Source organism: Eschrichtius robustus, chromosome 11 (genome assembly GCF_028021215.1).
Source record: "Eschrichtius robustus isolate mEscRob2 chromosome 11, mEscRob2.pri, whole genome shotgun sequence".
Classification (NCBI taxonomy): domain Eukaryota; kingdom Metazoa; phylum Chordata; class Mammalia; order Artiodactyla; family Eschrichtiidae; genus Eschrichtius; species Eschrichtius robustus.
In genome coordinates, this window is record NC_090834.1 from 106,674,823 (window position 1) to 106,813,901 (window position 139,079).

At 57.6% G+C, this 139,079-nt stretch overlaps 4 protein-coding genes across 19 annotated transcripts in view; 2 read left to right on the forward strand and 2 right to left on the reverse strand.

The window, feature by feature from the left end:
• The first annotated feature begins 1,185 nt into the window (after nucleotides 1-1,185).
• On the forward strand, nucleotides 1,186-9,269 carry SLC22A12 (solute carrier family 22 member 12). The gene is given in 10 exon segments (XM_068555706.1): nucleotides 1,186-1,581; nucleotides 2,288-2,391; nucleotides 2,888-3,042; nucleotides 3,118-3,286; nucleotides 6,206-6,304; nucleotides 6,458-6,607; nucleotides 7,398-7,612; nucleotides 8,112-8,220; nucleotides 8,460-8,663; nucleotides 9,206-9,269. Coding segments are annotated over 10 exon segments (1,665 nt in total).
• Nucleotides 9,270-15,236: 5,967 nt separating this feature from the next.
• Nucleotides 15,237-113,921, reverse strand: NRXN2 (neurexin 2). Of its 14 annotated transcripts, none has more exons than XM_068554404.1 (22): nucleotides 113,198-113,921; nucleotides 102,210-102,227; nucleotides 97,325-97,354; nucleotides 95,086-95,154; nucleotides 90,002-90,303; nucleotides 81,939-81,962; nucleotides 74,227-74,388; nucleotides 73,101-73,539; nucleotides 69,251-69,637; nucleotides 68,885-69,088; nucleotides 62,795-62,821; nucleotides 61,178-61,297; nucleotides 60,459-60,840; nucleotides 59,644-59,834; nucleotides 57,800-57,973; nucleotides 57,309-57,428; nucleotides 43,990-44,171; nucleotides 39,184-39,355; nucleotides 34,876-34,965; nucleotides 31,059-31,384; nucleotides 28,466-28,544; nucleotides 15,237-15,541 (listed from the first exon to the last, which is right to left on the reverse strand). In XM_068554404.1, exons 1-22 carry the CDS (start codon nucleotides 113,919-113,921, stop codon nucleotides 15,237-15,239), a joined length of 4,527 nt encoding a protein of 1,508 aa, XP_068410505.1. The 14 variants fall into 14 exon arrangements, with proteins under 14 accessions (XP_068410505.1, XP_068410504.1, XP_068410503.1 ...); XM_068554403.1 differs by having other exon boundaries at nucleotides 95,086-95,157; XM_068554402.1 differs by having other exon boundaries at nucleotides 81,918-81,962; nucleotides 95,086-95,157.
• Nucleotides 113,922-121,795: 7,874 nt separating this feature from the next.
• LOC137772301 (uncharacterized) lies at nucleotides 121,796-124,514 on the forward strand. The gene is made up of 5 exons (XM_068556157.1): nucleotides 121,796-121,852; nucleotides 122,107-122,209; nucleotides 122,736-122,807; nucleotides 123,600-123,842; nucleotides 123,889-124,514. Exons 1-5 carry the CDS (start codon nucleotides 121,796-121,798, stop codon nucleotides 124,512-124,514), a joined length of 1,101 nt encoding a protein of 366 aa, XP_068412258.1.
• Nucleotides 124,515-127,775: 3,261 nt separating this feature from the next.
• The window catches only part of RASGRP2 (RAS guanyl releasing protein 2), a 13,145-nt gene continuing 1,841 nt past the window's right edge, over nucleotides 127,776-139,079 (reverse strand). Inside the window, exons 1-14 of one of the 3 annotated variants that reach the window (XM_068554848.1) lie at nucleotides 138,964-139,033; nucleotides 138,377-138,458; nucleotides 138,045-138,195; nucleotides 137,673-137,846; nucleotides 137,397-137,513; nucleotides 135,391-135,672; nucleotides 134,013-134,090; nucleotides 133,684-133,806; nucleotides 133,238-133,353; nucleotides 130,013-130,154; nucleotides 129,710-129,746; nucleotides 128,950-129,126; nucleotides 128,006-128,070; nucleotides 127,776-127,842 (exon numbers count right to left, since the gene is read on the reverse strand). In XM_068554848.1, coding sequence (XP_068410949.1) covers nucleotides 128,012-128,070; nucleotides 128,950-129,126; nucleotides 129,710-129,746; nucleotides 130,013-130,154; nucleotides 133,238-133,353; nucleotides 133,684-133,806; nucleotides 134,013-134,090; nucleotides 135,391-135,672; nucleotides 137,397-137,513; nucleotides 137,673-137,846; nucleotides 138,045-138,131 — 1,392 coding nt within the window. In that variant the 5' untranslated portion in view covers nucleotides 138,132-138,195; nucleotides 138,377-138,458; nucleotides 138,964-139,033 and the 3' untranslated portion in view covers nucleotides 127,776-127,842; nucleotides 128,006-128,011. Of the gene's footprint in view, nucleotides 127,843-128,005; nucleotides 128,071-128,949; nucleotides 129,127-129,709; nucleotides 129,747-130,012; nucleotides 130,155-133,237; nucleotides 133,354-133,683; nucleotides 133,807-134,012; nucleotides 134,091-135,390; nucleotides 135,673-137,396; nucleotides 137,514-137,672; nucleotides 137,847-138,044; nucleotides 138,196-138,376; nucleotides 138,459-138,963 lie in introns of all 3 variants that reach the window. The other 2 variants (XM_068554849.1, XM_068554850.1) reach the window with 2 other exon arrangements.

Genomic DNA, 139,079 nt, shown 5'->3' on the forward strand with positions numbered 1-139,079 from the left:
GGTCTCTTGGCTCAGGTCCAATCTTTCTTGACCTCCCCCCCCCCAGCATGCATTGCTTCCCCACCCCCACCCTGGCCATGGGACACATTGGCTAGCTGCTGCTGAGGGGGTGCCCCCTGGCCTTTAAGCAGGATTTGACAGGAGGGTTTTGCAGTGTGGGAGACGGGTTGCAGGGACAGGAACAGAGGCAGGGAGACCAGGGAGGGGACAGCTGTGGAGACAGAGAGGTAGGGGAGGAGAAGTTAGTAGGGTTTGGCCACTGGAGGGGTTGGGAAGTGAGTAACAGGAAGCATGAAACAAGACACAGAATTTGGGAGTGGATTTGGGGAGGGGGCAGAGACCTTGGGGAAACACTGAACTTGAGGAACCCACGAGGTGTCTGGTGACACTAAAAGCCCCATGAAGGGCTCAGGAGGGGGTGACCGTAAAGGGGGTCAACATCAATGACAGTGGACACGTACAAGTGAGGGGCCGTGGGTGGAGGGCTGGGCCACACTGGCTGGGATGTGTGGGGTTTGGATGCCTGCAGGTGACTCAGCCTACACACACACAGAAGTCCTCACGGCGCACGATGTCATACCAGCCCCCAGATTAAGAGGACCCCGGGCAGTGCTTCTCCTGGGTCAGCCCTCGGCACCGGCACAGCCAGGCCAAGGGGCAGCAGGGATGCTGGGGGTGGCGGCAGCCTCACGGCAACCAGGGCAGAGCCAAGGCCTCCCAGCCCACACGGGGCAGGAGCTGCCGTGCCTTTGAATTTGCACCTCCCTCAGAGCCGGGTTAAACTTTGACCAAGGAAATGATTACTAACCCCTATTCCATAGTGTCACCTGGACACAGTAACTCCAGCCTGGGTGACTTCAGCCTCCTCTTTCCCCACTTCCCAAATTCAGCTTCTCCCAGAGATCCAGGGGCAGCTGCGTCTCTGGGGAGATGCCGGTGGCTTCAGGGTCACACCTCACAGACTCAGACTCAGGTCCCCGTCAGAGCCACCCTGAGTGACGGCGGCTGAGCAGGCGCTCAGATACCCGCGGCAAGTCTGCAAAGCGGGCGCCACTGCCATGCCCCAGGTGACCGGCTGGCAGAGCAGGAGATGCCACGAGGGAGGCAGGCCCCTCACATCAGCCCCTCTGCCCTGGGCCGGCCTCTGTGAAGTGGGCACCTCCACTGGCCCCCTGGGCAGGCTCCATGGCCTTTTCCGAACTCCCGGACTGAGTGGGCAGCCTGGGCAGGTTCCAGGTTCTCCAGATGGTGGCCCTGGTGGTCCCCATCATGTGGCTCACCACTCAGAATATGCTGGAGAATTCCTCGGCCGCCATGCCCAGCCACCGTGGCTGGGCACCCCTCCTGGACAATAGCACTACCCAGGCCAGTGTCCCCGGGGCCCTGGACCCTGAGGCCCTCCTGGCCGTCTCCATCCCACTGGGCCCCAACCAGGAGCCCCACCAGTGTCTCTGCTTCCGCCAACCACAGTGGCAGCTCCTGGACCCCAAAGCCACGGCCACCAACTGGAGCGAGGTTGCCACGGAGCCACGCGTGGACGGCTGGGTCTATGACCGCAGCACCTCCACCATCGTGGCCAAGGTGAGGGCCTCCCCCAAGACCCTCCCCAGGTCCTAGCACCTTAGAGGCCAAAGTCACAGATCACAGTTGGCTGGACTCAGAAATGGCCCAGCCCCGGAGGGACCCGCCACCCCTGGCCTCCACACTCACAGGTGGCTTCTGGCTCCTCCTCGGCCACATTGCCCTACAGGGGTTGGTGGCAGGAATGAGCCTGCAGACGGACACTGTCCCCAGGCTGTGGAAGAGCGGGTGGTACTAGAGCAGGTCTGATGCCCAGGCGTTCCTGCGGCTGCAACTCGGGCAGCTCTCTCCACCCAGGAGTCTCAGGGGACTCAGGGGAGAGTCACTGGGTTCCCAGAGGCAGCATCCAGCAAGTGTGGGAGAGCGGGAGAGGCGGCCCATGCCAGCAAGCGGGAAGGGGCCTCTCTATGGAACGGGAGGGAAGTGGCCTCGGGAAAGCGGGGAGGAGGTGCCAGCGTAGAGTGGCTGCTGCGGAGGGGCCAAAGCAAAGGAGGCAGATGAGGCCAGAGAGGGCTTGACCCTGGACCTGTGGGCAGTTGGGAGCCATGGAGGGGCTTAGGCAAGGGGTGACGACCCCAGAGGTCACCAGGCCGGCCCCCCGGCCCCAGTTCCCTGGGCCTTCCCATGTGGCTCCTCTGCCTGCTCCTGCCCCTCCCCCCTGGGCTATCGAGCCTCCTGAGCTCAGATCCTCCTCCTCTCCCACCAGGAGGACCTGATGTGTGACTCCGAGGCCCGGAAGCCCACGGCCCAGTCCATCTACCTGGCCGGGATCCTGGTGGGAGCTGCTGCGTGCCGCCAAGCCTCTGACGGGTGAGGCCCCCTTTCCCCTCACCGTCCCTGTGCTCCCAGACTCCCGGCCCTGACTGGCCCTGAACTGGCCTCTTGCAGCCGGTCTGGGGAGAAAACTCCGCTTGCAGTGGGAACACCTGCTCCGGGGTCTCGCTCTGACACCCTCCAGCTGTGCCGCTGAGCAAGGCTCAGCCCCTCTCCAGGCCTCGGTTTCACGGACCCTCCTCTGCGGCTGTGAAGGGTCATTGCCCTCATCAAACCTTCACTGCTAAAACCTGCTCAGCAACGTGCCTGCCTTCAGCTGCTGCTTGGCTGCCCCTGCTGACAGGGAGCTCACCCCCTGCCCAGTGCCTTCACTCCTGCCTGGGCCGCGGGGGCGCTGCTCACGAGCCCTCCCTCCACGGACGCAGAATGCGGGTCTGGCCCTGAGAGGCACTTTAGCACCGCTATGCTCAGCGGGCGAGCATAGGGTGGGCACACCACGGACCCGGCCGCCCTCCCTGTGTGTGTGCCGCAGGTTTGCGCTCAGGCTGGTGCTGACCTGGAGCTACTTTCCGATGGCCATCTGGGGCACGGCAGCCGCCTTCCCCCCCACCTTCCCCGTGTACTGCCTCTTCCGCTTCCTGGTGGCCTTCGCCGTGGCGGGCGTCATGATGAACACCGGCACTCTCCGTAGGTCCCCCGACCCGGGCCGTGCAGGGGAGGCTCGTGCAGGCTCCCAGGCTGACCCACTTGGTCTCCTTGCAGTGACGGAGTGGACATCGGCGCAAGCCCGTGCCTTGGCAATGACTTTGAAAGCCCTGGGCTTCAGCTTCGGCCAGGTCCTGATGGCCGCAGTGGCCCACGGTGTGCGTGGCTGGACGCTGCTGCGGCTGGCGGTCTCTGCCCCCTTCTTCCTCTGCTTCGTGTACTCCTGGTGGGTGCAGCCCTTCCCCCTCCTCGGAGGAGACACTGTCCACCCTCCACCCGGGGCGCAGAGGGCTGGGGTGCAGGAGGCCGGACGGGAGCCACAGGGGCCTGGCACAGCCACATCTTTACCCACTCAACCCGGGGCTTCTTCCCCTGCTCCTCCCGGGTGTCTCCCTCCCCCTGCTCATCCCACTCCCTCCCCCTTCCTTCCCATCACCACTTGGCCCTTTCCCCTCTCCTGTCATTGCCTGCCTTGGCATGTGTGCCTCCAGGCACGTTTTCTCAGCCCCTCCTTCGTGCCAGGCATGGCAGCACTAGGCCAGATGGGGGGATGGGATGCAAAGATCCAACACACACACACACACACACACACCACTCCCAAAACACAGCCGCAGTCAGCCTTACATACTGACATTATTGCTAGAGGACAAGGACCACAACCCAGTTGTCAGAGGGGTCCCTGGTTCCTCCACACAGGGCTGACACATAGGGGAGGTTAGGAAATGTCTGCACTGCCCTGAGATAAATCAGGCATGGCCCTTACCAAGCTCCTGGCACATAGTAGGTGCACAGTCAATATTTGTTGGATGGATGGAGAGATAGATAGACAGACAGGCAGACAGATAGATGAGTGAATGGATGGATGGATGGATGAATAGGTGGGTGGATGGATGGATGGATGGCCCTTCAGGGTAGGGCTGAGCCTCGCTCATCACATACATATAGGCCCAGCACCTGGTAGTCGCTTGGCCATTGCAGCCACCGCAGAAAGGAGCACAGCAGAGGCCCAGTGGAGGACGGGGCACCTGCACCCGCACTACGAGGAAGGCTGGCTCCACAAATCTCTCCCAGCCCAACAGCTTGGAGCAGAAAAGTTCTTAATATGGAGCCTTCTTTAGCAACTAATTTGCAGTCACTCTCCAGAGCAGGAGGCAATCACATCTCACGCAGTGGCTCTGAGAGAGGGCACTCGTACCTGACAGGTGGCCTTCTGGGATGGCAGACTGACCCCCATAACAAGAGGGTGAGGGCAAATGTCAGTGATGCAGATTCCAGGGCACCCCTCCTGGCTCTCTGATGCTGACTCGCGGGGCTGAGCCCCACTTTCCTTGGCAGACAGGCCCACACAGGTGCTACGTGCCCACATGCAGTCATTACTCCACTACTTCATCACTGCAGCAAACTGCCACTGAGCACCACCATGGGTGGGGGAGTGGCTGGCGCCGGGGTGACAGCGCTGAGCAGGACGGACAGGGTCACTGCCCACGTGGCGCTCGCAGGGAATCCCCTACATCACAGCGTCACAAACCACGCTTAGGGTCTGACGCATCAGTGGGGGATGTGGACCCATCTGAGGACGGGACCCCCCCGGCCCCTCAGCTCCCGCCAGCTCCTCTGCCTCTCTTCCAACCCAATTTCTCTTCGTGAGAAGCGTCTGCACACACAAACCCACTCCAATGACCCTGCCGCCCTCGCCTTGCTCCCCTCACTCGGCCCCTGCACAAAAAGCACCGATGCCCTCTCTCCGGGGACCTCACCTGTGCCCACGGCTCTCCCTCCAAACACTGCAGGCCCCCAACCCCCTCCCCTGTCCTGCCGCTCCGCGGCCTCCAGCCACCTGCGTGACGTCCCCATTACCAGTGTCTCGGCATGACAAACGTAGCATCTCCTTACCCCTGCTCCTCCCCAGGGCCTCCCCAGCGTTGATGGCAGGCCCCCACCCACAGATACTGGAGTCAGAGTCGCCCTGACACCTCCCTCTCCCTCACGGTCGCCGCACCCCAAGTCCAGCAGGTCACAGGGTCTTGCCAACTCTACCTCTAATGTGCGCTTGAGTCCCCCTCTCTCCCCTGCTCTGCAAACCCCCAAGGACCTCAGGGCCCCGGTGGCTGTGGAGCAGGCGGCCCCGCCCTGGCTGCTGCTCGGGGTGGGGGTGGGGGGGGCGGGGAAGCGTGTCTGGCTGGGGGACCTGAGTCTGGAGGCAGGAGCCTGTGCGCGGTGGTGGGCACGGAGGGGCCTCCGAGGCCTGGATGGTGCAGGGGATCTGGGCTTGATGTTGAGGGGGTGGGAGACAGGTTAGTGTTAGGGGCTGGGCCCTGCCACGGGGAGGGGACACTGGGATGCCTGAGGTTGACTGGCACTCAGGAGGCGGTGACTGTCCCCGGGCATGGATGAAAGGGCCAAAAGTGAGGCAAGGGCAGTGGGCCGGTCGCCTGCGAGGGACGCTGGAGGTGAGGGGCATTGGTGACTGATGGGTGCAGGTGGACGGGGCTGGTGATGTCAGGACCAAAGACCCTGCTGCAGGCCTGAGCCCCTCCCCTGGCGGGTGTGGACCTGTTTGCAGGGAGGGGCACCTGGGGAGGGGCCAGCTCAGGCAGGAAGGTGTGGCCATGGGGATAAACAGGAGGGCCGTGTGACATCGGGGAGAGGTGGACAGTGGGGGACCCTGGTGGGCTTGCAGGACTGCGGTCCTGGAGACATCGGGGGCGTCCTTACTGCATGCAGGCCCACCAGCCCTGGTGAGGCCGGGGAAGGGCCAGGGGGTTGGGAAGGAGGCAGGAAGGAAGAACAGGGGCCCCCAACCCCAGCCCAAGAGAGGGAGGAGGGAGGAGGGAGAAAGGGTGGCCTGCAGGGGAAGGAGGGTGTCGGAGGGAGGAGGGAGAAAGGGTGGCCTGCAGGGGAAGGAGGGTGTCAGAGGGCCCGGCTTCCACAGCCCCGGAGCCCTGAGCTGCCCTCCCCCGACCTCAGCCACCCTGAGCCTCGGCTGCCAGTGAGGCCACCACTTGGGGCAGAAGGGGACAGAGGGGCAGTGAGGCCACCACTTGGGGCAGAAGGGGACAGAGGGGCAGTGAGGCTCACGCAGGCCAGGCCCTGGGGGCCACAGGCAGGGTCCGCCTCCCACTTTCCTCCCTCTCCCCCACCCCAGGTGGCTGGCAGGGTCAGCACCATGGCTCCTCGTTACGGGCAGGCTGGGGAGGGGCCTGCGGGAGCGACAGAGGGCGGCTGCCGTCAACGGGAGAGGGCAGTGGGGGACGCACTGACCATCGAGGTGAGGCGGGGCTGGGCCTTCACCCAGGACTCGACCCTCAGACCCTCTCCCTGTCCCTGCACAGGGTCCCTGGGAGACCTAAGGAGGGCCCTGGGCCCCCAGGCTGAGGGTCTTAGGGAGGAGGGCCAGGCTGATGCCCGCGGCCCGCCCCCGCCAGCTCCAGGTCTTGCTCTCAGCCACTCAGGAGGAGCCGAGTGTGGGCCAGGCTCCTGCCAGCCTGGGCATCCTGCTCCGCACGCCTGGACTGGGCCTCCGGACCTGTGTCTCCACCCTGTGCTGGTGGATGCCCCTTCGGCCCCCCCACCCCACCCGGGCCCCAGCCTCTGCCTCTGGCCAGCCCTCGGGCTGCCAGCAGCCAGGGAAGCTGGAATCAGGGCTCTGGCTGGCATCCAGCCAGGGAGCCTCTGCTGCCTCTTCTGTTGGCCCCACTGGCCTGAGAGGGCCTCCAGGACCAGGCCTGCAGCACTGGTACCCCCTTCTATCAGTCAGGCTCCCGACAGGAAACAGCCCGGCTCAGGTGGGCTCAGGTCAGGGAGAGAGTCAATAGAAGAGATTAATAAGGAAGATTCATAACAAAGGTGCTGGGAGAGCTGCAGAGCCCCTAGGCGGAGGAGGCAATCAAAGAATTCAATGGCAGAAAGGCACATCCACCCTAGTCTGGAAGGACAAGAGAGGAGGGAGAGGTACCATCAGAGCCCAGGAGCCAGGGTCACCTGGCAAAGACTGACACCACTGAAGCCACAGAGAAAGGGGCTGCTCAGTGGAAGCTGGAGCCATGGAGGGGGCACAGCCACTGCCCGACCTGGCACCCAGAGCTGGGGAGGGAGCAATACCCCAGCTTCTCCCCTAGTCCCGCCTCCAGCCTCTCACCAGTGCCTCCCATTGGCCAAACCTCATGAGGAGTGGCATTGTCAAGGGAACCTGGGAAATGTAGTCTACAGAGACCCCACCCCCACCCCCACCCCCCACCCACCGTAGAGAGCCAGCAGGAGGAGGGTGGAAACAGGTCTGAGAACAAACCAGCAGCCCAATCCCCAGGCTGACTTCACCCGCCTGCCCCACCCCCCAGGTCTGCCTTTGGTTTCACCTTCTGCGACCTGGCCCTGGACCTGCAGGCCCTAGGCAGCGACGTCTTCCTGCTCCACGTCCTCGTCGGGGATGTCGACATCCCAGCCGAGACAGGCACCCTGCTGTTGCTGAGCCGCCTGGGCCACCGGCCCACACAGGCGGCATCGCTGGTGCTGGTGGGGTTCTGAATCCTGGCCGACATGCTGGTGCCCCACGGTGAGCTGGCAGGCTGGGTGCACATGGCTGTGGCCAGAGGCTCCCTACCGGGGAGGGCTTAAGCCACAAACAGAGAACCCTCGTCCCCCTCTTCAAGTGGGCATTGGAGTAGAGCAGGGCCCAGTTAGGAAGGAGGCTGCCGGGGCGTCTGGGAGAGATGGTGGTGGCCCGCACTGGGCAGCGGGTGTAGCATTGGATGGAAGGGGCTGCATCATGAAAAACTGTGGAGACAGAATGAGAACTCAGTGATGGATTGCAGGGATGTGGGAAGGCAGAGAAATGGAGGGGGTCGAGGAGGACTCCCAGGGTCTGGCTCTGGGTGTCTGGGTGGGAAGCAGAGTTGGGGGGCAGGGAATGTGGCCATGAGATCACTTAGGACACAGTGCATGTGTGGAATTTGGGGACACCCAGGTGGAGGTGACTAGCAGACACTTGGAAGGTCATGGAGGGACCCCGGGGCCTCCTCCAGCAGCCCCGCTAACCCCATCTCTATCCACAGAGGTGGGGGCCCTGTGTTCAGCCCTGGCCGTACTGGGGCTCGGTTGGGGGGGAGGCGCCTTCACCTGCATCACCATCTACACTGGCGAGATCTTCCCCACTGTGCTCAGGTGAGGCCCACGGAGGGGGACATCTGGGCTGGGAGGGTGCCGTGGGGGTGGCCTCCCCCAGACCGGATGTTCCTGCCTTGAATCTCTCTTTCATGTTGTCTCGGGGCTGCCCAGGTGCATCCCAACCCAGCCTGACCCACTGCGCCTCTCTGGGCTGAGTAGGGCCGGGCCAGAGTGAGAGGCCAAAGCCATAGGCAGGCAGACAGTATGGCCCCTCACAGGTGCATCTGTGCGGGCAGGATGACCGCAGTGGGCCTGGGCCAGATGGCAGCCCAAGGGGGAGCCATCCTGGGGCCTCTGGTCCGGCTGCAGGGTGTACACGGTGCCTCCCTACCCCTGCTGCTGTACGGGGCGGCGCCAGTGCTGGGCGGCCTGGCTGCACGGCTGCTGCCCGAGACCCAGAGCCTGCCACTGCGCGACACTATCCAGCATGTGTGGAGCCAGTGAGCGGACCATCCCCTCCACCCTCCGGAGAAGCCCAGAAGAGGGCAGGCCTGGCACCCACCCCTACTGCTGGACAGAGGGAGAAGCAGAGGCCCAGAGAGGGAAAGGATTGGCCCAGGGTCACGCAGCCCATCTTTGGGAGAGTGGAGACCAAGGGCTGGGTCTCCCGGCTGACAGTATGGACTTTGTCCCCTACCCTTCATTCCACCATTTGAGACCTAAATGCCCTAGCTACCCCCAGCTCCACCTCGAGAGAGATCAAGGGGAAGGGAGCGTGTAGGACTTTGTGAGGGGGAGAGCTGAGGGTGTGACGGCTGTGTTGGAGGTCCTCACAGGCCCCAGACTCTACTACTAAAGCCCCTAGACGTCTATCAAGGCTGTCACTGCGCACCCATCCCCCACGATGTGCTCAGGGAGCTCAGTCCTGGGGCCCTGAGAGCAGGGCAGCAGTACCTCCTAAGTCTTCAGGACGGACACATGTCAGGGGTCAGGCGTGACTTGCACCCACGAGATATAATCCCTCCGTGCCTTTCCCGAACAGGGCAGTAAAGAAGGCAGCACACAGCACCCAGGGGCGTCCTGTTCTGAAATCCACACGATTTTAGGCCTCCTGGGAAGGATGGCATGGGACGGGACGGGAGGCTCTTCTCTGCGGAAGGAGAGCAAAGGCCTCGATTTCCGGAGGGCCGGGGGGCGGCCCCTCCAGCCGAGCCCAGCCTCTCACTAGCTGAAGAGCCGCCTTAAACACAGAAGGGGCAAAGGATGGTGTGATTGGCAGGACGCTGCCCGGTACACCATCACCCGACCCTCTCTCAAGGCTGCCGAGAGAGAGAAAGGAGCAGGGGCCGGCCCGACCCTGTGCCTCCTCAGCGCTCATGCCCCTGAGCTCGGAGGCTGACCGTCAGCCGTGCCCTAAACCTCCCCAGCTTCTCACTCCACACTGAGGGCTCTGCACAAGCACCTCAGCTGCGCCAGAGAGACGGCCCCTCCCCATCGCCCTCGCTACCCCAGCCACGCGGCCAGGTCTTCTGCCTGGAGCGCTTCTGCCACCTTCTCTGCCTGATAAATCCGCCGCCTCAGCCTCCCAGACCCAGGGCAATGGCCTTGTTCTGCGGCCCAGTGCCCAACCCAAGTCTCCGGTGAAATTCTTACCATGGCTGCGGCCACACGCCTGTCCCCCACCCCTCCAGCCTGTGAGTCCCCAGAGGGTTGGGATGGTCTGCCTCCCCGTGTCCCCAGCTCCCACACAGAGCAGAGGGCCACTGGTGCGAGGGAGATGAGAGAGTGAATAAAGGACTGTGCCTCCCCGACGCCAGTGATGAGCCCCCAGGGTCTGCCGGCGCAGGGGTTGGGGGCTTCCTCACTGGGGCGGCCCTTTGCCAGGCCAGCTTTCCTGTCCTGAGTGCCAGCCGGGTGGCTGCCTTTTCCAGCCTCTGCTGTGGGCCAGGCACCGTGCTGGACGCCTCAAGGCATCGTCTCGTTTCATCTTTTCCTGAACCCTTTCAGGTAGATGTTGCCCTATTTTACATACGGGAAATCTAAGGCTCAGAGAAACTGTGCCTGGGTGCCTGTGACACCCAGAGAGGAGGGGCAGATTAGGGGTCAAGCCCAGGTCCGAAGGCCTCCGGAGCCAGCTCTGGCCCCCACATCCCCAGCCTGCCCTCAGGCCTCACAGTCTGGCCATCCAATGATGCTTCTCGAGGGCAGGGCCTCCCTCTGAAAACCATCCAAAACCCCCTCACTGGCACCACTTATGGGGAAACCCAGCGCAAGGGCTCAGATGGAAAGGGATGGGCCCCCGAGCTCCCCAACCCCAGCTGACACACACATGGGTGCAGCAGGAGGCCTTTCCTGCTCAGCGGGGTCCCGGCCAGCTGCCCCATCTACTGAGTCACCCCAGACCTGTGCTCAGGTGGTCTCTGGTCCACTTGTGCCTGCGCCTCTGCTTCCAGGCACCTCAGCAGGAGGCTGCACGCCTCTACACCAACATACACACACACATCGGTGAGGTGTACACACGTGGGCACACACGTAGGAGGGTCAACGGGAAATCAGGAAGCAGCTCCCTGGCCCCAGGAGACGGGACCACTCCCTGGCTTGGTCATATCTGCCTGAGCCTCTGGGGGGTCATGTCCTTTAGCTGTCTGCCTGTGGCCACCCCTCAGTGAAGACCCCCCAGAACAAAGGGGCTGGGTGTGGGGATCATGTTTGTAAAGACGCCCAAAGGTGAGATTTTGCCAGCCTGCCGTGGACCTTCTGTCTTGTCTGCCTGCCGCCCAGCTGAGCCCCAGCTGCCTTATTTACTGTTGCTTAGCATTCTTGGGGCCTTAGGGTATCCAGAAGCCTCCAGAAGGCAGACCCCAGGGCTGGTGGAAGATGGCCCCTCCTCCCCCCAGGGACGTCCTCCAGCTCACCAAGTGGTCAGAGCTGTCCCTGTGCCCAAATTCAGAATGGCCTCGCTCCTGGTCCTTCCAGGTGGTCACAGCCTTCCAGGACCCAGGGCCTACCTAATTCCAACATGTCGCTCCTCACTTAACAGGACCTAGAAGCTGGGAGGTCCAGGGCCCTGCCCCTCTGGGGCAGCTAGGGAGTCAGTGTCATCACTGTGGCGGAGTGGGCGCCCTACCAAGGGAGAAGGGGCCTCCCTCGGCAGCAGCCACAGGCCTGCAATCAGCTAGGTGCTACTACCCGAAAGGCAGGTCTTCACTTGGGACACACTCGCTCTTTTGATGCCCGTCCCAGTTTGCTCCTGGCCCCGGAAGCTGCTGGGCACCCTGCAGTGGTAGAGCCAAGGGAAGTGGGTGTGGGAAAGAAGATTCCACCACCACCCCTAGAGTCTCCGCCCTGCCGTGGCAGGAGAGGCCTCAGGCAGCAGGCACAGGAAAATGCCTCAGGACCCACTTTGGCCATTCTCCTGCCTCCAGCCAGGCCTGCAGCTCACCCAGGAGGGTGTGTGAGGGAGGACAGTGTCAGCAACACAGGCTCCATGTCCACCCCCAGGAGGAGGACATCCTCCCAGAAGAGCCCCAGCACTGGCTGAGCTTGTGTTCCCTCCCCTGGGGGCTTTCATGGCCAGTGCAGGTCTTCAAGGTCAAAGGCATCAGCCAGACTTCACTGCAAGCTTCTTCCCCGAACTCCATCCTTCCTTTCCCTCCCCGCTCCCCCGGTAGAATCTCCTGACACATCCCTGCCAGTACCAGCTGTCAAGGAGCAGCGTGCCTGGAATTTCGGCCACCCCCCGTATGCTGTTTGGACTCTCCTGGGGGTCACTGCCAGCCCAGCCAGACACCAAGGAGCCCAGGTCCGGCCCAGGTGTTAAGTTCAATATCAGATGCACAGGATGAAGGAGCTAAGAGCAAGGTGACCATCTCTTACAGACAAGTGCACTGAGTCAGTGGCAGAGTCCGGGAATCTTTCCTCTTACTACCAAGTCCTTGGGTGGCAGGGCTCTTAGCTTCCTTACGCAGAGAGGAAAACAGCCAGTCCCACAGCCACACGGCAGTGAGCCGGACTGGGGCCCATCCTTCCAGCTCCTGCACGCTCCCTCTCTCTGGCTCCCTACTCTGCTAGACTATTCAAGGCCACTCTAGAATTTCTGGAGTAAGGATGTTCCCTTCTTTTTTTTTTTTTTTTTTAATTAATTTATTTATTTATTTTTGGCTGTGTTGGGTCTTCGTTTCTGTGTGAGGGCTTTCTGTAGTTGCGGCGAGCGGGGGCCACTCTTCATCGTGGTGCGCGGGCCTCTCACTATCGTGGCCTCTCTTGTTGCAGAGCACAGGCTCCAGACGCGCAGGCTCAGTAGTTGTGGCTCACGGGCCCAGTTGCTCCGCGGCATGTGGGATCCTCCCCGACCAGGGCTCGAACCCGTGTACCCTGCATTGGCAGGCAGATTCTCAACCACTGCGCCACCAAGGAAGCCCAGGATGTTCCCTTCTTGATACCAAGGAAATCCTGCCTGCCTCTCTTTGCTTTCTCTGGCCAGTGGTGATGGGGGCAGGAGAACCTGAGCTAAGTCTCCATTCCTTGGACTGAGAGAGCAGCAGCAGAAGAGCCAGGGGCAAGGCCACCACCAGCACAGGAACAGGATGTCTTGACAAGCCTGCCTCAAGTCAGGCCTCCCCGCTCGGGCTCCCACAGAGGGTTAGAGCCGGCCTCGGTGGTGCTGATCTCCAAGACTGAGCAGCAGTCGGAGGCAAGCGGGGCCCAACCCTCCCTCCCCGTGGCTGGTTCAGGAGGGCAAGGAGAGGCCAAGTCCATGGAAATCCACCCTCAGGGGCCGCTGGGGGAAGACTCGCTCTCCCACCCATGCTAGGACTTGGGGGTGGGGGGAGGACTCTCAAGGGCCACTGGGGCACAACCCATGGTGGGAAGGGTGGTCCCACGACAAAAGCTTCGTCCCAGGATGGAGGGAAGGAGGGGGAGATGAGTCGGCCCTGGGTGGGGCTCCTGTGGGCAGTGGAGCCCAAGGGCCCTCGGTGGGGTCCAGGCCTAAACACAGACCAGGCTTGTGAACCGGAAGACGCTGCAAGAATGAGCTGGCCGGCAGCAGAGCCGCCCGAGGTGGGAGCTCAGGAAGCAGAATAGGGCGGTGAAGGGCGACGGTGAGCCAAGAGCACGAGGAAGCAGAGCCAGGAGAGGGAGGCGAGACCCACCAAGCAGAAGGCAGAGGAGACCTGAGTGACAGAGCCTGGCTGAGTCCCGTGTCCAGTGGCATGGCGGTCCACCGTGGCGCCCCGGGGGACGCAGACCCACGCACGCTCTGCTTGCTCTCCCGAGGATGCCCAGGTGCGCAGCTCCTCGTACACAACCCCCATCTCAAGAGTCTCGGCTCCTTTCGACGGAGAGGCTTAACAAATCCAGACCCATCTCAGCATGTCTGGGACCATGAGCCTGTTTAGTGTGCCCATGAAGAAGGAAACACCTGGTCTGAGGTGTGCTGGCTCTACTTCCACCTGCGGCCACAGGGGCTGCCCACGGTCAGCCAGTGGGGGGCAAGGCCCAAACCCTAGAGATGCAGAAGGGGCAGAGGCCGGAGTTAGGCGGAACTGGGGGCCAATCTGGACTCAGACACTGAGTTACCTTGAGACCTTGGACCAGCCACTGAAGCTCTTCCCACCCAGGAATAACATCACCTCCCCTAAGGGCTGTGTCAAGGCCAGTGCCCTGCACACACAGCCACCAGAGGGGCAGGCCCTCTTTAGCCACTCGGGGGCAAAACGCTGCTCCCGTCTCGGGATTTGTCCGCCCCCAGAGAAGCTAAGGTCCGTGGCCAATGGGACCAGAGACCAGTCATCGCTCACAAGCCTGGGGTCTGTTTGCTGTCTCCTTCCCCAGCCCGCTGGGACATGGGGGTGAGACAAAGACAAGCTGCCCCAAGGTACCCAAAGTCATGCTCAGCCCAAAACTTTGGGGGCTACTTACCAGCTCTCGTGGGCTCCAATTTGCACCCAGACCCCAGCCCAGAGCTCGGACCAATGTCCCAACAGCACCCAACCCGAACAAACTGCACAGGACAGTTGGATTTGGAAAGTTTTTGTTTTCTTTTCCCACACATTTCCGGGGTTGGGGTGTTTTCCAAGACTCAGACACATTTGTTAACAAAGAGAGAAAAAAAAAAAAAACTGGGGGAGCAGGGAGCCTGTGGGTAGAGAAGTGACCCCAGCAGTACGCGGGTAATGCCTGGCTCCCTCTCTTCCCTGCTGCCCGCGCCCAATGGGTGCCACAGGCTGCTGCTCGCGATATCTAGATTAATTGTCTTCAATATATATCTGCATTTGCCTTTCCCCTCCCACCCGCCCCCCACCCTGCTCCTCCAGCAGCTTCCCCATCAATGCACGTCGCCCGGCGGCACACAACAGAACAGGTCTTCCCAGGCCCGAGCCCCTTCCCTGGGCGGAACCAGGCAGGCGCCTCCTCCTGGTGGGCGGAGCCATGGCTCTCGGGGCCATCCCGGCCCCGTCCCCCGCTGGGACGCTCCGCCCGGCCTCCCGCCCTTCTCCCACCGACTCTGGAAACCCGAAGGGAGGAAAGGAAGGGGGAAACCAGACACACACAAAAAGGAGAAGTGGGGAAGGAGGGTGGGGACAGAGAGACACAGCAAGCCTGGGGTGGGGACTGGAGGGCTTGGGAAGAGAAGGAAGGCTGGGGGAACAGAAGGAGGAGGAAGAAAAATGGAGGAAAATGAACAGGACGAGTAGTTGACACTGTACAAAACCCCCAGTCTTCCTTCCCTCCCAACCCCACCAAAATAAAACTACCCCCCTTAAAAAAATAAATCAACCCAGGGCTGTGAGCACGTGCCCTGCCCGATGGGCGCAGAGCTGAGAGGGACAGACAGCCCCAGGACGCACGATGACTCCGCGCCGGACGGACGGCAGGAGGAAGGGGACGAGCACGGGGTTTTCCTTTTTTTTTTTTTTTTTTTTTTTCATTTTTTTGCGTTTCCTCTTCGTGAGAGAAGTCTGAGGCAGCCAGGGAGTGGGTCCCCAGGGCCCCGGCAGGGAGAGGGCCGCACCCTCCTCTCGGGCCCTCCCGGGAGGGGCAGCTGGCAGTGGGGCGCGGTGCCGGGGGGCTCAGACGTAATACTCCTTGTCTTTGTTCTTCTTGGCCTTGCTGGGCGTCTTGGGGGCAGCCGGGGCCTTCTCTTTCACCACCGCCCCGTTGCTCTGGGCCGAGTTACTGATGTAGTTCCGGCTCTGGTCCACCTGGTAGGAGCCCTCGTCGCGGTTGCGGTACTTGTACATGGCGTAGAGGAGGATGAGGATGCAGAGCGCCGCGGCCGCCACGATGCCCACCACCATGCCCGTGGTGCTGCTGGACTCCCGGATCACCTCCACTGCGCCCGGCGGGCCCCGCTCCCCAGGCCCCGTGGGGTTGGCTGTGGGCAGATGGGGGAAGCCGGGGGCGGAGGTCACGCCGGGGCGCAGAGGAGGGGGCCTCCGCGGCTCGAAGGACGTGGGGACCCCGGGCCCCAGGGGTGGGTTCTCCAGCAGGGGCTGCAGCGGGTCTCGGTGGTTCATTTTGCCCGCTGGCAGGTTGGGGGCCGGGGCGGAGGGGGCGAGCAGCACCCCAGGGGCGCCCGTGGCCCCATCTGTCCTGAGGTTGGGCCGGGGAGCGGGTTTGCGGGGGGAGAGGAGGGTGGTGCGGTCCGTGACCAGGGGAAAGGTGGTGTAAAAGTCCTCGTCGTCCGTGGGGGGGAGGCTGGAGTCAAAGACCTCCCCGGAGGCAAAGCCCGAGGCCTCCATAGGCTCCTCGCAGTCGCTGTCGTCCTGCTCGGCCTGGCATGGGCCCCCGGCGGGCGGGCGGCGGGCCGCGGGCGGGGGCAGGGTGTCTTGGGTGGCACCCACGCCCGTGAGGAAGGGGTAGAAGGTGGGGGGTGGGGGCACGAAGGGGGATCGGGTGGCCACGGGAGGGGGGTCTAAGGAGTCCTCCGTGATAATGGGCAATATTAACTCTCCTCCTAGAACAAGAGAGAGAAGAGAAAAGACAGGGCGTCAGCGAGGGCCGGGGTGCAGGCGGCCGGCACAGAGAGAGAAACAACAGCCTCACACACCCAAATCGGTTCCAATTGGCTTTGGCGGAGACTAGAGCGGGCTGGGCCCGCCCGCCAGCCGGCCGGAGCACTGCGCTTTAAGCGGGCAGCGGCTCGGATGCCCTGGGCACCCCACGCACGGGCTCTGTGGCTCTCTGGGTTTTGGTCTTTTGTTTGTCTTAAGAAACCAAAAGGAAAAGAAAGGAAAGGAAATAGAAAAGAAATGGAAAAAAAAAAAAGAACTCTACTGGTTTAAGGCTTTAAAAACAGATACAAGAGCAGCATTTAAACAAACCTAACAACAATATCTTTTAGGGTTTTTTCTGGGTTTTGCTTTTTTTGCTTTTTTTTTTTTTTCTTTTGTTTTTAAAAAAGAAGATAGCATACCACGGAATTCAGGCAACTTACATCAACAAATAGGCCGTGTGATTTTAGCATGAAGAAAAAAATTACAAACAGAGCTGTGTAAGCGGGTTCTCCCGGAAAAAATAAGAAAAAAACAACTTTTCCGTACAACGTTTCCTGTCTATCTGTTTGGTATCTCCCTCCCTCACTCTTCTCTCCCTGAACAACTTGCTTCCTCCAGAATACTCTCTCTCCTCCCTCACTTGTGCCCTCTCCCCCTCATTAAACACAAAGCTGAAATCTGCACAGTGAAGGCTGGCGTTGAGGAACTGTTACCACCACTTGGTGTCAGCGTGTGGGGGACGGAGGGAGCAGTGGGAAGGAAGGCTTGGGGAGGAGGTACGTGACAGGCAGCTGTGTAGGAATTGCCTCATGGGCGAGAGGACTTGGGAGGGGATGATCATGGGAAGGGACTTTGAAGGCTAACTGCAGGTTGGTCATGGGGAGAGGAGAACTGAAGGTGGGAGGTGACGAGGTCCATGAGGAAGAGCTGGCAGGGAGACACAGGCACACTGGAGGAGGGTCCTGTCCTATAGGACTTTGGGAGTGGTGGTGAGAAGCCATGTCGAGGTAAGGAGGTGAGGAAGGACAGGGAGTGAGTGAGGGAATTGGGCAGGGACACGTGATTCTTGAGCTAATCCTAAACCCCCAACTTTCTCTTTCTTCACCCTCCACCTCTGACCCCCACTGACTTCCCCCCTCCCCCTCCCCAGAACCCCCATGGGCCGCCAGCACCTGGCCAGGGCTTGACGGCCTCTGGCCCTCTTATTATTGTTAAAACAATAATAAAACAACGGAAAGAAGAAGAAAGCAAAAAAAGAAAAGAAAATACATACACAGCCATCTGGGAAGGATGCACTTCCTAATATAGGGCCCAGGAGAACTACTGGGGAGGGCCTTTGGGGTGGGGGTGTAGGTCTCCTCACTCCCTAGGTCTGATAACTGGGGTCCCCTGGGCCAAAACTGCAATTCCCATCAGCCCCCGAGAGTGAGAATTACAACTCCCATTAGTCCTTACAGGGGTGTGGACCACAATTCTCATCAGCCCCTGGGTCAACAACTACAACTCCCATCAGCCCCCTGGGTCCCCTCTCAAACAAAAGCACTGCAACCCACTGCTCTGGGGTAGAAGAGAGCTGCAGCCCTGGGTCTAGGTGGCTGGTGGAAGGGCTCCCTCCTCTTGGAGGGGCAGCTCTGGGCCTGGTAGGGGCTGTAGGTTTCCTCTCTAGCTCTCCCTCCAGCAGAGCTCAAGCCCCGCCCCCATCTGAGTGCAGCTCCCTGGTCTCTCTGCAGGGTTTGATCTTCAGAGATCACACCACAAGCCTCCCACCCGCTCCATGGGCGGCTTCTCAGGGCTTCACTGACAGACCCCTCTGCCCCAGTGCATCCAGGCCAGCCATGTGCCACCACCACCACACCTTGGCACCTCTTCTCCTCCTCCCCCCACCCAAAGCGCTCTGGTCTCCGCCCTGCTATTCAAACACCTCTGCTGATCCTTCAGATCACGAGCTCCAGCAATCTGGCAGAGCTGTCCTTGGCCACACTAGCCAGCTCAGCCAAGATCTTGCTATTGAACTCACAGCCTTGCTGAGCTCCTCAGGCTGCTCTCCCCACCAGGCTCCAATCTCCCCCTGGACAGGGGCTCACCTGCACCCCAGATTGTGAAGCCTCGGGGCACCTGGCCTTCCACTGGCTCAGCCACACTGGAAAACTGAGCCAAGAGCAGAGAAGCATGTTTTGTGGGGCTGGGACTGTGCAACCCCGGCTTTTTATGGAGGAGGATGCTGAGGCCTGGGGCGGGCAGGACTTCCAGGGTCCTCCAGGTGTCACTGTCAGGCTACATGAATGAAGAGACTATCCAGTCCCTTCTGTGGCTCTCAGAGGCCAGGCGAGGGCCAAGTCTCACAAGGAGCCCCGGAAGGCCTGACTCATCCTCCCCACGCCTGCAGGAATCTGCTAGGCTGCTTGACTCTTGGCTTGGATTTTAATGTGGGAGGCCAAGACCTGTTCTGTCATTAATTCCTGTGTGACTGTGGGCAAGTTTCTTTCATTTTCTGGGCCTCAATTGCCTCATCTATAAAATTAGGGTATTGGGCTCCAGGCCCAGGGTGAGGCCAAGGCCTGGATTCCAGCCTATGGATGAACATAGCTTGTCCTCCCATCCCCACTGAGCCCTAGACCCACCAAGGATGGCCCAGCAACCTGACCCCGGCGTAAGTGGCAAACTCAGCTGTTAGGTCTCAGGAGGAGGCTGGTAGCCCTTCGAGTGGTGGCATCTGGACCCAACCATGACAAGGTTCCCTTCCCTGTGTGGACCCTGAACACATCTGGGGTCCTCACTGCTGGCCCACACCACCTGCCCCCTTCCTGACCTTTGCCTTCTGTTCAGAACACCTTTCCCCTGCTGATATCTCATTCATCCTTTGAATCCAACCAAATACCTCCTCTTCCAGGCAGACCTCCAGAGGCTCCACCCTTCCTTGGGTGCCTCTCTTGTCCCCTATTCTGTCCTGGAGGCACAGGTTTGGACTCACTGCCAGGGAAGGCCCTTGCTGGGGACACATCATGGCCCAGAGGGGCTGATCAGGCCAATCAGGGCGCAGACCTTGGCTTTCTATCCTTTTGCTCACCTCCCCGGTAGATGAGGGTGTACGGGGGCTTCAGGCCTTGGACCACAGACAAATCCTGCTCAGCTGAGCGCCTGCCACCCCCCCCCCACCCCCCCCCGCGCAACCGACAACCACTTGCCCCAACTCACTGGTTCCTTAGGTCCTTGGGACACACAGGCTCCCATGGTCCCCCTGTGCAGCCTCCTGCTTCCCCCAACCCTGCTTCCAGAGCCCTCCCAGGCCTGGTCATATTGACTTCTTGGCCCTGCCCTTCAACCCCAGCCAATTCCTGGCCTCCATCTCTGGGTCTTGGTCCTGGCCCTGCGTCCCCAGCTCCTTTGGGGACTTTCCCTGGCCCGAGGCTTTGACAGCATCTCCTGAGGGTGTCCTGCCCTCACTCACATCCCCCACGCTGCCACAACTGCCCCTTGGTGTCCCCTTCTCCTGGCCCTGAACATCAACCTGCACCTCCCCCGCCACTTCCTCCCTGGGCCCTACACCCTTCACCACAAGATGACACACTACTGAGACCCCACGCTGCCTTCCTTCCCCAGCTCTCACTCAGGTCAGCCTGGGCTCTGTGGCAGTGAAGTCACACATAAAGTAGGGTACCAGATTTTCCTGGGGTCATGCAGGAAGGGTCAGGCAAGCTTGCCCCAGTGAGGAGTTAGTGGGGCCTGGAGGAGGGGAGGAACCCTCAGCGATTTCTCACTGCAGAAGTCCAACTGGGGGCTCCCCAGGCCGCCCCTCCCTCTGGGCTTTTGGGGGTGCAGACTCATGAAGACTCATGGTGCCTGGGACCCTGGGTCCAGCTCTATGCCAGGGGTGCACATTGGGATGGGGTGCCCCTGGGGGTCTGATAAGGACCCTGGGCAGCCTCCCTCCCCTCCCCCACTTCAGGCAGCTGCAGCATTTGGGAAATATTCACCGGAGCACTTATCATAGACGCCACCCACCCTCTGCTCCTAAATTGAATTTCAGTGCATGTCAGTTCCGCTTACTAAAAGGAATTCCATTCTGGCCAAGGAGACCACAAGCCATTCCCAAGCACCCTCCTCCCCCAGCTCCCCTGCCTCTGGGGGCTGCTGGGCAAGCAAGCTGGGCCCTTTCTGCCTTTAGGGCAAAGAAGGCCCTTGACTGAAAATCTACCCAAGAACCCCATTCCCACCCAAGCAAGATGTGCCCACCCCCAAAGAAGCATCTAGAACTGAGGCTGAGCGTCAGAGACTAAGCAATCAGCTGCCTGAGGCCTCATCCGCCAACACTGGGTGCCCTGCCCAGGCTGTGACGGCAAGAAGGCCTCTAGTCCACAGGGCATTTCGTGTGGATTAGAAACACGGCAGCCCCTCAGTGTGGCCACAGCCCTGCAGGTGCACGATTTGGCAAACAGTATCTCTGTGCAAAGCTGGAAAAAGGCATTCTGTTCTCCTGGTGGACACAGCCCCGCTCCAGGGCGCAGGACACACAGCTTGGCAAGCGGAGCACTGGCTAGATTTCAGCCCTTACTCACCTGTTCCAGCAGAGAACAATCTGTGCAACTGTGTGCAGTGGCCTGAAGGGTACCACCCCTCCCCACCCGGAAACCCACACACAGCAAGGGCAGACGCCAAGGTGGAGTCAAGGTCAGAGACGGTGAAGCACCTACTGTGTGCACGCACGTGCACCCACCCCTCTGACGGTCTGTTTCTGCGCACCTGGGCATGTGTCTCTAAGCATGTGTGTGCGTGTGTGCGTGTGTGCGCGCGCACGAACCTCAATGTATCTGAGCACATGAGCATGCGTGTCAGCGAGTCTTAGCGGACGTGCGTGCATGTGAGTGAGCCTGTGCTCTGTACGTGGTTTGTGTGTGGTCCGCCTGCCTCTAAGCCTGGGTCTGAGCTCGTGTGTGCACGTGAATGCATGAATGTGTCACTGAGAACATGTGAGCATGCCACCATGGGTCTGAACACACGCGGTTGTGCCTCTGTGACCACCTCCTTCCCTCGGGCAGCGAGACTACATTTCCCAGCATCCCTTGCAATTAGGTGTGGCCACAGGAGTGAGCAGTGGGCAGTGCCAGTACCGGCCCATAAAAGTTCCAGTGCCCGATCCTCCGCACTCCTTCTCCTCCTTCCAGTGACCTTGCAAACCACATGTTGAAATGGAGGAGCCACAGATGGGAGGACTCTGGATTCCCCAAGCACTCCTTGGGGCAGAGCCACCTGCTGGTCAGGAGCACGCAGGTGGGGCTTCACCTGAGTCAGAAACTTCCCCTGAAGGACCCACTGAGATTCGGGGGCGGTTATCTGTTACAGAAACACATGTTACCTTAACTAATACAGACACAGCCAGAAGTGGGTGTCACTTTAACAAAAACCTGTGGCCCTCAGGTAACAATTCAAGGAAATGGATTTGGAGGCTGGAAAGATGCAGAACCACATAATGCAGTGGCAGGACACCTGGCACCAACCGTTGCTTGGGACAGGCCACGTGCTTACTGAGGCTGAGGCACTAAGGGAAGGTGCCAGGAAAGTCGGAACGACAATGCCGGCTTTTACTTTCTGTGTTTGGTAACATATTACAGGAAAGAGACAACGTTAGACAAGAATTGGTGCGTTTGCAACAGAGATGAAGGGACCAGAGAGAGCCCAGAAATGCGGGGCCGGCAAGTGTCAGAAGAACCACTGCCCCCAAACCCCAAATCTTAAGAGAGAAGACTGGAAACTGCTTTCAGGGATAGTGGCCCAGTGACACTTCCACCTGAAAAACGGGGCTCAGCCTTGCCTCAAGGATCACACTAAGGGTGTGTCTCCCCCCCCCTATTGTTTCAAACGCCCTCAAGATAGTCACCACTAAATTAAGAGATGGGGCAGAGAAACAAGGAAATAAACAGGCTTGAGAATTATGTCTAGGAGAGAACGCTGAGTGTCGTTCCGTTGACTGTTTGAGCCTTAAAACAACCTTTGGGCCCCCAAATATGCACGAGCAGGAAGAGGGCCGTCAAGGCTGTGGGACCTCCAAGGAGGTCATTTCCCCAACACCCACCCAGAGATGGCCATGGAGGATAAGGACTGGGAAGGATCTGCCAGAGGGCAGCACCAGGGCCCCAGACAAAGGACAGGGGAGTTTCTCCCAGACAGCAGAGGTGGGGATTCAGGGAGGAACTTCCCCACTGCTGAGGGCAGAGCCTCAAGCTGCCTGCTGGCTGGATCTTCCCAACACTAGGAACTACAAGCCGCTATGAACCCTCCATCCTTCCCTTTGGACGCAGGGTTTTATGGTGGTGGTTTTCTCTGGCCCATCATGGTATTCTGGGTGTGTGCTGGGCCGTATGGGCAGTGAGATCAATTATCCTTTTAGTTCATGGGTATCCAGACCACATATGGGTACCCAGGAGCCAAGTCCGGACCCAATGGAGTGGGTCCATCTCCCAGACATCCTCACCTCTGAGATGACTATCCTAACCGGGTAGGGCTTCGGGTGTCTCCCCTGGGGAGGAGTGGCTGTGCTCTGTCGGTGGGGGGAACAGTGGACTGGATCGCTGGTGACCCAAAGCCCAGACTGTGGCAAATAAATGGCTAGCTGGTCACCAAATCTGTTTTTGCTTCCTCCTGGACTGCCTGGAAGCTAGGTCGTGCCACATGACCGAGCTCTGGAGAACAGAATCAGCAGGGCCCATGCACACCTCTTCCTCCCAGGCCTGGCCCACAAACCCTCCCCTTCATGCCCCTCCCTGCTCATCCCCTTCCACCACAACTCGGGAAGTCATGGTGAAGACGGTGCAGCTTCAAGGTGGAGACAGACCAGCCCTGAATCGGCGCTCTGAAAAGAGCTGCTCACCTAAATGTCCATCGACAGATGAATGGATAAAGAAGATGTGGCACATATATACAATGGAACATTACTCAGCCATAAAAAGAAATGAAATTGAGTTATTTGTAGTGAGGTGGATGGACCTAGAGTCTGTCACACAGAGTGAAGTAAGTCAGAAAGAGAAAAACAAATACCGTGTGCTAACACATATATATGGAAATCTAAAAAAAAAAAAAATGGTTCTGATGAACGTAGGGGCAGGACAGGAATAAAGACGCAGATGTAGAGAATGGACTTGAGGACACGGGGAGGGGGAAGGGTAAGCTGGGACGAAGTGAGAGAGTAGCATTGACATATATACACTACCAAATGTAAAATAGGTAGCTAGTGGGAAGCAGCTGTATCGCATGGGGAGATCAGCTTGGTGCTTTGTGACCACCTAGAGGGGTGGGATAGGGAGGGTGGGAGGGAGACGCAAGAGGGAGGGGATATGGGGATATATGTATACATATAGCTGATTCACTTTGTTATACAGCAGCAACTAACACACCATTGTAAACCAATTATACTCCAATAAAGATGTTAAAAAAAAAAAAAAAAAGAGCTGCTCACCCATCAGGAACAGTGTTTATAACTTTACGTGAAGGAGAAGTCAATGTCTATGTGTTTAACCACGGGTGTTGAGAGTTTCTCTGTTACAACAACTAGTGTTACCTTAAGACACGTTGGGATCTGAACATGTTTGTGCCTCTGTGATTCTGAGCTAGATGTGTGGGTCTGAGCAAATGTGTCTGTGCCTGTGGAATTAAGCATGTGTACGCCTCTGAGGGCCCTGTGTATGTGTGCACGGGACAACGCCTCGGTAGGGATGGGCACACGTGGGCTGAGTGCATGAGGCTGCTTCTCTGGGTCTGAGCACACGTGGGCTTATATGAAGCCGAGTACACATGTATGTGTGGGTCCTTGTGGGTCTGTGTGCTCACGTGGTGAACACGGAAGCATGCATTTTACTGTGTCTGAACAGGTGTGATTGGCCTGAGGGTCCACGGATATGTGGGTGTCCTTCTGTGTGGAGCTGCATGTGTACCTCTAAGCATATGAGTAAGTACACCAGCAGCTGTCAGCGCCCGTGTGAGTCAGTGTTGGCCTGACTCTGCGTGTGTGTGTGTTCATGTGTGTGTACGCCACCGTGGGACTGAATACGAGCATGCATGCCTTGAGGGGTCTGAGCACGTTGTGTGTGTGTCTGAGCATAAGGCATGCACATCAGAGTGAGCCTCGGAAGGTCTGAGCTGAGGTGGGCCTCTGAGGGTCTCCTTTCCTGGGGCGGTGGGGCAGGGGCGCAGGTCTGTGAGTCTGAAGAAATGTGTGCGTGTGCATGGATCCCTGGGTCTGGGCACACACAGCCTGCCTGAGGACGCGCACACGTGCACCCTCATGGCCCTCAGCACACACGTCGGTACGCGAGGGTATGCCTTTGAGGATGTGTGTGTCTTAGAGTACGTGAACAGATGTGCAGGCGACTGTAGGTCTGAGCCCGAGTGTATGCGTGGGTGGGGCTGTGACACTCATGCACCTCTGTGAGCCTGGGTGCAGACGTGTACATCCCTGAATTCACACGCCCACGTGCGCATGGGTGTGCTTACATCTCAGAAGGTCTGCGCATGTTGTATACATGCCTGCTCTGAACACGCACACACGCACCTGTGATTCTGAAACATCTGTGAGCGTCTGTAAGTCTGAGCTCACGTGGAGGATTCTGTGGCCTGAGCACATGTGTGAGCATGTGTGTGATGCAAGTGGATTTGTACACGTGTGTGTGCCTCTGTGAGCTGAGTGTGGATGTGGAATTCTGAGAGTCTGAGGATTCGTGTATGCCTGGGCCTCGAGGGTCTGAGCACATAGGTGTACGTGTCTCGTGAGTGTGTGAAATATGCAAGTGCTTCTGAGCACGTGCATGTGATTCTGAACATCTGGTCTACTCCTCGATAGATGTGCGCATGTGCGCTTCAGGGGTCTGTGTGTGCATGGATGTGCAGCTGTGAGCACATGCAACTGCCTTGGTGGGTTGAAGACATGCTGCGTGTGCACCCTTGTGCAGCTGAGCTCGTGTGTAAGTGTCTAAACAGGCAGACACCTGTGAGTCCACATCTAGGCGTGGAGCCCTAAGTCCACACATGCAGGACCGTAGCTCTGAGCACACGTGTGTACCTCTGTGAAAATGTGCACATGTGTATGGGTTTGTCCGTGTTCATCGGACTTCTGGGGCTCTGAATACGTGCGTGTCTCTAGATCTAAGCACCTGGTGCCTCTTTTGCTCTAGGCACAAATGGTGTGTGTGCGCTTCAGGTCTGAACACATGAGTACCTGTGGAAGTGGATGTGCGTGAGCTTGCTGGTGGGTCCATAAATGTTTGTGCCTGGATGTGGGCGTGCCTCTGGTCAGACACGAGTGTGCATGTAGCTGGGTTCCTCTGTGGGTCTGAGTCTGTGTGTGCACTTCCTATGTGTCTCGAGGGGCGCAATTCCTACCGGGGCGCATAACACAAGGTGTGGGACAGGCTGGCTAAGGCAGCGAGGGGCGTTGGGTCACGTTGCCTACGAGGCGGGGCAGGTCCCCATAAAGGCACTCCCGTTCAAAAGAAGTTAAACACCGTGTCCATCAACACAGTACTCTTGGCTGGGCTGCCAACCTCAGGTAAAATAACTGCTAGATGATGGGCTCTCCAGGCTGGGGAGGCTGGGACCGGGGGGGTCTGTGGAGGGGTCCAAGTCAAGGGAAGGTGTGAAACATTTCAGGGATGACCCGAGGCTTCACACCTGGACCCAGGAAGGAAGAGGGGTGCAAAGAGCCTGGGGTCAGCCCCTGGGTAGCTGCTGTCTCCAGCCAGGCTGCCTCCACCTCTGACGCTGACCTTGGAGCCCAAGGAGTCCTGGTCGTCTGCTAGAGAAAAAGCCTCCCTGCACTGGGGGCACAAGAGGGCTCTGGCCTGAGTCCCCTCCCTCTCCAGGCGGCGTGTATCACAGTCTAAATCCGCCTGAGGGACCCTTGGAGTCATCTTGGTCGTTGTCTGGCCTCCCATCAAGATAAAAATCCAATTTAAGCATTGCAGGGCAGTATGAGCGTGGAGGTGCAAACATACGCGATGCACATCTGCGGGGGAGCCTGTGGGTTGGGTCGGTTTTCTCTGGGGGCTCAAGCATGCACTCTGCCCTCCCTCCCTCTTATTTTTAAAGCTGGGTGCTGGGCTGGCCCGCCAGCCTCTCCCCACCCCCCAGCTTCCATTCCTCCTCCACCCTCCTTGTCGCCTCACATACTTGGCCCTTTGATGCGGGGAGGGCAGCTGACCCGCCCACTTCAGCTCCTCCTCACTCCGTGGTCCCAACACAGCCTAAAAGAGCTCGGCCCACCTGTGCACGCGCTCAGCATCACACCCAGGCCCCGGACGAGACCCTGCGCTGGGGCTGGGAGGCCAGAATTTTGGTGGACAGGATGCGGCCTTGGGGTAGCCCAGTGTGCGCTTCCCAGCCCTGCCTCATGGCCATCTGCAGGGTCCAGGGAGAGCAGAGGCTCCTCCTGTCACCCGGCAGTTCCCACCCCCGAGTGTGCAAACACGTGCGGCGGGGCCAAGCCGGGCCCTTTTCTCGTGACCGCACAGCCTTTTGTCCCCAGAGTCCCATCCCGGGGCTCTCAGGGGACCATTTGTCACAGGCACGCCCCGCAGGCCTGGGCTTGAGGTACTGTGTCCACCTATAGGAAAGCCCCACCAGTGACTGGGTAGGGGGAAAAGCAGGGTGCAAGGAGAGTGCTGTGTCGAAGCTGCCAGATTCCCAGAGCCTCCCAAAGCAGCGGTGGGGTGTGAGGGTGCATCCCTGAGCCGAGATCACCCAGTGAGACGGAGGGGAGAGCCCCCAGCAGTGGAGGGTGTCTGTCCAGAAAGCACTGGTCCTTGGCTGTGGATGAGGAGGGCTTTCCAGCCCAGCAGCCGGAGGCTCCCCCAAGGACCTCAGGGCCCAGGACTGCCAGAACAACCCCCTCAGCTCTGGCCTACTGGGGGGACACGGAGCAGTCAGGCTTCAGCCTCTGGGCCTGGCGGCCGGCGCCCCAGAAACCTCTCTGCCCTTGGTCTCTGGAACCGGAGCCTCTGCTCCAAGGCTGCAGGGTCTCCTGGCTCTACTCACACTCCTTCCTTGGTTGCAGCCCTCCCTCACCCTCAGCCCCAGAGTGTCTCTTCTGGGGCTGGCAGACCCCCTAGGCCCATGCCCAGGCCAGATTCACAGGATATGCCCAGGTCACACTGCCCACCTCAGCTGACCCCATCACCCCCCGCCCCAACCCTGTAGGCAGCTGCCCTAACCTCCAGCCTTCCAGTACCAACAGCCCAGGTGCCACACACTGCAAAGTAACGGAGAGAAGTCTCTGGAAACCCAAGCCAGGGATGAGGCTCCCAGGGGCTCATCCAGGACACCACCAAGCCCACGCGCTCCCACTGGGAAATCTGGCCACATCCAGTCTCCCTCCATTCCCATCGCCAGCCTCAAGCACCAGGACCTCAGCTCCTCGGGCCCTCCGTCCCCTCAGCTCCTCCCAGCCACCGCCCACCTGTTCAGAGGCACCCCCTGTGCCGCTCCACACCCCACACTTCTGAGTCGGCACCCAAGGCCCACCCCTGCCTTGCCAATCCGGTCTCTCTCTCTCTGGGGCTGCACCCTTCTCTCCAGCTGGAAGCATCAAGCAGGGCCCTGGAATGCCTCCCCCAGTAAGCCTTCCCTCCCAGCTCCGCTCTCCTCTTATAGCAGCTCCCGCACTAGAAATCTGGACCAGACCCCAGGCCCAATCTCCCCGGGGGACCTCATGTGTGGCTGGGGCACCTCCTACCCAGCACGCTGCCCGACACTGTGTAGTAACTGCCCCAGCTTGGCCTGGCAGCCCCGGCAGTGTCTGGCCACCTCCCTGACTCTGGGAATGAGGAGGGTTCGGGAGCCAGCAGAGACCTCCTCTTCTAGCGACCCAAAGAACACCAGGCCTCGGGGACTGATGGGAGTTGCAGTTCTGGACCCAGGAGTTGATGGGAATTGTAGTTCCTAGGCCTGTGTTCGCCATCCCCATCCCCCACCCACCCCGCCCCTGACACACACACCATAAGGACTCATGGGAGCTGCAGTTACTCATCTTTCTAGGGGAAAGTCTCCCTCTTTCCCTCCCGGCATCCCTTGGCCCTCAACCCCAGGACCCCAAGCTAAGGACCTCACTATCTCTGAGGGGCACCAAAAGGCCAGAAACTGCCTCGCCAGGGGGTGTTTGCGGGACCTGGGGCAATGGTAGGAGGGGAGAGGAAGCTATCAGGGAAAGCTAAGGCCTGGCAGCAGGCCCCTCGGGCTTGGGCCAGGTGGCAGGGACAGTCGCCCCCCTCCCATCAGTGTTGCAGCGGGCCCGGGGCAGGGGAGGGGGGAAAGGCACTCACCAGTACTGGGCTCACACTCCTCCAGGTCCTCGTCATCGCTCGGACACTCGGCCGAGGCCACGAGGAGGTCATCTGTGTTCTTGGGGGCGAGAGGAGGGTGGGGGAAAAGAAGAGGGTTCCAGGGTAGGTCAGCAGGCCCCGCAGCCACCTCTTGAGGCACAGGGGATGAGCCCTGGGCTGAGACACACACCCTGGTCCACACCCCAGCTCTCTCATCGCTTGCTGGGTGACCGTGGGCCTCCACCTCCCCTGTGCAAAGGTAGACTGAACAGCGCCTGCCCTGCAGCGGTTCCCTCGCTCCTGGAGATCAATGAAACAGCACACGTTGTGCCTTTTATTTCTGGGAAGCCTGGGAGACTGGACCCCGGAACTGGGACTGCAGGGCCAGGGCAAGGGGGCCCGGGGCAGCAGGGAGGTGAGGCGCAGGGGCCTCTGGAGGCCAGCACAGGCAGACACGGAGCAGGACCTGGGGGGTTTCTTGGCTCCAGCCTCACCACCCCACCACCTTCATCTCTCTCCCAACCCCCTTCCTGGAGCCTGGAAACCCGGCTGCATACAATAATTAGGGCTGTGGTTGCCATGACAACAGGAGTCGACTCTGTCAGCGTTTTCTCTCCTCCTGCTTGCAAAGAAAGAGAATCCCCAAGATGAGTGAGTGTTAAGGGGTGGGGGGGATTCTCAGGGGGTGCTAGGGAAGAAACTCAAGGAGGGAAACCCAGAATCCAAGCAGGAAGGGACTCTGAGAGACTTCGGGTGCAGGGAGAGGGCCAGGCTGAAGGCCAAGGATGGGAGGAGTCTGGGGTGGGTAGGGGGTGAAACGGTCACATCTTGCTTCTTCCCCACCCCCTGAGCTTCGGACACTGCAGCCCTCACCCAAGGGCAAGGTGGGACCTGGAAGACTAATTTTCCTTCTGCATCTCCGCCCCTCTGCACCAGTCTCCCCTGTGCAGGCTCCACCAGCACAGCTATGACCCCTAGAACCCCACCCTTCTCTTCTACCTGGACGGTCTGCCCACCACCTCACACCGAGACTGGACGGCCCTTCTTGCCATTGGGCACTGGGCATGGCCGGTGCCCAACCTCGGCTAGAGCCAGGCCTTTCTCCCAGGGCTCCCCGCTCCCTAGGGCAAGGCCTGGCTTTCACGTCCCCTCGATTTTCTTGGCATTGAAGGCAGAACGGAAGGGGGTTCAGGCTTGACTCTCTTGCCTGGACAAGGCTGTCAGCCAGACCCAGGCCCCTGCAGCACTGACCGGAGCTCAGAGAACCCAGCCCTCATTTACAGAGGCTGAAGGCAGGCTGGCGGTGGAGGTAGGACACGTCCCCATGGCCGACCCAGCCCCTCCCTCACCCTGGGAGGACAGAGGTCCCTCCAGGCCCAGAGGCCCACAGCCATGTGTGATGGGGGACAGAAGCAGCTTGGGCAGAGGGAGCAGGGTGACCAAGCAAGGTCCAGTGTGCCAGGTGTGAGCCCTCCCCCCGCAGGCCAACAATGACCGGCAGCAACAACTAGAAAACTCAGCTGCACCCCAGGGCTGCCTTGGTAAGTCACATACACTCAATCGGCTTTGGCCACCAGAAGAGCCAGGCCTGTCCTTCCCCAGTGGAGCCTCACTCTCAGGTACAGCCCCCTCCGGTGCTCCCCTGGGTGCAAGAGAAGATAAATTCAAACCTGACCCAGGGCGAGCACCTGAGCAGGTGGGGCAGGCGGTGGGGAGGGAGGGTGAAGCACCAGGGGACTGTCTGTACCGGCCCCGGCTCTGAGCCACAGGCATGGAGGACACTGGGGCCTGCTACACGGTGGCGTCGACTCAAGGTCACACGGAGAGGACTTGTGAAGGCAGCGGGCGGGCAGTCCCACTGCGGGGACACCAGCCATCGGGGAGAGGCTGCTCCTGCTTCCATCAGCCTCGGAGAGGGGCTGCCACCATCGGGTGAGCCACCAGCCCCTCCGGTGCTGTCGTCTCTGTGCCCTGCACAGAGCGATGCCATCCCGGCTCCCTCCGGCTCCCCCTCGATGCCCACACAACACTGGGCGTGGCGTTCATTATGGGGCAGGCAGAGGGGGCCATTCCACCCCTCACCCCCAGCCCGGGCTTCCTCTCTCATAAGTGGGGTGGTCTTCCCTGGTCTAGCGAGGGTACCAAACTCCCCCTCAACTCTGGGAATTGTCCCCCTAGAAATAGTGGTCACCTCCACATCTACAACATCCCTGGTCATCAGGGTGACAACCGCTTCGAGAAAGGAGACCTTGGGGACTTCCCTAGTGGTGCAGTGGTTAAGACTCTGTGCTCCCAATGCAGGGGGCCCGGGTTCGATCCCTGGTCAGGAAACTAGATCCCACATGCATGCCACAACTAAGAGTTTGCATGCCACAACTAAGGAGCCCACCTGCCACAACTAAGACCCGGCACAACCAAATAAATAAATAAATAAATGTATTTCTAAAAAGAGAAAGAAAGGAGACCTTGCCAGCCCCACCTAAACCATAGTCCCCTCAGACCCTTCCTGAGCGCCACAGTTGCTACGCAGACATCAGCCCTATTCCCCACCTGGAGCCCAGTCCCTCGTGCGCACCGGCGGAGGGGCCCTCACCTGGGTGGTGCTGTCCCTCAGCGTGGGGGAGCGGCCCCGGCGCGTGGTGGTAGTGGCCATGGTGGTGGTGGTCTCCATGATGGTGGTAGCCATGTCGGCCAGCAGGGTGGTGGCCGTGGTCTCCGCGCTGAGCAGCACGGACGGCCCCTCCCCCACCAGGCGCAGGTGGCCCTCGGTCCGCACATTGGGGTCGCTCTCGGCGGCCAGCGCCAGCACCTTGAGCCCATTGTAGTAGAGGCCGGACACCTGGCCCTGGAAAGGGCGGCCCTGATCCCGGCCCCCAATCTTGATGGCAGCCTGGCTGTTGAAGATGGTCAGCTGGCGGCCTGGGGGGGAGGGGAAGGGGCAGGAGAGACAGACAGAGGGGGGACAGGCAGTGGGGAGGGGGGAGACCGGAAAGGGATAGGGAGAATGGAGGGAGATCCAAGGGAGGGAAGGAGGGGTGGAGGTGGAAACCAGCATGTGGGGGTGGGGTGGGGAGGGAGAAAGGAGGAAGGGGCAGACACCAAAGGGAAAGTCCTTGTCAGCCACTAGGCCAGCCCAGCCAGGTCGGGACCCTGGACAGGAACGGTCCCCAGGGCACACCTGGGCTGGGAAAGGGGGCCCAGCTCCCCACTCTCCCCACCATGCTCATGCCTCTGGCCTTCCCATCCCCCCTCCTCTCCTGCTCCAGGGGCATCACCCCCCTTCTTTCCCTTCCCTCAATTTGACCCCCCACCTTCCCTCTCTGCTTCCCCAAGCTTCCCACACCCGGTGCCCAGCCCCAAGCCACAGAACCCTCGGAAGCAGCAGTGGAGGAGACAAAAAGGCAGAGACAGAGCAGCCACTGCCAGGCCACATGGTCGGTGCATGTCAGGGCAGGGACGGAGATGAGACCGAGGGGTGGAGAGTGCATGGGAGGAGCGCCAGCGTGAGTGAGGCTGGGAGCAGCCGCGCGGACCTCACTCCACCCTCCCAGCCACCATCAGGCCCTCTGACCTCTGGCCAGGCCCCCCTCTCTCCTCCTCCCCTCCAAGGCCCAGCCACTGCCTGGGGATCAGGCCCCGGAGAGCAGAGACCTTCCTTCCCCGCCAGGATGTGCAAGCACAGAGATGGAAAATGTTAAAGGGACCTCGCTTCGCTCGCTGACAGCCAAGAAAAACCTACTCCAGCTCCAACCTCGCTCTTTACTTAGCAGTTACACCTCAGAATTCCCACCTGGGTGGGGTTTGGCTGTTCTGTTTGGTTTTAATGGATCTGGGGGTCAGTTTAACCCTCTGAGTTTGTTGCTTTGGTTTAGTTTTTAGAAAAGATATTTATTGTGTTTAAGTTTAGATTTAACTTCGGTTTTGATGTTGCTTATTTTGCGGGGGAGAGGGTCAGAGGAACTGCTAAGTTGCCCCCTGCTCCCCTGGACCTTCAGCTGCTGGTGCTGGGGGCGTTTAAGATCTGGCTTAGCCCTTGTTAGCCTCTGGTTAGTGCTTCGTTAAAGATCTGGTTTAGAGTTACTTGCCTATAAGCCCTGCCCCCGAAACCTGGGCTGAGGACAGTCCAACTTGTGAAACCCACACCCTCCTTGGAAACACGGGTTCCCTGGGACACCCAGGCCTCTGGGGCACCCAACCATCTGTCTGGCCTCTGGCCAATGATCAGCCAGGGTTGTGTCTGCTCGGCCCCTCTGCTCAACCTCTGCACCTCCTCCAGCTCTCCCTCCGCCCAGCACCTCCCTCAGGCCCAGAGCAGGGTCACCATCTTACAGACAGGGGAGCCGGAGCCCACAGAAGCTGAGAACTAGTGAGTGGCGGCTGGACACCAGACCCAGAGAGGCCCCTGAGAAGCACTGCGTCCAGAGTTTATTCCCGCATATGAGAATTATGAGAAAAACGAAGGGGAGAAGGTTCACAGTGGTCAAATGAGTTTGGAAAACAAACATTTCACAACTACACAAGAGGTCTCTCTCTCACAGGACCTCTCAGAGCCTTTATTAAAATCCATGTCCATAGGCATCTCCAAGAGGAAGAAACAGGATTCAGATTTCTCAAGCTCATTTCACCGCAAATCTCTTTCTCTCTCTCTCTTTTTTTTTTTTAAACCACAGATCTCTTTATTGTGAAGCATCTCATGGGACTTATGCTTCACAGGACATGTTTTGGAACTGGAAAATGGATTCACTCCATAAATACTTATTGAGAACCTACCACACGCCAGGTGCTGACAGTAAAGTAATCCCTCCAAGAATGCCCAGCTTTTGTTCTCAAATACTTTCCTGCTCCTCATTTCATCTCATCCTCACAGCAGCCCGTGTGAGGCAGGCTGAGCCGGGATCACCATCCCTGTCTCCCCGAGGAGGGAACTGAGGCTCGGGAAGGGGAAGCCTTGAGCAAGGCCATGCAACAAGTGAGCTCCTCCAGCCACACTCTGGGAAATACTAGAGTATGTGGCCCAACCCTTCACTTTCTAGAAGAGGAAATAGAGGCCTAAAGAGAAGATGTGACCCTGCAGCTAGTAAAGGATGCCTGGGGTTCCGAACCACCGGCAGGAGCTCTTCCCTCACCTGGACCACAAGTCCCGCCCCCCCACCCCCCTCCCGGGCCTGTCCGGCTCTCCCTACCCTTGGGGTCACAAGTTGTCCCAGCCTCAGCCCAAGCTGCTCCCTTGGCCTCTCTGATCCCGGGAGAAGGAGGTGGGTAATGGAGAGGAAGCTACATAGGTGAGCCAACTAGGCCCCTGGGGCCCCACCCACCACGAACTCCTCAAAGGGTTAAAGTTCACCCCGCTGGAGAGAGCAGGCCCAGTGTGGCTGGGCGCTGTAGGTTTTAGCGATGTCTGTTCGTCCCTTTAACTTTTTGTCCTGTTATGGATTTATCACATCTGGTTACGAGCATGTTTAGTCCCCGCTGGCCGTGTGGGGGGCTGGGAGTGACATTGGGGGTTTTAGTTGGGGCAGGCCCCAGTGGACATTTAAAAGCTCAGTTATCAGCTGGTTAGGTGGAGGTTTAACAGTTCTACTTCCCCCCTAGAGTTTAGCCTTAGAGGTACAGAGCTCGCCCCCTCTCCAAAGGGAATGGGATGGCTTTGCCCTTGGCCCCAACTTCCCTTGGTGACAAGTGGCCTTCTCCCTCACACCCAGCAGCGCCTCACACGTACGGCCGCTTAGCCAGCCTGTTCTGTCTTCCTCATCAGCTCAGCAGGCACAGGAATCCCCATGGGACGGCCACCTCTTCCCCATCTCCTAGTCTCCCTGCAACCTCCACTGCTTCTAGGAGACCTTCTGGACCGAGGTGGGCCCGTTCCAGAGATAGCTGCCCCACAGACACTCTCTCAGGGTGGCAGTCTTTCCAGTAGGAACTGAGCCCCCCACTCTTCCCTTTGCTCCTCAGATGACCCTGGTGGACCCTTCCTACCCGCCTTTGGATCCTAGGACCAGCACTTGCTGCTTCCCAAAGCCTTCCTGCTTCTCAGTGCGCTGTGGCCCTCAGCTGGCCCTTGACAAAACCTCTGAGCCAACAGGGCAGCTCCCTCCCAACCTGCACTCCAGCCTGCTTTCCTGGAGGGGTTCCAGAATCTCCCCTATGATCCTAGTTCCTTCCCAGGTTTAGAAAGAGACCAAGGACTCTCCCTCTTCTAGGAAAAGCCCCGCCCCTGCCCAAACCACCACTCTAAAGGACAGGGACCCTTGACAACAGAGAGGAAGGGAACAACCTGGCCGGACAATTGTCCTTTCACTAGGGGGTGGGCGACGGGGAAGGCACGGATGGGGAAAGAGAGAGCTCTGCACCTTTAAGATAGTGTTTTTAAAGTTAATTAATTAATTAATTAATTAATTCTGGTTAATTACCTTTGTCGAGCAGCCATTCATCTACTACTCGACCAAGCCGGTAGGGGATTCTCTGTCTAGCAATCGCCAGGCGCTCGTTATCAAAGTTTCCTTGGAAAAGTTTAGAAAGACAGTAGGTTTCTCAGGCGGCGAAGTCCAAAGGAATTAGAAAAGTAATTATGCATTTCTCAGGAGACTCAGAGTAAGCAGCGACATCCAACGGAGAGGGGGCCAGGTCCACCCAAGGCGGGAGAAGAAACGCGGGTCCCTCGTCCTCCCTCCGGTCCCCCTCCCTAGGCTCCTGTGCAGAGCCAGCCCCACCCTGGGGGTGGGAGCGACCCAAAGAAAGAGAGAGGGACAAAGAAGAAAAGGAAAGGGGAATGGAAGAAAAGGCAGCTGGAAGGTCAAAGGTCAGAGGTTAAACAGGTTTGTCTGTGCTCTCCCAGTCTGCCCACTTCCTTCCCCATCCCAGAGGTGGGCAGAGGGGCGGGCAGGGGCATTTAGCGGGTTTAAGTTAGGGGGTGGGAGGCCTCAGTGGCCCGGCTGGTTACTGCGTTTAGAGGGCTGTTTAGAAGTGGGAGGGACGGGTTAAGCGGGGGTTTATGCGGCATTTAAGGGGTGGCCCAGCACACGCATTTAACAGTGAGATTTAAACCACTTCTCGAAGCCCCCTCGGCTCCCTTTACCTTCCGTGCTCAACCCCCAGCTTCCCCTCACCTCCCACACCACCCCGCCCCACCACCAGCTTCCATCTGAATCCCCCCAAGCCCCCCGCTGCTCTCACTGCAGGCACTTCCAGCCTTCTCACCCTGGTCACAGGTGCCTGCTTGTGGCAGCTGCATGTCACCCAGCTGCCTCGCCCACCCGCTGCATCTCACCTCCTCTTCCACCCCTGGTCCACCCTACAGGCACCCCAGCCCTCCTCTGCCTGGCGGCACCTTGCTCTCTTCCCCCTCTCTCTCAGCTTCATTCCAAGACCCTCAGACGCCTCTCTGCTCAGGTGCCCTCTCCTTCCGGCCCTGGGGAACCCAGCCCAGCTCCCACTTGAGGCTTCCTCCTTCAGGTTCCTCCCCCCACAGTTCCTAACCTCCGCCCCTCCTCTCAATCCTGGCTGCCCATCTGGATACACACCTGTTCTTCTCTCCACTCACAGGGAGGAAGGAGGATGTGTGCGTGTGTGTGCGTGTGTGTCTGTCTGTGTCTGTGTGTCTGCGTGTCCTGTGAGCTCTTCCCCACGGCTGTGGGTGATCCCAAACTGCAGCCGTGGAAATGGAAATGATTTCCCTTGGGAATCTGGCCACTCTACCCACTGAAACCTCTTACACGATCTTCAGTAACATGCATGCCGGGGGCATTTTCCCTCTCATCTCCCACTGCACAGCTGCGCTACCTGCCCAGTGAGACCTGGGCCTGGGCCTGCCTGCGTACACATCCCGTGAATGAGCCCATGGTGGGTTCACGTGAGCGTGGATGGGGCCTCCCTAGGTGCTTGCGAGGCAGTGAGACGCTGCCTCCCCGCAGAGTCCGCAGGCTCTGAATCCACAGGTTCGGGTCACTTGTGTTTCAGACAAAAATGGGTCGTCCATTTGTTTAGTCACTCAACAAACATTTCTTGAGTGCCTGTTCTGTTCCTGGTGCTGGGTACTGGAGATGCAAAGATGAAGGTCCGGTGCTTGACCATGGGAGCCCCAGCCAAGCAGGAGAGACTGGCAAGTGACCAGCAGTGTCCTGTGTTCCGTGAGAGGTAGCACAGCCCTGGGGACGGGGCTGGGAGGGGCCCTAGAAGACACTGGAGGAGAAGTATAGTAGCCAGAAGAGGGTCAGACGGGGAAGGGGAGGGAGAGGGCGCACACAGACAGAGGCAGAGAGGCAGGAGGGCAGGAGGCATTCGGGCACCTACCTGCGCTGGGATAGTTGTGGGTGCGTCTGTGTGTCTGTGTGTGGCATGTATTTGTCTGTGTGCGGGTCCTGAGAAGGAGGGAAGAATGTATGTGTGTCTCACTGGCACACATAACAATTCTAACAAAAGCTCCGTTTACACAGCACCTCTGAGCACCTCTGCTACGCCACGCCATTCTAGCACTCTCCTTAGGTTATCTCATGGAACTCTCACAGTACGGCTATGAGGTAGATATTATCCCCAACTTTCAGAGGTAGAAACTGAGATCCAGAGGAGCTAGATGACTTGTCCAAGGTCACACGGCTTGTCAGTCGGAGAGCCAGGATTTAAAGGCAGGTCCTGCTGACTCGGAGTCCCTGGGCTGTGTCTCCTAAGAGTCTGGGCCACGCACACTGCTAACCTGGCCTGCTGGCGTTGTTCAGGGTGACTCTCAGCTTTCGTAAGGGATCTGCTGCCACGGGGCACACAGGCAGCCGCCAGGCCCTCAGGTTGCTCTGCTTGGCAGGTAAGGGGGCACCCAGTGGCCTTCCGCACCCCAGCCAGGGGTCCCTGAGCAGAGGAGAGAAGGCGTGACTCCTCTAACCTCACATCCAGCCTACTGGGCTCCAAGGGGAGGAGCTCTGGCTTGACATGGTAAAGCCTTCATGCTCCCCAAGTCCAGCCTTGTCCAGTGTAGGCTGGTGTCTTCACTGGTGTGTGTGTCTAAGACAGAGCGAAGTCTGATGCCCACAGAGCCTGGCCTGTCAGTGTCTGCGCATCTGTGGGGCTCAGCACGGGAGCGTTTATGTGCCTGAGTTGCCCTACACATGCCCAGGCCCTGGTGTAAGCTGGCATCCCTCTGTAGGGCTTTTTTTTCCTTGTGTCTGTCTGACCATGTGAATATTTGCAGTTGTCTGTGTGTCTGGGGCTGGCCTGCGTGTTCGTCAGCCTCTGAGTTTCTTAGGGGGCCGTGTGGTTCTCTTTATTTCCAGGGGCTGCCCGAGAGTGTCTGGGTACAAGCCTGCATGACTGTGAGTCGTGAGCCCACACTGGCATTTTCATCCCAGCATAAGCGGGTCCATGAGGGTTTGCACACTTGAACCTCTCACTGTCCGTCTGCCCACGGCCCTCTCAGCCAGCATGGGGCAGCCTCTCTGGGCATCACTTCTGCCAGGAGAGGGGCTGAGCCCGAAGACGCTCTCTCTGCTTCTCAGGGGCTGCTTCTCAGTCGGCCCCCGCGCGTGTGACTCTGCAGTGTTGCTCAGCCTGTATCTCCGCATCTCTGTGTTTCTGCGGTTCTTCGGCAGTACCTCCACTTCCCCTCCCTCTTCATCTCCCGCTCTGGGGCTCTCTTCCTCTCCCTCCCAAGGCTCTGGCCACCTCCTCTCTCGCTGGCTGGGTCTGCGCGACAGCGGCTCCATATACCTCCCTGCATCCCTCTGGGAGCTGCCTCCGTCTTGGCTTCTGTCTCGGTGACTATTTCCGTATCTCTCCCTTGCTCCTCCTCTGGTTTCCTCTCACTCTGAGGCTCTTTTTCTGCCTCCCTCAGATTCTTGCAGAGTCTCTGCCTCCTCATGTCTTTCAGGTCCTCATTTCTGTCCCTCCCCTGTGCTCCTCAGACCTTGGTGTGTCCTCGGCCACCACAGCTGTCACACTGTTGAACTGGGTCTCTTTGCACCTCCGTGCTCCCCCATCCCCAAGACTGTGAGCTCCCTGCAAGCAGGGGCTGTATGCTGTGTCCTCAGGGCCCAGCACAGGACCTGATACTAGTAGGTTGTCAATGAAGGTTTGTTGAAGGCACTTGACCTATTTTTCGCTCTTGTTGTCACTTGTCGCTCTCTCCTTTTCACCATGTCCCTTACTTCTTGAGACCCTGGGGTTCCTTTTCTCTGGGTCTCCATGGTTACTTCTCTTCCTTTATCGAGATCACCTAATATGAACCTTTGACTTGCTCTTTGTAAAGACCTGGGTTCTTGCCTTGGTTCTATCCTTGGGAACAGCCCTGCCTCCTTGCCAAGATCCGTTTTGGGTTACTTCTGCATCTTCTCTCTTTGGTTTCTGCATCTGCCTCCCCATTTCCGCCTGTCCCTCTTTTCTCAACTCATCCTTCCCTCAATTACGATAGACTCTCCCTACCTCTACCTTCCTTCGCTCCTCTCCTCTCCCATCCACAAACTGGACCCTGGCCTTGCATCCTTCCCTGTTCAGCTGTGCCGCCTCCCTCCTAGCTGACCCACTCCCACAGTCTCGCCGCCACCCTACAAATCCCAACTGTTCCCTTTAGCCGCGCCCCGCCATCGTCCCGCCCCTACAAGCCACGCCTTTCCCGCAGCCGAAAGCCTCGCCACTTAACCCCGCCCCCGGTGCAGGCAGCTCTCCTATCAGAGGCCGCCCTGCCCGCCCTGCCCCGCCCCTCCCGCCGCACCTCCTCTGCGCCCCGCGCCGCCTACCTGCCGGGTACCGCTCATTGACCGGCCAGCTGTCCACCTGCAAGGTAGCATTGCCGCCGCTTCGAGTGAAGCGCACCACGTGGTATTTGCCGTCGCTCACGATGGCGTTGGGCTCGTCGATGGTAATGTCGTCCGTGCCCACGTTAAAGATCACCCCCACGGTGCCCTGGTCCTGGGGACAGGGAGGTAGAGGTCAGGGATCCGGAGGGAGAGACCGTTCACTCCTTCTAGAACTCCACCTGTGAACACCACCGGTCCAGCTCTGCAGCATTTAACAGCTTTACAACACACCTCTCCCAGCCACGTCTTTACTGGACCTTTTCACCTGCCCAAGGAGGTGGGCAGGCTTGCCCCCTCCCCGCCTCATATGCAAGCAAGGGAGTAACTGAGGTTCAGAGAGGTTGGGGAAGCCACCGTGGGATGCACAGCATGGACCCTGGAGCACTTCCACTGACCACACCTGCCTGTTGCTTTTTGGTTCAATCAAAATGTTCACAAATGTTCACAGGGCACCTCCTCCATGCAAGGGCCACTGAGCCTCCAGGCCCCAGACAGGGACGACCAAGAGAAACCCAGGACCAGTGGGACCACAGAAGGTGGAGGCTTCACCAAGGCACAACCAACAGAGGAATCCACAGAAGCCAGCCCTGTGCCTGAGGAGGGTCTGGCCTCCCCACTCCTCACACCTCCAAGCTCAAGCCTTGCCTCCCCTGCATGTTCAGCACTGGGCAAGTCCCTGGGGGCTCTGGCACCAGGGCATTGGCAGGTGTCAGCCCATGGAGGTCAGGCCTGAGTGCGGGGGCAGCCCCTCTGCAGTCAAGGGGGCACAGGTATGGGGTCTGGACTGTGTGTTTTGGAGGGAGTCAGGTATAGAAAGAGATCAAGAAGACAAACCATGTTGGGCTTATTAAGGGAAGGTGAGCTTGGGGGTGTAATGGTAGAGGATAGGGCCGGCAGCTGGGAAGGGGCAGGAAGAGGAAAGACAGGGACTGAGGCCTGGAGAAGGGGAGCAAAGGGTCAGTCTGAGCAACCTCTCCCAGGCCCAGGCTCCAGAGAGGACCTGCATGGGGAACCCTGCAGAGGCCACCCAGGATCCAGCCCAGGAAGAGTTCTGTCCATGGTGCCAGAGTGAGAGGGAGAGCCTCACTGAACCCCTAAATGGTGCCAGGTCCTCTGTGGGTACTGTACACACATGCTCTCTTCATCCCCACAGCAACCCTCTGAGGAATAGACAGCATCCCATTCTACTGAGGGGGAAACTGAGGCTCAGGGAGGTTAAGTAACCTCCCCCAATCTCACAACTCATAAGAAAGGAACCCCAGATTTGAACCCCAGTTGGCCTGACTCCAAAGCCAAGTGCTCTCTCCCGCTTTGCCCGCCAGTCTCGGGAGACACTGACTCAGAGTGCTGGAGGTGGGGGTGATCTGAGAGGCTACTGAGGCCAACCTTCCTTCAAGACCAAAGACATCGAAAGAAGCCAGTGGAAGGCCCACTTGGCCCTAAACCCGAGCCCCTACTCCATTCCCCTGTACTACCCAGCAGCACCCCCGAACTCGGCCTCCTGAGTTCCTGCACCCCTCCTCCCACACGGGACAGACACTCGCACAGGCTCACACAGTCACGGGGACCAGATCATCACGGAAGACACTACACTCCTGGAGTCTTCCTGAAAGACTGTCGCAGTCTGGCCTGGGCATGAGGAACCATTTAGTTGCCACCTCCAGCGCCCAACAGGGCCGAGAGGCTTGGCGGCACTGGGAGTGGGGATGGGGTGACTCACAGACGGGGCAGGGATTGGGGTTGGGCAGAGAGAGTTGGGGGGCAGGATGTGCAGCTGTGGCCCACTTGAAGACCCATGCCCTATCCCTTCTCCACTGTGGGTCCAGTTCTCCCCCTCCTAGAACCTGGGAAAGACACGCACGCACACACACAGAGTCATACACACTCACACACACACACACACACACAGAGTCATACACATGCAGCGTCCCTCAGATGCAGCAAAGCAGGGAAACTGAGGCTGAGCTTGCCTAACAAAGGGTACTAGCAAGCCGCACTCATCCACCACCCACAGACTGACGACATCCAGGGAGAAGGGGTGGTCCCTGCTCCCCACGTGAGAGGAACAGACCTCAGTACTATTGTTAGCAATAGAATAGCATCAGCCCCTTGGGTGCCTCTGAGGGTTTCTCCCCATAAGGCTCAGCTGGGTGGTGACAACGGTCAAGGAGCAGGAGTGGTCTGGGAGCCGGGATGGCAGAGGGCTGTCCAGGGCGGCTGGAAGGCAGGGCACCTGCGTTTCCTAGGAGGCAGCCGAGCCCAGAGCCCAGAGCCGTGCACTCCGGGGGAGAGGCAGCTCCCAGAGCTGCTCCCCACGTGAAGTCAGTTGTCACTTCTGTTAAAGTCATTAATTCCTAATTCCCCAATTACCTCATTAGGCGGCGGTGGGAGAACGAGGCCGCTCCTACAGCAAATAATTATGGGAGTCAAAATTAATTTGGCAAAGTGGAGCGACGCTTTATTAGAAACGTCAAATTGCTTTTCTCTTATTTTGCTGCCGCCTCCCCACTCTCTGAGAGCTGCTAATGACGCTGTGGTGGGAGCTGATATATCACCAGGGGAGGAGGGGGCTTGGGGGCTGCCCCAGGGGGCTTCAGCCGTCGGGTGCCCAGCTCTCCCCTCAGAGCTGACCTCTCTCATGGCTCCCACGCTTCCTCCAGGGCCCCCGACCCTCGCCAGGCTCCCCATCCCAGGGGCAGCCCCGCCCCGCCCCGCCCCGCCGCCGCCGTCTACAGCACCAGGCACCAGGCCTCGTTCCTCCATCACCCTTGCTCCTCCATAACCCGGCACGAGGCGAGGGCTGTGGGCAACTGCTGGGAGGGGAAAGGAGACTCCTTCTCCCTGCACCCTGATCCCCCTGCCCCTTCTCCTCAGCACTGGGGGAACCCTGTCCCCTAAACCTACAGGCACAGAAACAGAAGTTGTCAATGAGGCAGACACAGTACACCCACAGATCGACTCACCCAGGTGTATGCTCACAGATGCTCAGGATATTAGTGAACACAGTGGTTCCTACAGGCTGGGCAATGTCCTCAGTGCTTTATATACATGATCTCGTTTAAACCTGCGAGCATCTCTGTCCTTTTATCATGCCACTACACAGATGAGGACACAGGCTCGGAGAGACAAGGTGACTGCACTAGAACAGAGCAAGGACGTGGCAGAGTTGGAACTCAAACCCGGGCATCTGCTCCAAAGCCACACACTGCCTCTCAGGACTATGTGATGAGAGAGCAGCAGCCCTCACTCACAGAGAGGGACCCGGAAACACAGTCACACCTGCCACGCAGTCAGGAGACGTTGAAACAGCAGCAAACACCACACTGCCAAGAAATACAAATATAGAGCGACACACCCGATCAGAGGCCACGAGACTGTCCCCCACGGCGCTCCCCCCCCAGCACTCCTGACACGATCAACTTGCACGGGGCCCACACTGTCACATACAGTCACCGTCCGCACTGCCTCTCACGCAGGTGGAGACGCTCACACGCACGGAACTTCCAGGCCTTCTTCCCAGGCTACTCCTACTCTGCTTTCCTTTCCCCCTCGTTTCCCTGCCCGGCCTCCCAGGCCCGGTGTTCATCAGCTGCCACTTCTCCTCTAGCTCCGCTCCTCCAGCTCTCCTCAGACCTCCTTCCGTCCCTCCCTCGTGTCGGGGAAGGGGTGTGCAGGCTGGGGACCCTGAAAAGCTGTCGTAAGGAGGGGCCAGAGCCCAAACGAGCCTTCTCCCCTGGCTCCCTCGCTCCCCTGAAAGCTCAGGGCCCCCCACTCAGACCCTTCCAGCACACAGAGCCTGGCCAGCCTGTTCGACCCTCCCAGCTCGGGGGGTCCTGGCCAGGGTCACCATGTGGGATGCGGGCAGGGAAGGGAGGGGGCCGTAAGGGGCTGCATAGGTGGCAAATGGAGACTGAGGTCAGAGGCCCAAGGGTTAAGACAGTGGGCAGAGGGCAGGGGAGAGGCTAAGAGCAGAAATGAAATGGAGCCAAGCTTGAGGCCACAGGGAAGTGTGTGGGGCAGGATCAGAGACGGGGAAGAAAGGGGGCCGCCCGAAGACGAGAGTTAGGATGGAAACTGTGAGAAGAGGAGCCGCAGGCATGGCAGGAGGCCTAGAGGGAGGCAGTGGGAAGCAGCAGAGGGCGAGGAGGGGAGCTGGGCAGAGAAAAGCAGAGCTGAGCGGGACTGGAGGTCAGAGCAGAGATGTGGGGTAGGGCCAAGAGGTCAGGGAGGAATGAGCAGGGCTATGGCCAGAAAGGCTGTAAGGGAGGCCGGGTAAGGGGGCGGCTGGGAGGGCAAAGGTCATGGGAACAGTAATCACGGGCAGGGAGGCCCGAAGGAGGGGACAGGACACAGTGGGAGGCATAGGTGGTGCAGGAGTGAGCAGGCAGCAGCCCAGGGCAGTCACAAGGTGGGGATGTTCCCACAGGCTGCAGGAGAAGGGCCGGGAAGGCTCAAGGAGGCCCCTGACTACATTCCGGAAGGCCAGAGACACAGACGGTCTCAGGGTGGGGAGCTGGGGAGCTTCAGGTCAGCGGAGGTGGCTCTGGGGGCCTCAGTGAACAACCGGGAGGAGAATGGGTCTCAGGAGCCGAACCACAGAGAGGAAACCCCAGCACTCAGGGAACAGAGGTTGTGAGGGCTCCACGGGAGGGAAGGATGTGAGGTGCTGGTCCCACGGCAAGAGAGGACTGAGTGGATTTGGGGTAGAAGGCTGGGGGGTTGGGGGCGCCGGCCCCGCGTCCTTACGATGTGCAGCTGCAGGTAGTCCCCGAGGCCGGAGGCACTGTCCACTCGCACCAGCACGGCGCTCCGCTGGTGCGTGCTGAAGCCCACGGCCAGGCGGTCCATCCTCGTGCTCGGCCGGTCATTGGGGGGCCATGTGTAGGTGATGAGCGCTCCCCCCTTCCCAAAGATGTATGTGGTCCCGGCTGCAGAGAGAAGGAAAGGGAGAGGGAGATAAGAGGTCAGGAGGGCGAGATTAGCAGGTCCTTGGGGCTGTGACCAGAGCACTGGGACACCAGGTTTAGGGTACAGGGCTTCAACTGTGATACCCACTGCGGCCACCAGGCCCTGCCCTCTTAGGGAACAGTTGACAGGCGGGTGCCTGGGTGGGAGCCCGTGCAAGCGCACAGACAGATGTAGCTGCCTCATCAAGAATTCTAGCTTTAATTACAGCAAAACAGAGAGGTAATAGAGACAGTGACACAGAGAGAGAGAGCCCGGAGAGAGGCTGGCTGCAAGGGGACAGAGAAGATCGCCAGGGACAGGCAGGACCCAGGGGGCCTAGGCCTGACCCACTCGAGTGCTCCCAGGGCTGGCAGAGGTGACAGGTTCGAGGTGTGTGCTTCTGTGGGGCCTGAGCTGAGCAGGCACCGAGGCAAAAGGAGCCCCAGGCGATGGCGGGAGGACGAGCAGGGGCTGTTTGCTCTGACTCACAGCCTGCAGGCTGGCCCCACTCCAGCACCTGCTCCCCACCCCCTCCCAAGCCCCTGCAAATCCTGGTCCCAGTTTGCCCCGACTCCCTGCTTCTACTCCCAAATAGGGGGCTGCCTGGGTGCCAAAACGGGGCGGGGGGGAGGGGGGGTCCTGGAGCCCTGCCCGGAAAAGAAGAGACAGACAAGGGGGTGGGGGGGTAGAGATTGACAGCCAGAGGAGGAAGGAGGCAGAGAGACAGATGGACAGAGAGGGACAGAGAGGGGTGTAGGTGAGAGAAAGCGGGAGAGTGGGAGCCAGAGATGATGAAGGGATCCCTCTCCCTCCCCTCCCCCACCCCACCCTCTCTCCCCCTCTGTCTCCTCTTTGCCATCCGGCTGCTGCCGGGGCGGGTGTGAGGTCCCTAACGATCTCAGCCCCAAAATAAACCCTATTAGTCGCCTTGTTCCCTCCTGCGGCTGCCTGGGCTCCCTGGGGGTGGGGGCAGACTGATGGCCAGGGTGGAGGCAGGAGTTGGGGCCGGTCACCCAGTTTCCGGGAAGGGAGCTTTGTCTGGGAGGCCTAGAGGACTAGTACTCTGGGGCCTTCAGAGAAGGGAAGACAACAATCTTGCATTCTTTAGAACATAAATGGAGCAGATGAGATTCATAAAATGCTTAATTAAATAATTAGCCACTAACGACTCCTCTCAAAGCACTTCTTGCCGGGAGAGGGGTTCAGGGGAGGACTTATCCAGAGAGAAAGAGAGAGGCAGATGGGGCCTGAGGGCAAAAGCCTGGAGTAGGCTGGGAGAAAAGCATGGCCTTGCGGGTGGGAGAGCTCTGGGTGGGATGGGAAGTCCGGGTCAGGGAAGGCCTGGGTTACTTCCCCGGAGCAAAACCGCTCTGCCAAGATGGCAGCCAAGCTGGTAACACTAAGGCCAGGCCTCTCACGCACCTTGGGGTCTCTCACCTCAGGGACTGGGAACCCCACTGTAGTTTGGGCAATCGGGGATCAGGGGCCTCTAGCCCAGGAAGCTCCTAGGCCCCCAAAGGAGAGGGGACTCCTGAGTGCCTTGGAGGGAGGCACCATCTGCAGGCCCAGGAGGAGCTGAGGAGAGAAGCGAAGGCTGTTGCCTGGGTCCCAGAGAGGCAGTGAGGCCAGCAGGGGGCTGGGGTTGGGGGAGCAGGAGCTGTCACCCAGAGCACTTGTCATCAGTGCCCTCCGTCTCCCCAGGCAAGGCTAGAGGGGAGAGATGATTCCGGGGGGGGCAAGGCAGGTGGGAAAGAACCACCTTGATGTCAATTAACTGACATCTTGCCACAGCACATTGCAGGGAAAGCCCCCCGCGCAGAAGATAGAGGGAGCTCGGCTCTGCCCCCCCAAACTGAGGTATGCTTCCTACCTGAGGGCCCCGGAGGCTCAGTGGTGAGATCTGAACTCTCAGGATGGGGTCCCAGGATCAGGGTGGAGAGCTGGATTGGGGCAGTGAGCCACACGCCCGCCCTCCGGCAGGTCACTGCCTGGACAGGGCAGGGCCCGAAGGCTAGGAGCAGGGTAGGCCTCAGTCAGCAACGGTCTCTCCACTCCCAACACTGCAGCACTCTGGAAAATCGGCTGTTTCCATGGTAACTGTAATAGCCAGCGTCCTCCCTTCCCCCTCCACTCACTCACAAGCTGCATGTACAAAATTTGGGGGGTGAGGAGGGCCAGGGGAGCTAAGGTGCTGACCCTCCTCCACATACACCCCTCCCTGCTTCCCGGACCAGAGGCTGCTGCCTCTCAGCCCCCGGGCTCCAGGGCCTCCCAGTCAGACGCAGGAGGGGCTTACTGGGTTTCTTGATCCCTCAGACCAGCAAAGGAAACTCCATCCACCTGGAGCCTCCCAAATCTCCCAGGTCTAGGGGAAAGGAGGCCCTTTCTCCTCACTTTCCCACCCCAGGAACCCAGACAGCACATCTGGCTGAGCCCGGAGAGGGCGTGAGGAGCGAGCACGCCCAATGCCCCATAGGGCAGCGAGGCCGGAGGGATCAGAGGCGGGGCGGGTGCTCCAAACCCCGGGCTCCGCAGCAGACACTTCCCCAGTGACGCACCCGCAGACCCCACACCCACACACAGGCCACGACGCAGCCAGCTGCGCACGAAGACCCAGTGTGGAGAGGCAGACCCCAGACAGGAGACAGCCGGGAAACATGGCGGTAAGCGCACAAAGACCGGCCCTGGCAGGCGGCGAGGGCAGCGGCTGGCACCGCGCAGGACGGGACAGGCGCACGGGTCCCCGCCCCCGAGGCCCATGGCGCACGGGCCACACACCCCCGCCCCAGCCTCCCCCAGTCCCCAGCCAGGGCCCTGCTCGGCCGGGCCTCCCCCGGGATTTATTACACAGCTGCTCTCCCACTGCCGCCAGTTTTTTACGCGGGGCTGGCCTGTTAAAGCCTAAGGGCGTTTATTACACGGTGGGGGGATCGGGTGGAGAGACACTTCTTGGGCCGAAGAGGTGAAGGATGAATGGTTTATTGGACTGGGGCGGCAGTAATTACCCTGGGGAGACATTTCTCTCCCCGGCACCGCGCTCCAGCCCTCGGGCGCAAAGGGCTAGGGCTGGGGAGGACGCGGGCGGAGGGGCGGGACTCCGCCTGGTCCCTCCCCGTCCCTCCCCGCCGCGCTGCGTAGGCGCCTCCCGCCTCTCACTCCGCAAGCCGTCCTCTGCCCTGGCCACCGGACGCCCTGGGTCGGGGGGCGAAAGCACGTGGAGCCCAGGACACCGAACCACAGCTAGAACCTCTGAAAGGTTCCGGACAGGGCTCCAGAGAAGAAAGGGGCCAAAGCCAAGGCCCATTATGTTGCCCTAGGGTGGTCCAGACCCATTGTTTTTGACCTCCCCAGGAAAACGCTAGTGAGGTACATAGTACACAACAGTGCAGGGAGGAAGGGTGGGGAACAACCCTGAAGCCCAAGGCAAGACAGCCTCTGGCCAGACACAAAATGCCACAGGCCCAAGTGGCCACCACCCAAAGGCCCAGGCCTGGAACCTTCTGCCCACACCCAACATAGTCCCCTCAATGCCTCCTGGACCCAGAAATTCACTGATCCAGTAAAACACTAAATGATCAAGAATCTTCTGTACAATTCCCACACACCTGCATTCTAGAAAAAAAAAAAACACAAACCCCAGCCAACCATTAATAATGGTTAGCTTACCCAGACCCAAACAACATAATCATCCCATGTGAAAAACCACGCATGCAGTGCTGCCCCTGTGGTTAAAACGACATGTGCAGACCCTCTGCCTGCATGTCCCTGCCGCATCAGAAGCCATGACAAAAACCTTCTGGTAGACCTAGAATCATTAGAGGATAAAACGTCCTGCACAATCCAGAAAAGCTGCAGTCCTGGGTGCCCACAGCCCACACCAGCTCTTTGTATACAGACCCTCACAATCCAAGGGGTTATCTCTCCAGATCCAGAGCCCTGGGCTCAGGTCTCTCTTGATCCCAGAACAATATCCCCTCAATTCTTAAGCCTATTCTTGGCCATAAGACATCCAGTCAGAAATCCAAGTGAACACAACCGTATCCAGAAAATCAAATTAAATGCCAGCCCCCTTTATAAGCTGGAGCGATGAATCCAGAACCCCTGGAAGCTCCTGACTCAGAACCGAACTGGGATTGACCCCTCTATTCCTGGCCTCAGAGGGTACAAGAAATGAAGGTCAGGGGTTGCAAGGCTCGTAAAGGGCTCTGAAACTAGAATCAGGGTCAAGGATCAGGAGAGTGTCACCCCCTCAGGCCATTTTTAGGACCCAGGTGTACTGGCCCTCCCAAGCTCAGACTGACATCAGGGGCAGGAGTGTCAATGAGTGTCTGGCAGGTCAGTAGGGATATTATGTAACAGGTGGGGTTGAGGGTGGAAAGGGAAAGGGAGGAAAGAGTGAAGAGAAGGAGGGAAGGAAGGCAAGGAGGAATGCAGGAAGAACCCAAAGAGGAGGGAAGTGGAGACGCAGGTGCAAGAAAGAGAGGCTTCTCACACTGGGGGAAGCCAGGGAGATGTTGGCACAGAAAGGAAGGGTCTCCTCTGGCCTACAAAGGTCTCCCAAGCCGGCCTCTTCCTCTAGCCAAGCATGGGGTCCCAGCAGAAGCCCATCCTGTCGCCTCCCCCCACGTCTGAGGTGCACCCAGGTGGGGTTCAGCCATGACAGCTGGCCTCCTCCCTCCTCTTCTATCTGCCCTTTGACCCTCTTCCTTCCTCTTAACTGCCTGACCCTTCTTGGGCTCCTCCACTCGGTCTCCCCACCACCTTCCATCACTGCCCAGCAGCGCCCTCCACCTCCTCTGCTTCCAGGTGGTCCTCGGCAGCCATTGGCCCTCTTGGGGCTGTTTTTTTCCTCTGCACAGCAAGGGAGTCTCTGAGGCCATCCCAACACCAACATTCCAGAGGTTCCCATCCCCCAACACCCCCCCAAGCTCTTTCCTCCATTTTCCCTCCCTCTCCCCCAGCTCTTTGCATCGCGACTCCAACTCCTTCACTGAGCCTTCTTCTGGCACTTTGGCTCCCAGGCCCCTCCTTCCAATCTGCTCAGCTCCCCTGGGCCAGCCCCTCTCTCCTTTCCCTTCCCCTTTCACCTCCTCTCCTCTTCCCCCCACCATGATTTCCCCTGATAGCCTTTCTTCTCTTGTCCCTTCATGCCTCTCCTCATTGCCCAGAAAGACCATGTCCTATCTGGGTGTCTCTGGGGACTGAGCCTCAAGGGAGTCAGAAGGGACGATGAAGAGGACGGTGAAAGGCAAAGAGGGCCAGATTGCTCGCGGGGAGAAAAGGGGAGTTAAAATCAGGAGCAAGGTGTGTGTGTGGGGGGGGGGGGGAAGTGGAGCAAGGAAAAGAGCCTGGAGAGCATTGCACAGAGAGGACCCCAGCTGGGACAGAGGTTAGCCAGGGACATTCTGCTGGGCAAGGGAGAAGAAAGGAATGAAGAAGAGTGTTGGAAGAGGCCGCTCCTGGGAACTGGATGAAGAGAAAGTAGAGACATGAAGAAGATAAAGGTGAACTAGGAAAAAAGGGGGAAGGAGAGTAGAAAAGGGGTGGAAGAACTTAAAGTGATATGGGGGAACAAAGACTGGAAAGCAAGGATGGACAGACGTAGAACAACGATGGGGAGGCAGAGATGAGTGCAGAAATAGGAAGCCATGAGGGCATAGATGGGAAGTGAAGATACAGGCATGAAAGATGAGGGCAGAACAAAAATGGAGTAAAAAAAAAAATGAGAGGGGATGAATGAACAGAAATGGAAGTGATGGGAATACAGAAATTAGAGGCAACAAGCTACAGAGTGAGAACTGGTGAAGGCACAGTGATGGGAGTCAAGATAAAAGGTGATGGAAGCATGGAGATGTCAGAGTACCAAGATGGGAGGTGATAGGGGTTCAGAGATGGGAAGTGATGGGAGGACAGGTATAGGAGGTGACGAGAATATAGGGATGGGAAGTAATGGAGGTACAGAAACGGTGAGTGTTGGAGGGATGAGATGGGGACCGAAGATGAAAGGTGATGAAGTATATGGATGGGAAGTGATGGAGGTACAGAGATGGGAGGTGATGAGTTGCACCATATGGGAGGTGAGAGAGGTACAGAAACGGTGGTACCCTACGGAAAGTGATAGCAAGGTACAGAGATGGGAGGTGATGTGGAGTACAGAGAAGGGAAGTGGACTAAAATGGGAGGTGATGGGGGTCTCTGGGATGGTAGGTAACAGGAGCTTTGAGATGAAATGTGAAGGAGAGACTGAGATGGGAAATGATGGAGTCTGACACGGAATAAAATGTGAAGAGGGACAGACACGGGAGGTAGTGGGGAGGGCAGAGATTGGAAGTTATGGGGATGCAATAATGGGAAGTGATGGAGGTACACATAATACGGAAGACAGAGATGGAAGGTGGCAGGTACAGAGATGGGAAGAGATGGCATCCAGAGAATCTTAGAGGTCTAAGGTATGAGGTGATGAAGGGACCGGGCTGGGAGGGCCAGCAAACCCACCAAGGGGAGAAACCAGAAGTGATAGAGGTCAGAAATGGAAGGTGATGGAGTCTGAGAGGGAAGAGGAAGTAGGTTTTGAGATGGAAGGTTATGGGAGGGGGCGCTGAGATAAGAGGTGATAGTCAGTGTAAAGTGATAGAGGACTGACTCCGGAGGTGATGGGGAGACTGGGACAGGGGAACAGAAATTCGAACAGTGGGAGGTGGGAGATACTGAGGATCAGAGGTGGAGGTAGGGCAGAAATGAAGAGGTGTGGAGAGGAGAAACCAGAGATTCAGGGAACGAGGCTGGGAGAATAATGAGACAGTGGAGCGAGTTGATTGCTTGGGAGGTGGTGGAAGGACAGTAATGGGGGAAAGACAGGACAAAGACGGGACAGTTGCTGGAGAAACAGAAGTAAAATAGAGACAGATATGAAGAGGTGGAAGAGGCAGAGATGGGACACGTCTGAGCCAGAGATGATAGATGGGACAGAGTTGAGAGGTTGGTGGGGGACAAAGATAAGAAAATAATGGGTACAGAGATGCTGGACCAGCAGTGGGAAGGCGATGGTGAGGCAGAGGTGGAGGTAAGCCAGATGGAGAAATGATAAGGGGCAGGGACGGAGGAGGTGAAGAGCAAGAGAAACGGAAGGGAGAGCTGGGCAGAGAGGATGAAAGGACAGACGGGGAGGTGGTGAGGGGACCTAAACAGGAAGGTGATAACAAACCAGAGACAGGGATTCGGAGGTAAAGGTGAGGCGAGGAATGAAAGTGATGAAGACAGAGATGAGGGTGATAAAGGGACGGGGTTGGGGGATTGTGATGGAGAGGCGAGGGTGGGGCTGAGACGCTGGGAACCGAAGATGGTAGGTGAGGGGGCACGGGCCCGCAGAGCCGAGGGGCCGGGCCTCGGCGCTCACGGGCTGGGGTGCGGCCCGCGGGGGCCAGGGCCGCGCACACGGGAGGCCCCGGGGGCCAGCCGGCCGGCCGGTATCGGCAGCGCCACTTACCGTGCCCGCCGCGGGTGAGGAAGGGCATGCGGTTGATGGCGATGGGCACGGTGCCGTGCTTGCTGTGGAAGTGGTGGACGTGATGGGTGGTGCTGAGGCTGGAGGAGACCCGGGCCCCCTCGGCCGCCCCCAGCAGCAGCAGCAGCAGTAGCGGCAGCAGAGGTGGCGGCGGCGGCGGCAGGGGCCCGGCCAGGGCGGGGGGGCGGCGAGGGCACCCCCCCGGCCCGCTCCCCCCGGGGGGCATTTCGGCCCGGGGGCGGCCGCCTCACAGTCCCATGGCCGGGGGCAGGGATGCGGGGCTGCGTAGCCCCGCGAAGCCCCCCTCCGGCTCCGAGCCCCGGGAGCGGGGTAGGGGTGAAGAGAAGGAAAACCAGAGCCCAAGCCTCGGTCCAGAGCCAACGAAATCAACTGGATCCCGCCGGGAAATCCGGGGTCCGCGGAGTGGCAACGCCAAGGTCCAGGACGCCTGGGTCCATCGCGAGGAGCTAAGGGTCTCCCCGCATCCCGGCGGGGTCGGAGCGGCGCAGAGGGCCGTCAGAAACCCGGGGGAGCGCCCGGGGGAGGGGGCATGGTGCCGGGTGGAGAGGTAGGGGAGGCGCGGGGGCCAAGCAGGGAGGGGAGAGCGGGGGAAATCCTGCAGAAAAACCGAGCCGGGGAGGAGGGGGACTGGAGGAGAGAAGCGGGAGACCGACGGAGGCTAGGGCCGCTGCCGCTGCCGCTGCCGCCCGACGGAGACAGGGGAAAGGAGGGAGGGGCCGGGGGAGGGGGGGCGGGAGAAGAGGGAAGGGAAGCAAATCCGGGTGAGGGGGGAATGAAGGGAGAGAAGAGGAGGGGAGGGGAGGAGAGAGGAGGGGAGGGGAGAGGAGAGGAGGGGAGAGGAGAGGAGGGGAGCGGGGCTGAGCAGAGGAAAGGCGTGAGCCTGCTAGATTCCGGCGGAGAGATGGAGGCAGCGGAGTGTTGCTGCAGAGGCTGAGAGGGCTGGAAGGGAGAGGGCGGGAGAGAGGAGGGAGGAAAGGAGCGGAGTGGAGAGGGGAGGCGAGGGGAGGGGGAGCGCGGGAGAAGGAGGGGGCAGGGTGGAGGGACCCGAGCGGCTCCCGATCTGCGGGCGGCGCTGGGCAGCTCCGCCGCGCGGCTCCCGGCTAGCCGGCTCGGGGCTCGCCTCTCCTCTGCGCGAGCCCCACCCCTCCCCCGCGCCCGGGCGCGCGCTCCCCTCCCGCCCCCTCCGGAGAAGGGGCCCTGCTGAATAATTGAACAGGACTGAGGCTAGCAGAAGAGGCCGCTCTCTTCCACCTCCTCCCTCCCCCCCACCTGGACGAACCCCAGGAGTGCTCGCTGGTCCAGTGCGCAGAGACGTGGCCACCGCCACCTCTGCACGCACGCCTCGGAACACACGTGCACGCTAGGATGTGGACGGGCTCGGGTATGGAGACACCCACGTGCCCATACAGGCATCAGTGTACGCGCACGCACACATAGGCTCAGACACATACATGCATACATGTGCTCATAGACACTGGCACACGAACTCACACTCAGCCGAGCGTGTACACATGCTCACGGAGGCAATACATGCACACACACATACATGTTTGGTCACAGGTAATGAATGAACAGCCAACGTACACACGGACAGCTCCCTCCAGCTCACCGTCCAAAAACAGGGTCACCCATGCGCCTACAGACAACGCACCCAGAGGCTCAAAGGTACTCCAGAGTAAGACATGCCACACACACACACAGTCCCTCGCCACCTCTCCAACAGGGTGCTCCCCTCCCCCCACACACACACCCTCCTGGACTCCTCCAATCCTTCCTCTCCACTTCCCCTGCCCCTCCCGCTGCCTCAACCTCTCCCTCTGGGGAGGGGGTTTCCAGGATACTTATCCACTGAGTGGCCCACTTGTGACAAAACCCTTCCTGGGCCACTTATGTCCAGCTGAGGAAGTCACTTCTCCTTCTAGGGGCCCCTCCACTGAGATCTGCCCCCTCTCAGACTTTGGGACACCTCTGGGAAACACGTGTCACAGGCCAAGAGGTAAGTGCAGGGAGGCTTTCTTCCCTTCATCTGGATGCCACTTCTGCATGGGGCGGGGGGGAGACATGCTGAAGGTAGAGAGGGAGGGAGGTAGAGATGGGACCTGGAAGGAGGCAAAGAAGGAGTGTCATAGAGTGAGAAGGAGAGGTGGTGAAGAAAGGTCAAAAGGAAGGGGGTGCGAAAGGGGAGGGAGGGGCTGGCTCCTGCTTATTGATTCTGAATTCCGTTGTGGAGCAAAAACTGCCACCAGGCACCCCACAAGTTCTGCACCCAGCTCCTGGGTGCAGTCAGAACCCGGGACAGCTCCTCTGCCGCAGCTGCCGCCTCCCCAGCCCTGCTAGATGCCAGGGCCCCATTTGGCCTCCAGCCCTTCAGAAGGGAAGAAAGGGGTCCTCAGAGGCACCCGGGAGGAAGTTTCCAGGTGGTGCGTGGCCCCATGAGGGAGGAGAGATTGCAGGCTGGGGAGCAGGGCTGGGGCCCCCAAAGCCTTGTCCTCCTGCCCTCATCCTGTGCACGCTCTTGGCCCTGGCGCTGAGGTAGAGACTGACATAGCTCTGAGCAGGCAGAAATGTATGGTCCCGGAGGGAGGGAGGGAGGGAGGAGCTGGTGGCAAGAGGAGAGGAAGGGAAATCGCCTAGAGGCCAATCAATACCAGTGAGTGGGAAGTGGAGAGCTGGAGAGGGTGACGCCGAGGAGCGAGGGGGAGAGACAGAGGGTAAAAAAGAAGGGAGAGACAGAGGGTAAAAAAGAAGGGAGAGACAGAGGTGTGCAAGAGATCAATAGAGGCTGCGGAGCAAGTGGAGAGCTGAGGAACACACAGAGGGGCAGAGATGGGGAAGAACCGACTGCCTGGGCGAGCCAGGGACAGGCTCTGGGAGACTGAGCTGCCAAGGGGAGCTGTCCTGACCTCAGCCCTGGGACTTCAGGCCCTGCCAGGAAGCATGCCTCCTTCCAGCTTCCTTCCCCTCTCATTTCATATTCTCTTTTTCATTCTCTCTCCGCTTTCCTCTCTCCCATCCTGGAGATGACTTCTCTCCCTCTGATCTCTCTCCTGCCTTCCCAGGGCAGACTCCTGAGCCTCACAGAGGTACCTTCAGCCCCAGGTGTAATGCCCATATCCCAGATGGAGAAACTGAGGCCACACAAGGGGAAAGGCTGTCCTGAAGGTCGGACTCCTCCTCATCCCAGTCTCTTCACCACCAGACAGCTCCACACCCCAGGCCCAACCCTCTAAGGACACCTGGGCCATTCCCACCCGCCTCCCTCTCTTCAGGCACAGGGGCCCTTGGTGCCCAGTGGTGCCTCCAGGGCCTTCACACTTGGGGGTGAAGCAAACAGGCCTCTGGGCCAAGTGTCTGCTTGAAGTTGTGCATCAGTGGAGCCTCAAGAAGACCCGCCATAGAGAGACAGCACGAACATGAAACAGCCAAGCCTGGAGAAGCGGGAGGAGGCACAGCTTCAAGAGAAAAGGGGGTTGTGGCTTGACCCAAGATTCCTGCCTCGACCTTTGGGGCCAGAGATCTCACAGGTACCCCAGGGCCAGTTTGGAGGCTCCCAGATTGCACCCACCTTGTCCTTACCTCCATGGCTTTGCTCAGGCTCTGCCACCAGACACACAGACCAGTGCTCGGGGACAGTGACACTTCCCAAGACGTGCCCAGCCCCAACTCTCCCTGCCTCCCACCTGCCCCCAGAGAAGTTGCTCCAAGCTCCCTTCCCACGCCTGCTGAAAGATGGCTTGACTCGCTAAACCACCATCCCTCTCTACGCTCCCTTCCAGAAAGCTCCATCGTGTGGGAGTGTAATAGTGATGACGGGCAGCAGCTTTTCTCGCTCCTGATGCCCTGCAGCCCGGGCAAGCAATGCCCACCATCGGCACCGTCTCCACCTCCGCCACCACCCCCCACCCCGGGACTAAATGAGCAGCAGGGGCAGCAAACTTTAGGAACGCCTAGGTTCTAGCACTCTGTGATTTAGGGCAGGGAACTGCCTCTTACTGAGAGGCCTCAGTGTCCTCAGCAGCTAAATCAGATGGTTGGTCTCCATCCTACTGCCTTCTCTGAGGACAAATTAAAAGGGCTTTGCAAGCTGCAAAACACGAAACAATCAGTGGGGAATGTTACTGTTAAACAGCAAAGTTACCACCGTCCCCAGATCGCCCGTGCAAAGCTGAGTGAGCTGGAGAGGACGAGGCCCAGCCCCGTCTTTATTCCCCGGCAGCCAGGGCTGGAGTGCCCCTGAGCTGGCCATTGTCTGAGGGCTGGAAGGTACACAGAGTGGCAGGTCGGACAAGAAAAATCCTGGGGGACAGGACGGGATGTGGAGGTACCGAAGGACAGGCCTGCCTGAGAGCACCAGGAAAGCGCTGAGGGAGATTGGTGGGCATTCTTACAAAGTAGAAGAAAAAAATCAAGACCCACGCAAGAGCCCAATCCCTGAAACCAGTAGGTTATCTATCCCGTAAGAAACTCAGGACTCTGCCCAGATGACCAAGGCTCTGCAGTGTGGCACAGAGGCAAAGGCCCTGAACCCCGTTCTCAGCCCAGATCTACCGTTCACTCCTCCAGAAATCCACCCACCCCTCCAGGCCTCAGTGTCCATGTTTGTAAAATGGAGAAGCCCCATCCTCCTTTGTGTGTGTGTGTGTGTGTCTGTGTGTCTGTGTGTCTGTGTGTCTATGTGTTTTTCCCAGGCAGCTGACTCTTCATGTCCCTGGTCTCAGCAGGGCTACCCCAAGGAAGACCACTCAAATGACACCTGAAGAGGCTGCGTGCTCCCCAGCCCACCCCCCGCAAGCAGGAGGTTGGCTCTCCCCCGCTCTTGCCCCACTGCCCTCCGTCTGCCAAGCTCAACCAGCTGCTGGTCACCAACCAGTAGGGACTGGAAACTGCTGCTGAAGCTGCCCTCTCTGGGAAGGGGCCTCAAACAATATGCGAGCTGGCAGCAGACACCCAGCCAGGGAGGAGAGGAACCAGGTGGGGACACTAGGGAGTGTTCTTGTGGCTCCAAGGGACACCCTGCAGCTGGGTGGAAAACCAGGGAACTGCACCACAGCCGGCTTCCAGGGAAGCCAGCTCCAGAGGGCTGCCCTCCTGAGAGTCTCCTGAGCCCGTCCTCTGGGGCGTGGGCCTACTCTGGGCAGGAAATCCCAGGCTTCCACTGCACATTTCTGAGGGCACCAGAGGAAAGGGGGTGCAGGTCGACGGTTCCCACCCCCCACCCTGTGCAACAGTGTGTATGTGTGAGCTACAACTTGTGAGACCATCGCCAGGATCGCATGGGGAGAGCGACAGAGGCTGACGCCCTTGGTGAGGGGTGAAGGGAGCGGTGTCCCACCAGCTCAGAAGGAAGAGGAGAGGCCGTCTATCAACGATCTGCCCCAGACATGCAGGCAGCAGCAGTCCTGCACAGGCCCGAGAGGGGACTCCGGGAGGGGACAGCAGCCAGCAGCTCCCTCGGTCTCTCGTGACGAGAAGGGATGAGAAGGGAGCAAGCAGCACGGCTCTCAGAGACCCTCCCTCCTCCGGAGCATCCCTGGGGCGCGAACGGGCCAGGATCTCCCCCCAGCACCCCGAACTCTCCCGGTCCTGCACTCACGGTCGTTGCAGACGGGGCCTCCGTAGGAGGTCATGGTGCAGTCGCAGGTGAAGCCATCCCACTGCTGTAGGCAGACGCCCTGGTTGGCACAAGACTCTTCGGTGCAGGTGGTGCTGGGGCCTGGAAGAGGCAGGAGGAAGGAACACCCCCTGCTCAGCCAAGCCCCCTCCAGCCTCAGGAGTTATGGAAGCTTCGGGGCCAGGGGCCAGCTTCTGTTCTGCTGGGCAGAAAGGGCCAAGAACTGATGGGGTTGGGAGGGGGATGGAGGGGAGCTCAAGGACTGCTAGTCTTGGCCTGGAACTGTGACAAGTGGCCAGGGTGGGAGGCAACAGGGAGGGCAAGTGACCCACCTGACTCCCGCATACCCTGGCCCAGAGTGGCAGCTCCTGCGAGGCCTGAGAGGAAGGCCACTCAGCGGCCCTGGTCTGCCTCTACCGCTGGGCCCCCTGCAGCGTGCAGAGTCACACCTGACTTCTGTGCCCCACGCTCACCGTCACAGCCCCTCTCCACCTGCCCGATGCGGTGCAGGGCGTCAGCGATGAGGTCGGGGAGGCGCCCGTTGAGGTCCACCGAGGCCAGGCAGCCCTGAAAGCCATCCCGGGAGGCCACCAGTTTGGGCAGGTTGTTGAACATATTCTTGCTCAGACCGCCAATGTACAGCTCCCCTGCAAAGGGAGTGGGATCAGAACCTCGGCATCCCACTCCCCAGGTCCCCATTGCCCTCCCAGGACATCGGCATCCAGCTGTCAGGTCCTGCAGCCCCACAGTGTCCCATCCCGGACTTCAGTTTCCTCTCAGAGATGCAGCAGCCCGCAGATGCCCACCCCCCACTCTTCTTTCTTCCTTCTCCACTTTGCCATCTGTCTGCTCCCCTCCCAGAGAAGCCCAGATGCCCGGGAAGGGGGGAGCAGCTGGAGGAACCTGCTCTGTGCTCTCTCCCACACATCTGATTCCAGTTCCGGCCTGTAATCAGGGCCTTTCATAGATGTGCAGCCCGATCCCCTCCACCCCCGCTCCCTCCCTTCCGAAGTCTCCCATCCCCAGAACTCCTTCAGGCCTCTGCCAGCCTCTCCCGACTCTGAGTTGTCTCCTGGGGGGTTCTAAGCCCAGCACCTTCCAACAACAACTAGGGCTTGGCCTGGGGACTCTGGGTGACACCAGGAAGTTCTCCTCAGGGACACATCACTGCCTGGCCACATAGACCCTAACTCCCTGGAAATCATGGCTGGCCCACAGCAGAGCTCCAACAAGACATGGGTCAACCCTGCTGCCCTTGCCCTGAACTCAGTGCAATGCAAGACCAGCCCAGACCACCCCGGGTTTGCTGCCACTGAGGATTATCCAAGACACATCGCCCCCTTCTGGCATCAGGGAGAATTGACAGCACTGTGCCATTCGTCGGGCCCTGGATCTGACCAAGCTTCTGGTTCCAACTCTGCGGCCTGCTCACTTTGTGACCTTGGGCAAACCATGTAGCCTCTTGAAGCTTCCATTTCTGTCTCTCCAAGAGGGGGATGAATAGTCTCTAAGGGCCCTCCCCCAGCTCGGACAGTCCGAGTCGCACTGACACCAGGGGTCCCTAAGGGACTGAGGGCTGCTTTGGGCATGTGAGGGTCGCTCACGTTACCCCAGTGGGCTCTGGAGAAGCCGCAGGCCTTGTCCTCACTCCTGTTCCAAAACCCCAGTCTCTAAGCTCATCCTCCTTTTCCTTCCTCTCTCACCCACGCATTCGGGGGGCAGGCAATGACTGTTTCATTAGCTACTGAAGAGACCCTGGGGAATGTAGGTCCCTGGTATGACGCTGAGCCCACCAGGGAGGCCCTGAGTCCAAAAAAGTTCCCAGACCTAGTCCAGCCAATGCCCAAGGGCTATGACCAGGGCAGCATGTGGGGACCTGGTGATTACTCCTCCTTCCTCCCCACATCACTGCCCCCTCCTACCCCAGCAGGGAGGCATCTGCCAGGACACTATTCTCTCTCCAGCCCCCAACCAAGGCAGACTTCTCAACCCTGGAGGGCCAAGAGGTCTTCAGAAGGCCCAGCTGCCTACTCCTAGCTCTAGAGTGAGGCCACCAAGCTCCCCGTGAGACAGACACAACTTGCAACCAGGCTTTCAGTGCTGAGAGGGCAGCCTCGCAGGGGAGCTGAGCAGAACTTTGACGGGAAGATGTCGGGCTGGACACAGTGGAGAATAGGAAAGAGCGAGGGAAACCATGGGTGGGGGCAGGGGGAGAATCACGCGCGTGAAAGAGCATCCCAGGCTAGGGGTGATATTGCTGGGGCCGAGGGGGCATCTGGGGTAGGGCCGGGCCTTCTGCAGAGGCCCCAGGCCCCACCTTTGAGATCGAGGTTTCGGGCGCCATTGGAGTGCTGAGTGACAGTGCGGGAGTCAATCTGGAGCGTGTGCACGTTGCCAGGGTCCCTGGACACCACCACGTTGTGCCACTGGTTGTCATTGACTGGTTTGTCTGAGTTCCCCTTCATCAAGGACGGGCCATTCCCCAGGTCAAACACGTAGTGGATGTACCTGCCCCACAGTAGGGAGGAGACACTGGGTCAAGGTGGGGCGATGCTGGGAAGGCGGGGAAAGGAGGAGCTATAGCTGCGGCGGGGCTGGGAGCTGTAAGCGGAAGGGGTGGAGAGGGAGACCTCATAGCGGAGGGACCCGAGCCAACGACACGAGGACTCTGGTGTGAGGTCCCGTCATGGGCGGATGCGGGCAGGGAAGGCCACAGAGGACCTGGCTCCGGGGACAGGCTCAGGAGAGAAGCTGGTGGGGGGAGAGATTTGTGAGGGCAGCAGGGTCCTCTGGGGACAGGGACAGAGCTGCTCTAGGGCGGGGACCTCTCAGGCAAGAGAGGCCAGAGGGACACAGCCCTGTCTTTTGCCTGAGCCAGGACAGTGAATGGAGGACAGATATGACCGGGAAATCCCTGGCAAGGACGTAATGGGGGGGGGGGTCACCAGGGTGGAAGACAGGGTGCTGCTTCTCCATCTTGGCTGGTGGGGGGCGGACCTGAACCTTGACCTGTGGTCTGGGGGGATTGGACATCTCAGCCAGTGGCTGGGGGAGCTGCATCTTGGTCATGGCGGGGGGGGGGGGGGGGCGGGAACCACGTCCTTGACAGCGGTGTAGTGCCCAGCACCTCACCCCTTGACCAGCTCGATGACAATGAAGTCGTTGCCGTTGCCCGAGTTGAACAGGAGGAGCCCGTCGGGGGCCGTAGTCTTGAACTGGAAGAAGAGGTGCATGGAGGCGTAGGCTTGGAGCGTGGCGAGTGCCAGGTAGCTGCTGCGACTCTTGAAGGTGACGGGGTCAGCCACGATGGCACGCAGGCCAAAGCGAGCATTGAGCTCGCAGTAGGTGATGTCGCCGTCCTTGCACTGGTCCATGTAGGGCTGGCCATTGAACACCAGCCCGCTCAGGTGCCCGATGAAGTTGGAGGGCACCACAGAGATGAAACGCCGCTCCGTCATGATGCCTGTCTCAATGTTGTGGAACTCCAGCCGCGTGTGAGCTCCTGCCATCTGTCCTGCTCGGGACAGGAGACAGAGATGGGGACGTGGCTTTGGAGCCCAGATCGTAGGATCACTGGGTCCCCAGGAGCCTCCCCTCCACTCAAGGGCCACATGGGAGAGACACTGACAAACCCTCGCAGGAGGGTGCTGGCAGCAAGCACAGCTCCTGGGTCTGGGGGAGTTGCGGTACTCTTTAGGCCAGGGCCGACAGGCTTGCGGGGCAAAGCTGCCTGAGGGGAGTTGAAATGGTCCCTGGGGTCCAGGAGCCCATGATATACCAGTGGCACTGGCAGCTTGCCAGAATGCTGCCCCAGGTAGTGGTCACCAAGAATGGGGCCGCAGACCACCTACCCTCCACGGTCACGTTGTCCACTGACAGCTGCAGGCTCTTGCCACGCCGCACCACCCTCACCGTGTGCCACTCATTGTCATTGAGCTTGTGCCCCACAAAGAGCGTCTCGGGGCCTTTACCTGCGGCACCAAGGGGGGAGTGAGCACGGCACCTCCACCCGCTCGCATATGGCTTCATGTACCACCCTGGGCACACAGAGCCTCACCACTGCACACACCCATGCACACAGGTACACACACCCACACACACAGAGCTTTTACACACCCAGTCATAAACACAGAGATGCTCAGTATTGCCACACTTCACGCAACTTCCAAGGGTGCTGTTCGAAAAGAATACGGTGTGAATGGCGTGGTGCCTCTGGAGCTGTGCCCTAAGACTCTGCACCAGAGACTCACACCGGCACCAACTAATTCCTCCCCACATCTCCTAAGGACCCTCAGTCGTCAGTGTGTGTAGCCAGCAGCTAAAGTCCCAGAATCTATACATAGGCCTAAAACTTTCAAAAATACTGAGCCTTACCACACGCCCAAATGCGAATGGGCACCCACAGGCTCACTGCTGGCAGTGAAAACACACAGACTCACAGCTCCCCCATCTAGAGGAACCCAGCGTGACCTTTCTGCACATGCCTGGTTAATTCCACACACCCAGACACACAATCATATACACAGCACATCCAGCCTGGCCGGAGAGCAGAATGTGTCTCAGGAATTAGGGCCATTTATTCAGGACCTGGATTAACCACTCCCAAGACTAAAAACACGTAGCTTTAGAATGGTGCTGCAGCCCACTTGCAGCACCCCCAGGTTACACCTGGGCCCCCCAGTGCTATTGCCAGCAGGGACAGGGTTCACCACGCATGCGCACACACGTGCCAAACACACACCAGAGCCACGGTACGTACACACCCTCTCTGCCTGTGGCTGCCGTGTCCCTGTGCTCTCTTACGTGACCTCAGGGCACACCATGCAGAAACACTCTCAGAGACAGAGCATTGAATCCAGGCACAGTGGGATGCTCAGAACTGTCCACACCCGCTCTCCATCTCACCCCTGCTGCGAGCCTCACTCTCACCTCTCAAAGAGCCCCCATTTGGCAGAATCTCGCCCCCCACCCCAAACAGGGGCTGTGGGGGGCTGAGCTTTGAAGCCCTGGCCAAGCTCACCTCCCACTCACCTCCCGCCCTCATCGTCTTTCCTGTGTGCCCCGCCCTCCCCCTTGTGGCCACCTCTGGAGATGCAGCAGGATGTCCCAGCCCCTCTCCGGCTCCTTCCGGCCATCCTGCTGTAGGTGCCACCAAGCCTTTGCCCCACCCTCCAGAGGATTTGAGATGACTTCAAGTTTCTGGGCCTTCCTTCTCCCAGTCCCGGTGAACATGCTGACCCGGACCCTCCACCAGCTGCCCCTGGGTCAGCTTCCTTGGGCTCATTCTGCCCTCCACGACCGTACCACCCTCACCCCCACCACTCCAGCTCCCCTCTCCACACCCACTGCCCAAGCCCCACACAAGCTAGCCATGAAGCCTTCTCCTCCCCCACCATCCCTCCCCAAATCCCAGAGTCCAGAATCCCAGGCCCCTTGGGGCTCTGCAGAAGAAGAGGGAAGCCACTTACTGGGTGCGCAGCCGACGCGCAGGCAGTCTGGGGGGGCCATGGGGCGGGCAGAGGGGGAGGGGAGACAAAAAGGCAGAACAAGGTTTTTTGTTTGTTTTTTTTTTTTTTTTACATCCTTCACAGGGAGGGGTGTCTGCGGGCGGGGGTTCCCCCCAGGGCCACTTTCTGGGGACCACGCGTGCTCAGGTGCCTTCTCCCCTTCCTCAGTTGGACCCCTCTCCCTCCTTCCCCCAAGAGGGCTCCAACCCTCCCCAGAGCTGGGAGGCGGGGCAGCCAGGTGATGGGAAGAAGGTTTACATCTCCCTTCTTAGAGGGGCCCAGGCCTCTCATGTCTGAGGGAGATGGGCACCTTGGGAATCCCAGTCGTACAGGGGATCAGTGGGGGGCTGAGGGCTTGACCAACCCGACATCTCCCCGTCTCTGAGAGGGAGACGGGTGGGGAGGGCCAGAGCCCCTGCACCCCCTGCTCTGGAACAACTCCGTACTCAGAGCCCAGGCTGTGACACATCACCCCGTGCTCTCTGGGCTCTGAGCTAAATGGAGGAGTCTGCCCCAGGGCCCCCTTCCCGTGGCCACACACCTCCCAAAGTCCCAGGGGGCTAGCACCAACCCTACAGGAACCTTCTTGCTACCCTTCCTAACCTGGAGGATGCCAGGCTGTCCTTGGGGACCAGGGTGGTCCTTCACCCTGAAGAGGAACTAGTATTAATCCGTTTTCCTAGGGAAGGGCCAGGGGCTCACAGATGAAGACACCGAGGCCCCCAATGTGTGACTCCTGAGGACTTCAGGGACAAGAAGTTACCATAAGCAAAGTCTCCTGCCCCTTCCCCAGCCCCAGCATTGCTATCCTGCAACTCCAGGCTCGGAGGGCCCCATGTGCTCAGAAAGCACACTGTTTACACAGAGCTGCAGCCCGGAGCCCCGGGGCCTCTGGCCACACCCCTGGTGGGATACATTACCCATCCCATGTGAGTCAGCCAGCCTTGCCGAGGAAATAGAGCACTAGAGTCCTGTGAAATTGGGGCTTAGGGCCCTTTGGACACCTGTCCTGCTCCATCAGACCCAGACAGCTTGGGGCTGCAGAAGGTCCTGCAGGAAGAGGCAGAAATGCTGGGTCCTAATCTCATCATGTGACTGCGGGCAAATCTCTTCTCTCCGAGCCTCAGCTCCCCTCCCTGTGAGCTGAGGGTCTTGAACAAGAGGATCCTAAGCTGGGAGAAAGAAAAGGTGTCCACTGGGCTGGCCCTTGCCTCTGAGACAGGGGCAAGTTCCAGGCCTCTGTTAACAGCAATATCCTGCCATCCTGTGGCTCCTCCCGGAACAGGCTCTGCCCACAAAGCCCAGGAGGCAAAGAGGGGTGGGGGCACCTGGCATCCCCTGGGCCCTGAAGGTTCCTGCAGTGGAGGTGAAAGATTCCCCTGTGGCTCTGGGGGCATGGGCCCCTCGGGCAGTACAGCTGAGCCCCACACGCGTTGTCAACCGCAGCAGAAGAGTGGGGGGAGCAGCCGGGACCTTGAGCCACAGCCTGGCACCAAGGGAGGGGCAGAGGGAGGTCAAGGGGCAGATACAGGGGCAAGTCAGAAGTCATAGGGAGAGGAAGGAAGTGGAGAGGATGCAGAGAGAAAAGAGGAAGAAAGGGAGAGCAGAGGGAAGGAGGAGCTGGACAGAGGGGGAATGGGAGGATGTCGAGGTGAGGGCAGGGGTGCCAGGCCTGGAGTCAGGTCACAGGGGCTCTCTCAGGGCCAGCAGAGTCTTCACCAATGAAGGGTCCAAAAAAGAAAAAAGGGGGCTGGAAAGGCAGGCCGATCCCCTGTTGGAGAAGAGGCCTAGAGAGGAGCACAGCTCTTCCCCTCCCCAGCAGGGGAGCACCAGGAAGGGGGGGTGGTCCATCTGTCCAGAGAAGAGGTGTCGGCTCCAGGCCCACCCCCTTGCAGTGACCCCACCCGCAGGAGCCCCTACTCCAGTGGGGCTTGAGGGCAGCAAACTCCCCTTGAAGATGGGCCCCCAGGAAGCAGCCAGCACCATCCCAGGGGAAAGCCAGGAACTGCGAGTAAGTGGGAGAAACTGCCCTCTGGTGCCCACACCCGCCCAGAGTGCAGCTCAGGGAGCTTTAACTGCTAACCTGTTGACTAGAAACCTACGCCTCAAGTTCAGCAAATGGACAGAAGCGATTGGTCTGCAGAGACCCACCAAGGTCCTGGCAGGACATGGAGACCGGGGTGATGGTATGAATGTGTGATAAGACTGGTGGGAAAAAGTCACCTGCATGGAAAGGAGCTCAGGGAAAGAAGCCAGGCTTCTCTTTCTTCAACCCACCTGCCCCCCACCCAGGCCCCGAGGACTGGAGGTGGGGGAGAGAGAACGAAGGCTCCAATGCAAGGAGCCTCAGGACCCTGCTGGCTGGAGTCTTGGAGGTGACACTGCAGAGTGGCAGTGTGCACTCCGGCGCAGCCCTCGTTCACAGCCATCTCCCCAGCAGCCCAGCCTCAGAAGCAGCTCAAGACCTACTGAACAGCCCCCCATGGGAACAAGGCACCGTCCCATGGTCCCAGAGATTAAAGGGCTTTGGAATGTAATGTGCATTTAGCCCGGCTTACAACACAAATGAGAGTCAGGCTTGCTCTGTACAGCTCGAGAGGGCAGAACTAGGTCCACAAGTAGGAATTTCAGAAAGGGAAGCTTCCACCAGGGAAGAACAACCCAGTGATTAGAATCACTGAGGTGGCCATCTCAGAGGTGGGGCACTCCTGACACGGAAGGCGTCTGAACAGAGTTGGAGAGCCTCCCGTTGGTGGGGGAAGGCACAGAGGATGCACCCACGGGGTGGGGTGAAGGAGGTGCCTTCTGAGGGCCCCTCCAGCTTGGAGATACTTCAGATACAATGCGCCGTTCATGTCATCCTCACTAGGAACTGGGATTGCCGACGGGCACACCTGGAGAAAGGCAACTCCAGGGGGGTGACGAGGGGCAGGCCAGGCTGGGCACTGGCCCCAGAGGCCACGCCCAAGGTAGAAGGAACCCAGGAACCCAGGTCACCCAGGAACAGGGTGAAGAATCCAGGAACTCTACGGTCCTCTAGGGACAGAGACCAACCACCCTGCTCAGGGCCCGTAGACAGCAGAGCTCCGGGAACTGGCACAGCGTCGGCGGACGTGGTGGAGGCCGGGGCCGGGGCAGGAGGCACAATCGGCTTCTCTGGCATCTCTGCCTGGATGGAGGCAGCAGCCTCAGGCCTTCTCGGCCCTCTCCAGCCCAGCAAACACCCAGGCGCCTGAGGCTGGCACTGAGCGCCTCCTCCCGCCACATGGCCAGGGGCAGCTCCGCTCTCTTCAGGACCAAGTCTGCGTCATTCCAGTGAGTCCCTGACATGCTGTGCAGCTGCCTGTGGGAGCCTGGCTTCCCTCACTACAAGATGGGACCATGAGGCCAAAGACCAAGCCCGCCGGGCTCCTCTACATCCTCCAGCAGCAAGTCCGGACCAGGACCGGGGCCTCGGTGGAGCAGGCCCTGGGTAGCAAGCAGGACGGGGATAGAATGGGGCTCCTGAGGTGGGGCCAGCTTGGGTCATGCAATGTGGAAGCAAGTCCCGGGCCTGGCTCTAAGCTTAGGTCCCTGTCCCAGTACGATTTCCCTTCCAGTCGGCTGGGTCAGTCTTTATGTGTGTGTCTTGCATCTATATAACGTCTTCACTCCCACTATTCCATTTGAGCCTCAAAACCACAGAAAGGAGGCAGAGTGGGGCTCCTTATCCCCACTTTACAGACAAAAAAACAGAGGCTCAGAGAGGGGAAATGACTTACCCAGCAGTCTAGGAGACCAGGGCTAGAACCCAGATCTTCTGGCCCCAGGCCCAGTGCTCTTCCCATCATAGCCTGAGGCTGGTGGCTGGGTGTGGACCACCTATGTGCTTGTGTGGTTCACACAGAGGTCACACACCTCCCTGCACACACATCACTTGGTGTCTGTGGACAGATGTGTCTGCAACAAGCATTTGGTCACGGCTTGTCATGAGCCGTTAGAGATGGCATCTCTGTGGATGGAGGCGGGCACAGCAGGCAGCGAGAGATGTGGGAGGACTGTCCTGCTGGCCACCTTGTTCCTTAACTTCTAAATACTTATGTGACACAGACAGAAAAGCATATCCATGGGAAGGAGATCCTGAGGGTGAAAGGTCCCGAGGGCCCCCCAAAGGGCACTGTCCTGGCCAAGGCTGCTGCCTCCTGTCGAACCTGAAGGAACCCACGCTTCTTCACAGGGAAACTAAGACAGTCCAAATGAGGAAGAAGCATCTGCTTTCCCTGCAAATAGAAGGCCCCAGATTTCCCCTGCAGTGTCCCCACCAAGTACAGAGCCACGTGCTTACCACACCGAGAACACACACGTGCCAGGGTGAAGGGGTACCTCACCCTGGGTACACAAACCTGGGCAGTCTGAGAACCGCAGGGCCACGCACGGGGTCCTGGGCTGGCGCCTTCCTCCTGTGACCACTTCAGGGGTGCCAGGGGCCGCTGTACAGACCCGTGGAGCACTGGCCAAAGGGTGTCTCCCATCCCGCTTCCCACTGCCACCCACCACCCACCCACTCTGTAGGCTGTGATTGCGGTTAGAAGCTGAGCTTCAGGGAACCCTAAAGTTCCCCACCTCTGGCGCCCTGGCCGCCTGCACACCTCCCCACCTCCAGCCCCCGCCACACTCAGCAAATCTTTGTCCTAGGAGTACAAAGGCCAGGTGGCCAAAAGGGGAAAGGACACAGTATAAATTTATTAGCAAGGTAATGGGTCCCCAAAAGGCCACAGTCTGTCCCCCAAATGCCCTGGAGACCAATGTTAAGATAGACTCCAGATAAATATTTAAAGCTCAAAGCTCCGTGTTCTCTCCAGCTGAGCATTCTAACCTGCTCAGAAGAGCCCAAATTCTCCTCCAGGCCCAGGACACAACAAGCAACCCCAGGGGCCTGAACTTCCCACATGACAGGTCCTTGGGTGCTATACCTCTATACGCTCAAAGGCTAGCCTGAAAGGGACAGATGTGACCCCAGCCTGGGCAGCTTAGGACCTCTAGCTTCCAGGGTTCCTCTGATTGAAAGCTCCATGATGGTGGGACCTCACCTTAGTCACTACTGTAGCCCCAGGTTCAGAACACACTGGCACTAAGAAGGTGTCCCATAAATATCAGCTGAATGAGTCACCCTGCTGTTTTCCTTTTGACCCTGCCCACAAGAGCTGAAGCCCACGCAGAGTCCAACAGGTCTCACGGTCCCGCCACATGGATGCCCCAGGGACTGCCAGGTGAAGCGGAGCCGTGCCTCTTCTGGGCAGGGGCAGAGGCATCGAGCCTTCAGGTGGCAAGGGCCCCTGATGCCCCTCCACCCTCCAGCTCTGTTAGAGGCAATGAGGAAAGCACCGAACCTCGAACCTCGGGGCAAATGACCTGCGTTTGAGTCCGGGGTCTTCCCCGACCATCACTATAGCTTTGTGATATTGGACAGGCCAGTAGATGGATTTCACAATCTATAAAACAGGGGCAGCTATGGGGACTCACATGTGAAAGCAGACAAGGGGAAGATGGCATGTCCCCTTGTGCACCACACACACACACACACACACACACACACACACGGCTCTCTAAACGCAGAGCAGACGAGGGCGGCTGTGTGAGGGCTGGGTCCTCCTGTCTCCGGATCTGCCACTGCACTGAGCTTGGGCTGAGCACCAGTAGGCGTCTGCGAGCGCTTCACGAATGAATGAACCAACGTATGAGTGAGCGGATGAGCCGACAGCCAGGAATGAGCTATGTCCTTACATGTGCGCGTGCGGGACACGTGGCTCAGAGACCCAGGAGCGCCCCGGGAGGGTGGCTGTCACACCCCAGACACATTCGGGGTCCCCCTCCCCCAGTGCTGCCGAGCGCGAGGCATCGCCCTACACTGTGCGTCCTCGCTGGGACGACGTTCTCAGGGGCTCCGACCAGGGCTGGCACCTCCCCACCGCCAATCTCTCACTGGCACCACCACCAGCTTCTCCAGACAGAGGGGGTGTGGGTGAGAGGCAGGGTCGGGGAAGGGGCCAGGGGCACGGGCGGGGCGGTTACCGAGGTTGACGGTGAGCTTCATCTGGCCCCCGTCCAGCTCCAGACGCAGGGTGTCAGCTGACTCCCTGGAGGTGGTGGCCATCATGAGCCCGTAGGCCCGCTGGGACATGAAGCGCAGAGACACGTCCTCCGCCTCCGTGTGCATGGCGTTGGGCAGCATGATCTTCATGTACATGGAGCCATCGTAGCTCAGGACCGTGGCCTCTGCCCCAGGAGTGGGGGGAGGGAGAAGGGGGGGTGGACAGGCAGAGGCCAGTAGAGGGAGAGAGAAGACCGAGAGAATCATTGCAGGGGTGGCAGGCCCAGGGCTGGTCTACGAGGGGCAAAGGGACGGGCAGGGGGCACCGGGATGACGACCAGCCTCACCTCTCTCACAGACCCGCCCCAGAAAGCCGGTCCCGATGCAGTCACAGACGAAGCGGTTCCAGCCCTCTCGACAGACGCCGCCATTGCGGCAGGGAGCGGAGGTACACTGCTTCAGCGTCTCCCGGGAGCAGAAGGGGGCGACGCCCCCAGCCCCCTGCGCCTCAGCCAGGCCCCGGAGGTCTCGGCTACGCCCGTCTATGAAGAGGTCCCGCACGCAGCCCACGTAGCCAGCCCGGAGCGCAGCCGTCCACACCTCCGGGGGCAGGGGCAGGTCCACCCGCCCGCCTTCAGGTAGGCCACCCAGGTACAGCTCGCTCTCCAGGTCCAGAATCTCGCTCTCCCCGGTGGCCAAGAATGGCGTGCTGCGGCTGTTCACCGAGATGGAGCCTGCAGATGGAGAGAGAGTGGGCTTCAGTGGGGAAGGCAGGACCAAGAGACCCCACAGGCCAGAAAGGATGTCCTGCCCTCGCACCGCAGGCAGCCCCAGGCTGCAGACGCTGCTTGACAAAGGTGCCAATTTCAGGAACCAGTGTGAGCCAGCCCCAGCCCAGCTGCAGTGTGCAGTGGGCCTCTGTCCGGACTCCTCCTTCCCACCTGAGCAAGTCCTCAGAGGATGTACAGGAGGTGGACACACCCCCAAAGGGCTGGATCCTTCACATGTCCTTCCCCCAGCCAGCCCCTTAGACCAGGAGTCAGAGGCAGAGACCCCCAAGGAAGCTGAAAGGCTTGAATCCAAAGGGTTTCCCCCACTAACATTTATTGAGCTTTAATGACTATATGCCAGGCACTTAGCACTTCACGTATATCGTATCTCTTAAGTCTCACGGTAACCCTATGAAATTGGTCCTTTACGATCCCACTTTGAAATGGCAGATGCGGCTTAGAGAGACTGGGGAAGCTGCCCAAAGTGCCGCAGCGAGTAAGGACCAGAGCTAAAGTACCACCCAGGTGGCAGGACCCCAGAACCTGCATCTCCCACCCCCGGACCTGGAGAGGTAGGCAGGCGATCAGCTCCTGGAGCCTGTGAGACAGGATGGCAGCCAGGAAAGGGAAACCAAGCATGGAGCTTCTGAGTTGTAAGAGTTCTTTGGAAGGAGAGGCTGGTTATCTTAGAAAAAAGATTTGGGATCATGTGCGAGCTTCAAAGCCTTTCCTGAGATCTCAAGAAACCAAAACCTATACATTAGAAGCTTTATTCCGTTTGTAATTTTTATTCCATACATTCTCCTTCCGCTCTCCTTTCTCAAGTTTGGAAGAATTCTTTAAAAGATAAAAATAAAAAGTCCGACTGTCTCAGAGGGGCTAATAAAGAGAGGTAAGGATGGTTTGATCCACGCTAGGCCTGATCGGGCAGAGATCGGGGGTGGGGAGTGGTAAGAGACAGAGCGTGGGCACCAAGCGTGGAGCTGCAGGAACAGGACCAGGGCCTCCTCTGCACGCTTGGCGCCTCATCTGGAGCACATGCTCCTCTGTGCAAACCCTTCCCTGCACCAGAGAGGCCCTTCCCCTGTGCCCCATTTTAACACCATGGTCCCTGGCTTGTCCTCCCTGACAAGGTTTCAGATCCCCACTCCCCCTCCCGGCCCCCCAAACATGGCCCCCAATCACCCACACTTCTATCTGTAGCAGGTTCCCCAGGTGCTTCCACCCACCCCCTGTGGGGCCTGCTGGACACGGACACCACCCAGCTGGACTCTCCACAGACGAACAGAACGTGAAAGAAGGAAGGGGGAGGAAGGCTACGGTGGGGAAAGGTTGTATAATGGAGAGTCAGCAAAAGGAAATTAAAGTGAATACAGGTCTTGTTTCAAGGTCACTCTAAAACATGGAAAGGGAACAAACCAAGTGTCCCACGACAGATGGGTGGATAAACAAAAGGTGGTCTATCCATACAATGGAACGTTATTCAGCTGTGAAAAAGGAAGGAAATGCCGTCACATGCTACAACGTGGATGAACCCTGGGGACATTATGCTAAGTGACATAAGCCACACACAAAAGGACAAATATTGTGTGATTCCCCGTATAGGAGGTCCCTAGAGTAGGCAATTCATAGACAGAAAGTGGGATGGTGGTAAACAGGGGCTGGGGGACGGGAGTTAGTGTTTATGCGGACAGAATTTCAGTTTGGGAAGGTGAAAACATTCTGGAGATGGAGGGTGGGGATAGTTACACAACAATGTGAACGCCCTTAATGCCACTGAACTGTGCACTTAAACATGATTAAAATGGTAAATTTTACGTTATGTATAAATTACCACAATAAAATTTAGAAACATGGGGAAGGTCAAAGAGAGCTTTGATGGAGTGACTGTCCCAAGTCTGTGCTGGTGTACACGAACAAATGTGGGCCATTAGAAATGGTCGAAGTGACCCAAGGACTAGCCAGGCCTGGTGTGTGGGCTCTGGAGATCGAGCGAGGCTAAGGAGACCACTTCCTGAAGACAGAGAAGAGCGGAAGGCCCTGGGGTTCTATGCAAGGCCTGAGCAGATTTCCAACCTAGAGAGTTACAGATCCCCTGTGTGGAAACCCTGGGAGGCAACGAGTGCTCTGTGAAGACTCCCGGGTACCATCATGACACAAAACCAGGGGACGAAGCCATTTACCGCAAAGCCTGGGGAAGGCAACATTTCCCTGAGGAAGGGAGAGGAAGAAACAAGCAAGCCCATGAGAGGCCAACACCTCCAGGAGCCACGGCAGCCCCTTCCTCCCTGTGTGCGTGGGGACGCTCACTCCACCCAGACATGAAGGCCCCGTGCAGCGACAGCTGGGGGAGCATGAAAATTTAGTTGACGTTGATAAGAGCTTAAATTGGATAATGTGTCAGTTCTCATTTATATCAATTCTTTCTCTTATGTCCAACAAGATGGAGAAGAGTAAAGAAGAAGAATTAGGCAGAAAACAGGAAGAGGATGGGAAAGGAAGACTGAAAAGGAAGAGTGGAGGAGGGGTGGCAAGAAGCAGCAGAAGATTCAAGAACAGCACCTGCCCGGCCCCAGTGCCCTCCGCCCCGCTACTTTATTGTGTAAGAACCTCACCAGGCGGAGCGTGGTGTTTACTGTCTGTGTCTCCCCACTGGAGCACGACCTCCGGGACAGCCAAGACTCCAGCTCACCACTGCCCCATCCCAGCACCCTGGACAGCGCCTGGCGCACAGTAGATGCTTGCTGAATATTTGAGTGAGTTTATAAAGAAGGTTGAATGAATCTAGATAGAAGGGAGGCAAGGTTGGGAAGTTTTTTTAAGAGAACAAGATAGGGACTTCCCTGGTGGTCCAGTGGTTAAGAATCTGCCTTCCAGTGCAGGGGACGCGAGTTCGATCCCCGCTCAGGGAACTAAGATCCCACATGCCGCAGGGCAACTAAGCCCACGCACCACAACTACAGAGCCCATGCACCTTGGAGCCTGCGCGCCACAACTAGAGAGAAGCATGCACACAGCAACTAAGACCCGACGCAGCCAAAAATAAATAAATAAAAATAAATAAATAAATAAATAAATGTTTTAACAAGAGAGAGAGAGAACGGGATAACCACTGTGTTGGGCACTGCACTAATGCTTTTCCAGGTGTTCTCTTGATTTTCCCTCCTGAGGACCCAGTTTAACGATCCTTTTATAAAGAAGGAAACTGAGGCTGCAGGGGGTTGAGTGACGGCCTAGAGTCACACATGCAGGAAGTGGGAGCGTGAGGTGTGTGCCCGGGTCCGACTGACTCCGTTCTTTCCACCAAGGCACCACGCAACAGGGACAACAGAGGGGCCGGGAGGGCCAGGGGAGGGTGGGAGGAGAACAGCCCTGGTGGGTGGAGAGGGGCGGTCAGGGGAAAGGGGAAGGTCCAGAGGCCTCTGACCTTTGCGCCCGTCCCTCTGGAAGTCCACATGGCACCACTCGCCGTCGTTGACCTTGCGGCTGGACGCCCGCAGCTTGATGCCCCCAGACCCCATGTCCAGCAGAAGGTAGAGGTAGCCGTCCAATAGCTCCATGGCAAAGTAGTCAGCCCGCTGGGCAGCGCTGTGGCTGCCGGCCCCGGCCCCGGCCCGCCGGCCCTGGCTGAAGAGCAGCAGCCCGTTGGGCTCGGTGGTGCGGAAGTCTAGCGAGATCGAGCCGGTGCGCTTGGCGCTCCAGCGGGGCAGCGCCACAAAGGCCTCAGGGCTCTCGAAGGTCACAGGGTCCAGGGCAGCCACATCCTCACAGCGGAACGACAGGTCCCCCTGCAGCTTCATCTTGGGGTCTCCTTCCTTTGCCAGGCGGGATAGCTCCAGCTTGAAGTCATTATTCTTATAGACCACCTGCAGGGAGGGGCGGGGGTGGGCGGTCCAGGATGAAGAAGAGGAAGCAGTTTAGGGCCTGGCCACTCCTGCCTGGCGGCACGGGCCCCTGCCACCCAGCCCCAGGGCCCCACTCCACACCCCAGACCGTTGTTCTAGAACTGCACGAGCAGAGGCTGTGAACAGCACCTCCCTTGCCCCACTTATTTCTCTGTCCTGTCTCCCTGCCCAGCACGAGCACGGCGGCCCTCGGGGCTGCTGAATTGCAGTTCATAATAACTGCAGGACAGTCGCCACTGACGTCTGGTTGACATTTACGCTCTCATCTGCTCCTCACAGCCGCCTTGAGAAGTCGGTACTGACCACTCGTTTTACAGACGAGGAAACTAAGAGTCAGACAGGTCAAGGGACCCGACCGAGGTCATGGAGCTAGTGAGTGGGCCTTAAACACAGGTCTTTAGTGTTCACGTCCACCACTCTCGCCTCTGTACACAGCTGCCTCGAGGGTCCTCTGAGAGGATGGGGGCCTTTGGGGCTCAAGGAAACAAGAGAGGAGAAGCCGGAGTCAATGGGCCTTAGGTTTTGAAGAGAGGAGATCTCCCACCACTGACCAGAAGGAAGAGGCCCCTGGCAGCTGGCCGGTCAGACCGAATCACACTGCAGACAGGGTTCCCGGGCTGCCCCCGGCCCCCTCCTGGCCCTACTCACATCCTTGAGGCAGCCCATGAAGTTGTTGCTGACGGGCGAGCCCGGCAGGTCCGCCGTGTTGGGGCTGCCCCCAATGTAGAAGAAGTCGTCAGAGCCCAGCATGGTGTAATCCTCCTGCGTGTAGCCTGTGGTGGTCAGGATCCCGTCCACTGAGATGGTCACCTGCCCAGCCCAGGGAGGGAGGGGGAGAGACAAGGAGACAACCGGCATCAACTCCCTGGGAAGAGCCTCGGGCTGGGCAAGGGAGGGGCCGGGGGGCAGCAGGGGAGGGGGATCCCCCCCATTTTTATGTCTGCTTGTCTTGGAGGAGGAACAGTGGGGGTGGGGGGAGGGAAGTGGGGGAAGGAGGCAGCACAAGATTTGATGGTTTCAGGGTGGGCTAAGGCCCAGCTCGGCAGGCAGAGGCCTGAAGGGCACTCGAAGTGCTCACTGTGAGTAGCACAAAGAAGTGGCTCCGGACGGAGTGGGAGCTTCAGGAAGGGCCCCATTAGGGCAGGATGCAAATGGCGCCCCCGATTCTCTCCTCTTGAAGGGGTCTCTGGACCCCCATGTGATCTCAGAGCATCTTTCATAAACAAGGCAGAGAACATCCGTTCTCCTGGGGTCCTGGTGGCTTGGACTGCCCTGCAGCTTTCCCTGCAGGGCGTGCAGGAGTCCTTTCAATCTTAGCCAGGAGGGAGGTGGACAACCGCAAGGGCATGAGGAACAGGAGCCCCGATATTCCTGGGGAGACTTGGAACTTCCTGGGGGACACATAGCGCCCTTGAGGGCTGATTCCCACCAGCACCCCCCTAACTGGTCCTAGCCCCCTTGCTGAGTCTGTCTCTTTACTCTCTGAGTCACTCCCTTGTCCCCCAAGGAGAGGGCAGCCACTGGCCTATTCATCAGTCTGCCTGATTCATTCACCACCGCCATCAACGGGGCCAGGGTAAGGAACAGAGGGGGACAGGCTAACCTCATGTCACCTTGACCCTGGGCTGAAAAGTCAGGTAAGAAAGCAAGATGGGTAGGGATGGGGGCATACCTGGTGCTCTGAGGAGGTGAAAGGGGCTCAGCAGTGGCCTGGAGAAGGCTGAAGTGACCTTGGGGGGCAGTGACAAGTACAGCGAACTCCATGATTCCCTGCTCCCCAGGCAAATGTCCACCGAACCCCTGAAAAGCCTAGCCGTAGGAGCATTCCACACCCAGCCAGGTTGTGGCGAAGAGCCGAGGCCGGGGGACCATAAGCCCCCACTCTCTGAAGGCTGTGGATTAGGACGGTCAGGCTCCTGCAGGGGTGATCAGGAAGCTGGCTCGCGGTGAACCCAACACTGTGCTTCTGCAGGCCACAGCTCACCCCACTCCCACACTCCAAACATGCCTCAGCACCCCCTTTTTGGGCGAAGTCTGGAGATTGGGGCCTTCCAATCACAGCCCGTGATGTCCTCCCCACATCAGTCCATACCCACATGCCACCAGCCATCTTCCAGTGACTGGTCGCCAGGGTTCCACTGTTGCAGGGCCGCAGAGTGCGTGTTAGGAACACCTAAGGGACGTGGGCAGAACGGGGCCAAGGGGAACGTCCCTCACAGGCCCCTCGAGTCCCCCTCGTGCTGGGCTGGAGCCTCACAGTGAGAGGGGTGGGGCCGAAGGGGCCCCCTCCTGGGAACCATCAAATCTTGTGCTGGGGGGACTAGGTTCAAGGACAGAGGTAAGGGGGTGTCTTTGTGGAAGCGGGCACTTTGAAGCTTTTGGGTCTTGTTTCGAGGGGAGGGCTGGTCATTATTGCTTATTTCTTCTTCCCTCCACCCCACCCGAGGCTAGGAAGTGGAGATCTGGGTGGAAAAGGGAAGGGTCAAAGTATTAGTCACAAAAACATGCAGACAAGATTAGAACAGGCAGAAGGGGGCTGGAGAAAGGGCAGAAGGGGGCTGGGACACAGAGGTGGGGGTAAGACAGGGAGGCAGGGGGAAGGGGCCTCCATCCTGCCCTCCACCTCCACTCCCGGGGCTGCACTGAGAGACCAGGAATTGGGCCACTATTAGCTCCGGAGCCTGTGTCTGGTCACCCCAACTAGAGAGCCAGCTCCTGAAGGCCGGGCCCCTGGCCTGATGTGTCCCTGTAACCCTACTAATCCCAGCACAGTCCAGGGGACACGTCTCCGTCATTAAAATGAATGTCAAGTCACCTTGTGACCCAGGGCCACACTTGGCTCTCACTTGCCTGTGTCCCATCTATGAACCCGGCGCCTCGGGGGCCTTTGGGGGACAGAATCTCAGTCCTCCGAGACTGCTCTGATGGGACGACCCTGCTGCTGTGCATGGGGAGGGCCCTCCCGGCCCCAAAGCTCCCCCGGAAGAGGCTCTTCCTTGCTCTACATACACGTCAGCCTACCAGCAGCCTGAGCCGGTCAGCTGTCTTCCTTCCCCAGCCCCAGAAGCCAGGGCGCCAGCCACTGGCATCTTCCTCACCCTGTGGGCCCTCTTCCGCCAGTCGATTCAGCCAGCTCACCTGCCTTCGCCCTCAGAGTTAGAAGGACCTGACTTGGGGCGGGGGGGGCCCCTCCTCAACTCCCCTCCAGACTGGGCACAAATCTGACCTTGCCCGCCATGGCTTTACGCAAATCACCACCACGTGGTGCCCCCTGTTGGGAAAGGGCTGCCTTAATCCCTTTTGTATCTGTCCCTATTTTAGAGCCACCCTGGCCCAGGGGGTGGGGAGAGGGTAGCAGGAGGCAGGGTAACACGGGGTGCACAGAGGAAGGGGGGTGGTCAGCCTGGGGGTGGGGGAAGAAGAGAGAGAAAGGGGGAGACGGGCACCGGGCAGAAAGGAAGCCAAGGGTCGGGGGAATGGAGGAAGGTCTCTGGGGAAGGCAAGGAGGGCGATGACTGAGATTAGTAAAACCCGACTGTTCCCTCAGACAAATCAGAGTCCAGACACAAAAATGGCAGGTTCGTTAGTAAAAGCAGGAAACAGGGGAATAATTCCCCCGGTCCCCCTCCACCCCAGGGGTCCACGATGCCCCTGCCCCCCAATCCCCCCGCGCAGCTTCTGGAAGGGGTGGGGCCAGCAGGGGAAGAGGGCAGAGGGGGGGCATGCGACACAGAACAGCCATCACAGCTAGGACGCGTGCAGGTTAGAGGGCCAGGGTGGGGGGCCTGGCCCAGCAGGACAGGCAAGAGAAAGGCAGCCACAGGTGGGAAGGCGTGCGGGACCGGGGGGCATTGGGGAGAACCGAGATGGAGGCGAAAGAGCTGTAGGGGTGCAGGAAGGAGAAGCTTCCTTTCAACGGAGGAAGGGAGAGGAGCCACCACTAGAACAGAGACAAGTACAGGTTGCGAAAGAAAGGGATGGGACATTAGACTCAGACCTCCCTCCCCAGATGGTGACCCAGACACTCATTCCCACCACCCATTCACCACTGATCACTGATCACTGAGCCCAGACACACCTGCTCACACATCACGTCTTACTGAAGGCAGTGGGAGGGAGTCCTGACAGGCTCATTTCCAAGCAGAATCCTTTTTGTCATCAGGACCACGGCTAGCACCCCAAGACACAGCAGATACTCTGCACCCAACCCACACCAATCCACGCAACACAGACAGACTGGGCCCTGAGTGGGGCTGAGTAGGACAAGAGGAATGAGCCACAGCTCTGCCCTGGAAGAGCCACGCCCAGCCAGGGATGAGGGGAAGGAGCACAGAAGACTCAGGAGCCCAGCGCCCAACCTCCGCTGTTCCCCAGGGACGGGGAGGGTGGCTGGAGGTGGCTGCAAGGGGCAGCCTATGACCTGGGTGGGCTCTCAACCCTCCCTACTGGCCCCACCTCTCTTCTGCTCTGCTCTGCTCTGCTCATCTCCCCCCTTAGGCAGGCTGCTAGGATGTGAAACCAGGTCTTGGCCACAAATATCTCCACTCGGGCATTCCATGCCCACCGCACCCCCGGAGGAGAGGCTGGGGAAGAGGAAAATACCCCTCTGACATCATCCGGAGCCCTTCCCAGCTCCCTGCTATGATCACAGGGTCGCTGACCTTCCTGGGAGGGGGATTATTTGGGGGAGAATAAGACTGAGGGCAGGTGTTGTTAACCTGTAGGCAGGCTAGATGGGCTTTGGGGAGTCATGACACCCCTTGGCATTGTATGCAAACTGCTTCAATGGGCTTCTTTTTCCTGTGAGAGTCCACTGCTGCCACCAAATTCTCAAAAAGCTCCTGAGCCAAAGACGGGTAAGGACAACTAGTTTAGGAAGAAGGTCCTGGCCTGCCCTTAGGACTGCGGACGTGGGAGTAGGGCATGAGGACGGGAGGATGGCCGAGGGAGCGTGTGCAGCCCTGTTCCATGTTTGACTTTAGCCATCTGCTTGGGGTGGGGAGAAGCTGAGAGAGAAACAGGTTGGAAAGACACACCAGGAAGATGACCTAACCAGCAGTGATAGCCCCACGGTGAATCCTGACGACTGGATTTAATAAAGTTTGGGAACAGAAACTTCAGGTCCTGAATTCTCCTATGGCCTGAGTTCTCCTATGGCCTTTACCACCTTCCAGAACAATCTCATTTTACATCTCTGACTCTCGTCTGTAAAAGGGGTCTAACAACTTCCATCACTCCTGCTTCTCCGAGGCTTACTATGAGGATCAAATGAGATCAATAAAGTGAAAGCACTGAACTCTTCCACTACTTGCTATGTGACCCCAGGCCTTCTTGGGCCTCAGTTTCCCCATCTGTTAACTGGGAATAATCTCTGCCTGCTGCCTGCAATCTAGGCATTCGTCGAGTTTAAATGATATTCAAAAGGTGAGAGCTATTTAGAAGAAGCAAAGCCTCCAGTGTCACGAGCAGGGAACACTTCTTTCAGCCTGACCACACCTGACCCAAACCTCTCCACTGGTTGGCCTTTTTGATCCGGATCCACCCTCTCCCCCAAGAAGGAATACTCAAATAACAAAAAGAGTCCATATAAAGAAGTTAGTAAAAATAAATACAAAACCAACCAGAGCCCGGCTGAGGAATGCCCGGGAATCAGAGCAGGTTGAACCCTGTCTCTTCGGGTGCCCGGTTGTCTGACTCCATGCTTGGCTGAAAGAGCTGATCCCTGGGACAGGTATCTGAGGCTTTATGAGGCGACTCAGGCCACCCACGGGCACCAGCTCTGGTCGTCAAGCAGTGACGCTCACGCTAGAAAGCGTGGACTTTGGAGACTTAGAAATTCACAGGGACTTTCCTGGCAAGGGCTGAAACCAGACAGGGCTGTTTGCTTCTTGACCAACTTAACCAAGTCATTCCATCCTCCCCAGGCTCGATTCCTGGGGCATTCTGGGGTTTCATGTAGTTATTTTGGGACTGATTCCCAAGAAAGGACGGTAACAGGATCTCCAATGGGGCCAGATATGCTGTATTCTCCAGGGTTTGCTATGAGAAGGGAATTGCTTCTTTACAAAACATCCCTGCCCTGGAAACACGGAGATAATCAGTTAACATCTCATAAAGCTTAATAAAATTATAATTCCCTTTACAGAGTACAGACGCTTTCACTTCCATTCCCCTTCTTGATCTTCACACTGACCCCATGACATAGGCAACGCAGGTGTATCAGCAGCTCGTTTGGTAGCTGAGGAAACAGCTTTAGTCCCAGTTCACACAGTTTTTAACTGAATTGAGACTAGAAGGAAGGGGAGGTCTGTAGGGCCCTGATTCTCAGATGGTATCCCCAGGGGCTGGCTTTATCTTGCCTCCCTTCTGTCCCCAAAGTCACAGTTCGGCTGTCTAGTGAAGCTCTGTAAAGAAAGAGTTCCAAATGCCCAGCTCCTAACAGGTACTCAGTGGCCTGGCCTGAGGCGTGGCAGCACCGAACTCCTAGCAGCAGCAGCTGGAGAACAAGGCCTGTGGAGGGGCCGTGCTGGGACCACCACATGGCTCCACCTAAACACTGGGACGACAGAGTGGCCAAATGAGGTCTTGGACCGGGGAGGGCTAGGCTGGCCGTGGCCACAGGCACTAGCTCAGGACAGGGCAAAGGATGGGACCACCACAGGTCTGTGGGTGCAGGGAAACACAGACCTGCAAGAGTATCAGGACAGGCCAGATGTGGCCTCAGAGGTACATCCTCCTGGGGAGGTGGGGGAGCCACTCAGACAGGGAGCCTCGGCTCTCATGCTTCCCTCCTCTCCAGCCAGGCAGCTACGCACACCTGGGAGGCTGGGAAGGCCAGGCAGCTGCCCCAAGCAGCGTGGGCCCCGTGGGAGCAGACACGTCCATCTGCAGGGTCCCCAGCCTGGTGTTCAGTCACTCTGCATTATTAATAGGCGATGACTAACCGCCTGCTGCCGCAGAGCCAGGACAGGGCAGGCAGGAGGGAATCCCGGGGGATGGCGCACAGCAGGGCCTGCAGGCATACGCTCCAAGGTGAGGCGAGGAGCAAAGGGCCAGCCTCAGCTTCTTCCCTGTTCCTGCCCTCCCTGTCTCCACAGCCCACCTCCTAAGAGCCCTCAGCAGCTCAGAAGCACACAGTCACGCAGCCCCCAGCTCACACCGGCGTTTACACTTGTAGAATCACCAGCAGAGAATCACAAACACACAGTACAGTCTCCCACTAACACCCCCTAAATGTCACACCAACATTTACACACAGTCGCACCCACACACCAACACACACCAGCTGCGTCTACACAGACACCCACACCAACACTCACCGGGACTGAGCCCAACCCAAACAGAGGAGCTTGGCGACAAGTACCCCGACTTCACCCCAGCTGGGCCTCCTCCTCTCACCCCCTCAACAGGGAAGGGAACCAACCCCAGTCAGAGGCCATGCGGGACAGGCAGGGGGCAGACAGGGGACAGGAGATGGAAGGGAAGGAAGGAAGACAGTGTGAGACACAGTGTTAGTCAGAGCAGCAGAGTGGTGGGGGAATGGGACACTGTCCCTGGAGGGGGGAAAAGACCATTCATGCCATGCAGGGTGTCGGGGGAGACGGAACCAGGACCCCTCAAGACTGAGAAGTGAGGGAGGGGATGCCGCTTCTTCCCTGGCAGCCAGCATGGGGCAGCTCCTAAACTGGTATGAATGGTGATTTGAAGGAGCTCTGGACCGGCCCCAGATGGCCCTGCATCCCCCAAGGCCACCTCCCTCGCTGCAGCCTGCGGAGCTGGCTGCCACTGGAGGCCTCACCCCCAGCCCCCTCCCCCAACTCAAGGGGCCTGTCCGGGAGCTGACAGTGAGCAGAGCGTAGCATGTCATGGGATGGTGTTTTCCATGGATTTTCCGGAGACCAAGAAAGAAACTAAATCAAAGAAAAGAAACAAGGGGCAGGGCAGGGGAGAAAAGGAACAAAATAAAGCAATAAAATAAGCAGCCTGGCATCGGGGCTGGTCTAACCAGAGCCGATGAACATGGGGCCTGCCCCAGGTCTCTCTGACCAGGAATCTGAATTCAGAAGTGGGGGGTTAGGGCAGGGACAGACCAAATTCCTCAATTTCCGTTTGTCTTTTGGATTTGAGTTTGAACCAAAAAAAAAAAAAGAAAGAAAGAAAAGGGAAAGAGGAAAACTAAAAGAGAGAAGCAAAATCTAAAGATTGTCCAGGACGCAGAAAACAACTGGAAGAGCAAAACAACCAAAACCAAACGGGGAAAGGAAACGAAAGAGGGAGAATCGAACAGTTAAAAAAACCCACGGCAAACCAAACGGTAAGACAATTAGAGTGATATCTACCAGATAATGCAGTTTGTTTACCATAGCGTGTCCAATGCCTGCGTGCTTCACCGGAGATATGGGGGAAGGGGGTGGGGGGTGGGGTCAAAGAAAACAACAAAGACAACAACGAAAGAACAGAACGAAAAGAAAAGAAAAAGAAAATGACCAACTGTGAAACTCAAGGAAGGAGGAAAAATATATATCCATATATGTTTGGTTGTCTGTTCAGACCCTCCCACCTTAAGTTCAGCTGAAGTATTTTGTTTAAAGAAAATTAAATTATAATGGGAGGGAGAAATAAAACACACACAAAAATTAAATCCCTTCTCCCAATCCCCCCCCAACCCCTCCTCTGGATTCCTCTCCCCTCCACCATCCCCTCCGGGAAGAGCCGGCTGCAGAGAAGGGGAACAGTTAAAGACCTTGGTTAGTAGAGAAGAAAACAACAAAAGAACTGGACCAGGAAAGCAAAGACTTAAAGATGGCGACATTCCGCAGATGAGACAGAAAGGTTAGTTCGGTTTTTCACTCATACCTTGCCCCACCTGTCCCTGCCCATCCCTTGGTCCCCCAGGTTATAAGCGTGTTAGTCACACACACAGAGTTGGCAACGGGGTTTTCCAACAGAAGGTGAGAGAGGGAAGGCAGGCGGTTAAGAAGCAGACCCAATTATGCAGTATTAGTAAGTCCTATGGGCTGAAATGTTAGGGAGTTGAGGGGAAGGGAGGGAGGGGAACAGGGGTGTGAGAAAGGGATGGGCTATTGACTCAGGGAATGGACGGATGGGTTTGTTGGCTAACTGGTCAACCAGATGGCTTTCCAGAGAACTGGCTAAAGAGCAAGTTGGTACTGGCCAACTGGCTGACCAGTGACCATGTCGAGTTAATGGGTTAACTGGTTGGTGATGGGCCAGCTGGCTGTCAGACTGGGAGAAGAGTGGCCAAGGCCCCCAGAGAATCCCAGGACTCGCTCAAATGAGAGGCAATTTCATTTGGAGGCAAAGAGAAGGGGTTCCCAGGGAGCACAGGAGGGGATATGGGTGTCTGCTTTTCCTGGGGATGGAGGATAGCAAATAGATCCAGGGAGTCATGGTGGGGGGAGGGGCAGCTCTGTTTTTGGTGGGGGTGGAGGGGGGTGGGGTAGGGTTGGGGTTTTTTCTTCCCGTTTCTGTTCCTTGAGAAAGGAAGAGAGAGCAAGTCACCACCAGAACAGGGAAAAGGAAACTTGCCCTCCATGGGCTGGCAGAAAGCTCACGCTCACATCAGAGCTAATCATCCCAAAACCTCTTCCCTCCCCTCCCCGCTCCCACCGAGAACTGCCTGCTCCTTCCTTCGTAAACTGACCTTTCAGAGCCCAGATTTCCCCCAGTTCTTCAATCATCCCACGCCTATTCTCTTATGCTCCTCTGGGCAGCTGTTCCTCCCAGAATGAAGTACCCCCTCACCACCACCACTCCTGTAAGTCCCTGGAATTGGTCAGGCTTTCCCAGCAGCCCAGCCTCCTTCCACACACACCCCCAGACCCCTGCGCCTCCGCTCCCCACAGCCAGCAGCAAAAATTCACTCCCCCCACAGACCACACCATAAAAAGGAACAGAGAGGCCCACCTCTCTCTAAAATCCCTTACTCCTCTGTAAACTATAAGCCAGCTTCTTCTACCCGAGACTCTAGAGGCCCCGCCCCCATGTGGCTTTATATTCATTTCCTCTCCTCATGGTCAAAGAACCACCTTCAAAATTACCCTTTGAGGAGGAGATGGCGAAGGGGCTGAGGCAGCTTCACTTAGTGTATCAGAGATGTTGGGACACTACTGCTTGATGTCCATCAAATACTAAACTGTGCGCCCGAGAGTGTGATTGTGAGAAGGAGAGGTCTTCTAGAGACAGATCCATTAGTTAGAGAGTTATTATAACCAGTGGGCACAGGACTAATTCAGTAAGACAATTAATAAAGGCCCTGTATCATTAAAAATAACAGAATTCAATACTAAGCAGCTAGAAGAAGTGCTAAATAACCAATATTAATTATTAGTGATGCAGAAACAGTTTACATAGCAGGAAGACAAGCGTCTAACTGCAGGTGCAGAGACTGGAACAGGGGATAACACGTGGTACAAGGACTGGTCCTATCAGCCAGTAGGACCGCTGGGAAATGAAGAGGCCAACTACTCAGGACAAGGAACCATTAGCTTCAGGGCAGCTAAACCCATGGCACCAAAAAAGGTACAAGTGCTCTGGTATCACTGCACTAGTCAAACAAGATAGGGGGGAAAAGGCATTGGAGGTAAAAGTCCAGCTACTACTCTTTTTTAATTAGAACTGGTTGTGGAGACTAGAATAAGGAAAAAATAATTTTCGACTTTCATGGACAACTTCAATTTTTAACAAGTACAAGAGCGAATTAAGAAAGAAGATTGAGGGAATTCCCTGGTGGTCCAGTGGTTAGGACTCCATGCTTTCACTGCCAAAGGCACGGGTTCAATCCCTGGTCAGGGAACTAAGATCCTGCAAGCCGTGCAGCACAGCCAGATTAAAAAATAAGAAAGAAAGAAACAAGATTGAGAGGGCCTTCCACCGATGTGTCAAGAGATCCGGGCTTCCTCTGATAAATAGCGAGGTTGTGGTGGGCGAGACGGGGCCCCTCTAGACCTAGGTATTGCAGATCCAGAACCCAGTCCATGGTGATCATGCCCGAGGGGGCAATTGTGGCTAAATACTAGAGTGGAGCCTCCACTGGAACCCATCCTGGCACCTGTAACACAGCAGCCCATGCCTTCCCGAATGCCGGGATCGGGAGGGCTGAGGCTTCAGACTAACAAATGAGCAAGGAAAGCTTTGCCCCACCCACAGAAACAGCTAGAGGGCTCCTGGAGGCCAGGAGCACAAGGATGACGGTGCATGATGAGGGAGGAGGGCATCAAGTCACAGAGGGAAGAAGTCAGTCATTGTAGCAAGTATAACTTACCATGGCCAAGGGCCTTTGACAAAACTTTACCCCATCTTCACCTTGATCTATCGGCATAGCTCCAGCCCTTCAAGAAAGCCAAGAAGGCGATTATACGCACAAATCACAAAAGTCTGAGTGAAGGCAATCTCTGTGGAGCTTGAGCAAGAGACGCTCAGGACAAAGAAAAGAGGACTCAGAGATAAGAGGGGCCCATTGGGCTTCCCTGGTGGCGCAGTGGTTGAGAATCTGCCTGCCAGTGCAGGGGACACGGGTTCGAGCCCTGGTCTGGGAAGATCCCACATGCCACGAAGCAACTAGGCCCATGAGCCACAATTGCTGAGCCTGCGCGTCTGGAGCCTGTGCTCCGCAACGAGAGGCCGCGATAGTGAGAGGCCCGCGCACCGCGATGAAGAGCGGCCCCCACTTGCCGCAACTAGAGAAAGCCCTCGCACAGAAACGAAGACCCAACACAGCCATAAATAAATAAATAATAATAAAAAAAAAAAGAGGGGCCCATTTTTCCAAGAGACAAGCAGAACATTTAGATGGTTCAAGATTTGGGAACACCCAAGAATGGCGGTACCACAAGACGAACGACAGGCACCTTAGCAGTGCGCACCAAGGCCGGCAGCCAGGCCCTCCCGGGAGGCAGAAAGATGGAGTCAGACTCCCATCCTCCCACTTCCTGCGGGACAGCATTGGGCCAGCTCTTCAACCTCGCTGGTGAAATAGGAGTATCTCCCACTTCACAGGATTGTTCGAAAAGTTAGGTGAGATACAAAAGAGAAAAGAGACCCTTGAACTTGGGGGTTCCGGAGGAGGAGAGATGTGAGGGTGCAATCTGATTAATGCTGTAAGAAAGGGACAGGTCCTGAGGAGACTCTGAGGGGGCGGGAGAGTAAAGTGAGGTGGAGTTTTTCCCAGAGGACAAAAGATATTTCTGGGCACCTATGAAATACATCTGCTGGATCCTCATGTCCAAAACCTCACCAACTGGCTTCAAGAAAGAGCCCAAAGGAACCAGCAAAACCACTAGAAAAACAAATAAAAACACTCAGTAGTTGCTGGTATTAGCTCTCAAGGAGCTTACCATGTAGAAATAGAGAAAAGAGGTGAACACAAATTATTGACCATGCAGACGGAGTGTGATGATAGGGCCAGAGCACAGCAAAGAGGGAGACTGGCCAGGGGGCCCAGAGGATCAAGGAAGGCCTTACAAAAAAGGTGGCGGTTCAGCTGGGCCTGAAGGATTGGAAAAAAAAAAAAACCCCCACAACTAACAATAATGACGGCAGCAAGCCCTCCGCGGCTCACACGGTGCCAGGCACAGGCCGTCACCTCAGCTACTCCTCAAAGGCCCCTCTCACTTTGCACAGAGAGGTTACATTACTTGCCTCGAGTCACTCCAACTAGTGGCAGAGCTGGGATTTGAACCCAGTCTGTCCGACTCAAACCCCAGCTCTAGGGTTTCACCCGGCAGAAGGGAGGGTGAACGGTGGTGTTGGCAGGAGCTCTGTGGGAACGAGGTGGGCAGCTCGGGAAGCCAGTATAGACAGGGTGTGTAGAGCAGCACAGTTAGGCCCTAAGATGGGGCGTGTGACAGGCCGGAGAGACAGGGCAGCCCGGGCCGGAAGGTGGGGGAGGGAGTCCCAAGTGCCTGCCAGGCCCCATCCTTGGGGGATGTCTCTCCTTGGGGCCCAGAAGGGCTCCCGAAAATCTCCCCACTGAGGAACGGCCTCATGCGAGCTGGGCGGGTGGAAGCTCCACATGATATTTTGGGAGCCAGCTTGTCTTCCAGAGTTCGTGCTGGCTAGTGATGAAATGGGTTGGCACTCGGCTTACGTGGTGGGGGGAGGCATACTGCGTGTGGGAGGAGGGTGGGCCCAGGATTAAAAATAGGCCTCAGGGAATCCTCAGAGGGAATTATTCCTGCAAAGATCCCCCAAGAGACACCACCGGGCACAGGGTCCTCAAGGCTGGGCTCGGAGGGAGAGGAGGGCGAGAGCGGGGTGTGGTCTCAGTCAGGTGTCCTCCGGCGCTGACTGCAATGTTCTAGGAGTCTCTGGACGATTCCGGGGATCACTATCTGGTTCAGGGGAGGGGGGTGAAATTCTGCCTCCTTCCAGTTTCCCAAAGCTGCAGGACCAAGAGGAAGGGAGACCCCTCAGTGCTTGTCCTGGGGCAGGCTCTCCCCAGGAGGCAGCCTCCCCGGCTGTTCTAATCACTTGGGGAAAACAGCGTGGATCCCAGTGTCCTCAGATCCCAGCCATCTACCCTAAAGGCAGAAGCAAATGTCATTTCTTACCTCACCCCCCCATCCCCGTCTTTGCTCCTGGCCACTCCCAACCCAACGTCACTCCTAAGATCATAAAAGGATCTTTCCAATCCCAGGACACCACGTGGCCCCTGTATAAATGTGTCTGCACAGGGTTTCTCCCCTTCTTCACACTACTGACATTTGGGGCCAGATAATTCTTTGCTGTGGGGCTGCCCTGTGCATTGTGGGATGTTTAGCAGCATCTTGGCCTCTACCCACTACATGCCAGTAGCACCCTCCCTGAGTTGTGACACCCAAAATGCTTCCAGACATTGCGAAGTGTCTCCTGGGGGGCACTCCGCCCTCGGTTGAGAACCACTGCTCTAGGGACAACAGGACCCAATAAATTATTAGAAGCCCTGAAAGACAGGCACTCAAAAGGCCTGGTGAGGATGGACTTGGCCACAGGCTAGGCCCTGAGCAAGGGCAATGAATCCAGAGCAGAGCCTTAGGGCTGCCCTTCCATCCCCCTGATGGTCACAATGACCAAAAAAGGGCTGCAGCTCATATTTACGGATGTGGACTGGAGTCAAATAAATCTCTCCAGAAACCCTTTCTAAGGAGACCTCTCAATCAAAGTCTTAAAGCAGACACCCTCTTTGGCCCCGAAGGCTTATGTTCAGGTCAGCATGCTGACTCTGCTCTGACCCATCCGGCACAGCAGGCCAGGGGGATGTGGTCACCAGTTACCAGCTCAGACCCGGGACTCTGTGAGCCCCGGGAAGAGGCTACGATGGGTCCCTGTCCACACTCAGTACTGCTGAGGCCAGGCCTCACTCCCTCCGTATGGCGTCCCCGCCTTCCCTGGTCACAGACCTCTCGCTCCTCTCCAGGCCTCTCGAGTTCCTAGAACGTTTAAGATCCCTGCCGCTCAGCCGGCCCTTGTGTGCCTTTGCTCTGTCCACTTTTAACCGCCTCATCCTGTCTCCTCAAGAGCCGAAGGGCCAGGAGGGCGGGGCGCATGTCTTTTTTCCCTCGGTACCCAGTATAGATGGACAATATATTGGCCAAAGGAGACGTGGATAGGGACTCTGGGCTTGCAGCGTGTTGCCAAAGGCAGTACCAGGTGACAGCGCTGGTCCTGGGGAGGGAACGTCAGCAAGAAGGCAACTCCGCCCAGCCGTGCAGTAAATGTGGGTGGCACCTAAAAGTATGACAAACAGCACACACACTCAGGTTTGCTCAGACGGTGGTGACAACACAGGGCAGCCCTCCGGCAGGGTCAGGGGATGACGCGACGTGAAGGGGGCACCACCCTGAGGAGGAGTGCCGCTCTTCAGAGCTCGGGGCGCACCGAGAGCAGGTGCCTGGGTGGGAGCCAAGTACAGCAGGGAGCAGCGGCTCGGAGAGAGCAGGCGGGTTCGTCACGGTGTCCCTGCAGCAAGGGGAAGGCACCCGAGGAGGGGGACTCCCCATTAGATCATCACTCAGTGGGCTGAAGAAGAGCAGGTAAGAACAGTGTGAGGTCAGCCGGAATCCCACCCCCCACGAGCCTTTCAGTGGGAAGAAGGGGAGGAGGAGAGGGCAGGTGACAGTGACGGTGAAGAGCAGAGTCATCGGAAGTTCAGCCACCAGGAAGCTCAGCTAGAACCAGGAAATACAGAGCAGATACCTAGTAAGAGAAGGGCTGCAAACCAGCCAAGACAGCACCTCCCAGGGCACAGAGGCTCCGTGCTCCTGGTTGCACTGAGCTTGCTGGGGGTGGAGCTGGAAAAGTGTCCCTGCCACCTGCTACAGAAACTGGTGGACCCGGAGAGAAGCACCAGCAAGAGTCTGGGCACCTGGGCCCCAGGTGCCAAGCGATCAGGGCACGGAGTCAGAAGGTGGATCCAGGAGCCGCTGAGGATGCACAGCGGCTTCTCCTGCTTTGGAAGAAGGGTCTGGCTCGGACTCTGCTTGAGGCGGGAACTTCTCGGGGCTGGAAACAAGCTGTGGAGCCTGCTGTCAAGCAGAAGCCCGGCCAGAGGGAACGCTTCGCCCGCCATAGCCACCCTGCGCCTCGTGAGAGGCGAAGAGGCCACTGAGAGGACAGCGCCGACGCCCAGACGCATCAGCCCCCGGGGTGGGGGGGAGTCTGCGAGACGGAGCTGAGGGGACGCTGAGGACACTGTCCTGCCTGCAGGGGCTGCCCCAAGAGTCTCCTCGAGCTCCCGCATGGGCTGGCCTGGAAGCCACGGAAAGACAGCCACCGACCGGTGGGAGAGCCTGCGTCCCTTCGGAGGGACGGGAAGGGACAGGGGAGAGAGGGTACCGCCCGGACGAGAGGCAGGACCCAGCACCTCGCCAGTCCGTTCACCTCTCACGCCTGCTGCCCCGACCTTGCTCTGAGCCCAGGCCTGCCTCTGCCCTAGAAAGGCCCCGCCTAAGGGCAGGCCGCACCCCACCCCACATGGCCCAGGCTTCCTGCCCTAATGGGACACCGACTCAACCAGAGTCTGGCCAGAGTCTCCCCATCCTGTAGCCCCCCAGGGCCCCGCAAGTTCAGGTTCTATCTCATTCCTCCCAGCCCCCGAATCGCCCTCCTGCCAGATTACCAGATTCCTCAGCCCCAACCCTTGAACCCAGCCCCTGGCACCAGTCGGAGCCTGGCCCTTCCTCTTCCCTCGGGCTCCGGCCCCGGGGCAGCCTCCTCCCTAGCACAGTATCCTGGTCCTTGAAGCCTGCCCCCTGCGGCTGCGCTCCTGGACCCTCCCAGCCCACCCGCGGCCTAAACCTTCTTCAGAACCACGCCTTGCTGCTGGCCCTGACGCCTCGCCCCCGCACCCCAGGCAGCCCGCTCTCCCCGCTCCCGTTCTGTCCCAGATACAGCTGGCCCCTGGCCTTCTTCTTGCTCCCCCTACCTGGCGCAGGTTTCGAGTGACCCGGACGTCGTGCCAGGCGTTGTCGTTGAACTTGCCGTTGACGGGTTCCACAAGGGCCTCAAAGGCTCCCGAGCCCAGGTTGATGACGAGCCAGACGGCCCCAGATTTGAGGGACAGGTTGACATAGTCGGCCGACTTGCCCGTGTGCAGCATCAGCCCGTTGCGCTGCAGGGTGCGGAAGGCCAGTGTGATCTCGTCCGTGCTGCTCTGGATCGGGTTGTGTGACAGGTCATAGCAGAAGAACTCATTGCCTTTGAAGGTCGCCACAAACTCCTCCTTGCCTGGATGCCACGGTGGGGAAACGGGAGAGGGCTGAGTGGGGCAGGGCACTCCAGACCCTCCCTCTTCCCCTCCAGCCACCCAGGCGCAGGTCCTGGGCACCGGGAGCCCCTCGATCCCAACTGCAAGCTTTAGGCTCTCTCCCCTCCCCGTGCTGTCCACCCTCTTCTCTGGACCCTGCCGTCTTTGCTGTCAGAAGTCAGCTTCCCCCATGTCTGTCTCCAAAGCACGAGGCTGCTAAGTGGCTCTCACACTGCCAGCTGACAACTAAGCTGCCACAGGGCCAAGTGAAGCAGACATTCTCACTGTCTCCCCCCACACTGGCCCTCCATCGGCCACCCCCCTTAACAAAAGGATGTGGAAGAGCAACAAGGAACTGCACCGGACATCTTCCCGGAGTGCCCCCCTATGGCAGGGGCACCAAGGGTCTCCTGAGCGCAGCCCACCTCCCCCTCCCGCCTCTTCTGCCATTCTCAGTGCCTGGGGACAGTCTGAGGCCTCACCACATGGGGTGGGACTAGTAGGCCTACTTCGTAGCAGTGAGCAGATGAGGAGAATGGGGTGGAGGAGGCAGGGGGAAGACACATGGGAGGCGATGCAGGTGGCAAGGATGTGCGTCAGGGAGCAGTGGGCCACTGGGCGGGGCTGACACAGGTGGCCACCATGCCAGCTGTCACCGCCCCCCCAGCTTCCTAGTTCAACCTGAGAGGACAGCACAGACAGGCCCTAGGCAGAGAGCCTCCAAGGGTCCCCAGAGGGCAGGTGTGGGACCCTGTGTGCCAGGAGATGGCTGGGGGCAAAAGTGCACGGGCAGGCCCGGCTCTCGTGTGTGTGTGCGTGAGTGTGTGTGCACGGGTAAGCGCCCTGCATGGGGTTCCTTCCACTGGCACACTTTAAACAGGAGTGAAAACAACTGGGAGGGCCTTAGGGACTTTTAGCGTTCTGTAAGTGGGTGACAGTGGCTCCGTGGAAGGAAGGTGGGTCCCAGCCCCACACCTTCACAAGCCGGAGCCCACACAGAGGGAAGAAAACAGGCCGTGGAGTCAAGGGAGCGCAGAGGACCTGGACTCTGACAGTTTCTCCTCCCAGCAGGCGGTGGCACAACAGCTGGGCCCACCCACCTTGCAGGGTGGATGGGGGGCGAACAAGACGGCTGGCCAAGGGCCTTCATGGAGTGCAGAGATTCTCAGCACAGGTCCCCAGGCCCAGGAAGAAGCAGGGCACGATGCCGGTGCGGGGGGCACACGCGGCCTTCAGAGGCCCCTGCCCCCCTGTGGGCCGGGCCCCAGCAGCAGGCGCCCCGTGTGGAAGCCGTGGCTCTCTGGGTGCCTCTCCTGCAGATGCCTCTCCCCTGCACAACGGCCCCACTCTCTCCCTCCGGGCAGTCTGCCCACAGACTCAGTCCTCACTGCTTCCGGATGCCAAGGCACCAGCTGCTGCCCCAGAGCCTGGCACCGCACTCACTGCAGCTGGCCAGGCCCAGTTTCCTGAGGTCACAGGGCAGCGAGGCTGGTGGGGCATCGGCCACACGGGGACAGCCACAAGCCCCACTCTGCCTACCTTGGGGCTCCAGTGGGAAGGGCCAGAAAACCAAGAGGAGGAGTCAAGGAGAAACAAGAAGGGAAAGACTGGCGATGTGGAGGGAGGCCACGTAGAGAAGGAGAAAGATGGACCATGAGGGACAGAAGGGAAATGGAGACAGCGCAGAGCTGTGAGGGAGCAAGAGGTGATGGGGGGAAGCAATCTGGATAAAGACGAAGGCAAGCTGGGAGGGGACAGGTAAAGGTGATGGGAAGAGGGCCCTCAAGGAAAAGGGGACAGAGACCTCCCAGGAAAGGAAGCCAAGGGTTTCTCGGGGCCTTGCTGTTTCCATAGCAACCAGGCCTGCTGCCCAGGCAGAGCCGGTGGGGGCAGGGGGGGGGGGGGCTCAAGGACCAGAAAAGGGAATGTGTTTGACCTTGAGTTTGCTCCGCATCCTACTCCCTCCCAGAAGCCGGGCCTCCCCTCCCACTCCCTCACCTTCACTACAGTCAAAGAAAATATTAAAGGGAAAGTCAAACAGAAAGAAAGGAAAGAATAAGGCAACCACGTGAGAAAGTGATTGGAACAGAACAAAAGAGGCCAGTAAAAAGGAGAGAGGCGGGCCTAAGGCTGGACCACGGCTGCCAAGGCAAAGTGGAGAAATGAGGCCATTCCTTGACTCCTCTGGGCTCTGGCTCTGGTCTCCTAGGAGAGGAGGCAGAGCCAGCCACTCTGGAGCCAGAGTCTACATGTTCTCCAACGCCCGTCACCGCCACAGACCCAGGTAGGCCCAGGGATGGAAAGAGGCTTGGAGCAGCCAGAGGGAACCTGAAAGAATTGGGGGAGAGCGACAGAAAACAGATGAGCAAATGCGAACAAGAAAACCCAAGGTGGTGGGAAGGACAGAGATAGCCCCTGAGTGGGGAGGAGGCAGTAGGACCTCTAGGGATTAGTGTGTCAGGTAAGCACGTGGGGGCTGCCCTGCCAACCATGCTCAGAAGAGCACCAACCAGATCTAAGAGGAGCGAGACCTGAAACAGCAGGGGGCGCTCTCCCACACCTCGCCGCGCGGACGACCCCGGAACTACAACTCCCAGCAGCACTTGAACAGTTACCCACTCCTAATAGTCCCTGGCACTGGAAGGGGGTCATTGCTGATACCTGTTTATCTCCCAGGGTCAGGGAATGTGGAGCCCCACAAGTGTCTGCAGTCAAGCTGAATGTGGCTAGAGACCAGTTGTTGTGGTCCTGGATCTCTAATGGCCATGGCGGGGCAGAGCAGCTGCCTCCTTTCCAGGCCCAGCTCAAAGCCCTCCTCTGGGAAGGTCTCCAACCTCCTTAGCCCCTCCCTATGCTCAAGCACTACAGCTGTCTGTTCTGCTCATTTGGCACTTACTGCCTAGTAACATCTTGTACTGCTCCCTTGGGAGGAAGTGTGATGTGAGAAAGAAGACCTGGGCACTAATGCTGGCTCTTGCACCAGCTTTGTGACCTTGGCCGAGAGGCAACATCTCTAAGCCCCAGCTTCCTCCTCAGGACAAAGGAACTCATCATCGACCTACCTCACAGGTCACCGTGGGCATCTAGAAAGAGACCAGACCAGGTGAGGCTTCATAAACTGTAAACCATTCCACAAATAAACGACTCTTACACTGGGATGTAACTTCCTCTGTGTGTATGTGCTGCCTCTCTCTCTAGATCAATGAATAAATTAACTCCTCTGCACAAAGTCTGCACTTTCCCTATACTTTGCACGTACCACACTTTATTGTAGTTCTTTGTTAGAACATCAATGAGCCCCTTGAGAACACAGCCCATTCACCCATTTAAAATAAATCTGCTGAGCACACACCTACATCTGTGCCAGGAGCTGTGGAAAGCACCAGGGGTATACGAACGAAAATACCCAACCACTGTCCTCAGGGAGCTCAGTCAAGTTGGGGAGGCAAACAGGTAAAGTGACAGTTACTCGCCGTGTGGCGAGTGATGTAATGGATGTGTAGACAAAGGGAACGCCGAGCAGCTTCTGGGTTTGCCTGGGGAGTTTGGGGGAGACTTCCAGTGTGGTGGCCTAGCTGCTTTTTCGAGAGTCAGCTGAAAGAGATACCAAATGGTTGGGGAAGAGGGCAGGGATGGCAGAAGTCCAGGCCAACAGAACAGCGAGTACTAAAGAATGGGACTTGATAGCCCCAGGGCTTGGCACCCACTGGAGCTCCTTGAGGGGTTGCTACACTGCCCTGTAAACTTCTTAGGGAAGAGAGTCTCTTAAGAGAGGCAGCCTCACACAGGTTCGAGCCCTGGTCCGGGAAGATCCCACATGCCATGGAGCAACTAAGCCCACGAGTCACAACTACTCAGCCCGCGTGCCACAACTGTTGAAGCCCACGCGCCTAGAGCCCGTGCTCTGCAACAAGAGAAGCCCCCGCAGTGAGAAGCCCGTGAACCGCAAAGAAGAATAGCCCCCTCTCGCCGCAACTAGAGAAAGCCCGCGCACAGCAACGAAGACCCAACGCAGCCAAAAATAAATAAATAAAATAAATGAATTTATTTTTAAAAAAAAAGAGAGAGAGAGAGAGAGAGGCAGCCTCAGTGCAGAAAAAAAAAGGAGCTTGAAACCTACAGCCCTGAGACAGGATAAAGGGGCCCGGGCTGGCCTCAGGGGCGTTGGCAAGCGTCAGTTTCCTCATCTGTAAACCAAGGGCAATGAGCCCTTCCACAGGGGGTTGTGAAGGCTCATTTAGGTGACGCATGTGAGACATAACTTATTATAAATGCCACATCTCCCATCCAGAATCTCCCTGGGCTGACACCTATCGTGCTTGCAGAATTTGATGGTTAAATGGGGGGGCTGACCCTGCTGCCTAGCCACTCTCCCAGAGAAACAGATACTTTCTAGTCATCCCTGTTCTTTGGCCTGAACAACTGCCACAAAAAGACATCTGTGGGGACTTCCCTGGCGGTCCAGTGGTTAAGACTCAGCGCTTCCACCACAGGGGGCATGGGTTCAAGCCCTGGTCGGGGAACTAAGATCAGCGCGGCCAAGAAAAAAAGACATCCGTGTTCTAGAAAGAGGTCATCAGGACAAATGGGCTTTGGGAAAGAAATGGAGGTTTGTGGCCCTTTACACCGAGGCAGGTACTGCGGGTGGACCTCAGAGGGGGTTGAAGGGGACACGCCTCTATTGACTCAGCTGCCCTCCAGAAAGTGAAGCTGGCCTACAGAGGGTGAGGGCTGGGCTCTCGGGGGACCGTGGGGTCACTGACCTTTTGTCGGCTGGTGCACATCGCTGGCTCCTCCTCTCCCGGCCCCCCCCTCGGAGAACAGTAAGGACCCTACTGGAGAAGCAGAATTGGGGAGTCAGGCACGGGGGGCTACCCAGGCAGTCCCACCCCAGCCTTGAGGCGATGGAGGGCCCTGTCCAGGGCGGAGGGCCGGCTTGGAGGTACAGGGTCGGGGTGGGGTGCTGCTCTGGGGACTCGCTCGCTTCAGGGCCTCTGGGGAAGGAGCCAGTTGACAAACCAGGAACCATCAGCCCCACAAACCCCGTCAGACTCACGACCACTGACCTCCCCCTCCTTGCCCATGGGTGGGGGGACGAGTGGAGGGGCAGAGGCCTCGCTGCTGGTTCAGGAGCCCCTTCTGCCCAACAACGTGCAAACAGGCCAGACCTCTGGCCCTGGGGGCTCTGGGCTCCCGTCCAGATTCTCCCCCACTCTCGGCCGCGCTCTGCTGGGCCAGGTTCCTCTTCTTCGACTAGTCCAACAGCCTGACAGAGCACCCCTCTTCCAAAACCGTCCCGTTCCCACACCAAAGCCCTCTTCTCCTCTTTGCCCATCCTCGAGGCAAGCTGGTTCTCCCTCTACACCTGTTCCTTTACTACCGTGAGTGCTCTCAACGTTGCCTTCATCCACTTCTCGGCCAGTTAGACCGAGGGGCTTCCCAGGCGCAGGGCCGCGCGCTCTGTTTGCTCCTTGTCCCTCCACCGTGCCCTCAGCAGGGCTGCGCACACCAGGAGGTCCTGCCTGGCTGAGCTCACGGTGGATGCGGGAAGGCCTTTCTCGGGGAGGACTTCCCGCTCGCCACCACCCAGCGCCCCCAGCCCAGGCCTCCAGAGTCCCGCAGGCACGTGTCACCACGTCTGGCCTCCAGGCTGCCTTAAGTTCTCCACCCAGCCCTGACCAGCGGCTCCCAGGCACCACACCTACTGCCAGACCCCACGAGATGGTTCTTAAGGGGAACTCAAGAATGGAGTTTAAAAGTCCTTGTCTGGGTCCTATTCCAACCCCAATCCCCAGAACTAAAGCTAGAATAACAGCTGGGCTGTGCCCTTTCGGGAGGTGGAGGGGTGGCTTTAGGGATCCTTCAGGGCTTCATCTAGGACAAAGGTGAGCCACAGCCAGCAAACCCAGAACCAGGCACTGAGATGCAAGAAGGATGTGAGTAAACCCACCAGGCCCTGACTCCCCACTCGGGACTTCCTCTTTCCCCACATTTCTTACCATAATTTCACATCCCTGCAAGAATCCCAGGCCTCTACCTCCCCAGACCTAAATCCATCCCAAATTCCCGATCTGAGTCTCTCCCCACAGCCCAGCCTTCATCCTGTAGGCTTCTGCTGCCTACAGGCTAAGGACACCACCCCGTCCCTATGGAAGATGAGCCCCAACAGAAGACCACCGGGGCAGGGAAGCAGTGCCTGAGGATCTGGGAGGGAGTCAGCAACAGGGAGGTCAGAGCTGGGGGATCAAGGTCAGGACTCCTGGGGTCTGTCTCCAGGTTTGCCGAACACCAGGGCTTTTAAAGATGGTAAGGACTTGGTCGAAGGGAGGCTAAAAATAGATGAGCGGTCCCAACGGTACCACCAATTAAACGCTGCGTAATCACTAGCAAGTCACTTCATCTCTCTGGGCCTAAATGTCCTCATCTGTCAAATAGGGTCAGGAGACATCCAAAAGACACAAGGGTGAGGGTGTACGGGGTGAGGGGAACAGCTGTGGAAAGGGGGCATCCCACAGCAGCAGGGTGAGGGGAATGAGGCTGCCTAAAATCCACTTCCTCCAGCCCATGCTTTTCTCTTTCTATTTGGATTCACAGAAAAGAAAGAATGATCAGAATGAGTAGAAGGAAATAAAACACCACCATGAGAAAGAAAAAAAAAAAAAAAAAAGCAAGATACACTATCAGGAAAACGCAAAAAGGTGACTGGAGACAACGGCAGGAGTTCAAACATCTCTTGATGTCAGAAACCAAGGTGGGATGAGGGCGGATGGAGTGTGTCGGGGGAGGTGGGAGAGGGGAGAGCATACACGGGGACCAGCCCCCCCCCCACCCCAGCGCCCAAATAAAATAAAGACAAGGCAGAGGAAGGGGGTAGGAAGGCAGGAAGGAGGCGGGACAAGTGGAGGAGGGGGAAGGGGGGCAAGGGGGGGTGGACAGAAAATCCAGGTGCAGGTTGGGGGCCATCCAATCCAATCCAAACCAAGCCAGAACTTCAAACCATACCTTCGCTGTTTAACGTCAGGTGAGCCGGACCTTGGAAAGGGAAGGAGAGAAAGAAAGAAAGGAGACAATAAAAGAAGAAAAAAGAAAGAAAAGGGGAAAGAAACAAAGAAAACACGAGTCATCAAAATCAGCCAGAGAGAGGGGAGAAAAAAGCTTTTGCTGCCACAATTTAAAAACCCTTTTTAACTTGTGACAGACATCGGGGGAAAGCCCCCAGCCCAGAGCTGAGGAAAGGGGCCCGATGCCGAAACAGAGGGTGGAGGGCATGAGAAGCGGGGGGAGAGAGAGAGAGAAAAGGGGGGCGCCGGAGAGGGTGAGGGGGGTACAGGCAGAACCAGAGGAAGGATTGGGGCAGGAGTCACTGCAGGGGGAGAGGAGATTTTGGTTTCTTTTTTTTTCTTCTTGCCGGAAAAAAAAAAAGGAAAAGGAGGAGAAGCATGAGTCTGGGAGGGCTGCTTTTTCCTTTTTCTTTTTTTCTTTTTTTTTTCTTCCGGGAGGCGGAGAGAAAAAAAAACGGTCAACGAGAAAAACGATTCGGATGGAGGAGAAAATAAAACACGACACAAAAATCAAAGCCACCTGGAGAGAGAGAGAGTGTCCTGTTAGCGCGGGATTGAGCAGACAAGAGGGATATCCAACACCCCCCCACCCCATCCCGTTACCCCACGAGCCTGGCAGAGACCGGGAAGACGGGGGTATGAAGAGCCTGGGCCTAGAGGGAATCTCCCACCAAAGGGGGCTGTGGAAAGGCATCTGTCCGGGTCCAATCCTCCCAACTCCACCCCTCCCAACAGCCTCCGAATGGGTAACAGGCACCCTGCCCACCTGGGTTCTACGAGGAAACTGGGATTCAGGAGGACAAAGTTAGAGCGACAGCAGGTTGGAGGAAACAGAATCTAGGGAAACACTGGAGCAAGGATGGGGGCTTGGATCCTTCCATAGGGAGGACTGGGAGGCCAGGCCAGCACTCTTGGACAGCAAAGACCAAAGAGGGCAGCCAAGACCCATGGGCGGGAGCCCCAGCTCTCTGAGAGGTCCAAACACCTCATTCGAAACTATTCTACGGACCCCCTTTCTCTGGACAGGCCCTCTCTGAGGTGACCCAAAAGCTGAATTGTGAAAAGGGAAAACAGAAGCCCGACAGCCAAGATGGAGAGCAAGATTGTGTGGGATTTTTTTTCAGGGGTGCCTTGGTCCCTTGAGAGAGCCTGGTCAGCCCTGATTTGGGGACCCCCTCAGCCTTAGGGGGAGAGACTTTGGCCCACTGGACCAGTACCCCAGTCCCCAGAAGGCATCAGCCAAGGAAAACTCTCCCCCAGAGAGGCTGGCAGCACCATGCCCCACAGCGGAGCTGAGACCCCAGGGCTCCCTGAGATGACCAGCCCCACCAGACCTCAGCCCCCGCCTCCCCCATCCCTGCACCCGTGGTGTCTGGCCAAGAGGATGGGGAAGGAACAGCCCTGCAGCACCACCTCGCCCTTGGAAACCATCCCCGCTGCTGAGGCCGTGAGATGTGGGCCCTGGGGGGAGAAAGCCGGGACCAGGATGGAAGATAGGGAAAAGCGCTCCAGGTGTCTCTGGGGCAAGGCTGAGGGCCAGGATGCCTGGGTTCCAAAAAGAAAGGCAGCAAAAAGGCCAGAAGGGCATGGCCAGGGCCCAAGGGCCTGGATCCTGTGGAAGATTTGGGTAGATGGTTCATGTTGCCCCCTTCTTGTCTCAGGCAGCACTGGTCTCTCCCCAGTGCTGGGTCTGAGGCCAGTCGGGGGAGGGGGCCACAGCTGCTAAGGGCTGCCTCAGGACAAAACAGCTCTTGGGAAGACACAGGTTTTATCCACAAAACCGGAGGGGACCCAAGCATTTGGACCAAGTCTTATTCCTTGCTCCGAACGCCCCCCACCAACTCTTTCCCCCAAAACTACCAGCATCTTCCAAACCTCCTGAATCCAGGACCCGGACCCAAGGCCCTAACCCCTCATCCATCTCTTCCAGGCCCAGGAGCCGAGTGACCTGTGAACCTGCCTCCTGTCCCCCCTGCCGCCTGTATCACTGCTGTGGGGGAGTGGCATCTCTGCCTCGAAGACCCTTCCACTGCCCAGCTCCCAGCCAGCCTCATTAGCATACGGCACTCTCCCTCTGTCGCCACGGCAACCAGCTGCTCAGCTCCCTCAGGAGTGACAGCACCAGCCATCCTGGGGAAGGCGAGGCTGGTTCCCTGCCCTGTCTACCTGAGACTCAGCCCAGCCTGGCCCAAGGGTGCTCTCCCTAAAGCCTGCCTCACCCCCTTGCCTGAAATCTCTGCTCTCCCCATGCCCCGGTCCCCCTCCTTACACCCTCCCCACCTCTACCTGTGGCATCAGTCCCTCCTCCAGCCACTGGAGAAGAGGCTGGTAGAGACGGATGGCATTACCAAGGGTCCTCTCCTAGGGCACTTTATCTGGCTGCTTCTGGGTCTTCTCTCCCTGCTACAAAAGGCTAGGGGGAAGGGGGTGGAGCTACCAGGATCCCCAAAAGGAGATGCTCGGTAGGGGCCTGGGGAGCAGGACGGCTGGGTCCCTGGGAGAAAGCTAGGCCTGAGGCACAGTGTCGAAGGACCAGACAAGAGGGTGAAGGCACGGAGGACTCAGAGATCTGAAGAGGGACCTGCAGAGTCCAGAGCGTAATGCCACCAAGGAGTCCCGCAGCCCACCCCCCGTGAAGCCACCACCTACCAGACCCACCTCCCCACTCTCAGTCTCGCCCCCTTACTCTCCTGACAAAACCCCAGGGAGGACCAACATCGAAAGAAGGAAGAGGGTTATAGGGGACAAGATTGTGAGACACACAAGCAGCCATGACACAAAGACACACAGATGCATCACATCCCTGGGTGTATACACACACACACACACACACACACACAGCCTCAGACACACACCCCTGCACAGCCACTGACCTGGAAGCACACGCAGGGCCACATCCAGACCAGCAGGCCACCATGGCGCCCCCAAGAGATGGCTAACTGGTCTCATTCCCCACTTGTCCCTAAAGCCCAGCTTCCCGTCTTGTCCCTCTATTCTACTATTCTACTTGTTTGGAGAAGAACTGTTTCCTTTTTCCTCCCCTTCAGCTCCAGGCCACTGTTCCTCCCCACAGCAGCCCTCCGGTTTCTTCTCTTGGGCTGGCCTTTTCCCCCTCCCCATTTCTCCCCTTTCTGCCCCTCTCTCCACTGTGTCCTTCCTCTTCCCGCCTCTACTTACCCCCTCTCCTTCCTCTTGTCTGTCTGCCCCCTGCTCCCTACCCCCCGAGCCCCTTTCCTCCACCCTTTTCCCCTCTCGTTCTCCTCCATCTCTCCCTTTGTTCCGGAGGAGACATGACATCAAGAGCAAGTAAAAGTCACATCAGCACTAAATCTTATCTCCAGCCCTCAGAAGGCTGCGTCCACACAGACACGCAGACTCTCTCTCGCACACACACAGAGGTAAACACTGACTCACGGAGAGGCAGACACAGACAGGACAGATGCAGACACAGATGCAGACGCTCCTACAGAGGCACACGGAGATGTGGGCCACGCCACAGAAGACACGATGCTGGAGGGGCACACACCTCTACACACACTCAGACACATGTACACAGGCATACGTGTACAGACGTGCACAAAGACACCCAGACACAACAGAGCAGCAGAGCTGCATGAACACGTGTGCACACAGATTCACACACACGCACACACACGGGTGCCTGCCCAGAGGGATCGGGAGACCTGAGGGCACCCAAGGAGAAGGGACATGAGAGAGAGAGACAAGCCAAACCATGGACACCACCAGGGAAAGTGGATTCCAGCCCCTTCTTTCCTTCCCCGGACTCCTGCATCCAGGGCAGGGCCAGGCCCGGGGAGCTCCCAGCCTGGGGCTGCACACATGCTTCCCACACCCGCTACTCCAAGAAGAAAGTGTGGGGCAGGTTTGGTGACTGGGGTCCTATCTCCCTCCCAGCCCGCTGCATGCCCTCCCTGTGCGGGCCACATGAGCTCCCCTGCAGCCCAGCTGTCAAGCCTGGACCATTCAACCCAGTCTTCCCTCCCTGACGTGGTCCACCTCGCAGAAGGAAAAGAAACAGGGAAAAGCATGGTGAGAGAAGGTTCAGACGGGAACACAGAGAGTGCCTGGGGAAGGACAGAAGCAAAGAGAGAGGTCCAGGGACAGAACCCTGGAGAAAAAGAGAGGCAAAGACAAAAACAAGAAAGAGAGAGAAGGCAAACGAAGCAGAAGACAGGGAAAGAATGGACAGAGAGACCCCGCAGCGAGGCACGTTCCCCACCCTTCCCCGGGCCTGGGCTGAAGGAAGAAGCAGACCATCCCTACCTACCGAGGCCAGCCCGTGGGACAGGGGACAGGGGACTACAATTGTGTCAAACAGGAGAAGCTGCTACCCAGCCCACACCCCCTGACCCGGGGACCCGACCCCCTCCCCATGCCTGCGCTCTTCAGACCCCGGAGCGGATTCTACCCAAGCACCACCCCCAGCCACACCCCAACCCCTGGCAGCGTGGCCTTTCTAAGCTTCCTCAGCTGGGCTGGGCAAAAACCCATCTCCTCAATCATTTCTGGACACTTCTGAATGCTCCAGCCCCCTCCCTCCAGCTCCACCCCCAGTCTGGTCTCCTCCCAGGAAAGAAGAAAGGCCGGTGGGCAGACGTGCTGAAGACAGACAATGGAGGGACCGCCTCTACCAGGCAGTTCTCCCCAGCAAACCAGAAAGAGGGACCAGGTGAGAGGCGGGCCGAGGCAGCCAAGAGGACACCCAGACATCCTTCCCCGGGGACGCCACACGTGGGCAGGGGAGGGAACCACCAGGCCCCCCGGCGATTGATCTGCCACACTAGCAACCGAGAGGTATCACTCACCTTCCATGGGGTGCTCCTCTGCAGGCCGGCGAGGTTCAGGAAGGGGGATGCAGAAAGAGAGAAAAAAAGGAGGACGGTTAGCGAGGGTACCAAGGACAGGGCTCCAAGGGGAGTGATGGAAGGTGGGTCCAAGTTCCCCTAGCCCGCCCAGGCCCGGACACAGGTCACCCAACCAGGAAGGCCCTGCGGGGATGAGACAGAGCCTCACACACAGGGTCACACAGTCCAAGGGGACATGAGCCTCGAGTTACACTTCAGGAAACTGAGGCCCAGGACAGGGAGGTAATCGCTCAAGGTCACATGGGAAATCAGAGGCAGAGCCAGGGGCAGCAGTCAGGCGCCCAGACTCCCGCAGCGCGCTCCCCCCACCCCCGCACTCCATCGCGTCTCAGAGACAGATGGGGACACGCTCACGCCGGGCTCACCCTCAGTGACACACTGACACACATAGGCACTTGATGATGCAGAGACATGCATAATCTCTCACACGACTCACACCTGAAGCCTGTGCACACTCAGGCCCAAGCACTCCCCACCGCCACCCTGTCGGGGGAGAAAAGTCAGCGTACTCAGAAAACACAGTTTCTGCCTGCAAGTGCCGTGTGACTCCCACCCCAGTCGCCCAGCCTCTCTGAGCCCCCAGTACCTCCTCTGCAAAAACGAGACGGGTGGGCTAGAGCTCCTCTGAGGGCCCTTCTGGCTCTGGTTCTGTGATTCTGGGGTAAATGCCTTCTCAACAGCTGGGTGTGGCAAAGGGCCCCCGGGCCGGACGGGCCACTTCAGGGGGCCAGACCGGGCCCATCCCTCTGTCGTGCCACAGCCTTTGGGCAGTCAGCCCTCACCTCTCAGGGGCCTGCCTGGGCCTGTCCCTGGGGCTCACCAAAGAGATCAAGAAAGAAGGAAGGGAGGGAGGAGAGAGGCAGTTCCTTCAACTAAGCTCAAGCAGGCTGGGCTCCGGCCTGCTCTATAAGAGGGCCAAGAAGCCCCCTCTGCAAACATTTCTGACCTGCCCACTTACGGGGAGCCTTTAGAGGAGGCAACAGGGGGAAAAGGAAGAGCACAACCTACAAACAAACAGACCCATTGGGCAAACACACACGCACGCAATCACACGTATGTGGACCCAGGATACACATGTGTACACGCAAACAGCTGTTCAGGACACACTCACGCCCGTGTGCACACACTATCTCCTACCTCCAGCCTCACTTTGTGTTCTCTTCTCATCCGCTCTTAGGGGGTTAGCTAAACTCCAGAAACACACACTGTCATTTGTCACACCTTATAGCACGCCCACAATACACACACACAGGCTGAATGCAGAATCAATACGCGCGCTGTGACCTAATACATCATATGAGATGCACCCGCCACGCCACCCCACACGCCCTCCAGTGGCTAGAGACACACACCCCAGGAGGAGCACAGCCCCCTTTTGCTATCTATCGATCTATCAGTCTCCTGTTTTCTAAACCTACACACACAAGCCTTTACATATCCACGTGTGTTACAAACACACTTCTATACAACACAGAGCTTCTTTTACCTGACAGCTGCATCCCCCAAAAGCCGTGTATACACTGATTCCCTTAAATAAACTGAATCACGTGACATTTATGGTGGGGAGGGGAGCTGGCTAGGAAGGGACCCTCGGGAAAACCCTTGGACTCTCGAGAGCAGCCCTGTGTCCGGATCTCTGTCGCAGTGTGCTGGGGCCCTGGTCGGTCAGCACACTCACGTCTCCAGCTCCTGCACAAACAAGGAGGCACATCACCCGACACGGCGGAGATTTCAAACCCTATTCCCACCTGCCACAAATGTGGGCCGTGCTATGCTCAGGAAGGTCAGACGACCAAGTACAGCCTGCTGCCTGCATGAGTCTCCCCTCTCCTGGCTTCGCAGAGGGGCCCCTGGGGACTCACTGGCTTCTCTTTCTCAGCTGCCCTTCGCTTTCTGCTGATTCACCTGTGCCCCTCACCTGCCATCACGGGCCCCTCCAGGCTCAGCCCCAGGCCCTCCACGCTCCTCTCTCTTCTCCCGCCCTCCTCCATGAGAGTGCACTTTCGTGGCTAAGGGACCCCCAAACCTGTATCTTCATCCGTGGCCTCTTCCCTGGGGGCCAGTCCTGCACCCCCAGCCATGCGCTCTGCGATCACTCAGCTCCTGACACCCAGACTACCACTAAAGCCGCGTTTGACATCTCCACCCGCTGCAACAAAGCTCCCGTTTCCCTGCCTTCAGCAAGGGCACCGCTTTCCACCAGAGCTTCTTGAACACCCAGCATGTGCCCCACACTCTGCCAGGCTCCAGGGAGGCCCAGAGTTAGCCACGTGCCAGACACCGTGTAGACCCTCAATGTGCATTGTCCCCATCAGCTTCCCAGCAACCCCCACAAGCTGGGTGTGTTACCTACCTCCTTTGCAAAGAAAAGGACACTTGCCCAGGAGCACAAAATCACCTCTGCCTTTGTCCACTGCGCTCCTAGGTCATCAGAGCCCCCATGCTCACCCCTGACCCCCGGTTTCCTTCATTAGCCTCCTGCTGTTTGGTCCCCTGGCCCACGCCCAGCCTCGCTCTTGGGCACGTGTACCAGATACACCTAAGTACTGCCATGATCAACACACATGCACAAGCACACACACACGGTCAGAACTTTTCAGTAGCTTGGGTACAAACCTCTCTTCTGTGCTCCCGATCTGCCTTCAGAGAAGCTTGACCTGAGTGTCTCATGGGCTGAATGTCCTCATGTCCAAGATGGACCTCAAAACCCTCGCCCCTGCAAGCCCGTTCCTCCGGCCTGCACTCCCGGATCAGGTCAGACACCCAGAAATCAGCCTTGCTCTTTTCTTTTTCACACCAATCACCAGGTCCTATCAGTTCCAACCTGTAAAACTCTAAAAGCTCGACTCGACTCCTAGAAACACTTTTCATCCCTCCCTCACCATCAGCACAGCCCCAAGGCCAGACCCTCATCAGATCCTCGCCTCAGAACACTGATAAGCCTCTTAAAGGACCTCCCCCTCCAGCCAGTCTTTTTATCCCGGAAGTCACAGTCCAAGCACCGCCAAAGTGGTCCAACTGAGTCACGACCCTGCTTAGAACTCTTCAAGGCTTCCCAGGGCCCACAGGATCAAGTCAAATCTTCCCAGGAAAGTCCATTTGGGTTTGACCATGCCTCCCTCCAACCTCCTTTCCTGCGACAGTCCAGGCTTCAGCCACACCCAATTTCTCCCCCTTTCCCTACTATGCCACGTCTCTGCACATACTATTCCCTCGGCTTGAAACACCCTTCCCCATGCTCATTCCTCTCACCCTCAGCTGCCTGAGAAAGTCGACTCCTGCTTTCAGACCAAGTCAGTATACGTCGGTCTGTGTTCTGAACTGACCTCCTTCTTTTGTGCCAGTTCTCGATATGTAGCTCGGGTTGTTATTTCACTTATCGCATCTCTATTGCGATTGTGTTTCCATGTCTGCTTCCTGGCTGGACTGTGAGAGCTCCAAGAGGAAGGACAACGTCTCATTCATCTCTCTATATCCAGCTGCTTACACAGTTCCTGGCTCAGAAAAAGGCAGGCCTGTGTTTGTTGAATGAATAAAAAATAAGAAGTGGACACTTCTCACTTACCCAGCACTTCAAATGTGCCTGGCTCTTTCCATGCCTCGTTTCCCTGCTACCTCATCAACAGATACTACTATTACTCCCTTGTAAAGATGGGGAAATCAAGGCTCAGAAAGTGGAAGAAACTTACCCAAGGTCACACTGGTGGTGAGAGACAGAGTCAAAATCTGAACCAAATCTGTCTGGCTTTAAAAGTTTCGATGGGCTGCATTCTTGGCCTGAAGTTCAGAACTTCTAGAAGCTGGCTTTAATCTACAGTTCTGATTTTATTTCCCATAAAGCACAACCATCTTGGTCTGATACACTCGACTCACACCCTCTGGACTCCTCATTTAGACCATTTTCCTGGCGGGGAAACCCTGGTCTTTTCTTTTACCTCCACAAATCTCACTCAGTCATCCTTCAAGATCTAGCCAAGTCCCACCTCCTCCTTGAAGCCTTCTCTGACCACAAGGGTTAATAATCATAGTAGCATTTATTGATCACTTAAGAATAGTGCCTGGCACATTGTAAAGGATTTCCATGTATTAACTCATTTAGTCCTACAACAACACATGACCCCCATTTTACAGAGTAGGACATTGAAGAACAATGCAATTCAGCAAACTGTCCAAGTTCTCAGAGCTAGCAAGTAGCAAAGCCGGGATTAAACCCGACAGCCCATGCTCGTAACCATTCTGCCACAGGAGGCTTTCCTCGGGAGCATCTGTCTCATCTCTGGGATCTTACAGCAGTCGCTCTCTGCACAGCTCTCTCTCGAGCTGTCCATCCCATTCTGCCTAGAGCCGTTTCCAACAGCAGAAACTGTCAGGACCACAGGTATTAGATGTTAGAGCTGACAGAGTGATTCCACATATGTGACTTCATTTACTCAACTTTCATACACACAGGTCTTGAGTGCCTCCCCAGAGGGCATAAATGGCATTGTCTTGGCTAACATGAACTGGGGATCCCAGCAGATTCATCATCAAGGACAGGGATGAAGACCAGAACCAAAGAAAAGAAACAGTTCTGAGCAGCCAAAACCGACATGGTAACAGTTATGCATTAAAAACTGTTATTTTCTCATAGGAGAGCCTCTCAGACCCAACCCAGAATCCACTCCCTCTTAGCGACATACAATTCTAACATGCTGGGAATGCTGATGTCCAAGTTCACAGAGAGAGAGAGAGAGGGATATGGATTGTTACCTGACAACTCCTCCTCAGAGCAGAGGTGGAAAAACTAGAAAAAGCTAACATAAGAACTCAAAAGTCAGGCATCATTTCAGGCAGGGACAAACCTCAACAAAGGAACCACTGTGTGACAGTCCGGTGCAATACCTGAGGGGAACAGCGACATCCAGAGTCATCCGGAAAAGGTTAAATCACATTCCAAATATGCTTAGGGAGGCAGAGAGGTGTGCAACATATTTTTAAAAGGTTTCCATCTGAAATGTTCTAAATGCTAGTGAGCTGTGTATTTTAATGGGATAATGCCCCACTTTCCAGGGTGAGTTCCTCCCCGTGGGCTCCGGAAGCCTGCGAGTTTCCTGATCGATTTCCACTGCCCTCTCTCACTGCTGGGACGACAAATACGGGAACACCCTCAACACATAGTGGCTGAAAGGAGAAGCTGTGGCCCAAGGAATCTGGGGTGGTTGCTGGTTTCTAATGAAACACTGTCCCTAGGCACCTCCAGTAAGCCAAATGCAGGTCATCCACGGACACAGCTGACTGATTGACTCTCCTTTTCGGAGGCAGTGTGGAGAAGGTGGGGGCCCCGGAGTCAGCTCAGTTCAGATCCCAGCTCTTACATCTCACGGGGTGGTCATGCCTTCAGGGCACCCAGCAAATGCCCACTCGCTGTGAGGCCCCGCTCTCTCCTCCCTTGACTGTGTGATCCGATTTACTTTTTGTTCTAACTGCTCCTTCCCTGAGTCTGTAGCCACTCCTCTCCCTCCTCCTCCCAAATGAGCCCCCCTGAAGTCTCTTCACCTTCTCCTTGGCCACTTCATCTGATCCCAAAGCTTCAAATACTCTCTCTCCACACACGTGGCTCCCAGGTCTCTACCTGCAGCCCCACCTTCAACTCAAAGCTCTGGTCTCACACTTCCAACTGTCTGGACGCCTCTGTCCGGGAACACCAAGACAGGTGCATGATCTGTGGCTCAAACCTGCTCCCCGTCCCAACTTCTCCCTCCCCTCAACTCCCACCGCCATCCTTCCGAGCAAGCAAACCTGAAACCTCATCACCTCTGCCCCTCCACGTGGGAAAGGCAGAGTCCTACAGCTTCAGTCTCAGCAGCAGCTCTCAGCCACTGTTGCTGCTACTGCCACCACTGCCTCCACCACCCTTCCTTGCCAGTCCCCAAGACAGCCGAGGGTCAGGGCCCCAATGTCCCTTTCCTGAACCATCTCCCACTGACCCCTCCACCACAGGACTCTGCCCTCCATATTCCATTCTACCCTTCACTCCCAGCTTCCAAAACACAGTTCTTCTTATTCACGTGCCTGCTCAAAATTCTTTTGTGGCTCCATTTACCAATACTCTATACACAGCATCCAATAAATGTTAGGTGAATGATTTAAGTCAAAATTCCAAGACCTGGGGAATTCCCTGGTGGTCCACTGGTTATAACTCAGTGCTTTCACTGCCAGGGGCCCAGGTTCGATCCCTGGTTGAGGAACTAAGATCCCACAAGCCTCACGGCATGCCCCCAAAAAAGAAAAACTCCAAGACCTGGCCTCATCCTGCTTCTCCTGCTATAGATTCCACTGTTTTCCCTGTACTCCTTGGTGCCCCTCTAAGGACATGATGTACATTTCCCCCTTCCACACCTTTGTCCTCACTAGTTCCATTGCTTAGCGTGACCTCCCCACACCAGGTTTACTGATCAACATTCAAGGCCAATCTGAAATAGTATGCCTTTTATTATTAATCCCCCGACTTGTAAATTCACCCCTTCTTCAAAACCCCAAGAGCACTCTGCTTATAATAACAACTACCATTTACACCACTAATTATGTACTAGACACTCATTTCATTCCCAAAACAAACCTGTGAGATAAGCATGCTTATCCCCATTTTACAGGTCAGGAAAAAGTAGTCTGAAGGTTAGTACTCATCTGACTCACAGGCCGAGTGAGTAGAGAAATCAGATTTAAACCCAGATCTGAGCCTCAGAAGACTATGCTTTAATCACTAAGCTACACTGCCCCACTGCATCTCTTTGCATCTTACTGCATACGCCATGCTGTTCTTTTGTTATTATTTATTGAGCACTTTCTATGTGCCGGCACTATTCTAAGCACTTTATATGAATTAGCCAATTTAATTTCCATAACAACTCTGTAACGTAGGTACTATTACTGTCCTCATTTTACAGATAAGGAAACCAGGGCAGAGAGAGCTTAAGTCCAACTTCACTGCCCAGACAGCCAGACTACAGCATCTGTGCTCTTAACCACACCCTGGACTGCTTTTTTATCTGCTTCCCCAATTAAGCAGGCAACTCCCTGAGCAGTGTCTTCTTCATGTCTGACTCACCTTCAGCCCCCAACACAAGGCTTATCACCACGGAGGACTTGACAACAATCTGTTGAATTAAATTGCCAACACACCTACAAAATACGAGACCCATGCATCTATCTCCCTGCCAACACAGGCATTACCACTGGTTTCATTTCTCCCCCAAGCAAGGTACGCACCTGACATTCCATCGTATACATCTACGTCCCCACTCCACTCGAGGTATCCCACACACACCTGCACACTCTTCTTCCTTGATCACTTTTCATCCCTTTCTCCCCACACATGAGTGACACGAGGCGGAGTTCACATGTAAACCAATGCAAAATCCCAGTCTACTTGATCCCCACTTTGGCAGACAGTCAGCAGCAGTACACATACTCAGTGACTCATGCTTAGCTCTGTCTTCAATCACCTGTGGCCAGAGCCCCAGAGAAAAGAAACAGATTTCCTAGCATGGAGGTTCTCAGTCAGCGGGTAGGCCCAGACCCAGGAAGGCATCGGCAGGGCAGGGGGCGGGGGTGGGGGTGGGGTGGGGGGGCGTGGTCCAAAGGATCCACAAATCCATATGCACACCAAATATCTGAAGACAGATTGGCATGTCTTGCATATAAAGCTAAAACTATTTTTCCTAATGTATATTTGATTAACCACAATGGCAAATATAACATCAAAGCCATCTAAAAGCTTTCCTGAATGCATAGTAGCCTTGAGTCATATGTTTTCACGATAAACAGATATAAAAGTAACTACTATTTGGAAGGGGTACTGTGAATTACTGACTTTCAGAAATGTCCTCAATCTCAGAAAAAGTTGTGAACCACTCAAAGCAGATAATAATGAAGTAAATGTAACTTCCAGGGAAGCTTGAAGACTCTGGCCCTCATCTGGAGCCAGACCCGTTCCCCTTAAAAATCTTCCAACCCTAACCCCAACACCCAAGGGTGGAAGCTCATTCCTGTCCTCCCTGGCTGGATGGGAATGTACTAGAAGAAGTGTAATGAGCACAGGATATTACAAAAGCTGCCCAGGAAATAAGGAACAAACATAAGGGGAGGGAATGAGGTCATGGGTGGGGAGGAGAATCAGTAGAGTTGTCACTGTGCCTGTCATCGCCTGATGTAATCAGTGTTTATCAGTGTTTATAACCACCACGGCCACCTACAACATATATCTGAAAATACACACATACATCGTTTCATATACACATACAGCCTTACCCCAAGCCTTTATTCTATCAGATACTTGTTAATGTCTCTTCAGTCATTCCACAGATCTTTATCAAACACTCACAAAGTGCCAGGTACTACATTAGGTGCAGGGAACTCAGAGATGAATATCCCTCCCTTTTTATCATAGACAAAGCACAACTCCCTCCACAGATGTCACACACACACATACACACACACACAGTGGGTCAGATACGCAACTGCCTCTCACAGCTCCAACACAGCTGCCACAAACATTCAACTGATACACGTCCAGCACATATACACATGATACAACCATCCCTGTCACACACAGGGACCCAAACACATCTCAGACACACAACCACACAATGCGCGTTCAGAAGCGCACATCTTGTATGGCTTACTGGGAGCCTCTGGCCGATGAATCCTTTCAGGGAATTAATACAAAGGCTCTGGTTGACCAGGGGGCCTCTGGCTGCATTTTTCATACACCCAGGCCAATTCTGCCACAGTGAGACCATGGACCAGCAGCCTCTCTGTAGCTCAAATTTACCTTCCACCAGGTTAGAAGGGTGGTTCATCCTATTTTCTTAGGAAGGCTTGGAGGGGAGAAGTCACAGGGACCAGAGAATCAAGTTAAAGGTCATGAAAGATTCCTCATGAAGTCCAGGTGTCTTACTGAGGTCTCACATGAAAACGCACGCACATGGATACCTACACGAGCACCCGCACCCTTACGCTTGTGTACTACTCACTCTACTAGGCACAGGACTTCTATTTGCAAACACTACTTTTCAAATAGACCATTCACACGTTAACATACACACTGCCAGACTCACGCACCACTGCGTGCAAGCAAACACACACAGACACACAATTTCAGTTTCGGGAGCACCTGCACTCCTTGGAGAAAAGGTGAGAAGGTGTCAGATTAACTTAATACACATAGTTCCTGAAGATACATCACCCAACCTTGTACAAACAACTCCCAAGAGCCATCCAAAACCTTCCTTATATATTCCTCTACCACAACTGCAGATACATAATCAAAATACAGACTTCCCAAGCCCAGAGCCACACCTGCAGATGTGGCTCCTCCCATGGCTGTAGGCAGGCCCCAGCCAGTAGGACACCAGCCCCAAAGCAGTCCCAGGGCCATGCTGGTCTGTGGGCACACACACTCCTCAAAGACCCTACCTCTTGAGGGCAGACACACACGCAACTGCTGAGTACTCCAGCTTCTAGAGGTGCTGGGGGAGAGGAACGCTCATCTGTCTGCACACATCTGCTAGGAAACGGCGGCCACAGACCAGGAGATGCACATGCCCCGTCCCCAAACTGATGGGGAACCTCTCCCCGACTCCCCAGCCAGACCAAAGTAAACCAGGGGCCTCGAAATCCCTCCTTCCCCCACCCCCTCTAAAACCACAGCCCACCCCAGGCCTGGCGCCACCCTCGACCTTGTCCCCTCACTTCGCCCACTGCAGCCTCTTGCAGCCCGAGAGCCTGCGGAACCTCTCCCTCCCTTAACCTCCTTTTCAAGTCCCAATTCCACATCCAATTCCATATTCCAGAGTCCTCACCACCCCTCTCCAGCCCTCCAGTCACCCTTCCAAACCCCACGCTCGCGAGGGCTCCAGTGTTTAAAACAGAGGCCTCCACTTCCAGTTTCTCACCCGGGAGAGACGACCAGCCATTTTTTTTGCCCGTCAACAAAACCAGCAACTCTAGTCACGAGCCTGAGAGGCCTCAGCCACCCTGTCCCTCGGGCTTCCTTCACTCTCAAAACACTCGGTTCCCGCCCTCCTGGCGCGTGCATTCACCCTGGCGAACCCCACTCGCCCTCATCTGCCCTCCACGCGCCGCCCTGCCCTTCTCGCCGCGCCCACCGCCCTCCGTCCGGGGCCCTCATCCTCTGGTCCAGTCCCGGCCTCTCAGACAGTACTTCCCGCCCACGCGCTGACCCTCAGCCCGCGGCCCCGCCCTCCTGGGCCGACCACGCCCCCGCCTCCTAGGCCCCGCCCGCACCGACCCCACCCACGGCCCTCGCAGGCCCCGCCCCCCCCGTGCGGACCCTCTCCTTCACAGCCCTACACAGCTCCCAGCGGTACAAGCCCCACACACCGTCCTCAGGACTCCTTCACAGGACTCCCACCGTCCCCGCCCACAAGGCCCCACCCACTGCATCACATAGGCCCCGCCCACACAGATCACATCCACCAGCCCTCACGGGCGCCTCACAGTCAGTCACCCACCCGCTCCACACGCCCTCAAGGGCCGGCCCTCATCCTCTCGCTAGTTGGACCTGACTACACAGTCCTACCCACAGGTCGCCACAGGACCTTCACTAGGGGACAGGGAGAGGGGCACTGGATGGGCTCACGAGGCCGCGCCCACACTGGCCACGCCCACACGGGACCCGCAGACCGCCCACGCCCACGCCAAACCTCAGCACCCCGCAGCTCCTGCAGTTCACTGGCTGACCGTGCGCGCCCTCTCTTTGGGACAGGCGTCCTCACACGCCCCTCCCAACTCGCGTGCTGGTACACACTCTCACTCGCCCCCGTGCCTGAGCCTGCGGGCCGCAGGCGCCCCTACAGGCCCAGACAACTCTCCCGCCCCTCACTCCGCGCCCAGGCGCCCAGCGGCGGCTCCCCCCCAAGGCTCACCTTCGCTGCAGAACTTGCCGCCGAAGCCCGTGTGGCTGCAGTCGCAGCCCACCTCGCCGGGAGCCAGCATGGTGCAGAGGCCGCCGTTGGCACAGGGGTTGCGCGCTGGCGCGCACAGCGGGTCGGCTGCGGCGCCGCGCAGGCCCTGGCTGCCCAGCAGCGCGGGGGGCCGCTCGCCCAGCTTCAGGTTGGCCAGGAGGCCGCTGAAGGGCGGCTCGTACTTGACGGTGCTGAGCGTGAGCGCCGAGAGTCGCACGTCGGGTGGGATGCCTCCCACGAACAGGTCGCTGGCCACCTGCATCTCGCGCCGCTTCGAGCGCACCTCGGCGGCGCGGGCCTCGCCGTCCACCGCCAGGGCCGTGCGGCGCGCGTCGCGGGTCAGCAGCACCATGTGCCAGCGGTCGTCGGCCACCAGCGTGTCCAGCTGCAGCGTGGCGGGCTCGGCGCACGAGAGCGTGAAGCGCAACCGCAGGCGCCCTTCCACCAGCAGCAGCTCCAGGAAGTCGCAGTCGCCGCCGTCGTCCAGGTAGAGCAGCAGCGCGCGAGTAGCGTTGGTGCGCACGCTGAAGCTGAGCTCGCCGCTGCTCGCCGCTCCGGCCCAGCGCGCGTAGCGCGCCCACTGCCCGGGGCCGCCGCCGAACTCCAGGCCGCCCGCACCCGCCGCCAGCGTCAGCAGCAGCAGCAGCGGCAGCGACGGCGGCCGCCACGGGTTCCCGGGCGCCATGCCTCCGGCGGCCCCGGCCCCGCCCGGCCCCCGGCCCCGCTCAGGCTTCAGAGCCGCCGGCGCATGGGGCGGGGAGGGGGCCGGGCGCCCCCCGCGCCGAGCGGGGCTCCCTCGCCGGCTCACAGTGCCATGGGCCCGGCCGCAGGGCGAGGCGAGCAGAGGCCCAGGTGCCGGCTTCCACGGACGGAGGCGGAGGCGGAGGCGCCCCTCCCCCGCTGCGGGCTCCGACGGAAGATGGGAGAGGGATGCCTGCGGGGAAACGGAAAGGAAAGGGTTAATGAGGGGCCCGGAGGAGGGGAGGTGTCGGTGTCTGGCTCCCCCCTCACACCAGCAAGAGCTCAACTGTTTCCCCTTAGTACTGGAGGAGCCGCCCTGACCTGGAGAGGGTCTCAAAACAAGAGACACCACCATGGGCTTCCCTGGTGGCGCAGTGGTTAAGAATCTGCCTGCCAATGCAGAGGGCACGGGTTCGAGCCCTGGTTTGGGAAGATCCCACATGCCGCGGAGCAACTAAGCCCGTGAGCCACAACTACTGAGCCTGTGCGTGTAGAGCCTGTGCTCGGCAACAAGAGAGGCCGCGATAGTGAGAGGCCCGCGCACCGCGATGAAGAGTGGCCCCCACTCTCCGCAACTAGAGAAAGCCCTCGCACAGAAACGAAGACCCAACACAGCCAAAAATAAATAAATTAAAAAAAAAAAAAAAAAGAGACACCACCATGACGGGAGCACTGGGGGCCCAACCCTGGGGGGGGGGGGGGGCGGGAGATGACACTCGCTAGGGGCATTATTGGTTTAAGATGTAGACAGGTAGGGAGGTAACACCTTCGAGTCCAGTAGGAGCCCAGCCCAGATGCCCTCACCCCCGCCTCCCATCAGGACCAGGGCCAGCTCCTGTGGGTGAGGCCTAAAAGACTCCTTCAGCTGGTGACCACAGCCCCTTCGTCTTTGAGACACCCAACCTCTGTGCGTGGCTCCCACCACCAGCCACGGCTCTCTCTCATCAGATAATGAAGTTGCTAAATAATTCATTAGGATTAATTAAATGCCAATTTGTCAATGGTATCACTGGGTAACCTGGCTGGAAGGGGGCAAGGGAGAGAAACCAGCCAGGACCCAGGCATCCAGACCCCAAGCCCTCTCCATCCATGCAAAGAGACAGGCATCTGATTCCGTGTCTCCACTTCCCCCAAAACCACACTCACCCCTTCCTGGGCCCCAACCCCCTGTTCACCAGCCCAGGTCCTTCCTGTGAACCTAAATGTCTGTCACCCTCAACCTCCAGCTCCCAGTCTTCAGCCTGAGACCTGAGCCGATACCTGGGTTCTCTTCACCCCTCAGTTCCACCCTCCTCCTCATACAGGGCTGGGGGAGCCACCAGGAGGCAGGCAGCCTCATTTGCATAAAATTGCCTTTCTGAAATGATTACCCTTGTAACGGGCTGTCAGAGAGCAATTTATACCCCACGCCAGGGAGGGGAATTTGCATCTCGTTAAACTCTGAGTCGTAATTATTTATATCCAACAACCCTCCTGAATATTGCATTGATTTTATTTTGGGGAGGGAGGAAGGGAAAGAGGTGGGGAGAAGCCTGAGAGAGAAGCAGAGAAGGACCATAGTTTAGGAAGAGACAGGGAAAGATTGAAGGGGAGCGCGGAGAGGAAGAAGAGAAATCGCATGAAAAGGAAGAGTAATGGAGGAGAAAGGTGGCCTGATGGGGAGAAAAGGAATGAGAAGATAGAGAAAATTAAATTCCAAATTCCAACAGCATTTGTCAAGGCCCTGGACGCTGAGCATTTTTACAAATGTCATTTTACTTAATCAGTCTGGGATGTCCCCTTATTCCCATTAACCACTGGGGAAGCCCACACAGAGAAGTCTAGGGACTTGCCCAAGGTCACACAGCCAGTCAGCGGGGAACTGGGACTTAGATCCATGTAGGTCTGACTCCAGCATCTCCACGAAAGAGACAAAGGGCAGGGCAGCCACAGCTGTGGTTCAGAGAGGTGTGAACCAAAAGAAGAGAAGAGGGGTGACTTGGAGAGAGAGAAGGTTGGATGGGTGTGGTTCCTCCCTACATGGGAGGAAGCTGGGGTATGAAGGGGGAGAGAGAAACCCAGGGACCCCCTAAAAGGCCAGAGTGAGGGGTGTGAGCAGAGAGTCACGGGAGGGCAGGATGGTTGGAGTGATATGTATGCAGAAAGAAGATGGGGCAGAGAAGGCCTCAGGAGGCTGGCAACAGAGAGAGTTTGGGGAGCCATCTGCAAGAGACCCTCCAAACCCAGCTCTCAGGTCCTTCCATCTCGCTCCTTCTGACTGCTGCCCCCCCAGTCCTACAGGCTCCAAGAGGGTCTCAAGTGTCCTGCCCCAGCGCCCCTCCAAGGGCTGCCCCAGGGAGGGAGGTGTTCCAGGCAAGCAGCCCCTTCTCTCTCCAAACACTATCGCAGTTATATATAGCTTTGCCACTGCCTCTCCTCACTGGGTAATAGAGATAATTAACATGCGCGGGCTAATTAGCCAATCAAATTAAATGCAGCACCTGCTCCCAGCCTGATTGACGCCCTTACCCCCACACGCATGCACCCTCACCCCAGCCCAGGGCAGGGGAGAGGGTCCCTCAGGCTTGGGGGAGGGAAAGGCCAAACTCCCCCTCTTCCCAGAAGGAGCAGCCAGAGACCCCCAGCAGAGGCACGGCTCCGGAGGCCGGAGAATTGCATCCTCCCTCCCTCCCCGACCCAGGGTCTCAGTCTCAGTCTGGCCTTGCCTCTGAGCAAGGCCCCCACCCCCTCCTCCAGACACTATTTTGGGGAGGGAATTAATTAGCTATCGATTTCTGCTGGCAGAGGGAATAGGATTTCGTGCTGCTGTCCGCTCACTCCTCAGCTCAGGAAAGGGAGGGAATTAGTTCCCCGGCCCCACCCCCATCCCAGTCCGTCTGTCATAGTCACAGCCCCCACCCTCTAGAGGGTGGCACAGGGGTTCCTACTGGCAAAGCCCGGGGTCAGGGTCTCCCTCATTCAGGAAGTTGGCAGAGGACAGAAAGAGTGAAGGATGGTGAGGCGGCCTCCAGAGGCTGGGAGGCAGATGCCTAGGTCCTAAAAGCCGGAAGGAAGGTTACCTGGCTGGGGGATGGGAGCGGCAGTGGCAAAGTGGGTAAGAGTCCAGGAGGGGATGACTCTATCGGTCTTTGCGTGCCCAGATGTGGAGGAAGAGTGTGGCAAGGGAGGGGGTGCTGTGCGCAGGCATGTGCCTGCGAGCGCCTGCCGGGGCAGAGGCTGGGCTTCTGCGGTGCCTCCGGGAGGGGCCCGGGGCAGGGTCTGGGCCTGCCCCCCCTCAAAGCTCATTACTCATTCTCCCCACAGCCCGCAGCTCTGCAGCACAGGCCTGCCTAGCTCAGCGCCAGGGGCACAGGGGCTGCAGAGCTGGCCAGGAGGTAGCCCCAGCCCTCCCTGCGTCCTCTCTCCAGGGACCCAGGGAGCAGTGAGGCAGCTTCAGCCTTGTGAGGCAGAAATAACCCCAAGAGGGGCATGAGCTAAGCGGACACCTGGGCCCTTTCCACCCCACGCCACCCTACAGTTCCCAGGAAACCTGCTGCTCTTCGCCATTCCTGTCCCCTCCCTTCGGACTCCCTGCCTCCCCAGGACCAAGCTTCTGCTGAGCCAGCCTTCAACCCACCCTTCCTCCCAGGACGCAGGGGCTTCCTGCTAACCTAGGATGCTCCATCCTTCCCCAGCTCCTGGTACGCAGCTCTCTGGCCTCAGGTCTCCTCCCCGTGGGCCAGGGCCATGGCCTTGCACAATTACATCAAGTAAACAGTGTCCCTGGAGTTGCACACGGCTCCTCCCCGGGGCTCAGGCACTACAGTGGGAGCCCCCCTGCACCCACAGCGTCCAGGTGCTGCTCCCCAAGACTGATTCTTCTCCAGTGCCTACTGCCAGTGCGGGGGCATTGCCAGAGCAGCCTCGGGATATCCTGCCTGCTGACTGATGTCAGTGCAGTGCACACTGCCAGCCACTGCTGGGCCAGGGCCACTGCTCCTCTGGGGAACAGACCTCTTCCCTGTAACTGGGGATTCTGCACCCAGTCAGCTCCCTAGCACCCGCTACCCACAGGTGGACTCAGCAGCCTTGAGCCAGCAGTGATGGGAGTTACAGAGGGTGGGGGTGGGGTGACTCAGCTGCGCTCAGGACCTCAGCCCACACTCTTCCCCCACAGAATCCTGTCCCACAGATTCTTTCTGGGTCCTCCTAGGCTGACAGCCTCCTTCCCATCTTCCCATGGCCAGGCCAGTGCCAGTGTGGCATCTGGGCTGCAACGTCGGGGCTTCCCACTGTGCATCGGATGGCAGGCTGGACCACCACATGCACTGTCTTACATATCCTCCAGTTCTAGGAGGTAGTTTTGTCACCCCGGGCTTACAAACAGGGACTCTGAGCTTCAAATGATGGATTCATTTGCCCAAGTGCAGGTGAGGGGCCGGCTGGCTCCAGCACCTATGGCCTTCCTTCTACCCTGCACTGTGCACAGGCCGCAGAGCCCACCCTTCTCCGACGGAGGCCACTGCCCTCTTCAGACAATCCAGACTCTGAGTCCGCCCCAGGGGCTGAAAGACACAGACCTCAGAGCTCATGGAGTTTACCCTTCTCGTCTTCTCTGAGGGGGAAACGGAGTCCCAGAGAGGGGCAGTGACTGACCCAGGGCCATAGAGAAGAGCAAGACTAAAATCAAGGTCACTGGCCTCCCATTCTAGATGCTTCCCCTGTACCCACTGTTCCACTCCTGGGCCTTTTAGCCTGACCAAAGGCCTAGCTCCCATATCACCAGCACAGACTCAGTGAATGGATGTGAATTCCAGGGTGAGATCATCTGTACCCATTCCAGCAGAGCCCCTGGTCAGGGGTCTTCTCCCAGCATCCACTCAGCCCCTTCTCTGGCCACATCTACACCACACACACACACACACACACACACACACACACTTTCAGCCATGGGAACACCAGCCTCCCTCTGGCTCTCCTCACGCCAGCTCCCTCCCTCGCCAGCTGGGAGTGTGACAGCAGGGGCCTCCCCCAGACATCAGGGAGGAAGAGCTGGGTTTACACACATTCTGGTGGCCCCAGAAGGCAGCCCGTGGACAGGTGGGAGAGTACGTGTTATGGGGAGGGAGATTTTGGCTCGAGCTAAAGAGAAACTTGCTGGCAATCCAAAACAGCCAACAGTGGAGTAGGCTGCCTCCGGGGGGGTGGGGGTGGGGAGGGGGGGTGAGTTCCCCGTCTGTGGAGGTGTGTGAGCTGAGAAAGGATGACTACTGCTCAGAGGTGCTTAGGAGGGGCTCTTGAGTCATAGGGGAGGGGGCATCGAAGTGCTTGAGCTCTGAGGGCCCTTTCAGTTGCAGAAGGTGTTTTTTGGGGGGTCCTGTTTCCTCCCTAAAACCTCAGGCAGGATTGGTGGGCTGCGAATGGTCCCACCCCCTCTTCCTGCTCCCTCCTTCCAGCCCTGATGACCTAGAAGTGACAAGGGCAGACCTTGGGCAAGTCCAAGTCCAGCCACATCTCGGCAGGGGGCAAAAGCAAAAGTGAGATACTGCAGTGATTAGAGACACTGACTCAGGGGCCTGGGTTCATTCCAGCTCTACCCCTTTCTAGCTGTGTGACCTCAGACAAGTTGCTTGGCTTCTCTGGACCTCAGTTTCCTTACATGTAAAATAGAGATATTAGTAGTGCTGTCAAAATTAAGAGTTAATATATGTAAAGCATTTGAAACAGTGCCTAGCAGAGACTAAAGTGGAAAAGTATGTATTGTATTAATAATCACTTTTAAAATTCCTCATCTCATCATTTTACAGTTTGCAGAACTCTATGTGTCTCTTGTTTCCTTTGATTCTCACCAAGGCCAGATGAGAGAAGTAATGGTCCATCCCTTTCCCACCTGCAGGCCTTATAACTGCCCCCTTTTGCAGATGGGGAAACTGACACTCAGAGAAGAGAAGTTGCCTCTGAGTGCCCATTTCTATGGGACAGGATTCTGTGGGGGAAGAAAGAGTTGAGATCCTGAGAGCAGCTGAGTCACTCCCACCCCGACCCCCTCCAGCTCCCATCACCGCTGGCTCAAGGCTGCAGAGTTCACCTGTGGGTAGGGGGTGCTAGGGAGCTGACTGGGTGCAGAGTCCCCAAGGTCACACAGCTTGTCAGTGGCAGAGCTGGGACTCAGATTTTGCCCGCTGAGCCTTCCTCCACTCTGCTGAGCACCTCCTCCTACCTAGGAAGGTGGGAAAGGGATGAATGGGTCTGGAGACTAGTGGAGGTCCCACAGCAGCACGGCTGGGAGTGGGCAGGTGTGTGCTAGGGTCCCCCTGAGCAGGTGTTCGTGAGGGGGGCTGAGCACAAGAGCGGCAGCTCAAGATGTGCACGACAAGGCTGTTGCCAGGTGTGGGGGGCTGAGGAGACGGGTGGGCTGGGGACCGAGGTGCAAATGAATGACTCGGCAGAGTGGGGGCCGGAGCACAGGTGCCTAGGAGCTTGGGGGTAGTCAGTGAAAGGAGTGAGCTCACCCCTGTGCCCACCCGGTGCTATGCACAGCTGAGGGGTGATGCCGCAGGTGGGTACACCCCAGCGATGCAGAGGGGATAGATGGTTTCCAGGGGTAGACTTGTGAGTAAGCAGGAGGTGCCTGGGAATTTTCCTAAAGGTACCCGTGACAGGTGTGTGCACGCGTGTCGTGATGACGCTGGAAATAGCTGCCGTTTACCGGGGTCATGACAAATACATGACAAAGTTCACAGAGTGCTTAGCACAGAGCCAGGCTCACAGTAGGTACAGAGTACAGGCAGACCTTGGAGATACCGCAGGTTCAATTCCAGACCACCACAATAATGCGAATATTGCAATAAAGGAAGTCACACGGATTTTTTGTTTCCCAGTTACACTATACCGTAGTCTACTATACTGTAGTCATGTGTGCAATAGCATCGTGTCTAAAAAGCAATGTACATACCTTAATTTTAAATTACTTTATTGCTAAATTACGCTAACCATCATCTGACAGCGCGGTGTTGCCGCAAACCTTCAATTTGCAAAAAACACAATATCTGTGAAGCACAGTAAAACAAAGTATGCCTGTAAATACAGTTGTTACTATTATTATTGTCAGCATAATCATCTGGCCTACTCCTCAAAAGAACCCCATGAGGTAAGTATGGGAACCCCCATTTTACAGATGAGGAAACTGAGGCTCACAGAGGGGCAGAGCTGAGCCCAGGCAGCCTCACTCTCACCCCACTCCACCGTGGCGGCAGCAGAGACAGCTTTGTAAGGCTCAAGGACCGGCAAGGTGTCATGCAGATGCCAGATTATTTGTTGAATGAGTCCCTGAGAGCCATAGCCCTGCCGGTGTGGACGGGGCCAGGCCGGGAGCGCCCCAGCAGATGGAGGAGCAGGGTGGGTGGCGTGGGCTCGCACTGTGGGTCGGGGTATCCCCATGAGGGCTGGGAATAAATGGACAGCATGGCTCTGGCACCAGGCAGGGTGTGAGTGTGAGGATTAGTGCTGGGGGGTGCAGCGCCTAGAAATGGGAAGGTTCTGAGGATGGCAGGTGTGGCTGAGTGCTGGGCCGGACCCAGAGGGGCTGTGGTCGTGCACACCCAAGCCTGGGGCAAACAGCTTAGGACCAGGAAGAGAACGTGGTGCTTAATGATGGGGGTGGGATGCGGCTAGGAGGAGAGGGTGTGTCCCAGGGAGTGAAGGTATGTTGCGAGAATACAGATGTACCTGAGATGTCTGTGTGAATCCGGGGAGGTGAATGGTTGCATGGGGGGCTGTGTGCACCTGAGGGTGAGGGCTGACAGTGCAGTGCTGGGGCTCTGGGGGCAGGTAGGGGCCATGAGCGTGTCACGTACAGGAGAGCAGGGCGCCTGGGGGAGGTCTCTGAGGCAGGCAGTAAGGTGGCTGTCTCTCTGGGCGGGGAGTGTAGGCGGTGTGCAGCCGGGAGGTGTATTGTGTACGCAGGTGTGTGTGCCTGTGTAGGTGTGTGTCTGGGTGGGTGCCACCGAGCATATGTATCAGTGTCAGGTTGTCTGTGTCACTGGCAAGGGCGGGCGGGAGGGAGCAGCTGGACCTGGATAGAGACTGAGGACCTGGGAGGGGAAAGAGGTCCCCAACAGTCCCTCTGGAACCCAGCCCCCTCCTCTCAGGAACCCATAGTGTGGATCCAGCCCAGGCTGAGAAGCCAGCAGAGGCCCCGGCTCCTGGAGAGAACTGCCCAGCCATCCTCTGATGGCCGGCCTCTGCCTGTCGGTCAGTCCCGCCCACCCTGTGGGTATGAGGACGGGACGGATCTGAGAACACCTCCTGTAGCAGGAATGAAGGAAGCCCCGAGCCTGACCCTTCTCCCCTGCCCCTAGAAAGATCCAGCCGAGCCTCAGATGCCAGCATCCCTGGAGGCAGAAGGAGTTAGGGACCGGAGTGGCCAAAGCACCCACAAAACAGAAGGCTTTACGGTTAACAGATCAGCCGACCTCCCTCCTCTCTTTCTTCCTCTGTCTTCCTTCTCTCTGTCTACTTCTCTGGCGAAAGATAGAGAATGCAAAGCCCTGAAGTCTACCCTGCCCCAAAAGGAATACCCAGACACTGGGAAGGTAGACGAGAGGGAGGGGCAGGAATGAATGGGAGGTCCTCGCCCACCTGACCCCACCCCCAACACATAAAAAACCAGAAGTGTATGGAAGCCCCAAGGCAGCCAAGAGGACTGGAGACCCAAGACCCACACCCTAAGATTGATTTCATCACTCCAGGTCTGGACAGCTTCCGCCTTCACCTCCAGGCACCAAGAAAGAGCCCCCTCCCAGCCCTTGCTGGTTCAGTGAGGCACCGAATGCCTTCACCCAGGACTCAGGTGGGGGCTGAGAGTAAAGAAGACAACAGCCGCCCACAGCCAATTTTTTCCTCCAAGGACCCATCAAGGCTTCAAGGGCTCATACCCCAGCCCAGAGGACCCAGGGCAGATGGCTCCTTCAGCTGGGGAGGAGGCTGGGACATGAGGAATTCTCCCCTCCTCTTTGGGGGCAGGGGAGCGAGCCCAGGGCCCTGCAGCTTCCTCTCCCTGCAGCACTCTCTGACCATAACCCTGTCACCGCCCCCAGCGCGTTCCCACCCCAGCACAGCCCCCTCCTACTGATTTCCCAGTCTCCCTCTCTCATCACCTCCAACCTTCCCCCGCAAGCTTCTGCTCCTCTCCCTCGGGCCCCCCATCTTTCCCGGCTCTCCACCAGCACATGCCCATCTCTGCCTCTAGCACCTTGGCTCCTTCCCCTCTGCTCCCTCCCAATAACCTCCTCTCCCCTTGGCTCCCATCCCCCAGTAAAGCCTGGTCCTCCGTGGTGCCCTCCAGTATGGAGCCCTTGGCCTGGCCCTGCTCCCTGCCTTTCCGCTTCTCTCCTTTCCCCTCTCCAGCCCCCTCTCCTTTTCCGAGGAAGGCCAGTTCCTCGCTGGTTTCTCCCCTGCAGACCCTTCAGAGCACATCAGCTCCTCATCCCCTCTGGACAAGCACTGCTTCCAGCCCTCGGGGCTAGCATAGGCTGGGGACCCCCTTCAGAGCCTCCCTCACAAGCCTTCCGGATGCCCCTCCTTCTCGCCCCATTCCTTCCCCTCAACGACCATCCCTCCCACCCCCCTCCATTCACCCCAGCTCAGGGCCAGTGCCCCTTCCACAGGGAGCCTCCGACCCCCAACCCCCCAAGCCGTTTAGCCGCCTCGCTGTCACCCAGCCAGCCCTCTCAGCGCGGCAGCGCCCCGCCCCCCAATCCGCCCTTCTTGCCTCCCCCGCCCCTCCAATCGTTCCCCTCCCCCGATCGGCTCTCGCCCCCCCACCGTCCGTCTCCGCCGCAGCACCCCCCCCGTACCTGGTTCTGGGGGCGCCAGGAGCAGGAGGGTGGGTATCAGAACCGCAGGGCCGCCCCGTCTCCGGCGGGTGGCAGAACCAGGGCCAGTGGTGTCTGTCGCCTCGCGCCTCTCTTCGCTCCCCGCCGCGTCCCCGCCCGCCTGCCGGTCCGCCCGCCCCGCCGCGGTGCCGCTCGGAGAAGGATGCTCCGCGAGTCAGGGCGGCTGCTCCCGCCGCCGCATCCCTGCAACACCGACTGACGGCAGCATCAGCACCAGTTTCCGCCCCCCAGACGCGAGCATTGGATCACGCTGCGCTAACGGACGAGCTGCGCAGCCAATGCGAAGGCGCAGAAGCCGCCAGTCCCGCTGCTCCACAGGCCCACCCCCCGCGAGGGACCCCGGCGTCCCAGCCTCCCGGCATCCGAGTTCTTCCCCGCTTCTCGAGGTCCTTAACCCTGGCGCCTGGGCCCCCAACCAGGCAGACCCCCAACCCAACCCCGGTGACTTTTCCGGAAACCCAGGCGCCGTAGCTTCTCGCCCTGGGATCCCGCATCCCCCGGCCCGCGGGCCCAGGTGGCAGCGCCCAGGGCTGGGGCGAGCCGAAGGGGAGGCTGTGGGCCCAGACTTGGGGCCCCGAAGGAGCAGGACCTGTGCGGGGCCCGGGCCGCAGCGCCCTCTGCTGGCAACGCCCTGGAGCGGGCCCGGGCTGCCCGGAGCCTAGGGACGTGGGCTGCTGGAGGCCCTTTCCAGCCCTTGCCTGGCTTCCGCCTCCCACTGCCCAAGGGCCCCCTGGCCGCCCCTAGAACTGAGGAGGGGTCTTTCCTGGGAAAAGGACAGAGCCGCGGTGGGGGAGGGAAAGGCAGAGATGGGGGCGGGGTAGACCTAGGAGCTTGGGGTTTCCCAGCCCTGCCTCATGGGAATCCCAGAGTTTGAAGCCTGATTTCCAGTCCTGCCTGGAACTCTGGACTGGGATAGGAGTAGGTTGAGGGGCAGGGGCGTGGATGTACACTGCCCGGACCACAGAAGGGAAGCTGGCAGCAGCTCCCTTCAACCAGAATTTTCGGAGTGAATGTGGTGCTGGGGTGAAGGCCTTCCCTGTGAGGGCGTCTGCATCACTATGCATCGGTATGAGTTTGGAAAGAAAGGGACCACCTTCACTCACTCATCCAACCCAAGGTGGACCTGGCACCTAGCGTGTGTATCACGAAGTTGGACACTGGGCTTCTGAATGAGGGAGGCAGTGTGTGTGTGTGTGTGTGTGTGTGTGTGTGTGAAGGACCATTCTGCCAGCTCACTCCAGGACCCTGATTTCTGTTGCAGGGTCCGTGATCTGCACAGCCAGTGGTAGTTGGCGCTTCCTTAGCCAGAGGCAACATGCAAGAACACTAGCATTCGACCACTAATACATGCATGCGCACTCGTGGGTGTACTCACAGCCATGTGCACACAGGCGTTCCCAAGGGGACACACAGGGACACCTGCAGAAATGCCCCCCCATGGAACAACACCCACAAGAAGCATATACTTACTCAAGAACATACACAAACTTGTGCACACAGGTGCCTGAGGCAGATGCATGCCTCAGGGGGAACAGGTGTACACAGAGGACGAGGTCATCCTGCCCCCCGAGGCACTTTGCACAGAGTGGTCAATTACTGAGTAGATGGGTGGGGACACCCGCCCCACCAGAGAGCTCCCTCCCGGCCTGTGAGGGGATGAGAGGGGGACCCAGGCTGTAGGACCCTAGAGGTTGGGAAGAGAGATCCCTGAGCCAGGTTCTAGACTTGGGGGGCCTACTCTGACGGAGAGACCCTCAGGATGGCCCCACCAAGGCCACTAGAGGAGCCAGAGAATGGGAACTGCTGAGTCAGGGCCTGTGAATGTGAAATTGCCTCTCTGACCCCAGAGCCCACTGCCCTACGCATCCCCCACTGCTCCTCTCCCTGCAGGCTACACACACACACACACACACAACACACACACACACGCACACACACACACGCACACACACACAGAGACGTGTCCAGCCAGGCAACAGGGCATAGATGGGCACACAGACAGGCACAGTGACTCACAGAGACTTTCTCTCAGACCCTTATAGATGGGTGTGGGAAGGGGGTGGGCGGAGGGCAGGGGCAGGGAGAGATTCAAGAGTGAGCACTTGTCTCTGGTCCCCACCCCCAGCTCCCTGGGCCACCTTTGCCCATCAAGGGCAGGAAAGGTCACCTGGCAGCTGCTGCACCTCCCTGCCCCTCCCCCAGCTACAGTGATGCCTCCCCCCACCCAGGTCCAGGCTTCGGAGTACCGGATGTAGGTGGGACCCACCACTTCAAGACACCCCCCCAACAGGCACCCACCCAACGTGGCCCTTCTCCCATGCGCGGTCCAGTGAGGACACACGGTGGAGGAGAAATGCAGCAAATACAGTATGCGTGCCTGTGCACACACATGCACACACGCACACAATGTGAAGCTCATCTGCCAAATTCACACAGGCAACCATGAAAAGGCAGTCACACGTCACAATCCCCAGGGGGAGCAGACCTGGGCACACATTTGCAAACACACACACTGGGAAGAGGCCAGGCTGGGGCTGGGGGGTGGCAGGGAGGGGAGCCGACCAGGCTGCAGGGATGGAGGCAGCGCAGGGAGCGAGCTGCTCTTCACAGCACAATCGCCGTCTGTTGTTATAGCAACTCAGCCCCCAAATCGTGAAACGGATATTACAGCCTCCAGAGGAGGAAGGGAGGGAGGGGGCTGAGGATGGAAGGAGGGGCAGTGCGGGGGACCCAACGGGGGACAGGGCTGGGGGGGCCCAACAGGTGGCAGAGCTGCAGCTGAGAAGTAACAGGGTGGGAGGAGGAGGTACCCCAGATGAGGAGTAGGCCAGGGGGAGTGGGGTCTCAAAGGGAAAGATGGGCATGGGGTCAAGGAACTTTGAGGGAGGGGGCCGAGGCCATTGCCAAGTCCTCAGATATTGTGCTTTGCAGGTAGGAGTTGGGGTGCTCAGGCCTCTACTCCCAGAACAACCTGCAGTTGCTGTAGGACATGCTTCAGCTTGGGACAGGGGGCGCTGGGGAGGTAGCTCCCATTCTCGGACTGCTGTCTAGAGCCTCCTGACCCCAGGGGCAGCCTGGCTCAGCTTCAGAACCTTTCGAAGACCCCCAGTCCACCCTCCTCACCAAGACCAGCCTCTGAAGTGGCCTTAGCCTTTCTCAGGTAGTGGTGACCCCCAAAACCTCCATGCTGCAAACTCGGGAGGGAAGAGCTGGGTCGGGAGAGGCTGCCAGAGGCTCACAGCAGGATCAATATGCATTTCCTCTGGAAGTCCCTGTCCTTCCGGCTGGCAGCAGCGCCAGGCCAGGAGGCTGCAGGCCCAAGGAGTGTGGCCCCCCCTCGCTCCTTCCCCCACATCCAGCACTCTGGGCTGCCCCCTCCCTCCCATGATTCTCTGTAGTGAGCTCCCCGTTGCTGGAAGTATACAAGCAGAGGCTGAAAGACCACCTGTCAAGCAAGGGAAATTCAGCTGCGGGCTGAAGGCTATGGCTATACATGACCACCAGGCTCTGCAGTTCTACTTTCAAGTTTTAGGCCCCCAAGATTCTGGACTCCGAGAGATTCTAGACCTCCCCCCCAAACTCTCTGTTCCACGGTTTCCTGGTTCTAAGGCTCTATCCCCTACAATTCTACTCCCCCCCAAGATTCCAGACACATGAGATTCCAGATCTCCCAAGATTCTCTGACTACAAAGTTTTAGGCTCCACAATTCTAGTCCCTGTGATTACGGACCCCTGCCCTCTGCCCCCCGCGAGGATTCTAGGCGTTGATAGTCCAGGTTAATTACTTGGGCCTTTATTCCATCTGGAAAATACAAATATTCACAAGAATCTGTACAACCTTAGGGACACCAGCCCTGGCCCTGCCCTCAGCCGCATGCCACCCTCACACCCCGCCCCCCAGCCCCAGCCTGCTGCCGCAGCACCCCAGGCTCCCTGCTCTGGTCCAAGTCTTTTCTCCAAAGCAGGCATGAGTGCTTGATCCAGTCACAGCTGGGAAGAAAAAGACAGAGGTTGTGAGGAAGACCCTCCCCCCTCCCCAAAAAGCAGGATTCCACCTGGCCTGGGCCATTTGGACAGAGCACCCGTCCCACTCATCCCCGCACTGCCCCAGCCCTGAGTGGGGAGGCTCTGCACAGGCTGCAGGGGGGCTCACCATCGATTACAAGTGGATGTCAAACACGCCGTCCTCCACCATCTGAACGTCCTCCTCTCGGATCTCTGCAGGGAGGTGGGTGTCACAGGACCAACTCCTGGGTCCCTGTGCCCTCAGCAGCCCTTCTCCCCATCCCCGGAGGCACCCTGCCCCATCCCAGAAGCAGAACCATCCACCAAAAATCAATTCACTGAATGACCAAAAGGCCCAATTTTTGAGGCTCTTTTTCTAAGTTTTCATTTTGCCACAGCTTTTTTGCAGCCACAGATGTATCGGTGCGGTTTGCTTAAATGTCAGTTTTGTGTGTGTTTTACATTTTAGACCCCGGCACTTCTGGAAGGCTCAATGCAAATGGTTTCATCTTTTCTGTATTTGAGACCTTATGCCCTGTGCCTGCCTCTATTTTTGAGGACTTATGCCAGTCTGAACAGTTGTGGTCAACTGCCTTAGACCCCAGTTTAACATGGTTGTTCAGGGTGTTCTCAGCAAAATAATCATTTGAGGAACTGTCATTCAGAAAACTGACCTAGAACCACCAATGGCCCCAAGAGAGCTGCTGGGAGATTTGGGGGACAAGGGACTTTTCTCAGAATAGCCTCCAAAGCAGCCAAAAAGGAAAACACAGGCAAATGGCTCACCAAACGCCCTCTCCAATCCATTGTCAATCCCCCTAACAAAATAAGAGTGCAAATTGAATCTTGAAGTCTCTTTCACTTTTACTCTTTTTTATTTATTAGTCTCTCTCCTCCTCAGCCTCAGAGGGTTGAGGGCTCCCTGGTCACCTTCTGACACCCTTACCTGTCCAGCCCTTCTCCATCACCCTACCAAAATAAGACAATTACAAACTCTGCAATAGTTTCCATCCTGGAGAAGGTAATACTATGCCACCATGGCCTTGCCTCTCTCCCTCCACAGGCCAGTACAGCAAGAGACCCCCTTCTTACCTGGAGGCCGGGAGCCTCGCCTGCCAGGGCGGGGCAGGGAGAAGCTGAAGGCGCGATGGTGGGTATGTGTGGGTGAGGGTGAGGGTGCAGACCCCTCCAGACTCACACTCTGGGCCCGGCGCCGGCACTCAACTGACAGGCGATCCTTGCACTGCTTGTGGCAGTTAACACCACAGGCTGGGGAGGCAGATGGGGAACCCAGCCAGATCAACTGATCAGAATACCCTTCACCCCATTCCGCAGGCCTGCACCTCTCCCCAGGTCCCTTTGCTCCTGAGCAGCTGCCCCACCAAAACAAGAGCCTCCTTTCAAAGTGCTCTCTTCATCCTACTCGGCAGTCTGTGCCCTCTCCAAAGCTCCCTGTTCCTGGACAGCTGCCTCACCAAAATAAAGGCCATGGTTTTTGTTTGTTTGCTTGTTGTTGTTTGTTTTTGGGGTTTTTTGTTTGCTTGTCTTGGTTTTTGGTTTCTGGGGGTGGGGGGTTTTGGCAGCACTGCGAGGCAGGTGGGATCTTACTTCCCAGACCAGGGGTCGAACCCACACCCCCTGCAGTGGAAGCACGGAGTCTTAACCACTGGATAGCCAGGGAAGTCCCAACAAAAGCCCTGTTAAAGGCTACCCGCTTCACATCAATCAGCATGCCTCTTTGGCTCTAAGGTACTTCACTCCTTGGCAATTACCCCACCAAAATAAGAATATTCACCCAGATAGCAACTCTTCCCAAAAAACTCAGCCCAGCAGCCCTGCAATTCCATCTCACCTCGGCATTTGAGGCCCTGCTTGTAGATGCCCAGGATCTGAAATAGAGGAGGGGGCCGTAGTAGGGGGGAGGGGTTTAGAGGGGACGACTCTACTTCTTCCTTTCTATGGGCAGGGAGTGGGACTGACCCTTTCTGGAGCCTTAGGGCCCCCTCAGGGTTTTGTTCAGAACGGCAAGAGGAGAGGTGGAATTAAGGTTTGCCTAGGCTGAGAAGGCTCCGGCAGGGGCGGGGCCAGAAGGAAGGGCGGGGCGTGGATGGGGCGGGGCCGGTGCTGGAGGGGTGTGGCTTGGGCGGGGGCTCACCAGGGCCTTGCAATGGCGGCAGGCGACCGGGCGCAAGGAGTTGGTCTCGTGGAAGTTGTGTACGAAGCCCATGCGGCCACCCAGCACAGAGCTGGAGCGCAGAAAGTAGGAGACCATCTCCTCCTTGCTGATGCAGCCATCCCTGTCCGGGAAGGGGGAGGGCCTCAGCTCTGGGGGCCTCCCTGGGACCACCCACCACCAGCTTAACCCATCCCACTGGGAAAAACCCCTACCAAGTTAAAGGTCCTCACCGACTCCTGATTTTGGACCCCTGGTGCAGGAAAGAGAAAGAGCACTAGACTTGGAGTCAGGCAGATGTAGTAGCTGCTACTAACTAGTTGTGTGGTCTTGGGCAAGTCACTTGCCCTGGGTTTCCTCCCTGGAAAAATGGGGATCATAATTCCTGCCCTGCTCACTTCACAGAGTTGGTGTGTAAACTAAAATTGCTCTGCACTTTCCCATGGGATTATCAGCTTCTGTTTCCCAAAGTGAGCTCTGTGGAACACCAGTCCGGAGCCCTGAGAATTAAGAGATCTCTGATGAGCTTGGGGACCAGGTAAGATTGGAAAAAGCTGCACCTGTCTCACTCTTGCGTAATCCTGCCAGAAAGGTAATCCGGGGCTTCCCCACGGAGCCCTTTATTTTCACCCATTCACATATTTTAGGGAAAGAGTGAGCACGTGCTCTGGAGATGGACAGAACTCAGTTCAAATTTGGGCTCTACTTCTTCTCTGTGTGCCTTCAGGCTAGTTAATCTCCCCATCCCTCGGTTTCCTCTTCTATAAATGGGGACGATGATAGTTCCTACACCTCAGAGGCCTTTGGGTAAGGATTAAATGAGATAGTGCCCATGCAGCATTGACAACAGTGTCTGTAATGGTTAATAGGTGCTGGGCCACTGGGAGCTATTTCCACCAGGGGTGGCCCTTGTCGGAAACGCCTGCCCATTGTATTTGGGTGATCCAGGTGGTCCTTCAAATCAATGGTACATTGGGACAACTGACGGTTTATGAAAATATGTAAACCTAGGCTCCTATGTCACACTGTCCATGAAAACTTAATTCCCACTAAATTCAGAACACTAATGTAAAAAATAAAATTTTCAAAGTATCTGAAAAGGTATGAGGGAAGAATTTTGTAATCTTGAGGGGATGAAGGCCTTTCTACGCATAACACAAATCCGAGAAGCCATAAAGGAAAAGACTGACATATTGAGCACACATTTTAAAAAATTTTATATGGAAAAGGACAACATAAATGACAGACTGGGAGAAAATATTTGCAAACATATTCAACACCAAGGGTTAATATCCATTAACAGAGATTCTAGAAATCAGTGAGAAAAAGACTCACAAACCCAGTGGAATAATGGACAAAGAACACGAACAGGCAATTTACAGAAGAAATAGAAGCGGCCAATAAACATATGAAGATATCCTACCCCCACTAGTATTAAAGAAATGCAAATTTAACCAAGACACCATTTGCCAATTAGACTGGCAAAATTGTAAAGCTTATTATAGCATCCACTGTTGGCAAGGAAGTTGGGAAATGGGCACTCGTTCACTGCTGATGGGAGTGCAAGCTGGCACAACCTTGCCTGAGGTCACCTTGGCAGTCTCTCTTCTAATTTAGAATGTGCATATCTTTTGATCCAATTATCCCACTTCTAGGAATTTCTCCTACAAAAATAGTGGCCTGAGTGCATCGGTACAAAGATGTTCACAGTAGCATGGTGGATATTAATAGCGGAAAACTGGGAACAGTCTACATGTCCATCAGCAGGAGAATGGTGAGGCAAATGATGGCCCAGCCACACAGTGTAATACTCTGCAGCTGTTCTAAAGAATGAGGTAGTTCTGCATGAATCGGCCTGGAAAGATGTCCATGATGAGGGTTTAAGTGGAAAACAAAAGTAAAAAAACACAAAGCATGCAGTTCTGTCAAGACAGTGATTTTAAAACAAAAACAAAAAAGACCCCTGAAAACCCTACTGCTACAAATACCCAGATGCTGGTTAAAATATAGCAAAAATTGCTTTAAATGCATAGGTGAGTTTGTAAGAAATGGAAACCCCCAAGTTTCAGAAACAAAGAGAGATCTTCAAATTGAGGCAGTGAGCTGCGGCTGCCCCAGGAGCCAGGTGCTGGATTTTGATACCTGCCTGGGGACTGCAGGAGGTGGGGAGTTAAGGCTGAGACGCCTGCATGAAGCTGACGCCTTGAAGGTCTCCAAGGGCTGCACCCTCCCTAAAAGTGTGGCCTGGAAAAAATCCACCCCACCCAGGGAGGTGACGGGGAACTGTTTTCAACTTAGAGAAAACTCTGTTTTCAACTATTTGCTCCCAACAGTGGGAGGAGAAACAAAGCAACTACAATGAACGCCACTGGCGGAACTAGATTTAAACCATCATCCTGTTTGTCTGTGAAACAGACACAGACAAATTCTCTAACAATTTGCAACATGCATGAAAAAAAGACTGGAAAGATACAGGCATTGCCAGCCAGTAATGTTACTAACATAGTTACTAATGACAACCTCTGAGTGGGAAAGGAGGGAGGGAATTTTCACTTCTTACCTTATACACTTTGCTCACTATAAATCTATTTTACTACCTGGATTTTTTTTATCCATGGATTTTTATAATATGGAAAAAAACCCAGCTTTTTGAAATACGGATAACATTAAAAAGTAAATCGACCTGGGATGGACTATAAATTTTGATTGGAATTTTGTCCGCTCAGCAAAACCAGGGTGCGAACATGGTTGCAGGGGGCATGTTTAACCTACTCCAGAGAACCAGCTGTTTGTCCAAATTGTCAGCATGTGAATTGTGAATTGTTGATAAGCAAGCGGGTGCTGCTAATTGCAGGCTTTTCTTATCTATTCATTAAGACAGGCTACCGAGGAGTTCAACGTGCCCACACTTTTTGCCAGCTGTGAGCTCCACAAATAAAATGGCATTTACGTAGCAAAAGTCCCCAGGCCACAGTCTTTGCAAGATTCAGGTGGAGTCCCCCCACCCCCTCTTCGGTCTGAGTAAGTGAGGTAACCCTGTGCCTCTGCAGCTGGCAGCCACCCCGAAAACAAGAGCCCCTCCCCACATGGGTGGCTTCCTCCCTCAAGATCATCTGGTTCAATGTCCTCATCTTGCACGGGAGGAAACTAAAACCCAAGGGGAAGTGAGCCTGCCTTCCCTCTCCCCCTGCCCCCAGGCCTCCTCACTGGTTCTGGTCGAGGTCTCCAAAGGCGCTGAGGTAAGGAAAGTTCCCACGGATGATCTGGAACTCCTCCTGTGAGATGTGGCCGTCCCCATCGACATCGAAGTTCCGGAACACAGACTGGAGTACATAGAGGGACACATGGGGGAGGGGAGGATAAAAGGAGCATCGGCCCCACCCTGCCCACATTCCCAGTCCAAGTGATGAAGGGGGGGGGGGGGGCATCTCAGCCGTGGGCAGCTGTCTGTCTCCCCCACCACCTCCCTTCTCCGTACCCCCATCCCAACCCCACCCATCAGCTGCGCCCCGTGCCTTCTGGAGACTGTCGGCCCTTGAACCTGGCACTGGTGGTGGCTCCCAGGGCAGTGCCCTGGCACAACTAGCCTTGATTGACCACTACGCCTGCCCCGCCCCCCGCAGACTCCGGAGCCGGCTGCCACGGAGTCTCACCTCCACCATCTTCTCAATGTGCTCCACCATGAGTGCCTGATCCAGCTTGGGTTTGGCCGCTGAGGTCCACTCCTCCAGCACCGGGGGCCGGGGCGGCGGCGTGCAGCTGGTGGGGCTGGTTGGCTGTGGGAATGGTCGAGGCTGAGAGAGGGCCAGAGGTGAGGAAGCCCAGGGCCCAGTGGAGGAGAGAGGGCAAGCCCTGGGGACAAGGAAGCCTGCCCAACGAGCAGGATGGGTGAGGTAGCCTCTAATCTTGGAACTCCCAGGAGGGCAGAGGTGGGGGAGGAAGAGGATGGGCCGAGTGGGTAAGCAGCGAGTCCGCCCCTCACCGAGGACTTGGAGCGCGGTTCCCGCTGCAGGGACAGCTGGTAGAGCTCATCCTCTGTCTGATACTGATCCAGAGACACCTGGGACACACAGGTCTGATCACGCCCACCGGCCTCCGCTGCTCTCAGGAGCCCACTGCCCAGAGCTCAGGACCACAGGTCCACCTAGAGGTCGCAGCCCAGCCCCGAGCCTGGCCCAGAAGCTAGACTCAGGACAAAGGCCAGCTTAGAACACATCCCAGCAACCACACGCCAGCCTAGCACACAGACCAGAACCTGTGTCTTGGCCCCAAACCTTGAACACAATGCACTGCCAAGATCTCAGCCAAGAATCCAGGTCACAACCCAGCTGAGAGCTCTGAAATTCCCCCCTCAACATAGAAGCCTATCCAGCAACCAGACTCCAGCTCAGATTTCAATCCCCATCTCAGTCCAGAACCTAGAAACAGGTAGGACTTCACACCAAACCTTAAAACCTAAGCCCCAGCCCAACAATTAGAACCTAGTTCAGATCTGGACTAGAACACAACTCCTACTCTAGGGCTCAAAACCAAGTCCAAGACCAAGCCCAGAACCTCAGAGCTCAGGGCCATGTTTAAGAGCCGCCCCTGGGGAATTCCCTGGCGGTCCAGGGGTTAGGACTCGGCGCTTTCACTGCCGAGGGTGCGGGTTCCATCCCTGGTCAGGGAACTAAGATCCCACAAGCCGCGAAGCACAGCCAAAAAATTAAAATTAAAATTAAAAAAATAAAATAGGGCTTCCCTGGTGGCGCAGTGGCTGAGAATCTGCCTGCCAATGCAGGGGACACGGGTTCGAGCCCTGGTCTGGGAAGATCCCACATCCCGCGGAGCAACTGGACCCGTGAGCCACAACTACTGAGCCTGCGCGTCTGGAGCCTGTGCTCCACAACGAGAGGCCGCGATAGTGAGAGGCCCACGCACCGCGATGAAGAGTGGCCCCCACTCGCCGCAACTAGAGGAAGCCCGCGCACAGAAACGAAGACCCAACACAGCCAAAAATAAAGAAATAAATAAACAAAATTTTTTTAAAAACTCTGATTTAAATAAATAAATAAATAAATAAATAAATAAATAAATAAATAAATAAAATAAAAGCCACCCCTATACCCAGAATCCAGAGTTTGACCCCAAACCTTGAACACAGCCCACTGCTAGGAACTCAACCCAGGGCCCAGGCCCAGCCTCAAGTCCACACGCCAGCCTCAGGGGCCCACAGCCCCATCTGGAGCCTAGAACCCTTCTCCAAGTTCACCCCAACCTTGGGGCCCAGGCTGGGTCTCAGTTCTTCGATCAGAACTGAGAACCCAAGGCCAAGCCTGCAGGACCAGGTGCAGCTGTCGACCCCGCTGCTGGCCCCTCACCGTCAGCAGGCTCAGCAGGTCGGGGTTGGCTTGCACTGGGGGCTGAAGGCTGGTCACCATGGCCAGCTCCTCCAGGATGCTGAAGAGCTGCTTCATCTTGGCCCCATTAAGTCGGGTCCGGGTGGGGTCCAGCCAGTCAGGCAGTGCCAGCTGCAGGGCCACCAGGTCCTTGAGGTGCACACCCAAGATGGGGAAGCGGAAACCCACGCAGGCTGCCAGCCGGCGCCGGTAGTTGCCATAGTTGCCAGTGGCCGTCACTAGTTCTGTCAGACCTTCCCAGAGCTGGGGGACAAAGGGCAGAGGGTCACACACACACACACACACACGCATCACATACACATCACATGTCACAGGCTCAACTCTCCTTCCCCTGCCCAGCCCTGGAAACGTGGGAGAGGATGTGGAGTCAGGGTCAGGGATGGGTGAAAGGTCAAAAGCCTCCCTCACTATCCCCCAACACTGGCTCCCTTAGCCCCTGGGAATCAGAATTCATAGGTCATGAGTTCAAAGGGACACCCACTACCAAATACCACACCTCTACACCAGGCCTAGGCACAGATTATCATCAACATTTAACAGAAGGGGGGACTTCCCTGGTGGTCCAGTGGTAAAGAATCCGCCTTCCAATGCAGGGGACACGGGTTGGATCCTTGGTCAGGGAGCTAAGATCCCACACGCTGCGGGGCATCTAAGCCCCCATGCCGCAACTACTGAGCTCGCGTGCCTCAACAAGAGAGGCTGCGTGCCGCAAACTACAGAGCCCAGCACTCTGGAACCTGTGCGCCACAACTAGAGAGAAGCCCGCACGCCGCAATGAAGAGCCCGCGCCACAACAAAAGATCCCGCAAGCTTCAACGAGGACCCCACGTGCCGCAGCTAAGACCCGACACAGCCAAAAAAATAAAGAAAATAAATAAATAAATAATTTTTTTAAAAACCATTTCACAGGAGAGGAAACGGAGGATCAGGGAGGCAGAGCAGCACAGGACGACGATTTCGAAGAATATTCTTAGTGGTATCATTCGTAACAGCCCAAACTGGAAAAACCCCAAATGTTCAACAGTAGAGGAGATACACAAATCGGGGTGGACTAAAATATTATACGGCAACGGAAGTGAATGAACAATTGCTCCACACAACAGAATGTAAGAATGAAAGAAGCAAGAAGTAAAATCACATATACAACACAATTCCATTCATAGGAGGTTCAAAAACAGGCAACAAGAAACCCATATGGTTTTGGGATGCATACATAGGTGGTAAAGCCACCCAGAAAAACAAGGTCAGGAATTCCCTGGTGGTCCAGTGGTTAGGATTCTGAGCTTCCACTGCAGGGAGCACGGGTTTGGGGAACTAAGATCCCACATGCCGTGCAGTACGGCCAAAATAAATGAATAAATAAATAAAAATTTTAAAAAGAAAGAAAGAAAAGCAAGGTCATCATCCTTAGGAATGTCACGACATTGTTTGCCTCTGATGAGGAGGGAGTTATGCTCTAAGGTGCTGGGAGCTTCGGGGGCTGGCAGTGTTCTACTTCTTGACCTGAGTGGTAGTTACACAGGCGTTTTCTAATTTTTTTAACTGTACATATGTTTTATAGACTTTTCTATATGTATGTCACCAGTTATGTTTTTTAAAATAAAATAGGGACTTCCCCTGGTGGTCCCGTGGTTAAGACTCAGTGCTTCCACTGCAGGGGGCACGGGTTTGATCCCTGGTCAGGAAACTAAGATCCCACATGTGTGCGGCACGGCCGAAAAAATAAAATAAAATAAAATAAGCAGGGGAAGAGTAAAGCACGAGCTTTGAAGTTCGGCAGACCTGTGAGACTCCACTCTGCTGCTTTCACTGTACAACTGGGAAAGGATTTAACCCCCAGACTCAGTTTCCTCATTTATCAAATGAAGAGGGAGTGCCCAGCCCCCAGCGCTGCTGGGAGTTCTCGGCGAGGCCAGCCCTGGGAAGGCTGACCAGGCCGTTCCCCTGACCCCCCGAGTCTCAAGCACCTTGATGGTCTCCGGGCTCACGTGGCTGTGGGTCTCCTTGAGGCGGGAGATGGAGCTGTGGCTCAGGCCCCCGACCACCGCCATCAGCGTGTTGAAATTCTGCAGCTCCAGGAGTTTCTGGGGAATAAATGGAGAGAGATGAGGCAGTGAGTCACTGAGTGGGCCCAGAACTTGGCCCAGCTTTTCTGGAGAAGACCTGGCAGTGGGTTAGGGGAAAGGAGGGACTCAGCCCTACTGGCAATTGGGGAGGTTGGGGGGAAGGGGAGGGGCAGGCACCTCTGCAACGTGGACGAAGTGTGTGATGACCAGGGCCCGCTGCGGGGCTGTGGGCTTGCTGAGAATCATGAGCTGCACCCACTGCGAGACACTGTTGAAGAGGGAGATGAATCGCTCCAGGACAGGGTTGTCCACGGTGCAGCCGTGAGTCACGAAACTGTGATAGTCCTGGAACTGCAGGCAGGGTGGCCTCAGCACCCTGTGGCCCCTCCCCTCACCAACGGCCGCTCCTCACCCTCCAGTGGCCCTTTGGTGGTTACACTGAAACCCCAGACCTACCCTGTGACCCCACCTACCCCAGAGACCCTGCCCCTCCTGGCACCCCCTCTCCAGCCCACACCCGCTCCCTGACCGAAGGCCATTGGGCCGCACCAGGATCTTGCAAAAGGAGCAATATTCCAAGTAGGTGAGATGTGCTGCCAGCTCCATGGGGTCCAGGTGGTCAAACAACAGGGACATCTTGCGCTTTTTCTGTTCCACAGGGTTCCTCTGGGTCACCTGCCGATTCCACTTGTAGGTGGGGCTGGGGGAGTAGGGCGGGGCAGTGAGTCCTTTGCTGGAGATGCCCCACCCCTCATGGCCCCACACTCATGCCACTCACGCTGACTGCGAGACACTGTGCAGAGCACGAATGTCCCCAGTCCCAGCACCTCCTGCAATCTCCCCCTCGTCACGCACTCAACACAGATTTATGGAAGACCTACTCTGTGCCAGGCACTGTGCTAGGCGCTGGGGGTACAGAGATGAGCAAGACACGGTTCCTGCCCCCGAGGAGCTCACAGTCTACTGAGGGAGACAGACACAGAAACAAACAATCACGAAATAGCGTGGCACAAGTGCAGAGGTCTCTGGGCAGGGGTCTGTACAAAGTGTCATGGAGGAACAGAGGCAGGAACGACAAATTCTGCCCTGAAAAGAGTCCACAGACACTCCACACTTGTGCTGAGCTTTGATAACACGGAGGAGGAGGCAAGGGGACATGAGCAAAGAGCCATGGTGGGAAAGGATGCAGGGGCTGCAGAATGGTGAGTGGACCCATGCAGCTGCAGTATGAGGTGCCTGGTGTAGGGCGGTGGGCTGTGGAAGATGAGGCAGGAATGCCAAGCTGGCCTGAGACTATGAAAGGCCTTAATCCCCAGCCGAGGCATTGTGAAGACGATAGGGAGCCATAGAAGGTTTTTAAGCAAGAGTGACATGACCCTCACCCATTCAATTCAACAAACACGTATTAAGTGCAGATGGTGTAGGATGCTGAGTGCCCTTCCCAGCCCTCCGAGCTCCCCCCACGCACACGCTCTCGATGTCGATGAGGCTGCTGTGCCGGCGGTTCCCTTCTTGGTCTAGCAGAGCCTTCAGCTCCTTGATCTGCTCAGCGAGCTCAGGATTCAAATCAAACTCCGCTGGGAA

Excerpts from the sequence above, each read along its gene's own strand:
- LOC137772301 (XM_068556157.1), top strand. The coding sequence starts at position 121,796 with ATGAGCGTGTCACGTACAGGAGAGCAGGGCGCCTGGGGGAGGTCTCTG. Across the intron at positions 121,853-122,106 it reads GGAGGTCTCTGAGGCAGGCA|GAACCCATAGTGTGGATCCA; the intron begins GTAAGGTGGCTG and ends CCCTCCTCTCAG. Across the intron at positions 122,210-122,735 it reads TGGCCGGCCTCTGCCTGTCG|GCACCAAGAAAGAGCCCCCT; the intron begins GTCAGTCCCGCC and ends CTTCACCTCCAG.
- NRXN2 (XM_068554400.1), bottom strand. The coding sequence starts at position 113,921 with ATGGCGCCCGGGAACCCGTGGCGGCCGCCGTCGCTGCCGCTGCTGCTG. Across the intron at positions 81,963-90,001 it reads TCACTCGAAACCTGCGCCAG|CACGCAGGCATTGGACACGC; the intron begins GTAGGGGGAGCA and ends TCTCCGGTGAAG. Across the intron at positions 31,385-34,875 it reads TGAATGGCTGCTCGACAAAG|GCCGCCAGCTGACCATCTTC; the intron begins GTAATTAACCAG and ends CCTCCCCCCCAG.